Source organism: Aquila chrysaetos (genome assembly GCF_900496995.4).
Source record: "Aquila chrysaetos chrysaetos chromosome W unlocalized genomic scaffold, bAquChr1.4 W_unloc_2, whole genome shotgun sequence".
NCBI classification, from domain to species: domain Eukaryota; kingdom Metazoa; phylum Chordata; class Aves; order Accipitriformes; family Accipitridae; genus Aquila; species Aquila chrysaetos.
This window is the reverse complement of record NW_024470322.1, coordinates 3,823,173-3,967,351: the sequence shown is the minus strand read 5'-3', so window position 1 is coordinate 3,967,351 and position 144,179 is coordinate 3,823,173. Positions and strand designations below refer to the sequence as shown.

Here is a 144,179-nt window from a genome sequence, read left to right as displayed (position 1 = left end):
TGCGCATTCCACGATAAAGGGAACTTGGCACAAAGAACCTCAATTCGGCAGTTTATCTTGACCAATTAGACTGAGACAAGTTTCGCGTGTTTTAATTGGTATAACCAATTATGTCCTATGTTTATGCGCGTGTACAGAGTTAGTATAACCAATCATATTTTATGCTTGTGCGCGTGTACAGTGACTTTGCAGAATATGTGACTATAAGTATGTGTGTGTTTTAGCAATAAAGTGTCGTCTGTTGTCTGCTCTCAAGATTACAGGCGTCCGTCTATTTCAATCTCCTCACTAGTGGAATGGAAAAAGGTTGCAAAAGATTATAGGAGTGACCCGGTAAGTGTAACTAAGCATTTCCAATTTATTGTAAAACAGCATAACCCTGATTGGAAGGATATACAGCTATTATTAGAATATATGACTAAGACAGAGAAACAGCTGATTTTAAAAACAGCAGGGAACCTTGCTGAAGATCATTATAAGATTACAGGAGGGGACATTAAGGAATATTTCCCTCTCCAAGACCCAAAGTGGGATGTTAATAGATCTGCACATATGGAAAGATTGCAGGGGTATCAGGAGTGGATTACAAAAGGAATGGAGAGGGCAATCCCCAAAACTATAAATTGGTCAGCTTTATATGCAGTCAAACAGAGTCCTTCCGAGTCTCCATCTGAATTCCTGGATCGATTGAGGGATGTAATGCACCGCAGCACACTGCTGGATCTTGGGTCAGAGGTAGGAGTACAACAATTGGTCTCCCTGTTTTTGGGTCAATCTACAGGGAATATAAGGCGCAAACTTCAGAAATTACGCCCTAAAGAGGGTAGGAATTTAGAAATATTATTGTGCTCCACCTGTTGAAGTTAGAATCAAGGAAGGCCGGTAAGAATTAAACAATATCCCCTAAAGAAGGAAAACAGAGAAGGAATCCGGCCAGTGATAGAAAAATTTTGCAGTTGGGATTACTAAAAGAGTGTGAGTCTGAATTCAATACCCCTATACTACCTGTTCGGAAGCCCGATGGGTCATATCGGGTGGCCCAAGACTTATGGGCAGTGAATAAGATAACTGAAGATCTTTACCCAGTAGTGGCGAACCCATATACCCTGTTGAACTGTTTTAGATTTGAAGGATGCTTTCTTTTGCCTCCCTCTCCACGAAGCCAGCCAAAAACTATTTGCATTTGAATGGGAAAACCCCAAGAGTGGTCAAAAGACCCAGCTCACTTGGACGGTGTTGCCACAAGGATTTAAGAATAGTCCTACCATTTTCGGCAATCAGCTTGCAAAAGACTTAGAACCCTGGGAAACCCCATCTGAGGAGGGAAAGCTGTTGCAGTATGTGGATGATATCCTGATCGCCACCAAGACAGAGAAAGATTGTATGACATGGACGGTGATTCTGCTGAATTTCCTGGGACTCCAGGGGTACCGGGTATCCAAGAAGAAAGCCCAAGTAATGCAGCGTAAAGTGAATTATTTGGGCTATGAAATTAGTGCGGGACAAAGAACTTTGGGACAGGCCCGTAAAGAGGCAATATGCCAAACTCAGAGACCTCAGACAGTAAAAGAGTTACAGACTTTTCTGGGAATGACGGGGTGGTGCCAATTGTGGATCTATAATTATAGACTGCTTGTTAAACCACTGTATGCGCTGACAGCCACTGAGCAGAAACACCTTGAGTGGAACAAGGAGACCGAACGAGCCTCTGAGCTACTGAAAAAGGCTTTGATGTCGGTCCGGCCTTAGGACTCCCAGATGTGAGTAAGCCGTTTCTTCTTTACTCCCATGAGCAGCAGGGCATTGCCCTGGGAATATTAGCACAAAACCTGGGTCCATATCGACGGGCAGTTGCCTACCTCTCTAAACAGTTAGACACGACTGCAAAAGGTTGGCCTGGATGCCTGCGGGCAGTTGCAGCTGTGATACTGAACATACAGGAAGCCCGAAAGTTTACTCTGGGCCAGAAGATGACTCTTTTGGTGTCTCATACAGTATCAACAGTACTGGAGGCAAAGGGTTGACATTAACTCTCTCCACAAAGATTCCTGAGATATCAAGCTATATTGGTAGAACAGGATGATGTAGAGATTGTAGTCACTAATATTGTCAACCCAGCTTCTTTTCTCAGGGGGAACACAGGAGAACCGGTACATCATGACTGTTTGGAAACCATCGAAGCAACATACACAAGCCACCCAGACCTGAAAGACAGCCCCATGGAATGCGGGGAAACTTGGTTCACAGACGGAAGCAGTTACGTCCTAAATGATAATCGACATGTGAGATACGCCATCACCACCAGCCAAGAGTCTCTTACAGAAAAAACCCTAAAGCCACAGTGGGAAGGACCATTCCAAGTACTACTCACCTCCTTTACTGCAATCAGAATCAAGGAACAGGACGCTTGGATTCATCACACCAGAGTGAAAAAGACACCCAAAACTCCATGGAAAGTCACCACAAAACCCGATGGACATTTAGTTTTTACGCGGTAATATGGGGAGTTGTGGGGACTCTGTGTAAGGCGTGGGATGAAAACCTGTTTGTCAGATATAACCAGGAGCTAGCAAAGGATATTAATGTATCAAGCTGTTGGATGTGTACCTTAATACCCAAACAAGGAGAAACCTTCCCGTTTATTGGTGTCCCCCTCAGAACAAACAGCACTAAAACACTATTGAATAGAACTGCCAACTATACTTGTTTATATGGAAACGGTTCCAGAACTATAGTGAAGTATAAACTTGATCTGGATAGCAGAGACCCACATAATAATAATCGATACAATTGGTCTTGGAGATTAAAAGACATGGAAAGAGGCAGAAGGGGAGACCCCATAATGATGCGCCCCCATTATGCCAACACTTCTAGTTTTCTTGGGACACTGAATGAAACTTGCTTTCGATGTAATGAATCACACTCTACAGGGATAGCTAATACAGGATGGGGAAATCTAACAGGGAGTTGTTATCTTCCTCCTCCTCGGGAGCCATCCAATTGTAATCTCCCTGACAGGCGTTGATACCTTTGTGCAAACGGGGAGGCACATAAGAGTTTACCTATCGATTGGTGGGGAGAATGCACAGAGGGAATAATAATCCCACAAACACTCCCTATCTTAGGAAAATTACAGGGAATATTCCGATCCCCATGGCACCACACAAGGACTAAAAGAACCTCTAACCCTCTTATAGAACGAGGTACCATATTCCACAGTGTGGTACGATAGCTTTTCCCAATGCTTGGAGTATCTGAATTGGAAAAAGCAATAGTCAATGTATCAGCGGTGGTTGCCAATACTACTGCTGACGCTCTAGGAAAATTACAAGCCGAAATTGATTCCTTGGCAAAGATAACGATACAAAATCGCCTTGCATTAGATATGTTAACTGCAAAGGAAGGGGGTGTGTGCGTACTTATAAATCAAATCTGTTGTGCCTATTTAAATGAAAGACAGCAAGTAGAGACAGATATTGAAAAGATTTGAGAAATTTCTAAGGAGTTACATCTTATCACTATGGATGACACATCATGGGGATTTTCTGAGATATGGGAAAAACTAACTTCCTGGTTGCCAAATTTAACATGGCCAAAACAACTGTTTGTGACAGCAATAATAATCATTTTTCTGCTCATAATCCTTTGTACAACAATTCGATGCAGCTTATGGTGTTTCCAAAGCACAGGAGATTCCTACAGCGAATGGAAAAAGAATCAGTTGCGATGAAGACTCGAGTCCAATAAATATTTTGAAAGAATGCTAGATAGGGAAACAATGCATTAGAAGTACTAGAGTTAGATATAGTAAAAGAATATACTATTTTCTAGAAAAGGGGGGACTGAAACGGGGAGCCAAAGGAACCTTAGTAGATATAGTAGATATATGGATGTAGATAGGAACTGTTTAATAATTATCTAGCTTATAATGAAGTTAAAGAAATTTCAATAGAGGTAGACATGGCCCAAGAGGATGAGAAGTGGTGCTTAACGTTTGCATTGTTGAGGCTGGCTGGGGCAGGAGATAGTCCCTGATAAGAAGCAGCAGTCCCCAAAAACCAGCCAAGACCGGCCTTGTGACTTTTGTTACTAATTTTAATATGAAGCGGGGATAGGTCATGCCTATGTATAGGCGTATTGTGAAACTACATGTATATGTAATACTTGACTGTATAAATTTGAAGCGAACTGCCGAGTCAGGTGCGCACGACTTTGGTGGGACTACCCCCATGCTGCCCAGCGCTGAATGAACATACCTACTTTACAATCTCACTGATTGTGGAGTCTGTTTCCGCACGTCAGAGGAGGACGACAGCCCCCACCCTGAAGAATAAAGGATACCCCTGAACTACAGAGATAACGCCAGCATCCTAGCCCCTCTACACCTCTGTGAAACCCTCCCATTGTCCCACAAGTGGGGTCGTTTACCTGGTGTGTGAAACGCCAATATACACACAGAGCAGAGGTATTTTATTCCAATTCATGTTTGCGCAAAGATGGGGGCTAGGTGGTAATCCACAAAGCTAGCACACCTCATGCCTAAATGGGCAAGCAATTTATACAGTTCAGTTATACATATTCAATTTCCAAAGTTCTTCCCCAAAACTATTACTGGTAGTTGCTTATCTAGCACAGTTTCTATTGGGTTAAAGTTTCCCTGCTTCAAATTAAAGGTACAGGGTTCTTTTATTCTACAGTGCATGCTCAAGGAGAGTGGGGGGGGGGGGGTAAGTCTTTTGGTCTTGAATTGAGTTGGTGGTCGCGATCTCCCCCTGCCGCCTTTACCTTTCCTCCAGTTATCAAAGATTTTTTGCTGACTTCATGCCTATTAGCAATTATTCAACTATTAGGCGCCTTCTGGGGTAGGATGGTCCCTTCTTATCAGTCTTTTAGTTCTTCTTCAGGGGCACAGTCATTAGCAAGGCATGCCTTGTGTATACAAAGGGTATCTTATTTCACAAGACCTTTGTGGTCTTCTTAAGTACATCACTCCTTAAGTACATCACCATTATCTGGCATCATAGATAAGTAACTGTAGCAAGACTGACTCCAGGGATGTCTAGATCAAGAAAGAAGCAGATGGATGATGATGCCATAGAATTACAGTTGCTTTGCAAAACATTGGTATATGTGTGTGTTAAGTAGTAATTGGTTAAATCGTGTTGTATCTGAACACTGGAAAGATGTAAGAACCATGTGTAAAACTGCATTCGGGGTGCCCCAATTTGCATGAGACACCTCATGCGCATGAATAAAGAATTAATCTTGCAATTCTATACTTTGCATCCTAGCCTCTCTCCTTGGTCAGCATGGGTCAGTTGCAAAAGCATGAACTGCAAAGAGCAGGAAAGAGCCTCACATTACATCTTCTGAACGTTTGTAGCAGACAGCTTTCTGATACTAGACTATGCTGAGAGGCATTTGGCATTTCTGTCTCTCCCTAAATATAGATATAGTGTCTAAAGGGCAGAAATTAGATTGAGAACAGGATAGGAATATAACTGACGTGTGGAAACAGACTCCACAATCAGTGAGATTGTAAAGTAGGTACGTTCATTCAGCACTGGGCAGCACGGGGGGTAGTCCCACCAAAGTCATGCGCGCCTGACTCGGCAGTTCGCTTCAAATTTATACAGTCAAGTGTTACATATACATGGAGTTTTGCAATACACCTATACATAGGCATGACCTATCCCCGCTTCATATTAAAATTAGTTCCAAGAAGTCATTTCCCTAAGTTCTTCTCAACTGCGCCTGCGCAGTGCCTCCTTGTGGTGGTCATCGGGGGTCGTGAAGATGAAGGCTGTATGTCTTCTTCGTGGTGAACTCTTAACCTTCTGTCCCTGCGCAGACTCAGTTGCTCCTTGGCATTTATCCAAATCACAAGGCCGGTCTTGGCTGGTTCTTGGGGTCGACTTGTGCTTCTTATCAGGGACTATCTCTTGCCCCAGCCAGCCTCAACAATGCAAACATTAAACATCACCTCTCATCCCCTGGGCCATGTCTACCTCTACTGAAATTTCTTTAACTTCATTATAAGTTAGATAATTATTAAACAGTTCCTATCTACATCCATATATCTACTATATCTACTAAGGTTCCTTTGGCTCCTCGTCTCAGTCTCCCCTTTTCTAGAAAATAGTAAATTCTTTTACTATATCCAACTCTAGTACTTCTAATACATTGTTTCCCTATCTAGCATTCTCTCAAAATATTTGTTGGACTCCAGCTTCTGTCATAATTGATTCTTCTTCCATTCACTGTAAGAGTCTCCTGTACTCTTACAGCACTAAAAGCCACATCGAACCACTATGCAAAGGACCACAGACAAGAGAATGATGATTATTACAGTGACAAACAATTGCTTCAACCATGCCAAATTTGGCAACCAGAAGGTTAATTTCTCCCATATCTCAGTGAATCCCCATGAAGTGTCATCTTGTGACATTAAATGTAAAAGTTGGGTTTGTTTCCAAGTTTGAGAGAGGTCTGTTTCTATTGGTCTCTTTTGGTTAACATAGGTGCAGCAGCGTTCATTAATTACAGTGCACAGGCCGCCTTGCTGAGTGAAGAGCATATCTAGACCTAGTCGATTCTGGAGCACCATTTTTCCTAGGGAAGTGGTTTCTTTCTGGAGGGTCTTTATAGCATCAATTGTGGCATTATTAATAATTTCCATAGTGGCAGAAAGATTTACCAGAGCTTTCTCTAACTCACTAACTCCCAATGATGGAATGAGTCTGAGGAGATTGAAGTAGATGGACGCCTGTAATCTTGAGAGCAGACAACAGACAACCCTTTATTGCTAAAACACACACATACTTATAGTCACATATTCTGCAAAGTCACTGTACACGCACACAAGCATAAAATATGATTGGTTATACTAACTCTGTACACGCGCATAAACATAGGACATAATTGGTTATACCAATTAAAACACGCGAAACTTGTCTCAGTCTAATTGGTCAAGATAAACTGCCGAATTGAGGTTCTTTGTGCCAAGTTCCCTTTATCGTGGAATGCGCACCTGTGTTCTTCTAATTGGCATCTTTCTTTTTTTGTCTTCTTGTTTATTCTGTTCAAGCTCTTCTAAAGGCGTCTGGAATGCTCTTGCGACCGATGTTAGCTAAATATGTGTCCACATGAGTCATCATACAAAACTATGAAAGCTAGTTGGTCTTTCCACTAGGGGATTGCTGGTGCATTTTTGCCTTATTACTGGTTTCATATAAGTCCGTAAAAAGTTTTGGGAATCATGGTCAGTCAAATTTTTAGCCATAATGGTATTAGGGGCTATGGTTCTTACGGCACATTGGCCAGTCCAACCTAGAGGCAGCACTTTATATCCTGTCTGTCCACAAATCCAATACCATCCTAATCCTACCGGAGTGGGCTATCCCCTGGGTCTAGTAGAATTATGCCCCCGGGTTCTTGCGACCCGGGTTTGATTGGAGTTCCACATGTTTGCACCACCATACTTAATATATTCAGTACAATTGGGGTAACTCCCAACAAACAACTTGACTGATCCACATTTAGGGTCCGTGCTATTACCTCCAGAATTCCTAGTTTTATTTTTCAGATGGCACCTCTGAACACACGGAACCCTTTGGGTTTCATTCTACAATTCGCTCAAATCTGTTTGCCATTGAAGGTTCTCAGGGGGTATTTCAGTGTACTTTGTGAGGGACATGTTATTAAAAGTTGCTTCTATCACAGAGGTGTTAGAAAAGACTGTAGCAATTACGGGGTAGCCCCGTCCGAGACCCTTAGGAAAATGTGAACATATCTAGCAATCAGTTTGATTCACTATTTTTGCAATACTCTCGTGGAGTTGAACAAACACGTTCCCATCCCATGTTATGCTCCTTGTCCCCTTGGTTGCCCATATTACCGCATAAAAACTAAGTGTCCATCGGGTTTTGTGGTGACTTTCCATGGAGTTTTGGGTGTCTTTTTCACTCTGGTGTGATGAATCCAAGCATTCTGTTCCTTGATTCTGATTGCAGTAAAGGAGGTGAGTAGTACTTGGAATGGTCCTTCCCACTGTGGCTCCAGGGTTTTTTCTGTAAGAGACTTTACATATACATAATCCTCAGGTTGTATATTATGTATAGGTCCATCCAAACCTCTCCCTCGAGTCCCAGCCACATGCTTCCTGATTTTATTGAGCTGCTTACTCAATGCTACCATGTAAGAGGTCACAATTTCGTCCCCAGCTTGCACAGACACCCCTTTCTGTATTTCATAGGGTCATCTGTACAAAATTTCAAAGGGGCTCAGTCCTTCCCTCGCCCTTGGTCTTGTTCGTATATGCAGAAGGGCTAAAGGGAGAGACTGAGGCCATGTCAGATTTGCTTCTTGTCCTAATTTCACAATTTGCTGTTTGATTAAGTGGTTCATTTTTTCCACTTGACCACTCGACTGGGGGTGATATGGAGTATGAAGCTGCCAATCTATACCCAAATGGCGGCTAATTTGTTGTACTATTTTTGAGACAAAATGTGGTCCTCTGTCAGAGGACATGGTTGCTGGAACCCCAAAGCGTGGTATTATCTCTTGCACTAATATTTTAGTTACCTCCCGAGCTTTAGCCGTTCTTGTTGGGAATGCTTCTGGCCAACCTGAAAAGGTATCAGTTAATACTAGTAAATATCGATACCCCCCTTTTCTTGGAAGTTCTGTGAAATCAATTTGCCATTGTTGTCCAGGCCCATTGCCTTTTCCAATCTGGCCCATTTCTGGTTTGGGAGTATTCTTAGGATTAGTCTGGAGGCAAAGATCGCATTGTTGAGTCACCTGTCTCACCGTGGTGTATAAATTTCTAGCCACAATTTCTCTTATCAAATGTTTATACAGAGCCTCTGTTCCCCAATGTCTTTTCCTATGCTACTCCTGTATCAAATGCGACAGTAAGCAAGAGGGAACGATTAGCTTTCCCTGTGGGGTATGAGCCCACCCCTCTTCATTATATGACCCTCCTAAATCTGTAATGAGCTTCTGATCTTCCCTGGTATATTCTGGCTTACCTTCTAGGGAGATTTGCCTATCAGGAATTAAAGCCCCTTCTGTTTTCACCTTTGTTTTGGCCACTTGTTTTGTCTCTCTATCCACCAGCTCATTCCCTTTTTCTAAATCTGAGCTCACTTTCTGGTGTGCCTTAATATGCATAATTGCCACTTTCTCAGGGAGCTGGACAGCTTCCAGTAACTTCAGAATTTTTTCTGCGTGTTTGATATTTTTCCCTTGGGAATTTAACAGTCCTCTCTCCTTCCAAATTGCTCCATGTGCGTGTACAACTCCAAAGGCATATTTTGAGTCTGTATAAATGTTCACAACTTTGCCCTGGGCCAATTCCAGGGTGCGGGTTAGAGCAATTATTTCTGCCTTCTGTGCGGAGGTGTTCATGGGCAAAGCCCCTGATTCTATTACCTCTTGGCTGGTGGTGATGGCGTATCCCGCATGTCGATTACCATTTAGGACATAACTGCTTCCGTCTGTGAACCAAGTTTCCCCGTTTTCCATGGGGCTGTCTTTCAGGTCTGGGCGGCTTGCGTATGTTGCTTTGATGGTTTCCAAACAGTCATGATGTACCAGTTCTCCTGTGTTCCCGCTGAGAAAAGAAGCTGGGTTAACAATGTTAGTGACTACAATCTCTACATCATCCTGTTCTACCAATATAGGTTGATATCTCAGGAATCTTTGAGGAGAGAGCCAATGTCCACCCTTTGCTTCCAGTACTGCTGATACTGTGTGAGACACCAAAAAAGTCATCTTCTGGCCCAGAGTAAACTTTCGGGCTTCCTGTATGTTCAGTATCACAGCTGCAACTGCCCGCAGGCATCCAGGCCAACCTTTTGCAGTCGTGTCTAACTGTTTAGAGAGGTAGGCAACTGCCCGTCGATATGGACCCAGGTTTTGTGCTAATATTCCCAGGGCAATGCCCTGCTTCTCATGGGTGTGGAGGCACAGGACAACACACACAGACCAATGTGATCAGGTGAAGCCCACTTTACTAGAGCATCAGACATCATTTTATACATTGATTACATCTGTACATGCGTTTAGCTATTTTACTATTGGTTACACACATTATTCACGCACTGTCCACGCGTCTAGTTACACTTAATGATTGGTTATATCAACACTGTACACGCGCATAAAGATAAAACATAATTGGTTATACTAACTAAAACATACGAGACTTGTCTCAGTCTAATTGGTCAAGATAAACTGCTGAATTGAGGTTGTTTGTGCCAAGTTCTCTTTATTGTGGAATGCGCACCTGTGTTTTTCTAATTGGTATCTTTCTTATTTTTGTCTTCTTGTTTATTCTGTTCAAGGCCTTCTAAAGGCGTCTGGAATGCTCTTGAGACCGTTAGCTAAATATGTTCCCACAACACATGGGAGTAAAGAAGAAACGGCTTACATCTGGGAGTCCTAAGGCTGGACCGACATCAAAGCCTTTTTCAGTAGCTCAAAGGCTCGTTCAGTCTCCTTGTTCCACTCAAGGTGTTTCTGCTCAGTGGCTGTCAGCGCATACAGTGGTTTAACAAGCAATCCATAATTATAGATCCACAATTGGCACCACCCCGTCATTCCCAGAAAAGTCTGCAACTCTTTTACTGTCTGAGGTCTCCGAGTTTGGCATATTGCCTCTTTACGGGCCTGTCCCAAAGTTCTTTGTCCCGCACTAATTTCATAGCCCAAATAATTCACTTTACGCTGCATTACTTGGGCTTTCTTCTTGGATACCCAGTGCCTCTGGAGTCCCAGGAAATTCAACAGACTCACCGTCCATGTCATACAATCTTTCTCTGTTTTGGTGGCGATCAGGATATCATCCACATACTGCAACAGCTTTCCCTCCTCAGACGGAGTTTCCCAGGATTCTAAGTCTTTTGCAAGCTGATTGCCGAAAATGGTAGGACTATTCTTAAATCCTTGTGGCAACACCATCCAAGTGAGCTGGGTCTTTTGACCACTCTTGGGGTTTTCCCATTCAAATGCAAATAGTTTTTGGCTGGCTTCGTGGAGAGGGAGGCAAAAGAAAGCATCCTTCAAATCTAAAACAGTAAACCAAGTCAATTCAGGTGTTAACACAGTCAGCAGGGTATATGGGTTCGCCACTACTGGGTAAAGATCTTCAGTTATCTTATTCACTGCCCATAAGTCTTGGACCACCCGATATGACCCATCGGGCTTCCGAACAGGTAATATAGGGGTATTGAATTCAGACTCACACTCTTTTAATAATCCCAACTGCAAAAATTTTTCTATCACTGGCCGGATTCCTTCTCTGTCTTCCTTCTTTAGGGGATATTGTTTAATTCTTACCGGCTTTCGGCCTTCCTTGATTCTAACTTCAACAGGTGGAGCACTTTTCGCTCTTCCAGGTACATCGGTAGCCCATACCTCCGGGTACACTTGATTTAGGATGTCCTTGTTAATGCTTCCTTTTGAGGGGAGACTGGTTAAGGTTAGACTCAATATTTGAACATATTGCTGATCTTTTACCTCCAGAGTAATTTCTCCCTTTTCAAATACAATTTTTGCTCCCAATTGTTCCAACAAGTCCCTTCCCAAAAGTGCCTTTGGGGAGTTGGGCATATATAAAAATTTGTGAATACCCCACTGTTTTCCTAATTTATATTCTAAAGGTTTACAAAAATATGCCTTTTCACTTTGGCCAGTCGCTCCCTTCACCATGACATAATCATCTCCCAGGGGCATCAAAGCTTGATTCAGAACCGAGTATGTTGCTTCCGTATCTACCAAAAATTCTACCTCTTGTTGTGTTTTCCCTAGCTTAATTATAACCAGTGGATCCGCTAGGGTAGATTCCCCAGGTTCCCGTCAATCTTCCTTCACATGGGCTACCGTTCTTCCTGTTTGAGCCCTCTGATCCTCCTTCTTGTTTCTTGGACATTCCTTTTTCCAATGACCAAATTTCTTACACAAAGCACATTGATCCTTGCCCAGTCAGGGCAAGTCTCGTCTAGGCCCTCTTCCTCTTTTTTCCTGGATAACAGCCATTAATTTCCTTTGCCCTTGCCTATATCCTTCTTCTCTGTTACTAAATACTCTCCATGCTTCATCCAATAATATTTCTAAATTCCTACCCTCTGTAGGGCGTAATTTCTGAAGTTTGCGCCTTATATTCCCTGTAGATTGACCCAAAAACAGGGAGACCAATTGTTGTACTCCTACCTCTGACCCAGGATCCAGCGGTGTGCTGCAGTGCATTACATCCCTCAGTCGATCCAGGAATTCAGATGGAGACTCGGAAGGACTCTGTTTGACTGCATATAAAGCTGACCAATTTATAGTTTTGGGGATTGCCCTCTCCATTCCTTTTGTAATCCACTCCTGATACCCCTGCAATCTTTCCATATGTGCAGATCTATTAACATCCCACTTTGGGTCTTGGAGAGGGAAATATTCCTTAATGTCCCCTCCTGTAATCTTATAATGATCTTCAGCAAGGTTCCCTGCTGTTTTTAAAATCAGCTGTTTCTCTGTCTCAGTCATATATTCCAATAATAGCTGTATATCCTTCCAATCAGGGTTATGCTGTTTTACAATAAATTGGAAATGCTTAGTTACACTTACCGGGTCACTCCTATAATCTTTTGCAACCTTTTTCCATTCCACTAGGTCAGCAGTAGAAAAGGGTACTTTGATTAACATCTGTATTGGTTTTGTGTGGCAAGGTTTTGGTAGCGGGGGGGGTGTTACAGGGGTGGCTTCTGTAAGAAGTTGCTGGAAGCTTCCCCTGCATTCGAGAGAGAGAGCCAATACCAGCCGGCTCTAAGACGGACCCGCCACCGGCCAAGGCCGAGCCAATCAGTGATAGTGGTAACGCCTCTGTGATAACATTTTTAAGAAGGAAAAAAAGTTGGGACAGGCAGAATTCAGCAGCCGGAGAGAGGAGTGAGAACATGTAAGAGAAACAACCCTGCGGACACCAAGGTCAGTGAAGAAGGAGGGGGAGGAGAGGCTCCAGGCGCCGGAGCAGAGATTCCCCTGCAGCCCATGGTGAAGACCATGGTGAGGCAGGCTGTCCCCCTGCAGTCCATGGAGGTCCACGGTGGAGCAGATCTCCACCTGCAGCCCGTGGAGGACCCCACGCCGGAGCAGGTGGGTTCCCGAAGGAGGCTGTGACCCCGTGGGAACCCTGCGCTGGAGCAGGCTCCTGGCAGGACCTGCGGATCTGTAGAGAGAGGAGCCCACAGAGCAGGTTTTCTGGTAGGACTTGTGACCCCGTGGGGGACCCACACTGGAGCAGTGTGCTCCTGAAGGACTGCACACCGTGGAAAGGACCCATGCTGGAGCAGTTCGTGAAGAACTGCAGCCCGTGGGAAGGACCCACATTGGAGAAGTTCGTGGAGGACTGTCTCCCATGGGAGGGACCCCACGCTGGAGCAGGGAAGAGTGTGATGAGTCCTCCCCCTGAGGAGGATGAAGCGGCAGAAAACAACGCGTGATGAACTGACTGTAAACCCCATTCCCTGTCCCCCTGTGCCGCTGGGGGGGTTGGTAGAGAAGCCGGGAGTGAAGTTGTGCCCGGGAAGAAGGGAGGGGTGGAGGGAAGGTGTTCTGAGATTTGGTTTTATTTCTCATTACCCTACTCTGGTTGATTTGTAATAAAGTGAGTTAATTTTCCCCAAGCTGAGTCTGTTTTGCCCGTGATGGTAATTGGTGAGTGATCTCTCCTGTCCTTATCTTGACCCACAAGCTCTTTGTTATATTTTCTCTCCCCTGTCCAGCTGAGGAGGGGGAGTGATAGAACGGCTTTGGTGGGCACCTGGCAACCAGCCAGGGTCAACCCACCACAACCTGGTTGCATTTATATGCTCTCTGATTAAAGCTTTTTTTAGTTAATTGAAGGGAGCTTACTACCTAAATCATCTTTGATGCTGTTGGTATAAACTAAGATATTGTCAGTACTAATTAATGAATATTTAAATACGTATAAAATCTTATTAAAGGAGATAAAACCAATTTTATAATATAATCAAAATGCTAGAAACCATGATTTACTTTAAAAAACATCCTAGTGGAGGATAATAGAAGAAAAAAAGAATGAAAATTTTCTGAGTGGAGCTGGCCAGAAAATGAAGTCTCTTTTCTTAAAAAAAAAGATGTGTTTTGAGAAATAGACCATCCTAATCAAGACTGACAAAAAAAATTAAACTCTTATGCAAAATGAGATTTAAGATAAAATAAATTTTGAATCACGTTCAGCTGTCCATATGCAGGCTCTTTCTAATATGACTTGCAACCATGATCAATTTATTTTGTGAAAAATAGAGAGACAGAGCTGTTCTTTTCAGCCTCTCTGACTTGACTCTAAAAGAAAAGCGGAGTCCCAGATAAAACCATGCAGAGAATTAGGGTACTCTGAGCCTCTGAGATAGTAGTTTTTTCATTAGACTTTTGATGACTTCATTTTCTACTTGCAGGAAGAAATTAGGAAGAGGTTTCTGAGAGCATCTAGGGAGTTATTTTGAATTTGCATTTTGTTCTTTTTTTTTTCCAAAACTGATATTTCCCTGTGGAAAATGTTGACTTTGTAAAAATAACATCAGGAGAACATTTCAACAGCAATCTGTATTAATAATACACATTTTAAAATATTTAATACTAATTTTTATTAAACTTTTCATCTTAGTCATTGCAGTTTTTAAATAATTGCCAAGAAAAAAATCACATTGGCTCCTCAATTTCAAGTAAGCCCAGATGGTAATGATTGAATATTATTACCAGCTGGCAACTATTCAGTGGTTGTATGAAATGACTTCATGGTCTTAGTGTGGTTCCTATCATAAGTGATACCAAATGACTGAATTAACTGGCAAACTTATTAGCAGTCTCAGCTCAGAAGTCAAAGACTAAATGATCTGAGACTTGGGGACAGGGAGTGGCAGGGGAAGAGAAAATTAGTCACATTACAGATCAAGAGAAAAAAAACCCAAGAACTGAAAAGTTGCCCATTTTAGCTTGAAGAGTTAAAGAAAATTGTGGCTACACTGAAAACAACGTACAAGTAAAAACAATGCTTAAGAATGGGTCTCCTAAACTTTTCCCTTAATGCGAGCAACATTTTAATAGAGAGATTATTTTATATAACACTTCCACTCTCATACACTATTGTGTGCAGACCAACTTGTTCATGAATTGGCAGTTGTGTAACTTCTATATAGCCACTGCAGCAATTGCTTACACAGAAAAATAGCACAGGCTGGTATTTGTATTTAATGTCTGTTGTGGGTTGACCCTGACCATCAGCCAAACACTGAAACAGCTGCTCAGTCACTCCTCCCCCAGCAGGACAGCCATGGGGGGGTGGAGAATAGGAAGAGCAAAAGCAAGAAAAACTCATGGGGGGAGATAAAGACAGTTTAATAAGTGAAGAAAAAAGAGAAGAAAAAAACCAAACCCCAAGTAATGCAAAGGCATTACTCACCTCCTCCCACCAGCAGACGGATGACAAGCCAGCCTCTAAGCAATGACTAACTTGGAAAGACTAACCCCCAGTTTTATTGCTGAGCATGATGCTGTATTCTATAGAATATCCCTTTGATCATTTTAGGTCAGCTGTCCCAGCTGTTTCCCCTCCCAACCTCTTATATACCCCCAGCCTACCCGCTGCAGGGGCAGAGTTGGAAAAAGAGAAAGCTTTGAAGCTGTGCAAGCATTGGTCAGCAATACCCAGAACGTTGCTATGTTATCAATACTGCTTTAGCTGAACACTGTCACAAACCTGATCTTCTCTTACAGTGGGAGAGACTTTGCTCCCCCAGTCCCCATCTTGCAGTCCATCCACTCGAGAGGTGTGGGAAGAGAGGTTGCCGGTGAAGACTGAGGTAAAAAAAGTTGTTGAGTACCCTTGGCCTTCTCCTTGTCTGTTGTTACCAGTTTGCCAGTCGTGTTCATCGCAGGGGTACACTTTCTTTGACCTTCCTTTTCTGGCTGACATACCTATAGAAGCCCTTCTTATTATTATTTGCATCCCTTGCCAAGTTTGGCTCCAGCCTCACCTTGGCCTTTCTGACCCCATCCCTACACAAGCGGGCAACGTCCCTATACTCTTCCCAGGATACCTGTCCCTGCTTCCACTGCCTGTGCATTTCCTTCTTGCCCTTCAGTTTGACCAGCAGGTCTTGACTCATCCATGCCAGTCCCTTGCCTTCCTTTCCTGATTTCTTACACCTGGGGATCGAGAGCTCTTGCGCTCTATGGAAAGCATCCTTAAAGATCATAGAATCATAGAATCGTTTAGGTTGGAAAAGACCTTTAAGATCATTGAGTCCAACCATCAACCATGCCCGCTAAACCATGTCCTGAACTGCCTTGTCTACACGCTTTTTAAATACCTCCAGGGATGGTGACTCAACCACTTCCCTGGGCAGCCTGTTCCAATGCCTGACAACCCTTTCAGTAAAGAATTTTTTTCTAATATCCAATCTAAACCTCCCCTGGCGCAACTTGAGGCCATTTCCTCTCGTTCTATCACTAGTTAATTGATAGAAGAGACCAGTACCCACCTCACTACAACCTCCTTTCAGGTAGTTGTAGAGAGTGATAAGGTCTCCCCTCAGCCTCCTTTTCTCCAGACTAAACAACCCCAGTTCCCTCAGCCACTCCTCATAAGACTTGTGCTCCAGGCCCTTCACCAGCTTTGTTGCCCTTCTTTGGACACACTCCAGCACCTCAATGTCTTTCCTGGAGTGAGGGGCCCAAAACTGAACACAGTACTCAAGGTGCGGCCTCACCAGTGCCGAGTACAGGGGAACAATCACCTCCCTGCTCCTGCTGGCCACACTATTTCTGATACAAGCCAGGATGCTATTGGCCGCCTTGGCCACCTGGGCACACTGCTGGCTCATATTCAGCCAGCTGTCAACCAGCACCCCCAGGTCTTTTTCTGTCAGGCAGCTTTCCAGCCACTCTTCCCCAAGCCTGTAGCGTGGGGTTGTTGTGACCCAAGTGCAGGACCCGGCACTTGGCCTTGTTGAACCTCATACAATTGGCCTCGGCCCATCAATCCAGCCTGTCCAGATCCCTCTGAAGAGACTTTCTACCCTCAAGCAGATCAACCCTCCCTCCCAACTTGGTGTCATCCACAAACTTGCTGAGGGTGCACTCGATCCCCTTGTCCAGATCATTGCTAAAGATATTAAACAGAACTGGCCCCAGTACTGAGCCCTGGGGAACACCACTTGTGACCCACTGCCAACTGGATTTAACTCCATTCACCACAACCCTCTGGGCTCGTCCATCCAGCCAGTTTTTTACTCAGCCAAGAGTACACTTTTCTAAGCCATGAGCCGCCAGCTTCTCAAGGAGTATGCCATGAGAGACAGTGTCAAAGGCCTTACTAAACTCCAAGTAGACAACATCCACAGCCTTCCCCTCATCCACTAGGTGGGTCACCTGGTCATAGAAGGAGATCAGGTTGGTCAAGCAGGACCTGTCTTTCATGAACCCATGCTGGCTGGGCCTGATCCCCTGCTTGTCCTGCACATTCCACGTGAGCACAATCAAGATGAGCCGCTCCATAATCTTCCCCGGTACCGAGGTCAGGCTGACAGGCCTGTAGTTCCCCAGATCCTCCTTCTGACCCTTCTTGTAAATGGGAGTCACATTGGCAAGCCTCCAGTCGTCTGGGACCTCCCCTGTTGACCAGGACTGCTGATAAATGATGGAGAGTGGCTTGGCAAGCTCCTCTGCCAGCTCCCTCAGTACTCTTGCATGGGTCCCATAGACTTGTGAGTGTCCAGACAGCATAGCAGGTCATTAACTATTTCCTCCTGGATTATGGGGGGGTATATTCTGCTCTCCATCCCTATCTTCCAGCTCAGGGGGCGGAGTACCCTGAGGATAACTGTTCTCACTATTAAGGACTGAGGCAAAGAAGGCATTAAGTACATCAGCCTTTCCCTCATCTTTGGTGGCAGTGTTCCCCTCTGCATCCAATAAAGGATGGATATTCTCCTTGGCATCTATCTGCCAGCTCTGTTTTGCTCCCTTGTCCCTGAGGGCAGTTTCCCAGGGGGTCCTATTGACTAACTCCTTGAACAGCTGGAAGTTTGCTTTCCTAAAATTCAGGGTCCCGACTTTACTCTTCACCTGTCCCTTATCCCTCAGGACTGCGAACTCCACCAGTGCATGATCACTGCAGCCCAGGCTGCCTCCAATCTTGACATCTCTCATTAGCTCACTTGCGTTGGTGACCAACAGGTCCAGTATCGCATCCCCTCTGGTAGGGCTGTCTATTACCTGGCTTAAGTAGTTATCCTCGATGCATTCCAGTAGTCTCCTGGATTGCCTACAGCTCAACGTGCTACTTTTCCAGAAGATGTCAAAAACCAGCACAGAGTCTGTTACAGACCACCGAACCAGGATGAAGAGGCAGACGAAATATTCTATAAGGAGAAGGCTCATGATCACTAGCCCTTGTTCTCATGGAGGACTTCAACTTACCAGATGTCTGCTGGAAATACAATACAGCAGAGAGGAAACAGTCTAGGAGGTTCCTGGAGTGAGTGGAAGATAACTTCCTGACACAGCTGGTGAGTGAGCCAACTAAGGAAGGTGCCCTGCTGGACCTGTTGTTTGCGAACAGAGAAGGACTTGTGGGTGATGTGATAGTTGGAGGCTGTCTTCGGCACAGCAATCATGAAATGATAGTTTTCGATTCTTGGAGACGTAAGGAGGGGGGTCAGCAGAACTGCTACCTTGGACTTCCAGAGGGCAGACTTTGGCCTGTTTAGGGGCCTGGTTGACAGAGTCCCTTGGGAGGCAGTCCTAAATGGCAAAGGAGTCCAGGAAGGCTGGACATTCTTCAAGAAGGAAATCTTAAAGGTGCCGAAAGATGAGCTGGTGGGGAAGAAGACCGGCTTGGCTGAACCTGCTACACCACTTAGACACACACAAGCCTATGGGGCTGGATGGGATCCACTCAAGGGTACTGAGGGAGCTGGTGGAAGTGCTCACCAAGCCACTTTCAATCATTTATCAGCAGTCCTGGCTAACCAGGGAGGTCCCAGTTGACTGGAGGTTAGCAAATGTGACGCCCATCTACAAGAAGGGCCAGAAGGAGGATCCGGGGAACTACAGGCCTGTCAGCCTGACCTCGGTGCCGGGGAAGGTTATGGAGCAGCTCATCTTGAGTGCCATCACACAGCATGTACAGGACAACCAGGTGATCAGGCCCAGTTAGCATAGGTTTATGAAAGGCAGGTCCTGCTTGACCAACCTGATCTCCTTCTATGACAAGATGACCCGCTTAGTGGATGAGGGAAAGGCTGTGAATGTTGTTTACCTGGACTTTAGTAAGGCCTTTGACACCATTTCCCACAGCATTCTCCTGGAGAAACTGGCTGCTCATGGCTTGGACAGGCATACTCTTCGCTGGGTAAAAAGCTGGCTGGATGGTGTCACGAAATGGAGTGGTTTGGACTGCTTAAAGAATCATCGTCAAGGGTATTAGCAAAACTGATTTAACAGGAATTTATAAAAGTGCAACTTCACAGAATTTGATGTCAAGGTTCACTCTATTACTTAATACATGGATGAAATGTACAAAGGAAAATTAAGTTAGAATTAAACTAAAATTATGTATACAGAGACCGACGATGCAAAAGGTTAAGAGAGAAACATACAAAGGAAAATTGTGTTAGAATTGATTTATCATAATTGGTAGAGAGATTGGGAATGTAAAAAGGTAGGGGAGACCCTCCCGTTGAGTCACGAGGTTCAGAGAAGACCCCCTTGCTTTCTAAACTCCTGATGGAGCTTAGGTGCGGCTGGATCGACTCCTAGTCCCCGACTTGGTCAATGGTTTATGTCTAAAGGGACTATGACTATAATAGCAGCCTGAGATTCATTCACAGCTGAATAAAGTTCATGACAGTGACTTATGTATAGATTCGAAAAGCAATATTTGTAATATACTTGCTATAGGATATTCAGGTTAGTACACACACATGTACGAAGACACTAAGAGATATACATATAAGCAAGTAAAAAAGGTATACCTGTTAAAAATTCCGCTCAAGTTCAGTGAAAATATTCACATCAAATGCTTCGGCATTTTTCTCAGCGGGCAAAGGGTTGAGCCTCAAGGAGCGAAGAGTATCAGCCTCCCGTTGGCTTTCGGCAACAGACCTCTGATCTTCACAAACTGAAAAGTTTACAAGTTCTGAGAGGCATCCCACTCAGACAGAGATGCTGGTCGCAGCCCGCTGCAGTCCAGGAGAGCTCAAAGGGTCTCATTTAGTACCGCTGTTTATAGGTTCCCGAGATAATTGGCTTTAGTCATCAGCAAATTACTGGGATTCCAGTAGCACTGGTACTGTTTCACATGATTTATGATTCAGATAAGGAAGGCTGCAAGGCAGTCAGAGAATGATTTAAGATTCAGATACCGGATGCTCCAAGGCTGTCAGGAGAGCACTAAGATATGTCCCAAGGGTGTCAGGAAATGACTAATTATCCCTACTCCTGTCCCCAGCCTCCGCCAGGCAACAGGAGTCCTTGGTATGGTCAGTGCAGCTCCCTGTCTTAGCCATGCAAGAGTTCCTGGTATGGTCAAGGGACGCTTAACCACCCAACTCATTACACTTATGCTAAGGCCTAATGAGACTCCCTGAGTTCATAGATCAGCCCAGAGAGGGGGGGAAAATGCACCACCACAGATGGCCAGGCCCAGAGAGTTGTGGTGAATGGAGTTAAATCCAGTTGGCAGCCGGTCACAAGTGGTGTTCCCCAGGGCTCAGTACTGGGGCCAGTTCTGTTTAATATCTTTAGCAATGATCTGGACGAGGGGATCGAGTGCACCCTCAGCAAGTTTGCGAATGACACCAAGTTGGGAGGGAGGGTTGATCTGCTTGAGGGTAGAAAGTCTCTTCAGAGGGATCTGGACAGGCTGGATCAATGGGCCGAGGCCAATTGTATGAGGTTCAACAAGGCCAAGTGCCGGGTCCTGCACTTGGGTCACAACAACCCCATGCAACGCTACAGGCTTGGGGAAGAGTGGCTGGAAAGCTGCCTGGCAGAAAAGGACCTGGGGGTGTTGGTCGACAGCCAGCTGAATATGAGCCAGCAGTGTGCCCAGGTGGCCAAGGCGGCCAATAGCATCCTGGCTTGTATCAGAAATAGTGTGGCCAGCAGGACTAGAGAAGTGATTGTCCCTTTGTATTCAGCAGTGGTGAGGCTGCACCTTGAGTACTGTGTTCAGTTTTGGGCCCCTCACTACAAGAAAGATATTGAGGTGCTGGAGCATGTCCAAAGAGCAATGGGGTCTAGAGAACAATTCTTATGAGGAGCAGCTGAGGGAACTGGGGTTGTTTAGTCTGGAGAAAAGGAGGCTGAGGGGAGACCTTATCACTCTCTACAACTACCTGAAAGGAGGTTGTAGTGAGGTGGGTGCTGGTCTCTTCTATCAATTAACTAGTGATAGGATGGGAGGAAATGGCCTCAAGTTGCGCCAGGGGAGGTTTAGATTGGATATTAGGAAAAATTTCTTCACTGGAAGGTTTGTCAAGCATTGGAACAGGCTTCCCAGGGAAGCGGTTAAGTCACCATACCTGGAGGTATTTAAAAGACGTGTAGACATGGCATTTAGGGACATGGTTTAGTGGTGGACTTGGTTGTGTTAGGTTAACGGTTGGACTCAATGATCTTAAAGGTCTTTTCCAACCTAAACGATTCTATGACATCTGTCTTAGTTACTACTTATGAAGCAAGAATATCTTGTGTAATACTACAGATCACTCTGAAACTAGATAGGTGTCCTGGTTTCGGCTGGGATAGAGGTAATTTTCTTTCTAGTAGCTGCTATAGTGTTATGTTTTCAGTTCAGTATGAAAAGAATGTTGATAACACACTGATGTTTTCAGTTGTTGCCAAGTAGTGTTTAGGCTAAAGTCAAGGATTTTTCAGCTTCTCATGCCCAGCCAGCAAGAAGGCTGGAGGGGCACAAGAAGTTGGGAGGGGACACAGCCAGGGCAGCTGACCCAAACTGGCCAATGGGGTATTCCATACCATGTAACGTCATGCCTAGTATATAAACTGGGGGGAGTGGGGCTGGGGGGATTGCCGCTCGGGAACTAACTGGGCATCAGTCAGCAGGTGGTGAGCAGTTGCATTGTGCATCACTTGTACATTCCAATCCTTTTATTATTATTATTATTGTCATTTTATTAGTGTTATCATTATCATTATTAGTTTCTTCTTTTCTGTTCTATTAAACCGTTCTTATCTCAACCCATGAGTTTTACTTCTTTTCCCGATTCTCTCCCCCATCCCACTGGGTGGGTGGGGGGGAGTGAGTGAGTGAGTGGCTACGTGGTGCTTAGTTGCTGGCTGGGGTTAAACCATGACAATAGGACATGTTAGTTAGACTATTTTCTGTTTAAAAGGTCTCCTCTCTCTGCCTGGGGCTTTTAGCCTTATGGTTCTCTAAGGTTAAAAACAGCTGGAAATTACCACTAAGAGAAACAGTCCCCACCCAGTGCTTTATGAAATGGTGGCTACCTCCAAGAGGCTTTATGAACTCAACAGGCAACATTTCCACAGAGATCTCTGCATCCTTTAGGATAAAAATATTCTATTCCCCCCCCCGCCTCCCCAAAAGGAGGAAAATAAATATTTTAAATTCTGCAATCCACAGTCAAAACTGTAAAAGAAAAAAATGTAATGCAAAGGATTACTAGTATGCTGATATGCTTTAAGTTTATTCAAAGCACTAAGTGGTTTAGCAAATGACACACAAGGACCAGTGCAGGAAATAAAGTGAATTTGTCAGACAGTGCAGTTTCATTTACTACCTTAAATATTACAAGGCAACACTGCCACCTGGTGTTGCTATTATAGTCTGAATTCCTGAAAAAATATCCGGAGAAAATATTTCCTATTTCTTTCACTAAAAGTCAAATGTTATTAGCAGAATTTTGTAGTTATTATTTTATACGGGGACTGAGGGACTAGGAAGATGAGGTACCTGTTCCCAAAAGCATACACACTAGAATTTGATTTTCTACAGTTTATCAGGTTCCATTACCCACCTCCTTGCCATCCCCAAGGGGTGGGAAGAGAGAGAGGCCTTTCTTCACTTACGTACACGTTATTGCTATTAGATTCCTGTTAATAACATATTTTACAAGATTTCACTGAAGCACAACAAAAATGCATTTACAACACAGAACACCATGTATAAACAAATCTCAGAACACTTTATAAAAGGACAGCTGGATGAAATTAATACTTTTACAGAGAATTATTGGTGTTATTTGCTGTCCTGGGTTCAGTTGGGTGTCCTGGTTTCAACAATCCAACAACGGCAACTTCTCCGCACACCACTGCCAGGACTGCTGCAGGGCAGGGCGCCCCACAGGGTGTTGTGGTTTAACCCCAGTTGGCAACTAAGCACCACACAGCCGCTCGTTCACTCCCCCCCACAATAGGATTGGGGAGAGAATCAGAATGGTAGAAGTGAGAAAACTCGTGGGTTGAGATAAAGACAGTTTAATAAGTAAAGCAAAAGCTGCTCATGCAAGCAAAGCAAAACAAGGAATTCATTCACTACTTCCCATCAGCAGGCAGGTGTTCAGCCATCTCCAGGAAAGCAGGGCTCCGTCACATGTAATGGTTACTCGGGAAGACAAAACGCCATAACTCTGAACATCCCCCCATCCTTCTCCCCCCAGCTTTTTTATTGCTGAGCATGATGTCATATGGTCTGGAATATCCCTTTGGTCAGTTGGGGTCAGCTGTCCCAGCTGTGTGCCCTCCCAACTTCTTGTGCACCCCCAGCCTACTTGCTGGTGGGGTGGGGTGAGAAGCAGAAAAGGCCTTGATGCTGTGTAAGCACTGTTCAGCAATAACTAAAACATCCCTGAATTATCAACACTGTTTTCAGCACAGATCCATAGCATAGCCCCATACTAGCTACTGTGAAGAAAATTAACTATCCCTGCCAAAACCAGCACACAGGGGGATGGTGCAAGGCTCCCCCAGCCCCCACCCCACTTGCCCCTGGGGTCTGTGTTGCAGGGGTACCCCTCACTACTTTCACATTCCTCTGACCCACCCCGGAGCAAAGCATGTGGGAGGGCCTCCAACTCCACACACCTGCCACACCACACCACCCTCCCAGCCCTCCTTACCTCTGCTGCTTCCAGCTGAGTTCTCAGTGGGCTTAACCCCAGTGCAGGGGAGAGTGGCAGGCTGAGGAAGCACAGGTGCCACTGAGCCACTGATGGGCACCACCCCCCAGAAATACAGTAGGCCTAAAAAATGGTTATCCCCACCCAGGCCAACAGTTTAACAGCCACAGGACATGACAGAACTACCTCTCCACAGTAGCTAATGAGAGTATGAGATGCCTGCAGCCAACAGGAGCATGGGGCTGCTGTGAGGGGTAGTGTCAGTGTGTGGGGTATTAGTGGCCTGCACCTGATCTGGCTGGGCAGAGGGCTGTCAGGGGCTCTTTGAGATGGGGGTGGCAAATAAAAAAAATTAAATTTGACAAACCCTTGACAATTTAAAATGATAACAATAATCTTCATTCAGTTTCCATTTTTTTAGCTTGGAAAGTGTATGTGAAGGGAAATAAATTATTTGTGAATTAAGCTAATGGAACTGTATGACTATTTAGATCAACAGGTTCTCCAGCAAATATAAGGATCTAGAAAAAACATTACATACCTCTTCCTAGCCCTTTACACACAAAAACCAGATAAAAGCCAAAGACATAGAAATTTGCAGTGTGCTTTTAAAAAGTGTTCCCTTTCCATTAGCCTCCAAATCTCACTTTGTCAAATTCTAAATGTAAATACATGGAAACACTTATTTGAGAAGTATTTATTAAGTTAAGGACATAGATGAGTTCTAAAGTTATCAGGGGTTAATTTTCAAATAAAAATTCTCTCTCATCCAGCCATACTAGGAAATCCCAAAATTGATGTAAGAAGTTCTCAAGTATCATTTTATACGAGAAGACAACTTGCCATTTCTTAAATGCTTCAACTAGTTTCTTATCATAGCTTAATGTACGATAATGAAGTTAAGGCCAAATTTCCCTTGCTTACTAGTGCCTTTGACATCAAAGGTCTGAAATTTATTTTCCCAATATATTTCCTTGTATCCCAATGGGCTACCAGTTTGAGGGGAAGAGGCGTTAGTCAGTCTTTCATTATATTCAGAGGTAAACCAAATTATGTATTTATCTAAAAAATGCAGTTTACCAACAACCTAACTAGTGTCTATTGCACTGTGTAAAATATTTTAATCTTGAATCATAATGATTTGAAGCTATACCTTGCCACACAATGACTAATTGCTTTGTCCTTCAAAAGGAACTGTTACAGTTCAATTTGATCTTGTATTTAGCATAAAAATACACCTTTTCTGTGCATCCTTAAATGAAAGTCACTGAAGCACTGTTAAACTGATCCAGCAACATGTCCAATACTAATATCAAAAGGTTGTGAAATTTTTTTAGGCAATACTTTCTATCCAAAATATGTGAATTTAAAAAACATTTCACATTATTAATCTTTGTATAAAGGCTCAAATAAAACTTCTTGTGTAGGTGTTCATAGTAGACTAAATTATCAGGTTGCCCAGAGAGGTGGTAGATGCCCCATCCCTGGAAACATTCAAGGTCAGGTTGGACTGGGCTCTGAGCAACCTGATCTAGTTGAAGATGTCCCTGCTCATTGCAGGGGGTTTGGACTAGATGACCTTTAAAGGTCCCTTCCAACCCAAACTATTCTATGATTCTATGAAGGTGTCAAAACATACAATGAAAGGACACAAAATTGGCAGTTTCTTTATTAAACATAGAAAACCTATAAAGTAGGATGTATGGAATAAATCTAAATTGCTAGATAATCAAACCTGAGTATTATTTAATAAGACTAAATATAATTTCTGACAACTGAATGAACTGACCTAAAAACATCTCCCTTATTAACTGGTGGCCCTTTTAACAGTTTGTTGAAAAAATGCAAGAGAATTTTACCTTTTACATTTCATATTGCATGACCTAGCAAGATTCTACATATTGTTTACTGTTTTCTGTTAGATGACATCATATTGCTCACATTACCCTTATTCAGGCCTTAAGTTCAGTTTTGTTTCAAAATAAACTGCAAGTGACATCAAAAAGTAAAAGGCCAAGAACTAGGACAGGCCTTTTTCTCTTCTTTCTGTTTTTAATGAGAAAAACAGCCTCAGCCTATAACATTAATTCAGTTTCATATTAGAACTACAGACTGAAGACTGACACACTACCCTTCACCAAAGGTAGCTAATGTTATCCGTGTATCTCAAACTAATGCCAAAGTAGTACACAATGTCAAATTTTTGAAAAAGATCCTATCAGCTAGTACAATTAGTTGTATTTTAACTGTTACAAAATTTAGTAGTACAAAGTCTTGACAATAACATCAGGCATGTCTTATTCCAACTGACCTGCCCCAATCCTCACCTTTATTTTAAATCTAATGGATAACAACAAAAAAAAGGCCCACAAACTTTCTGAACAATAGAACACATACAGTACTAAGAACTAATAGCTCAACGGAAGACTGAAAAGCAGCATTCATTTTTATTTTAATATAGAAGATACTACAACCTAAAGGAAGTCTAATCTAAACTTAGTTGAAGGCAGATTTTGACATTCTATATAAAATTAAAAAATAGAATATGTGGATGAGATTTGGTTAATTTCAGAAGGCACCTCAAGGCTAAAAGGCTTTCATAAATTTATAATCCTTTCCAAAAGAAATCACTTTTATTGCTGCTATTCAAATCACAAAGAAAAAGCTTGTTTTGTTCCTCAGTCTAACAAGGTATCCTCCCCCAATAAGCAAGATTAATTTAGAGAAAATATAGAATAAAACTGAAGATGTCACAACTTTATAAATACAGTGACTTTCCTTGTCTGGGTTCAAATCAGTGAAATAGTGAGAGTTACTTTTTGCCTCTATGATGTTAATAATCTATTGACCATCTCAGTCGCTTTCCTCTGGGCACTGAAATACCATTTTGTCATAGCTGTCCCATGTGCAGTACTCTTAAGAATAGAAGGTAAGAACACTCTGATGATTCCCACGAACAAGGAAAATTGGTGGCAGATCTTTAGAAAGAGCTTCTAACCAGGCCATGTATAGTGCACTAGAAACTGCACCTTTTCTTGCAACTGGCAAACTCCTAAAAGTCACAAGAAAGAAGAAAAAGAAAAAAGCAATGAACAGTTAGAAAAAACTCATGGAGTACAAGTCATATCATAAAGATGAAAATATAATTCTGCAAAGAGGTAGATATTAAGTCCAATTTCCTATATTTTTCAGATGTAACTCATTAATTAAATTCTGAGAAAAAGTAAAGAGTTCATATCTTAAGTACCACAGGCCTTTACATCTACTTACACCTCACTTTTGGCCTTTTATCACCTTTTTATATTCAGGCAGCTTCACAATGAGTTCTCCTCAGTTGGAGAAAGTTTCTTTAAAGATTCTTCAAGTCTTTAAAATAGAACTTTTACTTATGGTGCTAAGTTGTTGCAGTCTATCTTTCTCACAATCCTTCCAAAACACACCATATTGTTGTCTTTTGAAAAACTACTGGAAGTCTACTTGCACTGATCAAACTCCATTTGTGGTACTACTTCATGGAGCTCTGAAGCAGGCTCCTAAAGGAAAACAATGTGAAGAAGCTACAATCTGCATTCTAATTGTAGTTCCATGGAAATGCATCAGCAAATAATGTTGATCAAAAGTACCTTTATCTAGAGAGATTTCCCAGAAAAAACAGAGTTTAAAGGAAGAATGTGAAAGAGGAGGGAATAGTTGGCATGCAAGAGGGGAATGAATGTGAGAATCTCAAGCTGCACTGCAGATGTGGAGGCAATCATCTGAAGTAACATATGAAAAGCATGAAACTACATAGGCCATTTTTTATGCATCAGTAATTACTTCCAGTACTGAAACTTGCTCGAGTATTTCTATGCTTTAATGCCAAGGCACAGTCTTCTTTCTAACCTGTATTTACATATATTTATAGTTCAAATTACAGTACTATATCAATTAGAATAACCATAAAAATTATTTACTTACATAACAATTATGTTAGCTGTACTTGAATGTTCTTTCAGCAACTCATTTAGCCTAATCTGACGATAAGTCTGTATTTAAAAATGAAAATTGTGAGGAAGATCTTTTATTTTTATATATAAACTAGAAAAAAATAATTTGATCAAGAAAAAAAACCCAATTGTGATCAATTGGTATGTATCATTTATAGAAAGCATATACTTCCCCCTCAATGTGGTAACTTGTTCATTTGTATGAGATACCTATGGTTCCAAGGCCATGAGAGGAAAAAAAATGGTAAACTTAGAAACATGCAAATAAGCCAAGTACTACAAAAGCTAATTTTAAGATAGTCCCTCTACTAATGATATCATCCTTCACAGCTGCTGGAAGCAAGAGCCCCCTAAACTGTCTCCAAGGTTTGTTTAACTATTTCCTGTAAGTAGCAAGCCAGTGTTACAGAAGCCCCACTTTTGTTTGGCAAGCCTCTCTCCACAATGGACTTCCTTTTTATATTACTGTATCCTTGCTTAGCATCTTAAGCAGCTCCCCACTATTCTACTACTGATGACTTCTTTCTTAAACTTGCATTTATACAGTCATTTTCACTTTTCTCTTTCACATCAGCTACAGTGCTTGTTGCAGCAAACATTTGGAGTTAGCCATTTCTTATAGTTCTGTTGTTCTCAGGTCATCTGAAATCTTGTTAGCCTGCTGGCTAGTGTCTGCAGAAACAAGCTATCAGCAGACAAGAATGAATTGCTGCAAGTATCTCACTGAAAAGTTTTGAGGTTGTTTGTGGACATTGGGAACGGCAAGGAATTAACTAGTTCATTAACTATAAAGATGCTGCTTTCCATGAGTTATTCATAAAAGCATCTATGGAAGAGAATAACAAGAATCAGCTTATTAATTATATCCACAAATGCCGGGGGGGGGGGGGGGAATTGACAACATTTAACATAACTGTTTAAAGAATACAGCACCTTTGTTTTGTGAAGTTCAAGTTCATTATCTGTTATCCTCCAAGGTTCACTCTCCTTCATTTTATCTGCAATTTCTTGTTCTTTATCATCTTCATGAAGTCTGAATGGCTCTATCATTTCTTCAAAAGCTGTAATACTGGAACAATTAACAGAACAGCCATATTAAAACAGATATGGTACTAGCCTGTACATCAGCAATGACTTTCATTCTATGGGAGAGAGGAGTGAGAATATGTGAGAGAAACAACCCTGCAGACACCAAGGTCAGTGAAGAAGGAGGGGGAGGAGGTGCTCCAGGTGCTGGAGCAGAGATTCCCCTGCAGCCCATGGTGAAGACCATGGTGAGGCAGGCTGTCCCCCTGCAGTCCATGGAGGTTAATGGTGGAGCAGATCTCCACCTGCAGCCTGTGAAGGACCCCATGCTAGAGCACGTGGATGTGCCCTGAAGAAAGCTGCAGCCCGTGGAGAGCCCACACTGGAGCAGTCCGTTCCTGAAGGACTACACCCTGTGGAAAGGACCTATACTGGAGAAGTTCTTGAAGAAATGCAGCCCATAGGTGGGACCCCATGCTGGAGTAGGGGAAGAGCATGAGGAGGAAGGAGCGGCAGAGACAAAACATTATGAACTGACTGCAACACCCATTCCCCATCTCCCTGTGCCGCTCGGGGGGAGGAGGTAGAAGAGTTGGGAGTGAAGTTAAGCCTGGGAAGAAGGTGGGGGTGGGGGGAAGGTGTTTTTTAGTTTTGTTCTCATTTCTCACTACCCTACTCTGTTATTAATTGGCAATAAATTAAATTAATCTTCCCCAAGTTGAGTCTGTTTTGCCCATGATGATAACTGGTGAGTGATCTCCCTGTCCTTATCTCAATCCATGAGCTTTTCTTTGTATTTTCTCTGCCTGAGAAAGGAGGGGGAGTGATAGATTGGCTTAGTGGGCACCTGGCAGACAGCCAAGATCAACCCACCACACTTGAAAGTTGAAGAGTACTAGCTTAGAAAGTATGTAGCAACTAACAATGATTTATTCAGAATTAAGTTTGAAAGAGAAGTTTCCAGTACAGTCTAAGAAACATGTTCAAATCCAAATAACTAGAGCCATCTTGTCTACAGTCTTCCTGTTGCATTCTTTAGGATGTCAAGTGTATTCTCAAATTACTTGGATGTTTACAGCAATGACTTTGAAAGAAAAAATTAGGAGAAAGAGGCATTCATTTCTCTTTCTAAGAGAAACTGATCTCACCCTAATTTCTCAACCCACATTATGATATTTGAATAGCAAATAAAGGCTGCCATGGATTAGGAAAGGTAACTTGTCTTTGAATTGCCCCAATGTGCGAGATATGCGAGAGGTGAAAGAGTAATCAATATTAAGATTTTAGTGGAACAGACTGAAATGTATGCCTTATTTCCAATGAAATAATTAGATTTTGATGGTATTTGAATGTTTTTTACAAAGAACTCAAAGTATTGCCAATCTTTTGTGGTTTCAAATTACACACTCTGGAAAGTTTTTTTTTAAAACACTAGAGTAAATACTCTTAATATATATTGCAATATCAGTATATGTAACATGTTACCTTCCATGTAGTTAAACACTCACCCCATGCCCATTTTCAAACTCAGGCAGCATTCCTGTTCTTCTAGGAAACCTCCACATTATATAAAGTGTCATGGTTTAACCCCAGCCAGCAACTAAGCACCACGCAGCTGCTCACTCACTTCCCCCCCCACCCATTGGGATGGGGGAGAGAATTGGGGGGGGGGAAGTAAAACTCGTGGGTTGAGATAAGAACGGTTTAGTAGAACAGAAAAGAAGAAACTAATAATGATAATGATAACACTAATAAAATGACAATAATAAAAGGCTTGGAATATACAAGTGATGCACAATGCAATTGCTCACCACCTGCCGACCAATGCCCCATTAGTCCCCAAGCGGCAATCCCCCCAGCCCCATTCCCCCCAGTTTATATACTAGACATGACGTCACATGGTATGGAATATTCCTTTGGCCAGTTTGGGTCAGCTGCCCTGGCTATGTCCCCTCCCAACTTCTTGTGCCCCTCCAGCCTTCTTGCTGGCTGGGCATGAGAAGCTGAAAAATCCTTGACTTTAGCCTAAACACTACTTGGCAACAACTGAAAACATCAGTGTGTTATCAACATTCTTTTCATACTGAACTCAAAACATAGCACTGCACCAGCTACTAGGAAGACAATTAACTCTATCCCAGCTGAAACCAGGACAAAAGAATATGCTTTTTTTTCTACCCTTAGCCTTAACAGCATTCTTTACTGAAGTTAGTTGATACAATGACTTCACTTTCATCAAGAGTGAAAACCACCAAACGTAATCTGCTGGTGTTTTTTGGCAGAAGAAAAAGGAGAAGTGTTAACAATATTCTATTATACAGCAAAGCAACTATTAAAAAAAACCAACATCTTTTATTTGCTTAATTTACAGCTATTGTTAACTTCAACTAGATTTCTTAAAAAGATTTTGGATACATTTGGGAGAATTATTCCACAGAGATCATAAAAAATGCTCTCAGAAGAAATAACTCATGGATCACTTCCATGAAATGTGACCCATGTAATTCTACAATCTCAACTTTTTAAGGCACACAAATGAGCACTACCTATAATTTTAGGCATTTTACAGTAGCAGGCCCCTATCACAGGAGCAAAGGCATCCAAAAAGTACCAGAGTGCCAGAAGTACTCTACCATTTTAGTTACTTGATATATTCTATATGTTTAAGAAAATGTGAGTAAAAAGCAGGGTGTAAAAGAATACATACTAGCATTTATATAAGTTGTAAACAGGTATTTCCTAATTTGCATGACAACTCAAATTATTCAGATCAATATTTTCACTTCAACACACTAAAGATGACTTGAAGGGGAAAGATGATCCTTAGGCATGTCTTGATATTTTTAGATCTTACAGACACATTCTACTATGAAAAAAACCCCCACAGCCAGTACTGAAAGCCATCTACAATTACCATTGTTTAAACTTGGAAAAAAAAAAATCAGAAATATCACACGTATGACAATTCCCATGCAGCTTAAAAGTTGCAATTTAAGTGTCCAAGCTAATTTAAAAAACCAAAACAGAACCCTCACAAGAACAACACCCCACACAATACAACAGGCTACTTAAAGATGAAACTTCATTAACTTCAGCTAAACATCCAAGATTAAGACCACTTAAAACTATTGTGAGCATTCCTCTTCTTTTTAGAGAAGATTGCTCCAGACAAATTGGATTTTTCTAACTGGATGTTTTCTAAATCTAACACTACAGTCTGTACTGGGTCTGGATGGGATGGAGTTAACTTACTTCATAGCAGCCTATATGGTGCTGTGCTTTGCATTTGTGACCAAAACTGTTGACAGCACACCAATGTTTTGGCAACAGCTGAACAGTGCTTCCACAGTGTCAAGCCCCCCACAAAAGTCAGTAGGCTGAAAAGTCTGGGGGTGGGCAAGAGGTTGGGAGGGGACATACCCGGGACAGCTGACCCAAACTGACCAAAGGGATATGCTATACCACATGACATTGCAGACATCGCACTCAGCAATAAAAGCTTGAGGAAAGAAGGAGGAAGGGGTGGATGATCATGATTATGGCGTTTGTCTTCCCAAGCAACGGTTATGCATGTTGAGGCCCTGCTTCCCAGGAAGTGGCTGGACATCTGCCTGCCAATGGGAAGTAGTGAATGAATTCCTCTCTTTTGCTTTGTTTGCACATGCAGCTTTTGCTTTCCCTATTTGTCATGGTTTAAACTCAGCCAGCAACTAAGCACCACGCAGCTGCTCACTCACTCCCCCCCACCCAGTGGGAGAAAATCGGGAAAAAGAAGCAAAACCCACGGGTTGAGATAAAGGTTTAATAGAACAGAAAAGAAGAAACTAATAATGATAATGATAACACTAATATAATGACAACAGCAATAATGAAAGGATTGGAATGTACAAATGATGCGCAGTGCAATTGCTCACCACCCGCCGACCGGCACCCAGCTAGTCCCCGAGCGGCGATTCCCTGCCCCCCCTTCCCAGTTCCTATACTAGATGGGACGTCCCATGGTATGGAATACCCTGTTGGCCAGTTTGGGTCAGGTGCCCTGGCTGTGTCCCCTCCCAACTTCTTGTGCCCCTCCAGCTGTCTCGCTGGCTGGACATCAGAAGCTGAAAAATCCTTGACATTAGTCTAAACACTACTTAGCAACAACTGAAAACATCAGTGTTATCAACATTCTTCACATACCTAACTCAAAACATAGCACCGTACCAGCTACTAGGAAGACAGTTAACTCTATCCCAGCTGAAACCAGGACAGTATCCACCCCTTATTCTATACCATTGACGTCATGCTCAGTTCCCATACCTTTAGTTACATCCTGGTCAATCATCATCACCTTTTCCATCCCTTTGAGACATATGAACAATGATATATGTATATACACACAGAGATATCATTCCTTTAGTTTATGGGTTATGTTCATTAAATGTTCGTTGAGTTCATTTAGTTCCTGACTCTGGGCTCCATCTGTCATACCAGTCTTTCTGGGCAGGAGGGATGCTGCAAAGTCCTCTCAGTCGGTAGAGCAGGACTGGGCTTCAGTGCGGTGTGACGAGCAGGTGACATTTGACGCAGCAGGAGGATGGTGTGCACCGTTGGATTGTTGCATGCTGGAGTCAGTTCTGGTTCCATCACTACTGCGCTTTGCTCAGTTTTATCACAGTTCTTTCTTGCTTGATCTAAGTGATTCTTACTATAGTACTATGGATATAGCATATAACAATTATAGTAATGATAACATACAGTAGCAGGGTTATATAGCAACTAATATCATACAGTTTAATTCTGGCTATTCTCACCTAAAATTAAATCCCCTTGAGGCACACATTGGACTTCCCCATCTTTTCGCATCACCCACCAAGTGCACCCAGGCCCTTGAGCAAAAGCAATCCCACGAATGGGTTTGCCTTTGCCTGAGGCAGGAGTAACCCAGACTGTCTTCCCTAGCATATTTTTTATGTGCACTACAGGAACTTTTTCCCCTTCTACAGTATGTAAAAGTTCTGACTGGGCAGGACCACCCCGATTGGCAGATCCTCTGGTGTTGACTAACCAGGTGGCTTTTGCTAAATGTGTATCCCAATGTTTGAAGGTCCCACCCCCCATTGCTCTCAACGTAGTCCTTAACAGTCCATTGTATCGCTCAATTTTCCCAGAGGCTGACGCATGATAGGGGATGTGATACACCCACTGAATGCCATGCTCTTTGGCCCAGGTGTCTATGAAGTTGTTTCAGAAGTGAGTCCCGTTGTCTGACTCAATTCTCTCTGGGGTGCCATGTCACCACAAGACCTGCTTTTCAAGGCACAGGATAGTGTTCCAGGCGGTGGCATTGGGTACAGAATATGTTTCCAGCCATCCGGTGGTTGCTTCCACCATTGTGAGCACATAGCGCTTGCCTTGGTGGGTTCGTGGGAGTGTGATATAGTCAATCTGCCAGGCTTCCCCATATTTATATTTCAGCCATCGTCCTCCATACCACAGGGGCTTTAACTGTTTGGCTTGCTTAATTGCAGCACATGTTTCACATTCATGGATAACCTGTGCGATAGTGTCCATGGTCAAGTCCACCCCTCGGTCACGAGCCCAACTATATGTTGCATCTCTTCCCTGATGGCCTGAAGCATCATGGGCCCATCGAGCCATAAATAGCTCACCCTTATGTTGCCAGTCCAGGTCCACCTGAACCACTTCAATCTTGGCAGATTGATCCACCTGTTGATTATTTTGATGTTCTTCAGTGGCCCAACTCTTGGGTACATGAGCATCTACATGACATACTTTTACAACCAGATTCTCTAGCCGGGACGCAATATCTTGCCACAGTGCGGCAGCCCAAATGGGTTTACCTCTGCGCTGCCAGTTGCTCTGCTTCCATTGCTGTAGCCACCCCCATAGGGCATTTGCCACCATCCATGAGTCAGTATAGAGATAGAGCACTGGCCACTTCTCTCTTTCAGCAACGTCTAACACTAGCTGGATGGCTTTCACTTCTGCAAACTGACTCGATTCACCTTCTCCTTCAGCAGTTTCTGCAACTTGTCGTGTAGGACTCCATACAGCAGCCTTCCACCTCCGATGCTTTCCCACAATGCGACAGGACCCATCAGTGAACAGGGCATATTACCTCTCATTTTCTGGCAGTTTATTATACAGCGGGGCTTCTTCAGCACGTGCCACCTCCTCCTCTGGCGACATTCCAAAATCTTTGCCTTCTGGCCAGTCCGTGTTCACTTCTAAAATTCCTGGGCGACTGGGGTTTCCTATGGGAGCCCGTTGTGTGATCAGTGCAATCCACTTACTCCACATGGCATCAGTCGCGTGATGTGTAGAGGAGACCCTCCCTTTGAACATCCAGCCCAGCACTGGCAGTCGGGGTGCTAAGAGGAGCTGTGTTTCAGTACCAACCACTTCTGAGGCAGCTCAAACTCCTTCATATGCTGCCAATATCTCTTTTTCAGTTGGAGTATAGCAGGCTTTGGATCCTCTGTATCCCCGACTCCAAAACCCCAGGGGTCGGCCTCGGGTCTCCCCGGGTGCTTTCTGCCAGAGGCTCCAGGTAGGGCCATTCTCTCCAGCTGCAGTGTAGAGCACATTTTTAACATCTTGTCCTGCCCGGACTGGCCCAAGGGCTACTGCATGAACAATCTCCCATTTAATTTGTTCAAAGGCTTGCTGTTGCTCAGGGCCCCATTTAAAATCATTCTTCTTCCGGGTCACTTGATAGAGAGGGCTTACAATCAGACTGTAATTTGGAATATGCATTCTCCAAAAGCCCACAACACCTAAGAAAGCCTGTGTTTCCTTTTTATTAGCTGGTGGAGACATAGCTGCTATTTTGTTGATCACATTCATTGGGATCTGACGACGTCCATCTTGCCATTTTATTCCTAAAAACTGGATCTCCTGTGCGGGTCCCTTGACCTTACTTTCTTTTATGGCAAAACCAGCTTTCAGAAGGATTTGGATTATTTTCTTCCCTTTCTCAAAGACTTCTTCTGCCGTGTTGCCCCATACGATGATGTCATCAATGTATTGCAGGTGTTCCAGAGCTTCACCCTTTTCCAGTGCAGCCTGGATTAGTCCATGGCAAATGGTGGGGCTGTGTTTCCACCCCTGGGGCAATCGATTCCAAGTGTACTGGACACCCCTCCAAGTAAAGGCAAATTGTGGACGACACTCTGCTGCCAGAGGGATTGAGAAAAACGCATTAGCAATGTCAATTGTAGCATACCACTTGGCTGCCTTTGACTCTAGTTCGTATTGAAGTTCTAGCATATCTGGAACGGCAGCACTCAGCGGTGGCGTAACTTCATTCAGGCCACGATAGTCAACTGTTAGTCTCCACTCCCCGTTAGACTTTCGCACTGGCCATATGGGACTATTAAAGGGTGAGCGAGTTTTGCTGATCACTCCTTGGCTCTCCAGTTGGTGAATCAACTTGTGGATGGGAATCCGAGAGTCTTGGTTGTTGCGATATTGCCACCAGTGCACCATCATGGTAGCAATTGGCACTTGTTGTTCTTCAACCCTCAGCAACCCCACAATCAAAGGGTCTTGAGAGAGACCAGGCAGAGTAGACAGCTGTTCAGTGCCCTCCGTCTCCAAGGCAGCTATACCAAAAGCCCATCGATACCCCTTTGGGCCCTTGAGATACCCCCTCCTGAGATAGTCTATGTCAAGGATACACGGAGCCTCTGGGCCAGTCACAATGGGGTGTTTCTGCCATTCATTCCCAGTTAGGCTTACTTCAGCTTCCAATACAGTTAACTCTTGGGATCCCCCTGTCACACCAGAAATACAGATGGGTTCTGCCCCTTTATACCTCGATGGCATTAGAGTGCACTGTGCGCCGGTGTCTACTAAAGCCTTATACTCCTGTGGGTCTAACATGCCAGGCCATCGAATCCACACAGTCCAATAGACCCGGTTATCCCTTTCCTCCACCTGGCTGGAGGCAGGGCCCCTCTAATTCTGGCCAGAGTATCCAGTATTCACTTCTCGTAAAATTGGCTCAGAAGTCCCTTCAAGAGGATCAGAAATAAGATCAGCCCTTCTACTCTGTTTGGAACTGGAGCGGCATTTTTCCTAGTAGAATCCCCTTTTGTGGTGGTTCTTCCTCGCAACTCACGTACCCGTGCATTTAGGACCGAGGTAGGTTTTCCATCCCATTTCCTCATGTCCTCTCCATGATCACATAGGTAAAACCACAGGGCACCTCGCGGTGTGTACCTTGTATATTCTCTCTCTTGGGCAGAGGAGCGCTCACTCCTAATAGCTGAGACATTGGTCCTTACAGGTGGGCAATAGGACATATCCTCTTTGAATTGCTGGAAATCCTCGGACAGCTTCTCCACAGCCAAAATGCAGGCTTGTAGGGAGGAGGAGAGATTTTCTTCATATTGACGGAGTTGGCGAGCCACTTCATCCACTGTCGGTGCCTCTTTGTCTTTCCAGGTCATTATTGCCAGTGAGTTGGCATAGGACGATGGTGCGCTCCGTACAAACATCCGCCACATGGGTCGTGTGCATTGGACTTCGTCTGGATCTTTGGGTAATTGTGGGTTGTCCGGGTCATGATGAATCGTCTCTAGCACGGCTAATTCCCTCAGATATTGGATACCTTTTCCATGGTTGTCCACTTGCTTGATTGACATATAACATCTTCCTTAAAGGGGTACCTTTCCTTCACATTTGACAGGAGTCGCCTCCAGAGGCTGATGGCTTGTGTTCCTCTTCCAATTGCCTTGTCAATGCCACCTTCCCTGGCAAGCGATCCCAGCTGCTTGGCTTCCCTACCTTCTAATTCCAAGCTATTAGCCCCATTGTCCCAGCATCAGAAGAGCCAGGTGATAATATGCTCACCTATATGGCGGCCAAAATCTTTTTGCATATCCCGCAGCTCACTCAAGGATAGGGACCGGGTTATTACCTCTGGTTCTGCCTCTTCCTCCTCTTCCCGTGATGACCCTGGTTCACCTTCATCCTTTGCTAAACGAGCTGATTTTTTTGTATATTTCTTTTTCTGTATGGGGGCAACTGATACTGGTGCAGGTTGATCCGCTGGTTCAGTTGCAGTATCGCTCGCCGGGTTTTGGATAACCGCAGTGTCTGTCGCCAAGGTTTGGGTAGCAGCAGTGCTCATCGCTGGGGCTGGAGGTACCGCAGCGCCCATTGCCGGGGTTTGGGTGACCGCAGTGCTCATCGTTTTGTTGTTAGGTCCAGAGACCTTCTCTTCCCCTTGAGGGTGCTGAGTTGTGTCGAACAGGGCTCGATAGGCATGGGCCAGGCCCCAGCACGTTGCAGTGATTTGTATCTCTCGAGCTGCCGGGGTGACAGCATACCTTTTCCAAATATTTTACTAGTTCTTCCAGATTCTGCACTTGTTCAGGGGTGAATTTCCAAAACATTGGAGGTGCCCACTTTCCTAGGTACTTGCCCATACTACCCCACACACCCTGCCACTCATAATTATCCAGCCTCGGGGCAGACCTCTGGGTGATCTTCTTAAATAGTTGTTTAACCTTAAACAAGAGCTGAACCACATTCAGGAGCATGCTAATTCCCAGCAGTAGGGCTAGGACCGTGCTGGTCTCAACATCCCAAGAGTATTCAAATTTTTCAAAATTCTCAAACACCATTGTAACTGGACTGAAGGAGAAAGGAGAGGGGAAGAAAGGTACCCCACCCATAGACTGGTTTTCCAAGGAGGAAAGGTAAATGGTATAATTATTAATAGTTTCCCACAGATGGCTCCCGAAGTATAAAGGTGACAATGCTGAGTGCAAATACCGGATTAATCCCACAACCGATGACTTTATCATACCATAAACCAGTGTTATACAATACATCAAAGCAAAAAACTTAATCCACCTCCCACGGATGATAAGCAGCAGAAGAGGGACTACATACAGCAAGCGAGGTGATATATAACAGAACTTTAAAAACCAGAGCAACAACTCTAAGAACACATAAATCAACATTATGACCAGCGACTATTAGACCAATATAATGAATGCTTATAACAAATTTGTTTTAACGAGCTCTGGTCAGGTTTGTCGTTATCTCAACCCTTCAGGCCCCACGTTGGGAGCCAAAATGGACTGTCGTGGTTTAACCTCAGCCAGCAACTAAGCACCACGCAGCCGCTCACTCACTCCCCCCCCACCCAGTGGGATGGGGGAGAAAATCGGGAAAAAGAAACAAAACCCACGGGTTGAGATAAGAACGGTTTAATAGAACAGAAAAGAAGAAACTAATAATGATAATAATAACACTAATAAAATGACAACAGCAATAATGAAAGGATTGGAATGTACAAATGATGCGCAGTGCAATTGCTCACCAGCCGCCGACCGGCACCCAGCTAGTCCCCGAGCGGCGATTCCCCGCCCCCACTCCCCAGTTCCTATACTAGATGGGACGTCCCATGGTATGGAATACCCTGTTGGCCACTTTGGGTCAGCTGCCCTGGCTGTGTCCTGTGCCAACTTCTTGTGCCCCTCCAGCTTTCTCGCTGGCTGGACATCAGAAGCTGAAAAATCCTTGACAGTAGTCTAAACACTACTTAGCAACAACTGAAAACATCAGTGTTATCAACATTCTTCACATACTGAACTCAAAACATAGCACCGTACCAGCTACTAGGAAGACAGTTAACTCTATCCCAGCTGAAACTAGGACAATATTAAACTATTATCTTGATCCACAACTCTTTTCCCCTTCCTTCTATTTTTTCCCTGTCTCACGGGAGAGGGGAGTGAGTGACAGGCAGGGTGGGTGTTTAGCCGCTGGTTGGGGTCCACCCACCACAGTCCTTTCTTGGCACCCAAGAGGGGAACTCCAGGAATTCTAGATAACCACAGTAATTGGGAGAGGTAATGGGAAAAACTTGGACTAGACATTGCCAGGGAGTCACATAATTGTGGGGAATCTTTTGTTGGTGAAAAGTGGTGAAAGGATGAGAGGTGGAGTTTTACTGTGTGTGTAAATTGTCTGCCTTTATCAGTGTTATGAGGATGTTACTTTGATTTTGGTATGGGGAATTTTTTTTGTTGATGTAAGTGAAGTTTGTGAAGAGTATGTTATGAATGTATATTTTAATGAAAATTCTTAAGTATGTGTTTCATAGAGGCAAGGGGTGGAATGTATTGGGTGTACATAGCAAGGTTTTGGTACTGGAGGGAGGGGTGTAGGGGCGGCCCCTGTGAAAAGAGGCCAGAAGCTGCCCTGTGCTGGACACACCCAGTTCCGGCTCCACAGTGGACCCATCGCTCTGGCAAAAGCTGAGCCAGTCAGAGAACCTGGTGGCACTTCTGTGAGAACATAGTTAAGAAAAGGGCACCACATGGCAGTGTGAGGAGGAAAAAAAAAAAAGGGGGGGGGGGGGGCGGAGCAAGAAAAACAAGCCTGTGAACACCAAGGTCAGGGAAGAAGGATGGGGAGGTGAGGTGTTCCAGGCACCAGAGCAGATATTTCCCTGCAGCCCATGGAGAGGACCAAGCCAGAGCAGATATCCACACTGCAGCCTATGGAGGACCCTATGCAGGAGTAAGTGGCTATTTCCTGAAGGATTTGTGAGCCGTGCAAAGTCCACGCAGGAGCAGGTTCTCCTGACAGAAACTGCAGCCTGTGGAGGACCCGCTCTGGAGCAGGGGAAAAGTATGAAGAGGAAGGAGCATCAGAGAGGAATTGTTATGGACTGACCCTAATTCCCCATTCACCATCTCCCCTGCACCCCTGCAGGGGAGGAGGGAGGGGGCACGGGGGGGGTATAGGAGTTGGGAGTGAAGGTGAACCTTGGGGATAAAGGGGGTGGGGAATGTGTTGTTTTAATTTTTGCCTTTGTTTCTCACTATCCAAATCTATTTTAATTGTCAATAACTTAAGTTAATTTTCCCCAAGTCAAGTCTGTTTTGCCTGTGACAGTAATTGGTAAATGATCTCCCTGTCCTTATATGAACCCATGAGCTTTTTCATCTTATTTTCTCCCCCTGTCCTGTTGAGAATGGGGAGTGAGAGTGCAGCTTGGTGGGGATCTGGCTGCAGTCCATGGTTCACCCACCACACAGTCTAAAGACCAGAGGTAAAAAAAAAAATTAAAAGTTATAAAATACAAAGTTCTAGACTCTTATAAAAAAGTTATAGCTTAGTTAATTTCCTGCATTTTTCTGAAACTCTGTATGTTATAGGACCTACTTTATCAAAATTCTTAAGAACAAAATATTCTAAATTCATGAAAGAAATTAAGACTTCACCTAACAACCAGTTTTTGTTGGTTTTTTTTTTTTTTGAGACTTACTTTTCTATCTTTGGCTTCATATTAATATCTCCAAGGACCATGATGTCTGAGAAATCTATCCGAAATTTGCTGAGCAAAGTAGCCATCCTGCATCAGAAAAACAAGCCTTTATACACTGAGCACATCTTTTATAATTTACAGGGTAAATAGTCAGGCACTTGGTACTAAAAACACTAGTTTGAAAACAAAAACAACCACTACCGCCACCACCCCTCAAGTGTGATAGAAGTAGAGGGGAAAAAATCCCTGTTTGAACAGAAGTATTATACAAACCTGGCATACTGCTATAGATCAACATACTTTGGAAAATACATTTTTAAAAGCATAAAATAAGAGAAGAGCTCTCCCTTAAAGACAACCCCAGAAAATATTTGAATACCAGAGAAAACATTAGTGCCAGACAACATTACAGAAAAATTAGTGTAACCTGAGGTATATCTCATTCAGCATAATTTGAGGGAATAGAACTATTCTGGTGGAGGGAGAACAGTATGATTAAACCTCTGCTAAAGAACAATTGAAAGAAGGCTACTAGTAAGAGGAACTCATCTAGTGTATACCATGTTCCGTTAGTATTTGAAATGAAATTTTTAGAGGTAAACTTACGCTCTTCTGTCACGATCAATCCTGTTTATTTTTCCACCAATGAACACTCTGATCTTACAATCTTTCCACTTTTTCTTGCTTGTAAGAAGGTAAGGAATCAACAGTGTCAAACCTGCATTTTGACCAGAGTTTAGGACCGTATCAGAAAACATAGCATCTAAGAAGAGAGTTTAATAGTACAACTTTGTAATCTATATATGAACTGACTGAAAGATATCTATCAACAACTAATTTAAAATCACTTCAATATTGTTTTCCAAACACTTGTTGATAAAGTACAAAGTACATTACCTCCATCATCAAAGAGCCACCAGACATCAATATTGCTTTTGCTTTGTTTCTTCTGAAACTGGGTAGTAGCATCAAGAAGTCTTTGGTCAGCCAAATTTAAAGGAGAAGATGGGCCCTTTGAGCCTGGAAAAAATATATAATGGCAGGTTATTTTTGAACTGGTTTGCTTAATAAGCCCAAAATCCAAATGCAACATCTTAATATCAATATTTTGTGATATCTGTAAGTTGAAATAGAAGTAGTTTTGAAATTTTCTTTTTCTAGACTCCAAATTTTGATTGAATAGATATATACTAAGCTATATTTAGGGAGTTCGCAAACTCACAAGTTCAGCGGCTGCAGATTTAAACCTCCAAGTCATCTAGCAGACATTTGACAAATAAATGATTTGCAAGATCTTTATATAGTCATTTGCCTGAACAATTTAACTAATATCACATACATACTTCAGAGCATTAGATCATGTGCTGTTGCTACCTCTTACATGACAAAAATCTTACTCCCCTGAAAAACATGTAGACTCTATAAATAAGAACCACCTCATAAGCACTGTTCTTCATTCCTTAAATCCATTTAAGCATGTGGTCAAAAGAAAAGATAGTTCTAACTGTTGGAATTCTATCTTTTGTAGAAAGTACTTTTTTGCATGTGCAAGACTCTCAAGCACAATATATACTAATTTTGTGTAACCAAGACAACTATCGCATCTACTGTATAGATACTTATTGGAACAAGACTACAATGGGATTTTCAATTAGTTTAATACATATAAATATATAAAAGAACTACAGAAAAAAACCTAACTCATTTCCCATAGCTTAAATCTGATTTTGAACAAGAAGCAAGAGTTTGATATTCATCTCAGTCCTTGCCTTATTAGGAATTTTTAAATTCAGAGTACATCTGTGACTGATTTAAATTACTATACTACAATACTGCATACTGGGATTTCTTCCAAACTGCCATCTTGTACTTAAGCTGAAATCTCACTTTCCATTATTAAAAAATAACAGCTTCTAGCTGTTAAAATTATGAAGTAAATGTCAAAAGAGTTGGATGTATTTTAGCTGAGGCAAAAGTATTTGCTTAACTCTCAAAAAAAGCCTAAAATAAACCAAGAACTGCTTAATTCATCTTAATTCATCACTATTCATACTATTTGAATGACTACTTCACATTATTTCAGACATTAATCTCACTGATTTGCTATATTATCCCTTGCTTTGTAAGCTATTGAACAATTCCAAATACTACAGCAACAACTATGGCTTCAGAAGATATATTGAATAGACTGATACAACACTTGAGAGTATACCACTAGATAATCCTTCCGTTAATCCTAAATCAAGTAGTGATCCAGTAAAATATCTGAGACCCAGAGAACTAAGCAAGCTCCTGAATATATTTCAGTATCAATTATAAAGAACAAAGTTTAAAAAAACCAAAACAAACCAACCAACCAAACAAAAACCCCCAAACCACACAACATTCATATTTTGGATGCATACACAATCCTTTCTCAGTAACAACCTGTTCTGGGAACTTGCACAAACTTTCATTTTACCACAACCTAATCCTTGAAGATGAACCAACCATATTCCAACTCAAGTATAAAGAAACAAATTAACATTATACGGTTGATATTTTCTCTCTCTGGTACACACACATGTGCGTATACAAAAAGGAGTGCGAAAGGAAAATCGAAATTAACAATGTGAAAGAATGATTTAAGACAAAATGGTGAAAAATGCCTGCCTTTTTTCAACAGCGATTGCGTTGGAGTCTTTCCATCCTCCTCATCCTCTGGAACATGTTTAAAAATAAAAAATGAAAAGGTTAATTTCCTTTGTGATATTAATGAAAACACAACTATTTTATATTAAAAAAATGTAGAAAATAAAGATGTAGAATGAAATGGTTTTTCATATGAAAAAACAGTGTGTCCTAAGAATGACTTGTACTTAAAAAGAAACAAACCCAAAAACCAAATCCAAACATTTCTCACTTAACTATAAAGTCACTTTAAGCTTTTTCCTTAAAAATAGGTGTACTGGTTTCAGCTGGGATAGAGTTAATTTTCTTTCTAGTAGCTGGTATAGTGTTATGTTTTGAGTTCAGTATGAGAAGAATGTTGATAACACACTGATGTTTTCAGTTGTTGCTAAGTAGTGTTTAGGCTAAAGTCAAGCATTTTTCAGCTTCTCATGCCCAGCCAGCAAGAAGGCTGGAGGGGCACAAGAAGTTGGGAGGGGACACAGCCAGGGCAGCTGACCCAAAGTGGCCAAAGGGGTATTCCATACCATGTGATGTCACGTCCAGTATATAAACTGGGGGGAGTGGGGCTGGGGGGCTGTTGTGGTTTAACCCCATCCAGCAACTAAAGCACCACGCAGCTGCTCTATCACTCCATCTCCTCAACTGGACAGGGGAGACAAAATATAACAAAGAAGGGCTCATGGGTCGAGATAAGGACAGGGAGAGATCACTCAACCAATTACCATCACAGGCAAAACAGGCTCGACTTGGGGAAAATTAACTTAATATATTGCTATTCAACCAGAGTAGGGTAATGAGAAACAAAACCAAATCTTAAAACACCTTCCCCCCACCCCTCCCTTCTTCACGGGCACAGCTTCAGTCCCGCATTCTCTACCTACCCCCCCAGCAGCGCAGGGGGATGGGGAATGGGGGTTACGATCAGTTCATCACTGTGATGGGTTGACCCTGGCTGGTTGCCAGGTGCCCACCAAAGCCATTCTATCACTCCCCCTCCTCAGCTGGACAGGGGAGAGAAAATATAACAAAGAGCTTGTGGGTCGAGATAAGGACAGGAGAGATATCACTCATCACTTACCGTCACGGGCAAAACAGACTCAACTTGGGGAAAATTAACTTGCTTTATTACAAATCAACCAGAGTAGGGTAATGAGAAAAAAACCCGAATCTCAGAACACCTTCCCTCCACCCCTCCCTTCTTCCTGGGCTCAACTTCACTCCCGGCTTCTCTACCAACCCCCCCCAGCGGCACAGGGGGAACGGGGATGGGGTTTACGGTCAGTTCATCACACGTTGTTTTCTGCCGCTTCATCCTCCTCAGGGGGAGGACTCATCACACTCTTCCCTGCTCCAACGTGGGGTCCCACCCACGGGAGACAGTCCTCCACGAACTTCTCCAACGTGGGCCCTTCCCATGGGCTGCAGTTCTTCACGAACTGCTCCAGCATGGGTCCTTTCCACGGTGTGCAGTCCTTCAGGAGCACACTGCTCCAGCGTGGGTCCCCCACGGGGTCACAAGTCCTGCCAGAAAACCTGCTCTGTGGGCTCCTCTCTCCACAGATCCGCAGGTCCTGCCAGGAGCCTGCTCCAGCGCAGGGTTCCCACGGGGTCACAGCCTCCTTCGGGAAACCCACCTGCTCTGGCGTGGGGTCCTCCACGGGCTGCAGGTGGATATCTGCTCCACCGTGGACCTCCATGGACTGCAGGGGGACAGCCTGCCTCACCATGGTCTTCACCACGGGCAGCAGGGGAATCTCTGCTCCGGCACCTGGAGCATCTCCTCCCCCTCCTTCTTCACTGACCTTGGTGTCCGCAGAGTTGTTTCTCTTACATGTTCTCACTCCTCTCTCCGGCTGCCGAATCTGCCTGTCCCAACTTTTTTTTTTCTTCTTAAAAATGTTATCACAGAGGCGTTACCGCTATCGCTGATTGGCTCGGCCTTGGCCGGCGGCGGGTCCGTCTCAGAGCTGGTATTGGCTTTCTCTTGAACACAGGGGAAGCTTCTAGCAGCTTCTTACAGAAGCCACCCCTGTAACCCCCCCCGGCTACCAAAACCTTGCCAACAAAACCAATACAATCACACATTGTCTCTGACGCTTCATCCTCTTCAGGGCCAGGACTCCTCACGCTCTTCCCCTGCTCCAGCGTGGGGTCCCTCCAACAGGAGACAGTCCTCCACGAACTTCTCCAACGTGGGTCCTTCCCACGGGCTGCAGTTCTTCACGAACTGCTCCAGCATGGGTCCCTTCCACAGGGTGCAGTCCTTCAGGAGCACACTGCTCCAGCGTGGGTCCCCCACGGGGTCACAAGTCCTGCCAGAAAACCTGCTCCAACGTGGGCTCCCCTCTCCACAGGTCCACAGGTCCTGCCAGGAGCCTGCTCCAGCGCAGGCTTCCCATGGGGTCACAGCCTCCTTCGGGGGCATCCACCTGCTGTGGTGTGGGGTCCTCCACGGGCTGCAGGTGGAGATCTGCTCCACCATTAACCTCCATGGGCTGCAGGAGAACAGCCTGCCTCACCATGGTCTTCACCACAGGCTGCAGGGGAATCTCTGCTCCGGCACCTGGAGCACCTCCTCCCCCTCCTTCTTCACTGACCTTGGTGTCTGCAGAGTTGTTTCTCTCACATATTCTCACCCCTCTCTCTGGCTGCAGTTTCTGTGCTGCTGCAACTTTTTTCCCTTCTTACATATGTTATCCCAGAGGCGCTACCAGCGTTGCTCATTGGCTCGGCCTTGGCCAGCGGCGGGTCTGTCTTGGAGCCAGCTGGCATTGGCTCTGTCAGACATAGGGGAAGCTTCTAGCAGCTTCTCACAGAAGCCACCCCTGTAGCCTCCCCGCTACTAAAATCTTGCCACGCCAATCCCATACAGGGGTGGATCACTGCTTGGGAACTAACTGGGCATCGGTCCATGAGTGGTGATCAACTCCATTGTGCATCACCTGTTCTGTATATTCCAATTCTTTTATTATTATTATTGTCATTTTATTATTGTTATTATTATCCTTATTAATTTCTTCCTTTCTGTTCTATTAAACTGTTGTTATCTCAACATATGAGTTTTACCTTTTTTTTCACGATTCTCTCCCCCATCCCACTGGGTGGGGGGGAAATGAGTGAGTGGCTGCATGGTGTTTAGTTGCTGGCTGGGGTTAAACCACAAGAGGAAAGTCATTTAATGTCAAAGTATCCTGAATTATTTGTGTCTGTTAATATGCATATAATAAAATATTGTAGTCTGAGGTAAAGAACCCTTCACAAATTTAGCAGCACTTTCAATATATAGCTGTGGCCTGCTTCTCATCAATCTCATTAACTATTTAAAACCAAAAAAATAATCCATTGTACTTCGTAGTCTACCAATTATTTTATTTAGAGGCCTAGAGCTCAAATATTTATTTTATGTACTGGTAAATTCTAAAACAAAATACTTAAATGATTAAACATCAATGGCTAGAAAAGCATGAGACACTTCTGTTCCCACAAAAAAACCCCAACCTTATCTAATTCCTTGGGGGAAGGTGGGGGAGGGAATGAAAAAAGAACCAGAGAGAGAAAGAGTGAGAATTCAAGTTTCATTGCTAACTAGAAAGTTACCTTTATGTAGAACAGGAGTTTTTTCACTGGATGACAGAACAAAAGCTATAGAAAAAGCATCTGTCTCGGCCTTCTTGCTATAATCCACTTTTACTATGACATCCTTGGAACATGGAGATTTTTCTTGGAATGACAATATCTCTTCTTTTAGTAAGCAAAGAAACACTTTATAAACCACTTATCTGTGCCAAACGGTATCAGAGATACGTGACTATACTGGCAAAGTTCACAATTGGTTAAACTATACTACAACTGCCATGCTATGGAAAACAACAAAAACTTATATCAACTGATTCAAAGTACAAAGAGGCTCCTCCTTTGAAAATAGCTTTAGATTCCTGCTACTTCCCAGATTTTTGGTGTCTATTGCATTACCATAGGCTAATCATAAAACAGAGCTAGCTACTAATGAGGAAGTACAAACTTCATGTTTATATTATGTGCATCTTTTAAAAATGTAAAAATATGAAGACACAGTACCTCTGACATAAACAGAATTTGAAAAAGTAAGAACTAAATGGAAACATTGGCTAGAAATGTTTCTTATTTTAGCAAAAATTTCCCCCCTTTGATCAAAGGAAAAGCCTCTAGGAAAAAAAAAAAGACAGACTTTAATAGAAGAAACACTAACTACAGATACCAGAATAACGTTAACTAAGCATCTGTATAGAGAAAAAGCTTTTCAAGTGTTGCTAATGGAACTCTACTGCTGACAAGATGACTTAAGTATGAAATGTGTGGTAAAGGTATCACATTCTCTGCTATTATATTAATGGAGTCACACTACTAATTCTATCTGACATTGAGACCCTGTTTTTTGTTTAAAAATATTGGGGGGGGGGGGGTTGGTACAACATTTTCCATGCAAAAGGAGAAAAAATATAAACCCTAACCCAAGTGGAGGATGAGCCTTAGACAAGGCCCCAGCCATGGCCCAGACCACCAAGTTTTCTTCCAGGCTTGGCTTCAGTTGAGCTACTTGATGGTTGAGTTCAAGCAAACTCAACACAGACCCCAGTGGATACTAATAAGACTTTTCTGACACCTTGGAGTTATGCTTTCCCAGTCGTCTTAGCAGTGTCCTGTGTGAACAACAAGCTGCTCCTTGCTGTTTTTCTCATACTGCTTTGCCCTCTTGCACACAGCAACAAGTTCTCTGCCTCCCTCTAAATCCTAACACCCTTGTATATTTCCAGGGAAGGAAAAACCATCCCCGCTTTCCACAGGGTGCCACCTACACAGCATGAGTTGCATGTCCTGTACTCGGCACTGGTGAGGCTGCACCTTGAGTCCTGTGTTCAGTTTTGGGCCCCTCACTCCAGGAAAGACATTGAGGTGCTGGAGCATGTCCAGAGAAGGGCAACAAAGCTGGTGAGGGGCCTGGAGCACAAGTCTTATGAGGAGCGGCTGAGGGAACTGGGGTTGTTTAGTCTGGAGAAAAGGAGGCTGAGGGGAGACCTTATCGCTCTCTACAACTACCTGAAAGGAGGTTGTAGTGAGGTGGGTACTGGTCTCTTCTATCAATTAACTAGTGATAGAACGAGAGGAAATGGCCTCAAGTTGCGCCAGGGGAGGTTTAGATTGGATATTAGAAAAAAATTCTTTACTGAAAGGGTTGTCAGGCATTGGAACAGGCTGCCCAGGGAAGTGGTTGAGTCACCATCCCTGGAGGTATTTAAAAAACACATATACGAGGCACTTCAAGACATGGTTTAGTGGGCATGATGGTGTTGGGTTGACAGTTGGACTCGATGATCTTAAAGGCCTTTTCCAACCTAAACGATTCTATGATTCTATGATTCTATGTCACAAGCAGTCTTCCTCATTGTAGCAACACTGCATGGAGCAGGCTGCAAACAAATCACACATTATTAATTCAGTAGACAGTTGCCAACAAAGTTCACAGGCTTACTTCATGATTCTGCTCGAATTCAACTAAAATTATGCTAGTCGGCTTAAGACAACTACCTACAAAGTGCAACCAAGTCTTCTACATTGAAAATACAAAACCTTTCCAAACATAAGATAGACTACTGTTGAGGTCTCTAAGTTGCTGAGGTTAGGGGGAAAAATACATAACATAGAATTATTGGATCATGCAACTTTTGCTAAATTATTTTCTTAATTTCTAGACATGGGTCTTAAGTACTTGATATCCATTTGGTAGCCTCTTTACTTTCTTTCAGTAACATATTAAGTCATTGGGAAGCAAGTACATACAGCTTACAAATACAGATCATTGTATATATATAAAACCAAGTTCTGTTGCTGAACATAGGGTATACTTCTTATAGATGTCAGGCTGTGTTAGGTTTCTGTGGCAAGGTTTTTGGTAGCGGGGAGGCTGCAAGGGTGGCTTCTGTGAGAAGATGCCAGAAGCTGCCCCCATGTCAGACAGAGCCAGTTCCAGCCTGCTCCAAGTTGGACTGGCCGATGACCAAAGCTCAGCAAATCAGCGACAGTGGTAGTGCCTCTGTGATAACATATTTAAGAAATGGTAAAAAATGCTGTGAAACAGCAGATGGAAGAGAGAGGAGTGAGAATATGTGAGAGAAACAACCCTGCAGACACCAAGGTCAGTGAGGAAGGAGGGGGAGGAGGTGCTCCAGGTGCTGGAGCAGAGATTCCCCTGCAGCCTGTGGTGAAGACCATGGTGAGGCAGGCTGTCCCCCTGCAGCCCATGGAGGTTAACAGTGGAGCAGATATCCACCTGCAGCCCATGGAGGACCACACGTCGGAGCAGGTGGATATGCCCTGGAGAAAGCTGCAGCCCATGGAGATCCCACACTGGAGCAGTATCCTAGTAGGAACTGCGGCCCACAGAGAGGAGGCCATGCTGGAGCAGGTTTTCTGGCAGGACTTGTGACCCCGTGGGGGACCCACGCTGGAGCAGTCCATTCCTGAAGGACTACACCCCGTGGAAAGGACCCATGCTGGAGAAGTTCTTGAAGAACTGCAGCCCATGGGAAGGACTCACATTGGAGAAGTTCATGAAAGACTGTATCCTGTGGGAGAGACCCCAAGCTGGAGCAGGGGAAGAGCATGAGGAAGAAGGAGCAGCAGAGATGAAGAGTTATGAACTGACAGCAACCCCCATTCCCCATCTCCCTGTGCCGCTCGGGGGGAGGAGGTAGAAGAGTTGGGAGTGAAGCTGTGCCTGTGAAGAAGGTGGGGGTGGGGGGAAGGTGTTTTTAGATTTGTTCTCATTTCACATTATCCTACTCTGTTATTAATTGGCAATAAATTAAATTAATCTTCCCCAAGTCGAGTCTGTTTTGCCCATGACGATAATTGGTGAGTGATCTCCCTGTCCTTATCTCAATCCATGAGCTTTTCTTTGTATTTTCTCCCCCTGTCCAGTTGAGGAGGGGGGGTGATAGAGCTGCTTGGTGGGCACCTGGCAGCTATCCAAGGTCAACCCACACAGGCTTATTAATTTAAATGATTTTTTTTCTATGAAAAGAGTGGGTTTGGGTTTTTGTTAAAAAAAAATAGAAATCTTCATTTAACAGCTTCAGAAAGTGGTGTTTAAAAGAACAGCTATTTGCCAGAGGAAACAAAATAAATCTTACCTTGTCCCTGAAGGTGAGATATGTCCAAGCCCTCTTTTAGGCGGATGACAACTACACCATACTGGATGTCAAAGGCATCACTACACAAAAGAAACAGTAATAAAACACTTTTATAACCTTTCCTTTCCCAAGAAGCCTACTTTATGCATCCTTTTTGAACAAATTTTAGAGACTAAACTCCATTTAAGTTTGTTACAATTTCATTTTCATTTCCAAACTATCAACTGCATTATTGAACTGAACACCATGTCCTGAAAAGCAACATACATAAAGGTTATCTGATCCCTTTTCTTTCTCTCCTATATAAAATGGTGATTAAATAAAAGAAACACGAACAAGTCAGTCGAGTTCTGCAGAGATGATGACAAAATACACTGGGAGATCTAAATTTTGATTCCTCCCATCAAAAACGGGCTTTATTTCAAGTACATCTCCTTGATCTGCAGACTACACATTTCTGAAGTGTTCCAAAACATTTGGGGATTAAAAAAAGATATGAAATTTTAATTCAGAATCAAATTAGATACAAGTATAATGTGCTTATTTCCATTATATCTGATGGGGGAAGGAATTCTCTCCATTAAAAAGGAAATTAAGAGGAAAAACTTCATTACTGTAGAAACAAGCAATAAGCTTGAATAAATGACTGAATAAAAGTCTGAGTAAAAGGAAAAACAAAAAAGCCAAGACTTAAAAGATAAAAATACAAACTTAATCATATCATACAGTTTGCATTAGCCATTAAGCATCAACACTTTAAATATAGATACCTCTTTACAAACAACTATAATTCAGAGAAATCCCATGTCCTTTCCTCAGAGAGAAATCCCACAAGATTTCACTCATTAAATGCTTTTCTTTAAAAGTAGTAAGACTTAATGAGAAATGTTCAAAGTATCAACATATTCTATAATAAATGCAATAAAAACTGAGTATGGTGTAAGAAGAAAATGTTTTGCCCATCAGTGGACATTTTTAATACATTAATTTGTTAAATCTCTACAGATGTGTTTCTATTGTGCATTTCAGAAATTTTCAAAATTCAAACTTCAAAAATATGCTTGACCTACAGTTACTACCTCCTGAGGTTTTTCTGTTGTGGATGTGGAGAGCCACATGACTTTCTGGCCCTAAGAGTTCCTCCAGCACAAGACATTCCAAATCAATATGGAGGGGGTGGGGTGTGGAGTATGGATCCCACACCCACAAAGAAAAAGCAACCAACTTTTTCCCTTATTTTTCACTGCCTTTGGTGCATTTTTCTTAAGGACCCAGGGTGGTGGTACTGGTGGTGGGAGAGGTTTTGGGTTTTTTTTCACTCCCCCCCCTTTTTTTTTTAAATCTCTACCTGTAATCCTACATCCCTTCTTTCTTTTGAAGGCACAGTAACCGACAAGGGTAAAGCACAAGTAAAACAGGTTAAATAGCATATAACAATGTCCTGGTTTCAGCTGGGATAGAGTTAATTTTCTTTCTAGTAGCTGGTATAGTGTTATGTTTTGGGTTCAGTATGAAAAGAATGTTGATAACACACTGATGTTTTCAGTTGTTGCTAAGTAGTGTTTAGTCTAAAGTCAAGGATTTTTCAGCTTCTCATGCCCAGCCAGCAAGAAGGCTGGAGGGGCACAAGAAGTTGGGAGGGGACACAGCCAGGGCAGCTGACCCAAAGTGGCCAAAGGAATATTCCATACCATGTGATGTCACGTCCAGTATATAAACTGGGGGGAGTTGGCCTAGGGTGGATCACTGCTCGGGAACTAACTGGGCATCGGTCAGCAGGTGGTTAGCAATTGCATTGTGCATCACTTGTATATTCCAAGCCTTTTATTATTATTATTAGTGTCATTTTATTATTATTATTATTATTATCATTATTATTTTCTTCTTTTCTGTTCTATTAAATCGTTCTTATCTCAACCCACGAGTTTTACTTCTTTTCCCGATTCTCTCCCCCATTGCACTGGGTAGGGGGGAAGTGAGTGAGTGGCTGTGTGGTGCTTAGTTGATGGCTGGGGTTAAACCATGACAAACAACAACAACAAAATAATCTCTGTAAGTGCAAGTGTGAGAAGCAAGTTTTGTTTTTCTTAAATATGTTTGTAGTTGAAAGGTATTCTATTAATTTTTTCAACCAGAAGTGGTCAGACTTTCACAACTGACAAATTACACTGGGATTTCCTTTCCCATCTCCTTGTTGGCTACTGTATTACTTTGTGTGTCCAGTGCTGTGTATCATTTATAACAAATATTTCTGGTGGGTTGACCCTGGCTGGATGCCAGGTGTCCACCAAAGCCGCTCTATCACTCCGTCTCCTCAACTGGACAGGGGAGACAAAATATAATGAAAGGCTCATGGTCGAGATAAGGACAGGGAGAGATTACTCACCAATTACGGTCATGGGCAAAACAGGCTCGACTTGGGGAAAATTAACTTAATTTATTGCCAATCAAACCAGAGTAGGGTAATGAGAAACAAAACTAAATCTTAAAACACCTTCCCCCCACCCCTCCCTTCTTCATGGGCACAGCTTCACTCCCAACTCTTCTACCTCCTCCCCCCGAGCGGCACAGGGGGATGGGGAATGGGGGTTACGATCAGTTCATCACATGTTGTCTCTACCGCTCCTTCCTCCTCAGGGCCAGGACTCCTCACACTCTTCCCCTGCTCCAGCGTGGGGTCCCTCCCACAGGAGACGGTTCTCCATGAACTTCTCCAACGTGAGTTCTTCCCACGGGCTGCAGTTCTTCACAAACTGCTCCAGCATGGGTCCCTTCCACAGGGTGCAGTCCTTCAGGAGCACACTGCTCCAGCGTGGGTCCCCCACGGGGTCACAAGTCCTGCCAGAAAACCTGCTCCAATGTGGGCTACTCTCTCCACTGGGTCACAGGTCCTGCCAGGAGTGTGCTCCAGCGCAGGCTTCCCATGGGGTCACAGCCTCCTTCGGGCGGATTCCGCCTGCTGTGGTGTGGGGTCCTCCACGGGCTGCAGGTGGATATCTGCTCCACTGTTAACCTCCATGGGCTGCAGGAGAACAGCCTGCCTCACCATGGTCTTCACCATGGGCTGGAGGGGAATCTCTGCTCCGGCACCTGGAGCACGTCCTCCCCCTCCTTCTTCACTGACCTTGGTGTCTGCAGGGTTGTTTCTCTCACATATTCTCACCCCTCTCTCTGGCTGCAGTTTCTGTGCTGCTGCAACTTTTTTCCCTTCTTACATATGTTATCCCAGAGGCGCTACCAGCGTTGCTCATTGGCTCGGCCTTGGCCAGCGGCGGGTCTGTCTTGGAGCCAGCTGGCATTGGCTCTGTCAGACATAGGGGAAGCTTCTAGCAGCTTCTCACAGAAGCCACCCCTGTAGCTCCCCCGCTACCAAAACCTTGCCACGCAAACCCAATACAATATTCTACTTATTATAGCACAAGGTTTGACTGGAAAATGAAAATTTAGCATGAGTTTATTCATTTTCTAGACTTAATCTCCAAAGACTGTAACTCTTAATTAAATCTCAGACCACTGCCACAATGCTGTCTATATGCAGAAAGGGTTATTAAATAGAAATTTAACCTGTTCAAACTGTAAAACAGCTGATTATTAATTTCCATATCAGAAAAAATACTGTATTGAAGATTGTTGGATCAGCAATGTGGAAAATTGGAAAGCATCTGAAAGCATGTAGAAGAAAGCTTGTGTAACTAATCTTTTTGAGATAAAAATTCTTTGACTTATGTTTCATTTCAGTTCATTTGCTATTAAGAGTTATCCACATTTCTGCATTTTCTACTTACTGGAGTAAATTTATATAGGTCTCAACATCTCTAATGTCAGCTTGTCTCCAGTTTCTCTTAAATCCAAGAACAAGGGTGTTAGGTCTCATTCTACCCAGACCAGCAGCCTAAGGAGAACACAAATTATTTTTTAAAACTAAAAGTTACTGAAGCAACTAAAGGGTTTCCCTTTTTTTTTTTTAAGCATACAAGTATTTTTAAAAGTTTTAGGAAAATTTTGCATAATGAAAATACTTCAACATGCAAGTATAAAAACATTTAATTTTTTTATGTTCATCCTCACCACTTCCATTAAAAAAAAAACAGAGGAGACAGGTGTACCTGCATTAAATACTGTCCTCCATCCCTCAAATCCTCCGCATGCACTGGTGCATAGAAGGCCTTCATCTTGTTTTTAATAAGCCATTGCTGATATTTGGCCAGATCACTTAACCGTTCCTTCACTGCTTGCCTCTGAGAACCCTTTCAAAAGAAGGAAATGAAGGGGGAGAGGGAACAAGAAATATGAGTATCAGTAGTAATAAAGCACATTTTTTTTATTTCACTGCTAGAATCCAAATCAAACTTGAAGAACCTCAAAACATGCTTCTTAAAGAGTGAACCACATTCTCATTTTTAGGATGAGGATTCCTCAACCTTAAACATTCTTGTTCCTGCAGAGCACAACCACTTCACCAGCTTGTGGCATAAGCTTGTCCTCCAAAGCATAACATAATTTTAAAAGAAAAGGGCTCTGTAACAAAATATACATGGATATAAGATGACTTAATATTAGGTTTTATGGGACTATTTGTTTCAAGCTGTACTAAAATTGATTTTGCCTACATTTATACATAATCCTACTATTGCTCCCTCCTACCGCTATTTCAGAAAGCTTTCGTCACAGTAGTCTCTCTACTGGAGCTCTATGAAAACTGTTTCTGGTGAGATTCAGTACAACATATGGAAGCACAACATGAAGTCTGCATTGCTAATCCAAGATCAGACTGTGGAAGCAGGTTAGAGGAGCAAAAAGCAACAGCTGCCTGAGACATTAAGACTACCACTGCGTTCTATTTACCATGAAGGGAGATTTAGAACTGGCTCAGTCTCTTATGTTTCTTACAAAACCAGTAATTTGACTCAGTTACCTACACTTCTTCTGTGGACTGCTAGCTTCCACATAGCTATCAAACCCACTCAAATTACCAAGATTTTAAATTGCATTATCACTTTATATTACTATTTATTTTTACATTGTTCTACCATTTTATGATCTGGGAAAATATCCAGATGAAAGACTGAGATCTGCAGCTTGATTAAGACCAGTCCCAAATATTTCTGCTTCTAGTCTGTTTCATATTCCGGTTTCAACCATTCTGTGTCTGAATGTATTGCCATGAGTCTTACAGCTTTGGAGAAAGCTACCTTTAAGATTTGACTCTTCATTTAAACTAAAGAAAAAAAGCCACAATTTACAAGTTTCAGCTGCAATTTTTGAGAATCCAAGTTTCCTCATTCATACAAAGCTAATCAAGTCTCCATGTATTTGCTTATGATAAATCGCAGCCTTTGTGGTAACATGTCTGAGATAGGAATGTGTGGTGGGTTGACCCTGGCTGGAGGCCAGGTGCCCACCAAGGCCGCTCTATCACTCCATCTCCTCAACTGGACAGGGGAGACAAAATATAACAAAGGGCTCATGGGTCGAGATAAGGACAGGGAGAGATCACTCAACCAATTACCATCAAGGGGAAAACAGACTCGACTTGGGGAAAATTAACTTAATATATTGCTATTCAACCAGAGTAGGGTAATGAGAAACAAAACCAAATCTTAAAACACCTTCCATGCCACCCCTCCCTTCTTCACGGGCACAGCTTCACTCCCGCATTCTCTACCTACCCCCCCAGCGGCGCAGGGGGATGGGGAATGGGGGTTATGATCATTTCATCACACATTGTCTCTGCCGCTTCATCTTCTTCGGGGCTAGGACTCCTCACACTCTTCCCCTGCTCCAGCATGGGTCCCCCACAGGGTCACAAGTCCTGCCAGAAAACCTGCTCCAACGTGGGCACCTCTCTCCACGGGTCCACAGGTCCTGCCAGGAGCCTGCTCCAGCGCAGGCTTCCCATGGGGTCACAGCCTCCTTCGGGGGCATCCACCTGCTCTGGTGTGGGGTCCTCCACGGGCTGCAGGTGGATATCTGCTCCACCATTAACCTCCATGGGCTGCAGGAGAACAGCCTGCCTCACCATGGTCTTCACCACAGGCTGCAGGGGAATCTCTGCTCCGGCACCTGGAGCACGTCCTCCCCCTCCTTCTTCACTGACCTTGGTGTCTGCAGAGTTGTTTCTCTCACATATTCTCACCCCTCTCTCTGGCTGCAGTTTCTGTGCTGCTGCAACTTTTTTCCCTTCTTACATATGTTATCCCAGAGGCGCTACCAGCGTTGCTCATTGGCACGGCCTTGGCCAGCGGCGGGTCCGTCTTGGAGCCGGCTGGCATTGGCTCTGTCAGACATAGGGGAAGCTTCTAGCAGCTTCTCACAGAAGCCACCCCTGTAGCCTCCCCGCTACTAAAATCTTGCCACACAAACCCAGTACAGAATGCAATTACATTTACTGCAGAAAGAAAAATGTGTTTTCTTTCAGGGAAGACAACACTAACTTAGGCAGCTGTATACTGCTGTCATTTTGACTGACTGCTCTGTCCAAAGTATGAGAGAACACAAGACTGAATGATACAAGGACAGAAAAAGGCCCAGACTGTATTCCAATATTCACTTTACTCCTACAAATCTTCCAAAGCATTTAAGTATCAAATGATCAAAGATTCTAATTTTGCTAAGTTTCCTCCCATCCCATACATATGCATATCCTAAACCACAACTCCTACTGCAAGACTTTCCTTTAAAAGTGGATAAGAAGTGATGCAAAGCACATTCTGATGTTTATGTTAACTGCCATATTAGCTTCCCTAAAGGTGTAACACACCTAACTGCAAATGTGGTGACCCCTACATGAGTGGATCCCACCAGTAAATCTCAATTTTTGCACTTCTCAGGAAACTAACATCTTTCACTTGAAGGAAATGACAGTTTTGTAAAAAAGTCAAGGTAACTTTAAAGTAAAAAGAAAGAATACACTTACCATATGTACATGGCCACAGATCATCAAGCCCACATTTTTGGTGAAAGCATGGACAAGGTGAAGCAAAGCTGGACGTGAGTTTGGAGCACCTGTCATAATTAAGCACTGAGGTCTAGAATTGTGAAGAGAGGGGGAAAAAAGGTTAGAAGTCATTTCCTCTGGAGTTTTGTTTACTTACTTTTTACAAAGAGAGGTCTCTCCAAAATATTGACCACGAGACCGTAATCCTCATAGGAGAGGTAATATCCTCATCTGCTTGTAGAAGATTATGTTAAATTAGGAAAAGATCATTCTTTCACAATTGTCAGCATACTTATGATGAATTAATTGGTTCCAAACTCTATAATCCCACTAAGTCTGAATATTTACACATTTTAAAAGATCAGACACAGGATTTAGACAAGACTAAGTCAGAGGGATAAATTTCTTCCCCCATCTTTTAAGTCACATCCTTTTACATGTTCTGGCTTAGGTTCTTCTCTGTCCAACAGAAGAATTGGAATCATATGCTTTTATCACTATCATTCAGAAAGCACAGCCAAACAACTGTAAAGTGAAATAAGTTATTCATTATTAATTCATTATTCATCTATTAATTAATTATTGATTGATCCTTATAATAAATTTTAGAAGTTGAAGTATCCAGTCTCATTCATTTCAGAAGATTTTTATTTTTTTTAAACCATAAGAATCACTAGAAGACATTTGTCAATGTGTCTCAATCCCTATAACAGCTGCAGTTCATTTTCCATACTAGAACCAGTTAGTTTTAGTATGTACCTCTAAAATTCAAAACATTTTTTGCCATAGGTTAGAAATCAGAGTCAGTCTAAAAAGAGTAACAAAAAAGTACTCCTAAAGCCAGTGTACTTTTAACTGGCTTATGTGGAGATCTATACCTCCTCTGGAAAATGATTAGAGAAGGTTACAACTCAAAAAGCTATTGTATTGGATTTATGTGGCAAGGTTTTAGTAGCAGGAGGGGCTGCAGGGGTGGCCTCTGTGAGAAGGGAACACAGACTGCCCCCATGTTGGACAGAGCCAGTTGCAGTCAGATGCAGACCCACTGCAGCCCAAAGATGAGCCAATGAGTGAAGTTGGTGGCACCTTTGTGATAACATAGTTAAGAAAGGGTAAAAAACACTGCACAGCAGCTGTGAGAGAGAAGAGTAAGAACAAATGTGAGAGAAACAATCCTGCAGATACCAAGGTCAGTGAAGAAGGAGAGGGAGGAGGTATTCCAGGCATCAGAGCAGAGATTCATTTTTTTCTTAAGTCAGGTTGTTTTTTCACCCATTAACGATGTGACTGGATGTAATAGTAGGATGTTTGTAAATAATGAGGGATTTTAATGTCACATATTCTTAGAATTTCAGAAAGAAAAGTCATTTCATTATTAGACTTCAAGTTTTGCGGTTTATGCCTACAACAGCCAGCTCGTCAGAAGTGGAAAGTTCATTAATACTCATAATAGCATATGTCCATACATTCTGTATGGTATGTCTAAATATTCTGATGGTTTTAATATTTTGCACCAGCCGTGGAAACTGGTTTGCTGCTAGGTGACTGTAAAAGTGAGATTTGGTAAATAATTATTAGAAATCTTATACTAACACTATGATTGAAACAATAGACAAAAGTATAGCCAAGCAATTAACTAGTAGAGGCAGTTACTCACAAGTTTGGCAGTTCTTGGCACTTATGACTAGATGTTCCTGTACGCTAGATGAGAACAATGTTGAAACTGACCACATGTGATTGAAACTGCGTTAAGCTTCAAGATCAAAGAACAAGGACAAGAACAAAGACTTCAAGGACAGCCAACAGAATCTCAAATGGGTCGGTGGTCGTAAAAGCAGCCCTTCGACTCAAATGAATTCTTCATTGCGCATGATCGGATGTAGGCAGTACTATGATAATCAGTTACAATCATTTTTATGTATATGTATACTAATCTGATTAATATGCAATTAGTTACTCCATATAACCTGTTTGTGCTGAAGCTGTGGCATGCACGCTAGGTGGAACTATCCCCCATGCATCCAGCGCTGCAATAAAGAATGCCTGCTTTCTAAAACTCCAAAACGAGTCTTAGAGAGTTTCTTCGACCGGCTTTTCGGTATCATTTTGGCACCCCAGATGGGACAAGGCTTCTGAGACTCGACGGATGCGGGATCGCAGGACCTCGAGCCTGCACTGAGATTTCTTGGGGAGACCCTTGATCCCCGTTCCCCGGGCTCACAAGCCAAGGCCACTGGTAAGATTTTCTTTAAAGCCATTCTTTTGATTAACCTGGTTCTGGTATTCTGGTCTGGTACTCTTACCTGTAAGCCTGACTGAGAGAAGTCAGCAAGGAAAAAATATAAACGGATCCTTAAAAATCTAGTATTCTGGTAGAAGTACTTCTCTGATAAAGGGTAGTTGTCTCACTGGTTGAAGACAGAGATACCCATCTGGTTTGGCTTCTGAGAATTGCTCTATTTGGTACTTTGATTAAGGCTTTGGGATTTGACTATGGATTTTGGATTTGACCATGGATTTTGGATTTGACCTTAGATCTCTGATTAATTCTGCTTGGTATTTTGACTTAGGCTCTGATATTTGACTTTCCAATTTTTGATTTTTGTATATTGAAGGTATTGATAATGGGAACAGGGCAATCGAGTGAAATCCCTAAAAAATCGCCTTTGGGGTGTATTTTGAAACACTGGAAACAGCTGGGGGGTGTTCTGGGTGACAACATGTGCAAAGAAGATTTGATTAAATACTGTAATCATTAGTGGCCTCTGTATAAGCTTGATGAAGGGGAAAAGTGGCCTGTGAATAGGATGATCTTTAGAAAAAGAAGGAAACAAAAAGGTGACAATAAGCTCAAAAGGTGCTGTTCTGCATGTAGTATCCCGCAAAGATGTTTAAAGTTATACAAGCAAGAACGAGAGGATGATACTGAAATGATAACTGGATCCCGAAGGGCCCCACCTAGTGCTGTTCCCAGAAATAGTGATGAAAGAGAGCCCATGAGTAGTCCTGTCACAGGGCGAACGAGAGCTAAACAGAGCAAAGTTGTTCAAGCTCCTCTTCGTCAGGCCCTTGGGACTGAGGGTGTGGCAACTATTCAAGTACCCTTTTCTATTGTGGATTTAAATAACTGGAAAGTAGCAGCTGGGAGCTATCGAGAAAACCCCGATCAAACAGCCCGCACTTTTGAAACAATGATTCAGACTCAGGATCCTGATTGGAAAGACATACAAGAAATAATGGATGTACTTTTTGATAGTGCAGAAAGAGATATGATCCGGAGAGCTGCTAAAACCCAGGTAGAAGCACAAGTGGCTTCTGGAGTATTACAAGGAACAGTGGAACAAAATTTTCCATCTACTGATCCCAAATGGGATCCTAATAATTTGGCTCAGAGAAGACTGCTAGATCAATATCGAAAATGGGTTCTATTCGGAATTAGAAACGCTATGCCTAAGGCAATTAACATGTCTAAATTATATGAAATTAAACAAGATAGAAAAGAGTCTCCCACTGAATTTCTAAGCAGATTAAAAGATGCTGCTAGGAAATATACTAATATGGATCCTGAGTCTGAAGAAGGAAAAGCTCAATTGGCTCCTTTATTTATAGGACAATCCTCTGATGATATCAGAAGGAAATTACAAAAATTACAAGGAGCAGATTCTCGAGACTGGGGAAAATTATTAGAAGTTGCTTGGGTGATATATAGAAATAGAGATGAATTACAGAGTAAAATGAATGCAAGGTTAGTGGCTGCTTTAGAAGTAGGAGCTGGCATGGGATGAGGCAGAGGAGTTACCCTCCAAGGAAGGGGATGCAGTCGAGGAATGGGACGAGGGAGACGAACTGGATTGGGCTCACCAGTGGGATTAAATCAGCCCCTGGGACCGAATCAGTGTGCATACTGTAAACAAGAAGGACACTGGAAAGGGGAATGCCCCTTTGAGACCTACAGGGTCACAACTGATCCCAATTCCGACTGCGCAACCTCAGCAAGTTCCCCCTTTCTTGGGAAAGTTGAGTGAAAGTATCTGACGGGGACCGGAGGGGAGTCTCCCAGCAGAAGCTCTGGTTACAGCTAACCTGGGAGAACAGAAAATTGAATTTTAGTTGACACTGGAGCCACCTCTTCAGTTTTAAATACCTTAGAGGGGGAGTTAAGTTCTGAGGAAATTAGTGGTGTTGGTGTGACAGGTGAACGAGAGACTAGACCTTTCTTTAAGCCTTTGACGATGAAATTAGGAAAGCAATGGGTCACTCATCAGTTTCTGTATTTGCCAAATTCTCCTAAACCCCTGTTAGGGAGAGACCTACTTGAGAAATTGGAGGCAGAAATTAAATTTTTAAATGGAGAGATTAAAATTTTAATTCCAGAAACTAAACATATCGAAGCAGTGGCTTTGTTGTTACAGGACGATTACCGAAGGCAGAAGATCATACCAGTTGAAGTAAATAATGCTGTAATTCTAATCGTCTGGGCTGGGGAAGTTCCTGGTAAATCCAAAAGAGCAGAGCCTGTGAGGATTGATTTAAAGCCAGGATCGAGTCCAGTAAGAATTAAACAGTACCCCCTAAAACTGGAAAGTCAGAAAGGGTTAGTACTGATAATACAAAAATTTCTAAAGTACAAATTGTTAATAGAATGTGAATCCAAATATAACACCCCAATCCTGCCTGTTAAGAAGGCTAATGGTTGATTACATTACTGTAATGGTAAAGATTACAGATTAGTTCAAGACCTCAGAGCAATAAATCAAATAGTACAAGATATTCTTCCGGTAGTAGCAAATCCTTATACTTTGTTAACAACCCTAACCGAGAAACAAGAATGGTTCACAGTGTTAGACTTAAAAGATGCCTTTTTCTGTATTCCCTTGGATCCCAATAGTCAAGAGCTTTTTGCTTTTGAATGGGAAAATCCTGAGACTGGGAGAAAAACACAATATACATGGACAGTCTTGCCTCAAGGCTTTAAGAACAGCCCTACCATTTCTGGAAATCAATTGGCACAAGAATTAGAGATTTGGAAGAAAGACAATAATCGAGGAATCTTATTGCAATATGTGGATGATCTGTTAATTGCAGCTGAGACAGAAGAACAACCCACAAAGTTAACTATTAGCCTTTTGAACTTTTTGGGAATCAGTGGATATCGAGTGTCAAAAGAAAAAGCCCAAATAACCCAGAGAGGAGTAACTTATTTGGGTTTTGAAATCCTGAAAGGACAGAGACGATTAGGAACTGAGAGAAAGGAGGCAATTTGTCGTCTCCCTGAACCTAAGATTCTAAAAGAATTGCGAGCATTTCTGGGAATGGTTGGGTGGTGTCGCCTGTGGATTGCAAATTATGGCTTGCTGGTCCGACCTTTATACGAGCAGCTCAAAACCTCAAACAATGGATTTATAGATTGGACTGATGCCGGGAAAGCTGCTTTCAAAGAACTAAACCAGGCTCTAATGGAGGTGCCAGCCCTAGGCCTGCCAGATCTCACAAAGACCTTTGAACTCTTTACTCATGAAAGAAAAGGTATAGCTCTGGGTGTCCTGGCCCAATATCTGGGACCAAGTCGGTGAGCTGTGGCCTACTTCTCGAAGCAATTAGACAATGTGAGTCTGGGATGGCCTGGTTGTCTGAGAGCCGTCGCTGCAACTGTGCTACTGATCCAAGAAGCTCGCAAGTTCACCTTAGGACAAAGAATTACTGTGTATGTTCCCCATATGATAATTACTGTGCTCGAACAGAAAGGGAGGCATTGGTTATCCCCTAGTAGAATGCTGAAATACCAAGTGGTGTTGCTGGAGCAAGATGATGTTTACTTAAAAACTACTACTATCGTTAACCCTGCTGTGTTTTTTAACAACTGATCAAGTTGAAGGAGAATTAGAACATGACTGCCTGCAGACAATTGAAGAAGTCTACTCCAGCCGACCAGATCTCCGAGATGCACCAGTGGAAGAAACAGATTGGGAACCGTATACCAACGGAAGCAGTTTCATCCGTGAAGGAAAACGTTTATCAGGATATGCGGTAACCACTACTGAGAAGGTAATTGAATTGTGAGCTTTTCCTTCAAATGTATCTGCCCAAAAGGCTGAATTGATAGCTCTTACTCGAGCGCTGGAACTAAGTCAAGGAAAGCGAGTCAACATTTGGACAGACTCAAAGTATACTTTTGGAGTAGTACATGCACATGGAGCGATATGGAAAGAAAGAGGACTGTTATCTGCACAAGGAACCACCATTCAGCATGCAGAACAAATACTGAAATTGTTAGCCCAGCAGCATTGCGATAATGCACTGTAAAGCACATCAGTCAGGTAAGACTGTTCCTGAAACAGGTAACCGATTGGCTGATAAAGCTGCTAAAGAGGCTGCAGAAAAAGGCATCCTAGCACTAGTTCCAGAGAAAAGTGTAAACTTGCCTAAAGAAGCTCCAAATTATAATGAAAAAGATGAAGAATTAATTATTAAATTGCAGGCTAATAAAAATGAAACAGGATGGGCTGTAACACCGACAGGTCAAATAATAGTCCCACCCACAATAATGAGAGAAATTGCCCAAGCTGAACATAACAAAGTACATTGGGGAACAGAAAACCTTGTTAAACATTTACAAAAGTGTATTTTGAGTAGAGATATGACAAAAGTGTATTTTGAGTAGAGATATGATAAAAATTATTCGAACAATTAAAAGTAGATGTGAAATTTGTATATGTGATAATCCCAAAACCAATAATAAAATCTTTTTTGGAATTACTAAGCAAGGAAATTCTCCAGGAGAGTATTGGCAAATTGATTTTACAGAATTGCCTCGAAAAGAAGGATATTGATATATCCTAGTTCGAGTTGATACCTTTACTGGGTGGCCTGAGGCTTTCCCTTGTCGCACCAACAAAGCAAGAGAAGTAGTTATCATCATTGTTATAATCTGTGTCACTTTTAGCTATCTATAATGAGCTGTGACATAATCTTTGTTCAAGTGAGACTACTAAAAGAATTAGTAGCCTCCAACAGAAAGGGGGGAATTGATAGCATATGTCCATACATTCTGTATGGTATGTCTAAATATTCTGATGGTTTTAATATTTTGCACCAGCCGTGGAAACTGGTTTGCTGCTAGGTGACTGTAAAAGTGAGATTTGGTAAATAATTATTAGAAATCTTATACTAACACTATGATTGAAACAATAGACAAAAGTATAGCCAAGCAATTAACTAGTAGAGGCAGTTACTCACAAGTTTGGCAGTTCTTGGCTCTTATGACTAGATGTTCCTGTACGCTAGATGAGAACAATGTTGAAACTGACCACATGTGATTGAAACTGCGTTAAGCTTCAAGATCAAAGAACAAGGACAAGAACAAAGACTTCAAGGACAGCCAACAAGAACTTCAAATGGGTCGGTGGTCGTAAAAGCAGCCCTTCGACTCAAATGAATTCTTCATTGCGCATGATCGGATGTAGGCAGTACTATGATAATCAGTTACAATCATTTTTATGTATATGTATACTAATCTGATTAATATGCAATTAGTTACTCCATATAACCTGTTTGTGCTGAAGCTGTGGCATGCACGCTAGGTGGAACTATCCCCCATGCATCCAGCGCTGCAATAAAGAATGCCTGCTTTCTAAAACTCCAAAACGAGTCTTAGAGAGTTTCTTCGACCGGCTTTTCGGTATCATTTTGGCACCCCAGATGGGACAAGGCTTCTGAGACTCGACGGATGCGGGATCGCAGGACCTCGAGCCTGCACTGAGATTTCTTGGGGAGACCCTTGATCCCCGTTCCCCGGGCTCACAAGCCAAGGCCACTGGTAAGATTTTCTTTAAAGCCATTCTTTTGATTAACCTGGTTCTGGTATTCTGGTCTGGTACTCTTACCTGTAAGCCTGACTGAGAGAAGTCAGCAAGGAAAAAATATAAACGGATCCTTAAAAATCTAGTATTCTGGTAGAAGTACTTCTCTGATAAAGGGTAGTTGTCTCACTGGTTGAAGACAGAGATACCCATCTGGTTTGGCTTCTGAGAATTGCTCTATTTGGTACTTTGATTAAGGCTTTGGGATTTGACTATGGATTTTGGATTTGACCATGGATTTTGGATTTGACCTTAGATCTCTGATTAATTCTGCTTGGTATTTTGACTTAGGCTCTGATATTTGACTTTCCAATTTTTGATTTTTGTATATTGAAGGTATTGATAATGGGAACAGGGCAATCGAGTGAAATCCCTAAAAAATCGCCTTTGGGGTGTATTTTGAAACACTGGAAACAGCTGGGGGGTGTTCTGGGTGACAACATGTGCAAAGAAGATTTGATTAAATACTGTAATCATTAGTGGCCTCTGTATAAGCTTGATGAAGGGGAAAAGTGGCCTGTGAATAGGATGATCTTTAGAAAAAGAAGGAAACAAAAAGGTGACAATAAGCTCAAAAGGTGCTGTTCTGCATGTAGTATCCCGCAAAGATGTTTAAAGTTATACAAGCAAGAACGAGAGGATGATACTGAAATGATAACTGGATCCCGAAGGGCCCCACCTAGTGCTGTTCCCAGAAATAGTGATGAAAGAGAGCCCATGAGTAGTCCTGTCACAGGGCGAACGAGAGCTAAACAGAGCAAAGTTGTTCAAGCTCCTCTTCGTCAGGCCCTTGGGACTGAGGGTGTGGCAACTATTCAAGTACCCTTTTCTATTGTGGATTTAAATAACTGGAAAGTAGCAGCTGGGAGCTATCGAGAAAACCCCGATCAAACAGCCCGCACTTTTGAAACAATGATTCAGACTCAGGATCCTGATTGGAAAGACATACAAGAAATAATGGATGTACTTTTTGATAGTGCAGAAAGAGATATGATCCGGAGAGCTGCTAAAACCCAGGTAGAAGCACAAGTGGCTTCTGGAGTATTACAAGGAACAGTGGAACAAAATTTTCCATCTACTGATCCCAAATGGGATCCTAATAATTTGGCTCAGAGAAGACTGCTAGATCAATATCGAAAATGGGTTCTATTCGGAATTAGAAACGCTATGCCTAAGGCAATTAACATGTCTAAATTATATGAAATTAAACAAGATAGAAAAGAGTCTCCCACTGAATTTCTAAGCAGATTAAAAGATGCTGCTAGGAAATATACTAATATGGATCCTGAGTCTGAAGAAGGAAAAGCTCAATTGGCTCCTTTATTTATAGGACAATCCTCTGATGATATCAGAAGGAAATTACAAAAATTACAAGGAGCAGATTCTCGAGACTGGGGAAAATTATTAGAAGTTGCTTGGGTGATATATAGAAATAGAGATGAATTACAGAGTAAAATGAATGCAAGGTTAGTGGCTGCTTTAGAAGTAGGAGCTGGCATGGGATGAGGCAGAGGAGTTACCCTCCAAGGAAGGGGATGCAGTCGAGGAATGGGACGAGGGAGACGAACTGGATTGGGCTCACCAGTGGGATTAAATCAGCCCCTGGGACCGAATCAGTGTGCATACTGTAAACAAGAAGGACACTGGAAAGGGGAATGCCCCTTTGAGACCTACAGGGTCACAACTGATCCCAATTCCGACTGCGCAACCTCAGCAAGTTCCCCCTTTCTTGGGAAAGTTGAGTGAAAGTATCTGACGGGGACCGGAGGGGAGTCTCCCAGCAGAAGCTCTGGTTACAGCTAACCTGGGAGAACAGAAAATTGAATTTTAGTTGACACTGGAGCCACCTCTTCAGTTTTAAATACCTTAGAGGGGGAGTTAAGTTCTGAGGAAATTAGTGGTGTTGGTGTGACAGGTGAACGAGAGACTAGACCTTTCTTTAAGCCTTTGACGATGAAATTAGGAAAGCAATGGGTCACTCATCAGTTTCTGTATTTGCCAAATTCTCCTAAACCCCTGTTAGGGAGAGACCTACTTGAGAAATTGGAGGCAGAAATTAAATTTTTAAATGGAGAGATTAAAATTTTAATTCCAGAAACTAAACATATCGAAGCAGTGGCTTTGTTGTTACAGGACGATTACCGAAGGCAGAAGATCATACCAGTTGAAGTAAATAATGCTGTAATTCTAATCGTCTGGGCTGGGGAAGTTCCTGGTAAATCCAAAAGAGCAGAGCCTGTGAGGATTGATTTAAAGCCAGGATCGAGTCCAGTAAGAATTAAACAGTACCCCCTAAAACTGGAAAGTCAGAAAGGGTTAGTACTGATAATACAAAAATTTCTAAAGTACAAATTGTTAATAGAATGTGAATCCAAATATAACACCCCAATCCTGCCTGTTAAGAAGGCTAATGGTTGATTACATTACTGTAATGGTAAAGATTACAGATTAGTTCAAGACCTCAGAGCAATAAATCAAATAGTACAAGATATTCTTCCGGTAGTAGCAAATCCTTATACTTTGTTAACAACCCTAACCGAGAAACAAGAATGGTTCACAGTGTTAAACTTAAAGGATGCCTTTTTCTGTATTCCCTTGGATCCCAATAGTCAAGAGCTTTTTGCTTTTGAATGGGAAAATCCTGAGACTGGGAGAAAAACACAATATACATGGACAGTCTTGCCTCAAGGCTTTAAGAACAGCCCTACCATTTCTGGAAATCAATTGGCACAAGAATTAGAGATTTGGAAGAAAGACAATAATCGAGGAATCTTATTGCAATATGTGGATGATCTGTTAATTGCAGCTGAGACAGAAGAACAACCCACAAAGTTAACTATTAGCCTTTTGAACTTTTTGGGAATCAGTGGATATCGAGTGTCAAAAGAAAAAGCCCAAATAACCCAGAGAGGAGTAACTTATTTGGGTTTTGAAATCCTGAAAGGACAGAGACGATTAGGAACTGAGAGAAAGGAGGCAATTTGTCGTCTCCCTGAACCTAAGATTCTAAAAGAATTGCGAGCATTTCTGGGAATGGTTGGGTGGTGTCGCCTGTGGATTGCAAATTATGGCTTGCTGGTCCGACCTTTATACGAGCAGCTCAAAACCTCAAACAATGGATTTATAGATTGGACTGATGCCGGGAAAGCTGCTTTCAAAGAACTAAACCAGGCTCTAATGGAGGTGCCAGCCCTAGGCCTGCCAGATCTCACAAAGACCTTTGAACTCTTTACTCATGAAAGAAAAGGTATAGCTCTGGGTGTCCTGGCCCAATATCTGGGACCAAGTCGGTGAGCTGTGGCCTACTTCTCGAAGCAATTAGACAATGTGAGTCTGGGATGGCCTGGTTGTCTGAGAGCCGTCGCTGCAACTGTGCTACTGATCCAAGAAGCTCGCAAGTTCACCTTAGGACAAAGAATTACTGTGTATGTTCCCCATATGATAATTACTGTGCTCGAACAGAAAGGGAGGCATTGGTTATCCCCTAGTAGAATGCTGAAATACCAAGTGGTGTTGCTGGAGCAAGATGATGTTTACTTAAAAACTACTACTATCGTTAACCCTGCTGTGTTTTTTAACAACTGATCAAGTTGAAGGAGAATTAGAACATGACTGCCTGCAGACAATTGAAGAAGTCTACTCCAGCCGACCAGATCTCCGAGATGCACCAGTGGAAGAAACAGATTGGGAACCGTATACCAACGGAAGCAGTTTCATCCGTGAAGGAAAACGTTTATCAGGATATGCGGTAACCACTACTGAGAAGGTAATTGAATTGTGAGCTTTTCCTTCAAATGTATCTGCCCAAAAGGCTGAATTGATAGCTCTTACTCGAGCGCTGGAACTAAGTCAAGGAAAGCGAGTCAACATTTGGACAGACTCAAAGTATACTTTTGGAGTAGTACATGCACATGGAGCGATATGGAAAGAAAGAGGACTGTTATCTGCACAAGGAACCACCATTCAGCATGCAGAACAAATACTGAAATTGTTAGCCCAGCAGCATTGCGATAATGCACTGTAAAGCACATCAGTCAGGTAAGACTGTTCCTGAAACAGGTAACCGATTGGCTGATAAAGCTGCTAAAGAGGCTGCAGAAAAAGGCATCCTAGCACTAGTTCCAGAGAAAAGTGTAAACTTGCCTAAAGAAGCTCCAAATTATAATGAAAAAGATGAAGAATTAATTATTAAATTGCAGGCTAATAAAAATGAAACAGGATGGGCTGTAACACCGACAGGTCAAATAATAGTCCCACCCACAATAATGAGAGAAATTGCCCAAGCTGAACATAACAAAGTACATTGGGGAACAGAAAACCTTGTTAAACATTTACAAAAGTGTATTTTGAGTAGAGATATGACAAAAGTGTATTTTGAGTAGAGATATGATAAAAATTATTCGAACAATTAAAAGTAGATGTGAAATTTGTATATGTGATAATCCCAAAACCAATAATAAAATCTTTTTTGGAATTACTAAGCAAGGAAATTCTCCAGGAGAGTATTGGCAAATTGATTTTACAGAATTGCCTCGAAAAGAAGGATATTGATATATCCTAGTTCGAGTTGATACCTTTACTGGGTGGCCTGAGGCTTTCCCTTGTCGCACCAACAAAGCAAGAGAAGTAGTTATCATCATTGTTATAATCTGTGTCACTTTTAGCTATCTATAATGAGCTGTGACATAATCTTTGTTCAAGTGAGACTACTAAAAGAATTAGTAGCCTCCAACAGAAAGGGGGGAATTGATAGCATATGTCCATACATTCTGTATGGTATGTCTAAATATTCTGATGGTTTTAATATTTTGCACCAGCCGTGGAAACTGGTTTGCTGCTAGGTGACTGTAAAAGTGAGATTTGGTAAATAATTATTAGAAATCTTATACTAACACTATGATTGAAACAATAGACAAAAGTATAGCCAAGCAATTAACTAGTAGAGGCAGTTACTCACAAGTTTGGCAGTTCTTGGCTCTTATGACTAGATGTTCCTGTACGCTAGATGAGAACAATGTTGAAACTGACCACATGTGATTGAAACTGCGTTAAGCTTCAAGATCAAAGAACAAGGACAAGAACAAAGACTTCAAGGACAGCCAACAAGAACTTCAAATGGGTCGGTGGTCGTAAAAGCAGCCCTTCGACTCAAATGAATTCTTCATTGCGCATGATCGGATGTAGGCAGTACTATGATAATCAGTTACAATCATTTTTATGTATATGTATACTAATCTGATTAATATGCAATTAGTTACTCCATATAACCTGTTTGTGCTGAAGCTGTGGCATGCACGCTAGGTGGAACTATCCCCCATGCATCCAGCGCTGCAATAAAGAATGCCTGCTTTCTAAAACTCCAAAACGAGTCTTAGAGAGTTTCTTCAACCGGCTTTTCGGTATCACTCATTAATACATTGGTAATTTATAGTTTTAATCTAATATTCATTGAGGTTGTGCTGATACCTATCATAATTGGCTGACATCTTATTTCAGCTGTGTGTATCTACGCAACACAGACATTGTGAGTACCTATCCTATACTTTTTAAAAAAAATTTTAGTCACCTCCAAGAGAGGCTAGGGGGCAGAACTTGTGTATTTTCCCCAAATGACAGGCAACATTATTAATCTTTTCTTTGAAAAATAATCCATCACTGCCAGGTTCTGGATTCTGGAGTTAACATCGGCAGCAAATGGCACCTATATCAAGAATCTCTCCTCAAATTCACTCCTTAAATTATGCTCTAAGTAGGCAAATTCCCTTTTGTAAACAACAGAAGATTTTAGTAGCTAGATTCACTTGCTAACACACTGAGCATAACTATGACAGAATAAGACATTTTAGAGTTGTAGATGCAAGGGATGATAGAGGTTTGCTCCTAAGAGTCAATAGTATTAACCCTATGCTGGGCATGGGCAGCATGTAGGAGGTAACTGCCCAATTTGAAAAGTGATGAGTCAACAACAAAGGGTCACCAAGATGTGGAGGCTAGAGCACATGATGTACAAAGGAAGGGCGACAACTAAATTAATTCAGTCTTAAGAAAAGAAGGCGAGTGAGGGAATCTCAGTGTTGTCTTCAATTATCTAATAGGAGGCTATAGATAAGATGAAGCCAGACTCTTTCTGGAGGTGCACAGAAAAAAAAGACAAGGGGCAACTGAAGATATAACATAGGACAGTGGAACATTAAGAAAAAAAAAAAGAGGGTGGTCTAACACTGGGAAAGTGTGAGAGACCAAAAGAGTTAATGTCTCAAACATTGTGGTGGGGCAAGTTCTGCTTAATGAGGAATTCTGCATAACAACGAACCCTGCCCAGCAAGGAACCACAGGTCAAAAGAAGCCGATCAGCACCCATCAGCAACAGGACAGGGAGGGAGTGCTGGAGGGTGCACAGCTCCCTGTTCTGATATGCTGAGCAGGGCAGCTCACCATGCATGGCCAAAGATCACCATGCAGGGAAGGGGAAGTTACTCCCCAAACAACCCCCAAGCCCAAAGGCTCACAAACTGATCATGACACCTAATTAGCCTAATGAGTTCGAGTGCCCGCCCAAAGGAGGGCCAAAGATGATAAAAGGACACAAACTGAAGCCCCACATGTGCACAAGCCCACCAGAACTGGACCCCTCGGCTGACTGAACCAATGCTGGACCCAGGACCGGTGAAATCTTTCTCTCTCCCTTTTCTCTCTCCATCTTGCTCTCTCTTTCTCTTTCCTTTTCCATAATCCCTACATCTCATCCCTTTAAGACATAAAACCATTGACCAAGTCTGGGACTAAGAGTGGATCCAGCCGCCCCTAGGCCCTTCTCTGAGAAGGAGTCTGGAAAGCAAGGGGGTCTGCTCTGAACCTCGTGACTCAACGGGAGGGCTCTCCTTATTCCCTGAATTGATGTGTATGGTTACCATGGGTTACACAGTTTACTGAGGTAGTCTCATGCCAATTCCTGTTGTGAGAAACCCCACCACCTACTGTTATTCCTCCCCAGTTCAGTTTGCTTCTGTCATGAATAAAATGTTTAACTGATTGTTTGGTGTCATTTCACCTTAATTTAGCCCGAGGGAATTCCGAATTCAACACTACTCCCTGGTCTGTCCAGCCCAGGTCGTGACAGAAAGATTGCCCAGAGAAGCTGCAAAATCTCCATCCTTGGAAATACTCAAAACTTGATTGGATGTAGTCCTGAACAACCTGATCTAACAAAGTTGAATCTAACTTTGCAGATGTCTCTGCACTAAGCCAATTGAGTGGATGGTTAGACAAGATCACCTGCTGAAGTCCTGTTCAATCTATGAGTCTATCTATTTAGAGGAAGGTTTAAGTAATCAACACCTGCTGTTAAATTTTTTTGAAGCACCTTTCTTCTAGAATAGCTCATTCCATAAAAGCAGCATACATACTATAGGATAGGCAATTACCTACTTCAATGGAACACTTCTTGGGCAGCCATGCTGGCTAATGAAAAAAATCAGTTCTCTCTTTCAGTTGTGTAAAGAATGCTAGTGTAACCTGTTTGTCATTACTGCAGTGCAACAGAAGAATACCCCTGACGTGAATCAGCTAGTGTTGAGGACACAACATATGTATTATACATATTTCAGGGATTTTCTGTTAGATCAGTTTTAGCCTGATCACATCGACTAAATGCCCATTAGCAGTTTGGAGCACATCTTCCAATTCAGTTTCATCAAAAAGGAATCCAATTTACATGCCCCAAGACCACCAGTCCATGATACAAACTGAAGTGCAGTAAACAGGCATCATCAACAGACTTGCTTCTGAAGTGCACTCCTGATCAGAAATAAAATGCTAATGTAGATATGCCCAGAGGCTAAGATAGTGCGATTCAAAGTTATTACAACCCATAGGAGGTGAACAGGCAATTTAATGGAAACCACGATAGGAAACATCACAACCCTACCCTACTGGCTACATAGCAGAAGTCATTTCCGATGTCCTTAATAATATCATTAACTGTTACCTGAAGTTTTTCACATGATCTTCCACTCCTGAGAGACGAATAGAATGCTGTAGTGCATTCAAGTAAGTCAAAGCTTGTGTTGAGGATCCCCAATTCACATCTGTGGGAAGATTTGAAGTTTCAATATTTTATTTAAAGCAGTTCAACATAAGACTACATGATCACAAAATGAATGTTGAACACCAACTGGCTAAAAGACCCTACAACTAAATAGGCAATTCTATTTAAAGATAACATTCCTGTAGAAGATGTCCAATAGAAGTTACAGTTTGATATTTTATAATAAAGAAGAAAAAGGAGGAAAAAGAGAAGAAAAAGAGAAGAAAAGGAGAGGAAAACAAGAGGAAAAAGAGAAGGAACCGAGTTGTTTCCAACATTGCAAACACTGTCAACTTCAGTTAAAAAAATTAACATTTAGGAAAAAAGATGTTTAGTTATTCTACATCACAGCAAAGCAAAAAGTAACCTTGCAAAGCATTGTCTAAACTAAGTCAAATACTTTCAATGAATAACTTTTGATGCAATAAAGAGGACAGACTAGATTATGCAGTTCCTTTTAGAATATTATTTTTATGAGGAAATGAAAGCTCTTAGTATCCTCTCTAGTTGTTCCCATATATGTTCTAATTTTGCTAATTACAATTAATTTATCATTTAAGTACTTTATAATCTTCACAGCATAGGATTTTGCTTTTTCCTTATTGTCAACTTCAGGAACACTTTTTGGCTCAATCCTGCTCCATGTTGCACTTATAATCATATAGTGTTCTTAAAGGGAAGGAAGAAAGTGTATAAATTGTTATTCATAGCTACAGGAATGATTTATTGAAAAAAAACCACAAACACTACACAAATCCCTTTTCCAATTCAGAAGAGTACAGGAGCATCCCCTTTAATTTCCTGTCAAAACATGCTTTTCTGGTGCCTTCAACACTGCAACCCAAGCTCTTCTCATATGCACCTTTCCCTCTAACTTTCATTCAAATGTTTATGTCTAAGGGCAAACATGTTGGATTTGGATGGATCTTGATATACTTGGGTGGGAGGGAAGACAACAGCAATGAATATACAGGCATAATTCTATTTCATTACAACTGGAAAGTCTGAAACAGAATTTTGAACTAGCCATCCAAATAGAATTAAGTTCTCATTTTTCTCTAAACAACATGACCTTTTCCTTCCTCTACCCCCCTTTTCCCCACACTAAAACCAGAAGAAATCCCTATACATACCTGGTTTCTTGTAAGTGACATAAATATAGAGTCCAAGGACTATGACATATGTTAGAAGTGCTGCCCACCAATTAATGACAAACATTACAATGCAGCACAGAATAGCTCCAACAAGAGAAATCCACATATTGTAGTATTTGAAAGCAGGACGCCAACCTACTCAAAATAGGATAGGGGAGGGAAAAGGGGAAGACAATTTAATCACTGCTCCAAGGGAAGGTAAGAGCTGTTCATCTTTCTTCCTCAGTGCTCTACATCACATTTCATAATAATGTGCATCGGTTTCAGTAATGTACAAAATAAGGACTATGACACTTTTACGCTTTCAATTTTCCAACACATTTGATATTAATTTGCATCTTTTTTAAATAGAGGGCAAAATTAGAAACATTTCCATCTCTAAAAATGTGCCTCAAAGAGAGTTTGAAAATGCTTGTGCCAGTATATCTATTAAAACAGGCTACTAGAACCTTTGGCAACAGCTTGCATTACACAGTTGATTTTTGCTTTTGAAGGTAGTATAACAGGAATTATCAAGTGTCTCTATCACATACTAACTGGTTCTAGGTGTGTATTTTTAACATTTCCACATGACTAGAAATTTTCACATTAAAAGAAAAAGGACAGACGTATCCTAGCAGAATGCAAATATGTCGAAGTACTGGATTGCCACCGTTTTACACCCTTGTTTGTCACAAGTTTATCCAAGATCAGGTAAATACACAACCCCAAGACCCCCCCCAACATACACAAGATTAACGACTGTATTAGACATATACACCTGTTATGTAGACACTGAGTTATGCAAATGCTCTGAAAAAAATAATGATATCTATCAGTTCAGTAGATAAGAACCTTTTAGTGACATTATTTCATCATGAACCAATAGAGGACTGAGCATGAGATCCATTGGTTCTATAAGTATTGTCATTTGGCTTCTTCCTTTATTCTAACTAGCCTCCCACACCAAACAAAGGCTATAAAAATATGGCAATACTACCTTGCAATTCCAGTTTCTTCTGCACTGGAAGAGTAAACATATTAAGAGATAAATCCAAAGAAGAGAAAAGGGTGGGTCTTGAACTCCAGATACTGAATTAGCAAGAAAGCATTCTTCAAGTGATAGTCCTTAAAGGAATTTAATCACAGAAAGGAGATACGACAGTGGCAGATATCATCAGAGATCCATTTGAGAGTTTCTGAATAAACACTGAATTATCTTGTGTTCTCTCAGCAAATATGACCAAAATCAGTAGCTCCCAAGCTTTACTGGGCATGGATCACTTACTTAGTCCTCAAAATTTCAGAAGACCCAAGCATACACCATATTAAGCTTGCAATTCAGATGCACAATGAAAATCAAATAGACATTTAATAAATAAATTAAACTAGACATTTAACTTACTACCTTATAAAATGTGTTTCTGCATCTAGAAATTGCAGATTAAACTTTCACCCCAAAAATATGGTTCCTACCTGGAGATTTTGCTAGAGAAGCGTGGAATACGGAGAAGTTAATCAAGGCATATGAAGCCAAGAAGAAATTAGAGATAATTGGAGCAATGATGTTCAGTTCAGCTATAAAATCAAAAACAAAGCAAGCTGTTATGAAATATATTATCAAATGGCTTTATAGATTCCAGAGTAAAAAATCTGCTACAAACAACCTTATTTTATGATGCTCTCTACAGAGTAGTAGTTTGTCCTTTCTGTTCAACAGAGCTATTAACTTAATAGCCTCTTATTTACTGACTGTGAGTTACCTTCTAATAGACAGGAAGTGTAACTTTTAGTTTTAAAAAATAAATGTTTTTTCCATGCTATCAACTGTTTTGAAGTGCTACATACTTTCTCAAAATAATTCATTCAGGAGATTTCTTTCCCTGTGTGGCTTGATCAAACAGTGCAGCAATGTACTGAGTTCTGAAGAACCTCAGAAGCAGTGGACAGAGCATTAATATATACACAGTATGTCTCTAACTAGCTAAAGTCTCAATTCTCAAACAGCACAGAATAAGAGACTAATAAGATTAAGAGACAGTAGAGACAGCATGGCTATACCTACCTTAAACAGAGATAGGGGAAGGATGAATGAGCAAATAGGAAAAAGAAGTTTAATAGCACTAGCATAAGGACACATGGGTGAACGTAGCACAATTAGTTTGCCATCTATTCAAAAGACCTGTATTCCTATCTAGACTAGCCTTTGGCAACAGTGACATCAGCTGTCATCTCTATTGTTCATAGCTTAACAGAACACCATACTTTTGAAAGTCCTGTTCATGTAAGTTTGCCATTTACCAAAGTTATGTTTATAATTATTAAAAATCTGAAATAAACTTTCACATTTACGTTGTATAACATCTCTCTACATCAAGCTAAAGCTATATTTTCATTGATTGACAGTATCTAAGACCAGATATCTGAGATGATTAAGTAAAATGCAGTATTGTTACAGTTCAGATTTATTCTAATTCTAGAGTTATATGTAGAAGACAGGAGAAAAGAGTCCTCAAACTAAACGGATTTAGAATGCAGGCTTAAAATCAAACTGAGCATTAAACCTCAAAGGACATTGTTATCAACTTATGAGATAGAATAGTATGCTTCATAAGGACAAAAGGATATTGAAATTTATTATAATTTAAAACTAACCAATTAATATGAATCCAAGAGCAATTAAGAATGTTAGAAGATATCCTCTCAGCGGTTCATTGTTCTTCCCATAGCCTTTAGCAAACATCAGAAATCCTGGATAAATGTTGTCCTTGCACAAAGCCTAAAAAAAAAAAAAAAATTGAAAAGTTAATATGCATTTTGTTCAAAAATGTATCCTTATTAATACTTACTAATGCGGTCTTTCACTACATACATTATCTTCCAAAAAGAAGGTTTATAGCCAACATGTTCTATTTGCAATTGTCTTTGCATTTTGCATTTCTTACATTCTATCTTTCAGTATTTTCTACCTATAAGGACAAGCTTCACTTTTTTGCAAGTGGTTGACTACTGTATTTTGCTGGCATCGTACAATAACAAAGAATCTTTCTTTAGAGACAAAACAGTGTTTCCTCCAAAATTGGAAAGTTTGCCCAATGTAAAATTAATTCTCTGCTTCAGTACTTGCATTTATATTCTGCAACAAAACCCCTTCCATGTTTGACTCCTTACTGAACTTTTGGGGAAGATTGTTAGAGGATACTAAAGTTTTACTGAATGAAAGAGAACTCATAAAACAAAATGAAATTAAAGGGTTAAAAAGAAGGTAAAACAAAATACTTTCAGGAACACCAGCAAAATCAATGTAAAGTGACTTATACAAGAACTGGTACACAGTCATATTGAGTTATTTTCATAACGTATTATCTGAGGATTAAGATTCAACAGCTACAAGTTTTACTTAATGCGGTTTCCTTCTATGATTACTTCTAGAAAGGAACTAATCTGATATGTAATCTTTGTATGTGTTCCATTGACACTAAATTTAAATATTTCTTAGTGCTGAGAGAAAACAATTATCTGAATATCTGGAGACTATGTTTTCCTTGCTCTTCAGAGTAGAAACAAGGACACCAGCAGAGATGGACTACTACGTATAAATGTCCTGGGACATATGGCCAATAGGACAAAAGTAACCACCATTTCAGCTAATACGATCCTTGGTCCCTGTTCTAACAAAAGCCATCTAAAGGAGTTTGTAGACTCCTGTAACATTAGTTATGCCACAACTTACCTCTAACAAACTAACCAAAAACACAAGATTTGGGATGAACTATGTTCTAGCTCTATTTAAGAACAGTAACACGCTATATACCAGAGTTCTCTTCCAAAATTATGATTCAAAACTTAATTAGAATTATTCTTTAAAAGATTATGATTTTGCTTCCATACTTACTTGGAAAATCTTAGGTGCACTCACAAAGGATGCTAATGCAGAAGAAAGGGTGGCTGAAAAAATACCTGCAGAAATTAATGGTGCAAATCCTGATACCATGCTCATCACCTGAAAGCAAGACATAAATTTTTTTAAAAGCACATGACAAAGTATACTATACAGATGGATGTAAACATTAACTACACAAACAGAAAAATAAAATACTGTGTACCCTCCAGTTAAAAGCTGTTTGAATATCATGCATTCATATCAATGCCTCTTCCAATACAAGAACGAAGGGGCAAATCAGGTGAGATAAGCAGATCCTAGTTTCAGAACAAGAGAAGGTGGCTTTTCACACAATACATAGCCCAACCATGTAATTCTCCAGTCACGTGAATCTATGGCATTAGTCTCCATAAGCTCATAAAAGGATTGGAAAAGAAGTTACGGAAGAAAAATGCATTGGAAGCTGTTACATATTTTGACTAATCTACCACTGAATAACATAGTCTCAGGAAACCCAAGTGACAAAAACACTGAAGTCAGGGAACATCTTGGGAAAGTTTGTCTTGTCTATGGATCTGTTTCTCAACATCTCTTTCACTGGAAATTAAATTTGTTTCCCATTCAAAATCACAAGGACTGGATAAGTTTGCTTTCTATGCCCCCAAGGTCACATCCTAGGATGTCTTTGTAACTCCAGTGAGTGAAATATAATATGTGACTTTTGGTAGACTAGATGACTAACAAAGTGACAAATGCTCAGTAGGCTTAGTGTAAAGGAACAATGTTGATAAGACAAAACCCCCAAAATAAAAAAAAACAAAGTAACTTCTGTCTGAAGACCTTATTCTACCATTATACTGCTCTGCTCCCTTACCATAGCTGCATCCAGCTTTGCATGTTTCAAGTGAATTAAGACACAGAACTGTGGATTTAAGAACAGTCACAGTTCAATACTTAGATTAATTTTCTTTATGAAAAAAAAGCCTAGGCTGTTTGAAGACAGCCAGTGTTAAATAATTTGGTAACAACTTGAGAAGCTGATGTTTTCAGTCAATGAACCAAGCCCAGCATGATGCCTGCCTTTCAAGCAGAATATAAGTGTCAGAATGAGGTTCTGAATCATTTGTGCTGAATATATACCTCTTTCATCCTAGCAACTTCTTCTAGAATAGCAGAATGGGGACTGAAGGAAAGGGAGAAGAAGAATGCAGAAGTGTCTAGTTACTGCCACTTGAAATTGTAAAATCCAGCTGTTCCAAGCAATCTTATTAAGTAGGGCATGCTCCCAGAAACAATATACAGATGGTTGAGGAAATTCTATTCATATTCCTAGGGCTAAACTAATGACAAAATTTGGCATTTTTCTCCAGGTCAGACAGTCAAAGACTGCTGGGCCTCTCAGATAGGAAACTGAATCTTTAGGTTACATTATGTTTCACTGGTCAGTTCAAGGCATTCCTTGGCTAAAAAGAAATGAAAGATCTGTGGATGCATAAGATGAGAGTGATGAAGTAGCTGTTATAGTTAGTAGTTTAAGAAATGAAGTACAGGATTTCCTGGAATATATTTGAATTTCACCAGAAAAGGTTATGGTAGGACAGGCATTTATTCATGCAACTCAGACATACTCATTAGTTAAAGATACCATGAATGTTTTCATACTACTAACACTTCATTAACCTTTCCCCTCATATTATCTCAGTGCTTTGAATACTTTCATACTTGGTTACACAAGATTAAGCTATTCCTTCTATGTCCAGGATTAAGGTAGATTTACACTCTACAGAAAGTGACACAGTTGTAAATGCCAGACTCAATTTTATATATTTCTGGAAGAGAAATTAAGGGTATAAATGCTCTACCAACAAATGTTTCAGAAAAGAGCTATGTTTTAAGAACATAATAAACAAACATAGAACAACATTAGTAGAAGCAGTATGAAAATTTTGTTTCCTGTGAAAATGGCTTGATCAGGAAGGACTTCTTATGGACAGAATCTGTTTAGAAATCTATCCCCTTGCTTTTCTTTCCATCCAATTTAAAACACAGATATTTCAAGGCCCATACTATACTACATTTGCATTAACTCCTTGCAATTTAGTTCTTATAATCTACTCAGACGTTACATTCTCTTTCCGGGTTCTGTTCATTGCTCCATTTATTTATACTATCCATTTTTTAATTTTATAAATTTGAGAAAAATCTAAGATGTATGCAGACAGCATTCGTTCATTATAAAAGCTAGTAAGTTACAACTCAAGTTACCACTGTAAAAGAAAGACATTAGGAAGCTTCTTCCAAAGGTGGGAGGGGAGACACAGTGAGCCAGAGAGATAGACAGCAAGACAGAGACAGAGAAATGCACAGACACAGGCAGAGGCAGAGGGGGGGGGGCTAAGGCAGAGAGGCAGGCAGAGATGGAGGCTGACAGAGGCAGGGAGACAGACAGACACACGGATATACACACACCCCTCAATGACACCTGACCACACAGACACCCAGAAAGAGAGACAGACACCCAGAGAGAGTAACCCAGACAGAAAGAGACACCCAGACACCCACCCACCCACAAACACACCCAGAGACACTGCCAGAGACACACACACAGAGAAACCAACAGCAACAGAGACACTGACAGCCACACCCAGACACACACACATATAGAAACACTAACAGAGCGACACCCACACACACCGAGACACACACACACAGCCAGATAGACACCTGCAAAGACAGTGACACACACACATGGAGACACAAAAACACACACAGCTAGAGACAAACCGACAGAGACACACAAATACATACACACAGAGCCAGAGAGAAATACCACCAGAGATAGACACACAGCTGGAGAGAGGCACTGCCAGAGAGGCACGCGCACACACACACAGCCAGAGAGAGACCAACAACCACCCACACACAGCCAGAGAGAAAGGCACCACCAGAGAGACACCCAGCACCAGACCGTGACCACCAGAATGCGACACCTGGAGACACACACACAGGCAGAAAGAGACACCCAGACACACACACACACACACACACAGCATGACACCCACAGAGAGAGGAATCCACAGAGAGAGACACCCAAAAACACACCAGCAGAGAGCAAGGCACCTCCATGGAGACACCCAGAGAGAGGAACAGACACCCACAGAGAGAATCATAGAACAGCCCAGGTGGGAAGGGACCTCGAAAGATCATCTGGTCCAAGCTTTCATGGAAAAGGGAGCCTAGATGAGATTATCGAGCACCCTGTCCAATTGCATTTTGAAAACCTCCAGTGATGGGGACTTTACCATGTCCCTGGTGAGGTGGTTTCAGTGACTGATTGTTCAGAAACAGTGTCGAATGCTTTGCTAAAGTCCAGGTTGTGACTGACCAGTAAACCCCTACAATGGAAGAAGGCTCAAAGGAGATGGGCAACGGTGATGTACCCATGAAACTCAGGGAATAATGTAGGGTGTGACGGACCACAGCTGTTGTGAAGAAAGCTGGCTTTATCTCAACACAAAGGGCACCGGAGGATGGCCTTTTTTTTAGATAAACAGCTATCAACAGCTGAGTGGATCAACTGGTGGTGTAAATGATTCTCCCTGGGTTCATTAAAAGAGTGTGAATGTCTCTCTAAGTTAGCCAGACCAGCATGGGGGGGGCATGAATACATGGCTCAGTCCAACATTGATGTATTGGGTTTGCATGGCAAGGTTTTGGTAGCAGGGGGGCTACAGGGGTGGCTTCTGTGAGAAGCTGCTAGAAGCTTCCCCTATGTCCGATAGACCCAGTGCCAGCCGGCTCCAAGACAGACCCGCTGCTGGCCAAGACCAAGCCAATCAGCGATGGTGGTAGCACCTCTGTGATAACATATTTAAGAAGGGAAAAAAGTTGCTGTGCAACAGAAACTGCAGCTGGAAGAGAGGAGTGAGAATATGTAAGAGAAACAACTCTGCAGACACCAAGGTCAGTGAAGAAGGAGGGGGAGGACGTGCTCCAGGCGCCGGAGCAGACATTCCCCTGCAGCCCGCGGTGAAGACCATGGTGAGGCAGGTTGTTCCCCTGCAGCCCATGGAGGTTAATGGTGGAGCAGATATCCACCTGCAGCCCCTGGAGGACCCCATGCCGGAGCAGGTGGATGTCCCCGATGGAGGCTGTGACCCCATCAGAAGACCACGCTGGAGCAGGTTTTCTGGCAGGACTTGTAACCCCACAGGGGACCCACTCTGGAGCAGTCCATTCTTGAAGGACTGCACCCCATGGAAAGGACCCATGCTGGAGCAGTTCATGAAGAACTGCAGCCCATGGGAAGGACCCACACTGGAGAAGGTTGTGAAAGACTGTCTCCCATGGGAGCAACCCCATGCTGGAGCAGGGGAAGAGTGTGAGGAGTAGGGAGTGGCAGAGATAACATGTGAACAACTGAGCACAACCCCCATTCCCCATCCCCCTGCACCGCTCAGTGGGAGGAGGTAGAGAAGCTGGGAGTGAAGTTGTGCCCGTGAAGAAGGGAGGGGTGGGGGGAAAGTGTTTTTAAGATTTGGTTTTATTTCTCATTATCCTACTCTGACTTTTGATTGGTAATAAATTAAATAAATTTCCCCAAGTTGAATCTGTTTTGCCCATGAGAGTAATTGGTGAGTGATCTCTCCCTGTCCTTTTCTCGACCCACGAGCCTTTCGTTATATTTTGTCTCCCCTGTCCAGCTGAGGAGGGGAGTGATAGAGCGGCTTTGGTGGGCACCTGGAGTCCAGCAAGGGTCAAACCACCACAAGGGGCATGCCCAAGAAAAGAGGCCCAGGAAAGGAAGGGCAAGGCCCAGGAAAGGAGGAGGTCAAGGTACATGAGAAGAGGGCAAGACAGAGGCAAAACCCAGGAAAGGAGGATGAGGCGAGGAGGGCAAGGCCCAGGGAAGGAGGGTGATGCAGGAAAGAGGAGGGTAAGGCAAAACCCAGAAATGGAGGATGAGGAGGGGAAGAGGAGGACAAGAAGAGGAAAATGAGGGAAAGGATTAAGAAAGGAGGAAAAAGCAAAGCAGAGGAGGGTGAGATGAGGCAGAGGAAGGTGAAGATCAGGAAAGGAGAATGAGGTGAGGCAGGAGAGGGTGAGGCCTAGGAAAGGAGGCCAAGGTGAGGCAGAAGATGGCGAGGCAAGGCCCAAGAAAGGAGGGTGAAGCCCAAGAAAGGAGGGTGAAGCCCAAGAAAGGAGAGTGAGGCAAGGCCCAGGAAAGGAGGGTGAGGCCAAGGCAAGGCAAGGCAAGGTTCAAGGAAAGAAGGACAAGGCAAGGTAGAGACAAGGCCCAAGGACCTGTGAGCAGGGCAAGGCAAGGCCCAAGGAGCTGGGGGCGAGGTGCTGGGGGTGAGGCACCGGGGGTGAGGCCCACAGAGTGTGGGGTGAGGGCCAAGGAGCCAGGGTCAGGGTGAGGGTGAGGTAAAAGAAAGGCAAGGAGCCAGGGGAGGGGTGCAATGAAGGTGAAGGAACCTGGGGAAAGGCAAGAGTGAGGCAAGGGCCTATGAGCTGGAGGCTAGGGGAGCGCTAAGGAGAAGCCCAAGGAGAAGAGAGTGAGATGATGGCCAAGGTGCCAGAGCCAAGGAGCCAGGGCAGAGCGAGCTGAGGCCTGAGGAGCTTAGGGTGTGCTGGGGGCAAGGCGAGGCCCGAGGAGCTTAGGGTGTGATGGCAAGGCCCAAAGTGCCAGGGGCAAGGAGCTGGGGGAGGCGAAGCCAAAGAAGCCGGGGGTGAGGCAAGGCCCAAAGAGTGCAAGGCGAGGGTGAAGGAACTGCGGAAAAGGTGAAGGTGAGTTGAGGGCCAAGGAGACTGGGGCAAGGCCCAAGCTAGGCAGGGGCCAAGGAAAGGAGAAGGAAAGTGAGGTGAGGCTCAACAAAACAGGGGAAAGGTGAGGCCCAAACAGTGCAGGACAAGGGCCAAGGAGCTGGGTATGGGGTGAGGGTGAGGCGAGAGCCAAGGAAAGAGGGGCGGGGAGACACAGGGGCAAGGAAATAGCAAGGCACGGCCCAAGGACCTGGGGACAAGGCTAGGGTGAGGCGAGGGCATATGAGCTAAGCTAGGGGCATGGAAAGGGCAACGGAGAGGAGGAAGGGGGCAAGGTGAGACCAGGCCCAAAGGGCTGGGGGTAAGATGAGGGCCAGGTGAGGCAAGGGCGAGGTGAGGGTGAGTCTTGGCCAGAGGGATGCGCAGCGAGGAGAGAAAGAGGCGAGGAGAGGGTAGGGAGATGAGGGCAAGGTGAGAGCAAACCTTGGCCTGAGGGCAGCGAGGTGAGGGCGAGGCGAGGGTGAGCCTCGGCCTGAGAGTGGCAAAGCAAGGGCAAGGTGAGGGTGGAGAGGGCGAAGCGAGGGCGAGGCGAGGGCGAGGCGAGGGCGAGCCTCGGCCCGAGAGTGGCAAAGCAAGGGTGAGGTGAGGGTGGGGAGGGCGAAGCGAGGGCAAGGCGAGGGCGAGCCTCAGCCCATGGGCAGCAAGGCAAGGGCAAAGTGAGGAAAGGCAATAGCAGCGAGGAGAGGGCGAGGCGAGGGAAGGCAATAGTGGCGAGGTGAGGGCGAGCCTCGGCCCAAGGGCAGCAGGGCTAGGGCGAGACAAGGGCGAGTCTTGTCCCAAGGGTGGCAGGGCCAGGGCAAGGAGATGGCGAGGCAAGGGCAAGACGAGGGTGAGTCTCAGCCTGAGGGCAGCGAGGTGAGGGCAAGCCTTATCCCAAGGGTGGCGAAGTGAGAGCGAGCCTCGGCCTGAGGGTGGTGAAGCTTGGATGAGCCTCGGCCCAAGGGCAGCAAAGTGCAGGCAAGTAGCATGCTGAGGGCAACAAGGCAAGGGTGAGGCATGTGCTAACCTTGGCCGAAGGCTGCGAGACAAGGGTGGCAAGGGCGAGCCTTGGCCCGAGGACAGCAAGGCGAGGGCGAGGCGAGGCCCGAGGGCAGCGAGGTGATGGTGAGGCAAGCATGAGCCTCAACCTGCGGGCGGGGAGGCGAGAGCAAGGCAAGGGAAGGCCAGGGTGAGGCCAGGGCAAGCCTGGGCCCGTGGACAGTGAGGTAAGGATGAGGTGAGGATGAGCCTCGGCCCAAGGGCAACGAGGAGCGAGCCTCAGCCTGAGGGCAGCGAGGCGAGGACAAGACGAGGACGAGCCTCTGCCCAAGGGTGTCGAGGGCAATGCAACAGCGAGGCTCGGCCCGAGGGCGTTGACATTGAGGTGAGGGCGAGCCTCGGCCTGAGAGCAGTGAGAATCGGGCAAGGCAAGAATTGAGCAAGGCTCAGTCCATGGGTGTCGAGGGTGAGGCAAGGGTAAGCCTTAGCCCAAGGGCAGCGAGGCACGGGCAAGCATCAACCAGAAGGCAGTGAGGAGAGGGTGAGGCAAGGGCGAGGTGTGGGTGAGTCTCGGCCTGAGAGCAGCAAGGTGGGGGCAAGCCTCTGCCAGAAGGCAGTGAGGGTAGGGCGAGGCAATGGCAATGCGAGGGTGAGCCTTGGCTCGAGGGCGGCGAGGTGAGAGTGAGGATAGGATGATCCTCAGCCCAAGGGCAGTGAGGAGAGGGCAAGCCTCAGCCCAAGGGCGGTGAGGCACGGGCGAGCCTCAACCAGAAGGTGTTGAGGGGAGGGTGAGGCAAGGGTGAGGCGTGGGCGAGCCTCGGTCTGAGAGCAGCAAGGCGAGGTGAGGGTGAGCCTCGGACCAAGGGCGTGGAGGCGAGGATGAGGCGAGGACGAGGCAAGGCCCGAAGGCAGCAGGGCGAGGGTGAGGTGAAGGCGATCCTGGGCTCGAGGGCGGCAAGGCGAGGATGAGGCAAGGGTGAGCCTCAGCCCAAGGGCGGTGAAGCTTGGGCAAGCCTCAGCCTGAGGGTGGGAAAGCACAGGCAAGCATTGTGCTGAGGGCAACGAGGCAAGGGCAAGGCACGGGCTAAACCTGGCCTAAGGGCGGTGAGACAAGGGTGAGCCTTGGCCCAAGGGTAGCGAGGTGAGGGCAAGGCGTGGGTGAGGCGAGGGTGAGCCTCAGCCTGAGGGTGGCATGGCAAGGGCGAGGCGAGGACAAGCCTCAACCCAAGGGTGGTGAGGCGAAGGCAAGGCGAGGGCAAGGCGAGGCCTGAGTGCCGCAAGGCAAGGCCCAAGTGCAGCAAGGCGAGGGCTAGGCAAGGGTGAGACAAGGCCCGAGGGCAGCGAGGCAAGGGCTAGGCGAGGACGAGGCGAGGCCTGATGGCAGCAGGACGAGGGCGAGCCTTGGCCCAAGGGCAGCAAGGAGAGGGCAAGGCAAGGCAAGGGCAAGCATCGGCTCGAGGGAGGCAGGGAGAGGGCAAGACTCAGCCTGAGGGCAACGAGGAGAGGGTGAGGCAAGAAAAGGTGAGGGAGAGGCAAGGGCAAGGCAAGGGTAAGCCTTGGCCCGAGGGTGGTGAGTTGAAGGAGAGGCAAGGGCGAGCCTCAGCCTGAGGACGGATAGATGAGGGCAACGCAAGGGCAGGGCATGGAAAGGCACGGGCGAGGTGAGGCACGAGGGCAGCGAGGCATGGGTGAGCCTCTGTCAGAAGGCAGTGAGGGGAGGGAGAGGCAAGGGCAAGGCGTGGGCGAGCCTCGGCCCGAGGGCGACAAGGTAAGGCGAGGGCAGCAAGGTGAGGGTGAGCCTCCGACCCAGGGCGGCGAGGCAAGGGCAAGGCGAGGGTGAGGTGCAGGCGATGCAATGGCAAATCTCTGCCTGAGGGCACCAAGGTACAGACGAGGTGAGGGCAAGTCTCTGCCAGAGGGTGTTGAGGGTGAGGCTTGGCCTGAGGGCAACAAGGTGAGGGTGAGGCAAGGGTGAGGTGTGGCGAGGGCAAGCCTCGGCCCGAGTGTGAGGTGAGGGTGATCCTCAGCCCAAAGGGTGGCAAGGCGAGGGCGAGCGCGAGCCTCTGTTGAGGTGAGGGCATCAGCGAGGTGAGGGCGAGCCTCGGCCTGAGGGTGTTGAGGGCAAGCCTCAGCCTGAGGGTGGCAAGGTGAGGGCAAGGCGAGGGCAAGGAAAGGTGAGGGCAAGGCGAGGGTGAGCCTCTGCCTGAGGGCGGTGAGGGTGATATGACAGTGAGACTCGGCCCAAGGATGTCGAGGGCAAGCCTCGGCTCCAAGGCGGCAAGGTGAGGGCGAGGCAAGGGCAAGGAGAGGTGAGGGCGAGGAGAGGAGAGGGCGAGGGTGAGCCTCAGTCCAAGGGCTGCAAGGTGAAGGCAAGTGTCAGCCCCAGGGCGGCAAGGCAAGGGGGAGGCACAAGCGAGCCTCGGCCCAAGAGTGGCAAGGCGAGGTGAGGGGGAGCCTTCGCCTGAAGGGTGGCAAGGTGAGGGTGAGTCTCGGTCAGAAGGCAGTAAGGGAAGGGTGAAGCAAGGGGCAAGTTAAGAGCAAGCCTCTGCCCGAGGGCATCGAGGGCGAGGTGAGTGCACACCTCGGCCTGAGGGTGGCGAGGTGTGGGCAGCGATGCGAGGGTGAGGTGAGTGCAAGGCAAGGGAGATGCCAGGCCTGAGGTGCGGCAAAGGACCAAGAACAGAAGGGCAAGGTGAGGGCCAGGCAGAGGAGGACGAGGCCAGGCATGAGTAGAGGGGCGCAGCAGGCACAGGGAGGCCCAAGTCAAGGCCCGGACGCCAAAGCTAGACAGCAAGGCCGGAGGCCCAAGGAGATGCTAGACAGGTGAGGCAAGGCCTGAGGCCAAAGGGAGGTGGGCAAGGTGTGAGAGACTGAAAGAGTTAATGTCTCAAACATTGTGGTGGGGCAAGTTCTGCTTAATGAGGAATTCTGCATAACAACAAACCCTGCATAGCAAGGAACCACAGGTCAAAAGAAGTGGATAAGCACAGATCAGCACAGGACATCAGCAACAGGACAGGGAGGGCATGCAGAGGGTACACAGCTCCGTGTTCTGATATGCTGTTCTGATATGCTGAGCAGGGCAGCTCACCATGCATGGCCAAAGATCAAACAATGGTCATGTCTGTAGGAAAGGAGAAGTTACTCCCCAAACGACCTCCAAGCCCACCGACCCATTTCCCGAAGGTTCTGAAAGCACAAACCGTGCATGACACCTAATTAGCCTAATGAGTTCGAGTGCCCACCCAAAGGAGGGGCAAGGATGATAAAAGGACACAAACTGAAGCCCCATGTGCGCATGCCCACCGGAACCGGACCTTTAGACTGACTGGACCAACGCTGGACCCAGGACCAGTGAAATCTTTCTCTCTCTCTGTCTCGCTCTCTCTTTCTCTCTCCTTTTTCATAATCCCTACACCTCATCCCTTTAAGACATAAAACCATTGACCAAGTCTGGGACTAGGAGTGGATCCAGCCACCCCTAGGCTCTTCTCTGAGAAGGAGTCTAGAAAGCAAGAGGGTCCACTCCGAACCTCGTGACTCAATGGGAGGGATCTCCTTACTCCTTGAATTGATGTATATGGTTACCACGGGTTACACGGTTTACTGAGGTTGTTTCATGCCAGTTCCTGTTGTGAGAAACCCAGCCACCTACTGTTATGCCTCCCAAGTTCAGTTTGCTTCTGTCATGAATAAAATGTTTAACTGATCGTTTGGTGTCATTTCACCTTAATGTAGCCCGAGGGAATTCTGAATTCAACACAACTCCCTGGTCTGTCCAGCCCGGGTTGTGACACGAGGCCAAAGGGGAAACTGGTGAGCTGGCAGGTGAGGGGAGGCCCAAGGCCAGGAGGGCGAGATGGGCGAGGCCAAAGCGAGATGGGCAAGGCCTGAGCCCCAAGGAGAGGCGAGATGGGCAAGGCAAGGCCCAAGAGGAGACAGGCGAGGCCAAAGCGAGATGGGCAAGGCAAGTCCCATAGCCAAAGCAAGGCCCAAGGTGAGACAGGTGAGGCGGCAGGCAAGGCCTGAGGCAAGGCCCAGGGGGAGGCCCAAGGCCAAAGTGAGACAGGCGAGGCCAAAGTGAGGCAAGACAGGCAAGCCAGTGGGCAAGGCAAGATGGGCGTGGCCTGAGGATAGGCAAGGTCTAAGTTGAGGAGGGTGGGGAGAGGCCTGAGGAGCCACGGGCAAGGGCAAGGCCCAAGGAGAGGAGGACGAGCTGAGGGCAGGGCCTGAGGCACCAGGGACATGGTGAGGGCAAGGGCAAGAGGACAAGGCCTAAGGACCGGGGGTTGCGAGGCAAGGGTCCAGGAGCCAAAAGGGTGAGAAGAGGGCAGAGCCTGGGGGGGGTGAGGACCAGAGGGAGGTGGATCCAGTCAAGACCCAGAAAGAGTATGGAAACGAGAGTATGGGCCAATGAGGGGTACACCCAGGAAAAGAAAGGGAGATTGAGATGGGGCATGCCCAGCAAAACAGGGGGGGGGGGAGGGGCCAAGGAAAGGGTGGGAGGCATGCCCAGGAGGGAGCGCATACACACAGCCCCATAACACTTTGCAGAGACACACACACACACACACACACACACACACACCCCCCATTCCAGTATGCCATGGTGTTAAAAGGAGCACTCAGCTTATACACCATAATCCAGAATGCATAACCACAAAACCTAGAAGCCCACTTATGCAGATAGCTCTAGCAGAGAAATTTTACATCCTTGCAAGTGCACACAGATATGAAGGGCTGATATCCAGCAAGAGTTTCAGTTATTTGGTCTAGCCATTGTAGAGGAAAAGTAAAGCTGCATGAAAACAAACAGTAGCTTCTCTATTATCTTAGGGGTTTTTTTTTCTTTGTGGTTTTGTTTGTTGGTTTGGGTTTTTTTTAATATAATGAATATGGATAATACTGTATTCAACCCCCCCCCCAACTGTTTTCCAGTGTTTTATAGCCTATAACCTTTGCAAGAGGAGTATTTTAGTAGAACTTGTACACTGTTTCTGGAATTTAGCTTCATGCTACTTCTGACTGTGATCCAAAATCAGACAGTTTCATAAAAAAAAAACATTTTATATACTTCAAAATAGTTATGTGACCAAATTCTGCATTTATTTTATCCAGTGTTGGAACTTAACTAGAATTAGATACAAGCTCAGGCTACAGAGCCCAAACAATTTCCTGAAGTTACTCTTTTACCAGCTCACAGCCATTGTGACACTGAACAGAAGAATCTCTGAAGCCTGCAAGGACCTACACTTCATTTGCAGTAACTGCAACAGGAACTAAAGATGGTCTTCCTATGCAAGCCTCCTAACATCCCACTGAGTGCAATTCTAAGCCTCTCACCCACAGTTCTTAGCGTCATCTAAGCTTTCCATAGGTAAATTGTACTATGGATAATCCATTTTCTATCCAGCAAGTGCATTCAAAACCACATCTGCCTAAGCATTAAATACAAATAAATTCTTTGCTGTAAGAACTGAATGCAGCACAAAGTGTACAGGAGTGATTAAATACTACTCACTACTCTTCAATCTTTTTTAAGTATAACATCGGTTCTTATAAAAAAAATCTCACAAAATCTTCACCGTTAAAGATGATACTGTGGCCAATATATAACATTTTTTAAAAGTCAATACATTTCCTAAGAAATTTCAAGTTTAAAAAAAAAAACAAAAACAAGAAAGAAGTTACTGACAGATACCTCCTACAATTACTACGCCTCACTATTTAATGAGTACATCTATCCATGTCAGTGAATGATGACATTCAATTATCTAAACAGAGCAAGCTGCAATACTACCACTAACCTAAGCAGCTTACTCAGAAGAAGAGTAAAGATACTGTCTGCATATAAATACCTAAAGGCATTTTGGTTTGTGTTTTAAACATAGTTACCTTGCTGTTATACATATTAGCTTGAGTGTACCACTGAACTATTCCAGATTAACCTTGTATTTATGGAGCTAGACATTTTTAACCAATTTTTTAATTGTTGTTAATATGCATTTCAAAAAAAGCACAAACCCCATTAAACTAATTTAAGAGAACATTTCATACCTGGAAATTGTTCATCAGCCCATACTGACACCCTGTCTGACAGGATGAGAAATCATAGTTTAATTTGCAAGCTGCAGTAGTACAATTTGTCAGCTCGGTGATAATGGTGTTATTAATGTTCCCTGTAGCATCTCGAACAACACAGGAACCTAGAGCAGACCCAATCACAAGAATAAGCATTAACAGACTGAATCTGCACTTAAGAAGGACATATGTCTAGCTTAATTCCCTTTTTAGGTAAGCATATTCTCACAGAGCAGCATTAAGATAAGGCATTTACATTTTTAATGTATCAGTCTAAAGCACTTCTTCACCATGAAGAAGAAATACAAACAAGCAAACTATCTGCTTTCTTGTTTGAGAAGAGACTAAATTTAGAGAAACCAGAGTCCAATAAATAAGAACAGAAAAAATCCTAGCACAGAGGAAAGCTATAAATCACTTGAACTGCAGACGTTTAACAGCTCATTTTTAGTTCAATCTTTTATTTCTTTGAAACATGACTTTCCCATAGCACTTTATATGAAGTTAGTATTAAGCACCATCACTTGATTGTTAGTGTGTGTATGTTTGTTTTGGTGATTTTTTTAAATTTTTTTTGGTGCAGTTTTCCCAGTGTAGTGCAGTTTTGTAGTGATACGAACATAGGTATATAGACAGGTTTACATAATTTTTAACTATTTATTTTCCTAGAAGATTAAGTGTGATGATTCCACAGTAAAAAAAAATTCCAGTTATAGTGACCAAAAAGGTTTGCCTGACAGATGTAAAACAAGCAAGTTAACATTCCTAGATTATTTCATGAATAGTTCTCCTGGAATTTCCACCTTTCCCTCTAATAAGATAGACTAGACTAGAATATTTCAGTTGGAAGGGACCTACAACGATCATCTAGTCCAACTGCCTGACCAATTCAGGGCTGACAAAAAGTTAAAGCATGGTATTAAGGGCATTGTCCAAAGGCCTCAAACACTGCCAGGCTTGGGGCATCGGCCACCTCTCTAGGAAGCCTGTTCCAGTCTTTGACCACCCTCTCGACAAAGAAATGCTTCCTAATGTCAAGTCTGAACCTCCCCTGACGCAGCTTTGAACCATTCCCACACGTCCTGTCACTGGATACCAGGGAGAAGAGATCAGCACCTCCCTCTCCACTTCCCCTCCTCAGGAAGATGCAGAGAGCATTGAGGTCGCCCCTCAGCCTCCTTTTCTCCAAACTAGACAAACCCAGAATCCTTAGCCGCTCCTCACAGGACATGCCTTCCAGCCCTTTCACCAGCTTTGTTGCCCTCCTCTGGACACATTCAAGGACCCTAACATCCTTCTTAAATTGTGGGGCCCAGAAATGCACACAGTATTCAAAGTGAGGCCGCACCAATGCTGAATACAGCAGGATCATCACCACTTTTGACTGGCTGGTTATACTGTGTTTGATGCACCCCAAAATGCGGTTCACCCTCCTGGCTGCCAGGGCACACTGCTGACTCATATTGAGCCTGCTGTCAACCAGCACCCCCAGATCCCTTTCTGCAGAGCTGCTCTCCAGCCACTCCTCTCCCGATCTGTACTTGTGCCCAGCATTACTCCATCCTAGGTGCAGGATCTGGCATTTGGACTTGTTAAATTTCATCCCATTAATCATAGCCCAATGCTCCAATCTATCTAGATCTCTCTGCAAGGCTTCTTGTCCCTCAAGAGAGTCAACAGCACCTCCCAGTTTGGTATCATCAGCAAACTTGCTAATGGTGCATTCAAATCCTGCATCCAGATCATTGATAAATATATTGAACAGGACTGGCCCTAGAATTGAGTCCTGAGGAACACTGCTGGTGACTGGTCGCCGGCCAGATGCAGCTCCATTCACTACAACCCTTTGAGCCCTCCCCTTCAGCCAGTTCTTCACCCAGTGCACTGTGAACCCACTCATTCCACAGTTGGACAGCTTGTCCAGAAGGGTGCTGTGGGGGACACTACTAAAAGCCTTATTAAAAATCCAGAAAAACTACATCCACCGCCTTCCCTCCGTCCACTAAGCAGGTGACCTCATCATAGAAGGAGATCAAATTAGTTAAACAGCACTTTCCCTTTGTGAACCCATGCTGACTGTGCCTGAGGCTTGCATTATTCTTTAAATGCCTTTCAATAGTACCCAGTATGATCTTCTCCATCATTTTTCCAGGTACTGAGGTTCGACTAACAGGTCTGTAGTTCCCTGGGTCTTCCCTCACGCCCTTCTTGTGGATTGGAATAACGTTGGCTAGCTTCCAGTCAGCAGGGACCTCCCCAGACTCCCAAGACCTTTGGTAGATGATCGAGAGGGGTCCTGCCATAACATCTGCTAGCTCCTTCAGTACTCTGGGATGAATCCCATCAGGCCCCATGGACTTGTGAACATTGAGCTGATACAGCTGGTCCCTTACAATTTCAGTGTCCACAAATGAAGGTCACTGTTCCCACACTTGTGGTCCTCTGACTCAGGGGATCGGGCAGCCCAAGGTCTATGAGTATTATTAAAGACTGAGGCAAAAAAACGCAGTGAATGCCTCTGCTTTTTCTTCATCCCTATTAGTCAGATGACCGTCTTCAACAAGTATCGGTCCAATGTTTTCTTTAGACCTCCTCTTGCTATTAACATACTTAAAAAAAGCCTTTCTTGTTATCTGACACAACACTGGCCAGCTTCAGCTCTAGTTGAGCTTTGGCCTTTCGTGTCTTTTCCCTGCATATACGAACCACGGCTCTGTAATCTTCCTGCGAAGCCTGACCTCGCTTCCAGAGATCATACAATTTCTCTTTCCGCCTGAGTTCCACGAGGAGTTCCCTGTTCAGCCGAGCTGGTGTTCTGCCCTGCTTGCTTGACTGATGACACACTGGAATTGCCTGCTCCTGTGCTTCTAAAAGGTGGTTCTTAAAGACTGACCAGCACTTGTGGACTCCTAAGCCCTCAAAAGCAGATTCCCAGGGCACTCTGCTAAGTAGCTCCCTGAATAGCTTAAAGTTTGCTCTCCTGAAGTCCAGGGTAGCAACTCTGCTGTCCTGTTTTCTCATTATGCTGAAAATTTTAAACTCGACCATTTCATGATCACTGTGGCCAAGACAGCCACCTACCAACACATCCCCCACGATTCCTTCTCTATTCACAAATAGCAAGTCTAGGAGGGCATCTTTCCTAGTTGGCTCCCTGAGTACCTGTGACAAGAAGTTATCTCCTACAGACTTCAGGAATTTCCAAGACCTGCTCGTCACAGCAGTATGATATTCCCAGGTGATGTCTGGGCAGTTGAAATCTCCCATAAGGACAAGGGCTACCCATCCAGAGATTTCTCCTAATTGCCTATAGAATAACCCATCAGCGCTTACATCCTGGCTGGGTGATCGGTAGTAGACACCCACTACATCATCTCCTTTGTTTTCCATGCCCCTAATCCTCACCCAGAGGCTCTCAACCACATCATCACTAACTGTAAGCGCTGTACTATCAAACCTCTCCCTTACATTCAGTGTGACACCTCCATCTCGCCTGCCCTGCCTATCCCTCCTGAACAGCCTGTAACCCTCCATCCCAGCACTCCAGTCATGGGACTCATTTCACCAAGTCTCACTAATACCAATGATATCGTAGCTCCAGGAACTGACCAACGCTTCCAGTTCATCCTATTTGTTTCTGATACTGCGTGCATTGGTGTACAAGCATTTCAGATATGCTCCTGAGCCCTCCATGCTCCCAGAAGCAGTGTAAATGTTCCCACTAGCATTGCCACCCTCAGGTGATGCCATGCCAACCCTTGGCTTACCTACTGCAATCCTGTTGGTATCCCCTTCCCCCATCGATTCTAGTTTAAAGTTCTCTTGATCAGTCCCACCAGCTTATGCCCAAAGACATTTTTTCCCCATCGGGACAGGTGGATCCCGTCAGGCCCCAGCATACCTTGTGTCTCAAAGGCTCTTCCATGGTTTAAAAACCCAATGTTTTGGCGCAGACACCAATCCTGGAGACAGATATTAATATCCTGGGCTCACCTGTTTCTTCCAAAGTCTCCCCCCATTACTGGGAGGATTGAGGAAAACGCTAACTGTGCTCCCGAATTTTTTAGCATTCTTCCCAGGGATCTGAAATCTCTTTTGATTGACCTCAGACTTTTTGTTGTGACATCATTAGTACCCACATGAAAGAGCAGCAATGGATAGTAGTCTGAAGGTTGTACTAAGCTCTTCAGTCTTTTGGTGATGTCCCTAATTCGGGCCCCAGGGAGGCAGCAAACTTCCTTGAAAAGAGGGTCCGGTCTGCAAAGGGGTGCTTCCGTTCCACACAGGAGGGAGTCACCAATGACCATAACTTGCCATAACATAAGATGACTTATATTATAAAGCTTTATGCACATACTTCAGTTTAGAGTCTATTACATATTTCCTATGTTCACAGAGAACACTTTCACAACATTTAATCTCAAAGTCTATATAAACAGCTTGTAAATCTCAGTCAATACAGCTCAGTCATTATAAAAAAAAAAACCCAACCAATCACAAGCAGTTTGGCATGAAAGCCCTGTTGCAAGTCAGTTTCTGACAACCCACCTCCCATGTGATTCTTTGTTGTATTGTAAAAGTTGGTTTCTTGGTGAAAAACAAAATCCCACAAACTCATCTCTACTGTTGCTTTTCTCCTTTTTTTTTGGGGGGGGGGCAGGGTGTTAAGTTCTATCACTTGAAAACTGCTCTCTTCAACTAATTCATGATTAAAAGTCCACTGTTCAGGAAAACTGTGAAGACAACATTTCAGCCTCTAAGTACTAAGAATAGTGTCATCTGATTAAAAAGACTGCAAAAGGTTTGTGCGGGTTGTTTTGGGTTTTGTTTTTATTTCTTTCTTTGGTTTTTTTTTAGACAAACTAGAGGAGTCTGAGTATTACTCAACATTCTAGGTTTAACAACTGAGGTAGTTAAATTGTGTTTGGACACCAGCCAATATATCAAGGAAAGGCAATTAAATGAGTGGGTAAGAGCAAAGTCTACAGACCAGTAAAGGCCAAGAGAATTCCCTTACTCTGGTCCTTTAGGAACTTAAATGATGATGAGGTCCTGGGAATGGAAGCATATGACTACTGATGACATAAATGACTTGCTTGCAAAATAAGATAAAAGGCACAGATATACCACAAGCATACAAGAATAGGTTTAATTTTCTCAAATGTCAATGCCTGCTATCTATGTAAAATAATTTGCTATTTTTTTCTATTGATAAAGAGAATCCCTAAATACATATACCATATTTAGATTGCTTCCTAGCCTTTAGAACTTAAGCAACACCTGGCCCTGATAGGTGGACATTACTTAATACTTCCAGTTTTCAGATTTATTTTTCAATTGCTTACTAGGCCAAATTGGTTAAATTTCAGTAAGAGTTTCCTATACTGATCATCTCTCTTAAGGTTTTCTTCTGAGTGGGGTGTGTGTTTGTTTGTTTGTTTCATTTTAATTGGAATTAAAGGTTCTATACGAGAAAAAAAAGTTTCTTCTCTTCCACCATGCAAGTATTTGCCCTGGCCATTGAAGTAGTATATAATGAATGTCACAATATATTTACTAATTGAATTATTTCTAGATAACATTTTGATGGTAATATGTTGCAGTGGCAGACTCATGTAAGCTGAGAATCCCATTAAATAACTACAGTGTGGTACCACAACCCTCTCATTCCTTGTTCCCCTCCATGTGTGTAAGAGCTGCCAGCCAGCTGAATTTGGATTCAAAGTACAACAGAAAGGGACAATGGCACTATGAACAAATCTACTGAGCCTTACTACGAGAGAATACAAAACAGAAGCCAGTTGGTCAAGCTGCATTCTCAATAGAAGATACTTATATCTAAGTAACAGTTCAGTCATTTTATTTAACCTTTTTTCAGAAAGGTTTTATTTATAATAGATTCTGGCAACATTTTCCTTAATAATCTCTAGGTCCTTTTTTCTGTAAAAATAGGGTTTCACCTTTTTATAGGCATTCAAAAGCATATTCCTGCCAAAGTCAAATGAAGTTTTTCCTACGCTATAAGCTTCTGATAAGGTTAACAGACCATCTATATCAAGTTCTTTACTAAGTACATGCAAGCAGCAAGATTTCCAGTGCTACTATCCTGAGTGCTCCAGACTGCAACTGAGAGAGCTTCGTAAATTCTTTGGTGCTATAAATGGCTACAGTTAGCCTCTCATTAGTCCTACTTCTTTGTGTGGAGAAAGCATGTTTTAATTGTTCAGAAGTTTGTTTTTATTGGGGCTTTTCTTGTTTTTAAAGCAACTACACTGTAGTCTAAATGTTCTTTTAAATGTCTTCCAAGGATTTTGATACAAAAGTTGCTTACACAACCTTAATCCTGCCACCCTGCGCATCTGCATTAGTCCCTTGCTAAAATATGAACTGCACACTTTCACCCCACAACTATCTTTTTGAAATAGGCTGCCTAGCTCGGGCTGCAATTTTCCCTTTCTAAGCCCTCTTTACTCAGTCTCTTAAACCTCTTATTTACTACATAGCATGCAAAAATTGAACTAAGCTGAGAATTTTTTTTTTTTAAACAACTTTATCATCACAGTACCCAAATACCTTAAATATGAAGGTATTTTGACAATATTCAGGTACATCAGGAAAAGAACAGTCATAGTTGTATAGATAATGAACTGAGATTTACATGAACACTCAAATTGGTGAGCACCTAGAGTTTGTTCTCATCCCCCTCAGACATCACTACTCAGTGACATTTGCTAGCCCCTTCAAAGTTTTAATGACTTGCTCATTACTTCATTAGAAGTACACAGTGGGGAATAGTTGGTGGGGGAAGGGAAAGAGTATTTGCATCTGTCTTTCATTTCATAACCTATAACTCCTGATAATAGGAATTTTTAATTAACAGTTTTTTAATTAACAGATTTCTAATTGTAAATTATAAAAATGTTTAAAAGATGACTAAAGTATTCTATTAACAGATGAATATAGATGAATATTAATGAGCATGGGGGTTCAAGTTCTAAAAATATTCATATTTGGTAGCAGAGAACTAAGTGGTCAATCTAATTAGAAGACAAGTTTACTGTCAGTCATTATCCTGCATAGAGCACAATCACTAGAGAGCAATTATTTGGCAGAACTACAATATAGTGTTAGCCAACAGCGGCAGACTAGCAAGATTGGTATTTTTAGAAAGGAAGTATCATTAGTGGTAAGATCAATGGTACTCTTATAAATGTGAATTTCATTTAAAAGGCAGCAAAACTAAGATAAAGCAAGGTCTTTCATATAAGAAAACTGACTACTGCCATAAACTAATTTATGTGTCACACAAAAACATTTCAGATCATCTTCTCCTCCCCCACGAAAATAAAAGCTATAGACATTTCTGAACATGACAACACTTCTGAAAGTGGGGTTAGACAGATAAAAGATATCACTCACTCTCCTCCCTCTACTGGGAATTACTGTTCATGCCACCTTGCCAAAGAGTTGTGTGACCATCCCAAAATTTGCTTCAGGTAGAATAGCTGACTTGCACCATTTTCAGTCAGCACAGGTGTTAAGTGAGTATTTCCTGAAAATGCACTTTTCTAATACAGAATCTTAATGCTAAATTCTAAACATCTTAACAGAAATGCTAGCACAGATACCAATATGAAATCTTGTGTCATTTAATTGTCATCTTTAGTCTGAAGCAGGCAGCACTAATTTTAGAAAAATATCACTCATTTTAAAAAATGATAAAACACAGCTGAAAACTTGGATCTCCAACAATAAAAATTAGAAAGCTCTGGCTATTACTTTCCTATGCATGAGAGTTAAACTGAATTACATAAGATATATTAAAACATACCCTCACAATGAATGTGAAATGATAAAGTAAAAAACATCCACTATTTACCTACAGATACTGCAATTCCTATGTAAACCAAAGTAGTAATTAAGATGGCCAACAGCGTTCCTTTAGGTATGGCTGACTGAGGATCCTGAAAGAAAAATTTCAGTGGGCAGTCATGATACAGATAAACATACACTCAGCATTTGTGGTCAGAATTTGTTCATTTACTACTCACCGCAAGATCACCTGAGATATTTGCGCCAGCAAGTATGCCAGTTGCAGCAGGGAAGAAAATAGCAAATACAGAAAAGAAAGTTTCCTCATTTCGAAAATCTGGTCCAAAGTTCTCCATAAATATTTCAGCTGTAGAGAAAGATTTCATATATAACCTACAGTATTAGCCAATTCCAGCCAATATTAGCCCCATGAAAAAGCTAAAGGAAAAAAAAATCCCACACAGCAGCATGCCCTACTCAAGTGTAGAACATTTTAACATAGGTAAGTCCTAATTCATCACTTCAGCAAAATAAAAAGTCAACACAGTAAACTTAAATAGTCTTTAAAAACAGATCAAGTAGGTACAATATGATCCAGCCTTTTTAAAGTTAGTATAATTGATATTAAGCAAGCAGGACCAGTTTTTGGCCTCAAAAATTTTAAGATTAAGGAATAAAACAACAGAAGCTTGAAAGAACTGGGAAGAACAATCTCTGTAGTTAAATAGGAAGTGATTATAAGCTATTTTAGATGTTTTAATCAATTATAACAGCATGTCTCTTCTCTGCAAAGATGTTATTTAAGATACTAACTGTTCCAACATACCTTTATAACCAAAGAAACCTTTAGGCTTCTTATTGTCCAAAGGAATAAATGTCCCTATGACAAAGTCTCCAATAGCAAGTATGAGGATCACCAATAAAACTATCTGTGCCTGAAATATAATGATTACAGTCAGACAGAAAAATTTGCCATTTTGCACTGCTCTAGGTATCAAAGCTATGAATGTATTCTAAAATGTGAATGTATTCTAAAATGTAAATGTATTCTAAAGTCTTATAATATTTGTTTTCCAGAAATAAGGCATGCTGGATAGAACACATACCAGGATTTAAGAGAAAAATATGAATAATTTAAAAGTTGAACATTTATTCAAAATGGAATTTGTTATTACTATACCCCCCAAAAACTGATTCGTCTAAAGACAAAGTACCTAAAAATTATTTTGTCCATAGGCCTTCCAGAAGGAAAGGATTTGACTAGATTAAAGAAACTTACGGGGGGGGGGGGGGGGGGAGCTGAATGCACACAAAACCTAGGAGTATAGCCTTATTAACTGTGATTATAATACTTTGCCTTATACTTAAGTATGTATTTACTAAAAAATTCTACTATGTCAGGAATCAAATAGCATTTGTTTGCTATTTTATACAATGGACTAGTTTATTCTGTTCAACTGTCATGCTCTCAACCATTGTTTACAAAATTAAATTACAAAGACCACCACAAATTTCTTTTTACTTCTAGCTTTCAAACTTTTTTCATTGCAACCTAGGTTTTTAGCTGAAGTTGGACAAAACCATCACAAATACTACAGTACCAACAAAATGAAGTATTTTAAACTATCCAAGACCTCAAAAGTGTGGATAATGATAAATCGAGGCATTGAGAAGTAGTTATGGTGGTCAGGTGAAATCCCCAGTGACTGGAGAAAAGGGAATATCATACTCATTTTTAAAAAAGGTAAAAAGGACGACCCTGGGAACAACTGACCAGTCAGCCTCACATCCATGCCCAGAAAGATCATGGAAAAGATCCTCCTGGAAACTATGTTAAAGCATATGGAAGACAGTGAGGTGATTGGAGGCAGCCAACATGGCTTCACCAAGGGCAAATCATGCCTGACTACTCTAGTAGCCTTCTACAATGGAGTGACTGCATCAGTGGATAAGGGAAGAGCAACTGATGCCCTCTACCTGGACTTCTGTAAGGCCTTTGACACGGTCCCCCACATTCTTACTGCTGAATTAGAGAGATTTGGGTTTGATGGATGTACTATTAGGTGGATAAGGTATTGGCCAGATGGCCGCATCCAAAGAGTTACAGTCAATGGCTCAATGTCCAAGTGGAAACCAGTAATGAGTGGTGTCCCTCAAGGGTCCATACTGGGACCAGTCCTGTTTAATATCTTCATTAATGACATAGCTAGTGGGATTGAGTGCACCCTCAGCAAGTTTGCAGATGACACCAAGCTGAGTGGTGCAGTTGATACTCTAGAGGGAAGGGATGCCATCCAGAGGGACCTTGACAGACTGGAGAAGTGGGCCCGTGCGATCCTCATTAAGTTCAACAAGGCCAAGTACAAGGTCCTCCCCTGGGTCGGGACAGTCTCCAATATCAGTACAGACTGAGTGATGAATTGATTGAGAGCAGTTCTGCAGAGAAGGGATACTGATGGACAAAAAATTGGACATGAGCCGCCAGTGTGCCCTTGCAGCCCAGAAAGCCAATCATATTCTGAGCCACATAAAAAGAAGCTTGGCCAGCAGGTCGAAGGAGGTGATTCTCCCCCTCTACTCCGCTCTTGTGAGACCCCACCTGGAGTACTGCATCCAGCTCTGGGGTCCCCAGTATGAGAAAGACATGGACCTGTTAGAGCAGGTCCAGAGGAGGGCAACAAAAACAGAGGGATGGAGCACCTCTCCTATGAAGACAGGCTGAGAGAACTGGGGTTGTTCAGCCTGGAGTAGAGAAGGCTCCAGGGAGATGTTATTGCAGCCTTTCAATACTTAAAGGGGGCTTATAGGAAAGATGGAGACTTTTTACCAGGGCCTGTAGCGACAGAACAAGAGGTAACAGTTTTAAACTGAGAGAGGGTAGATTTAGATTGGAAATAAGGAAGAAATTCTTTACAAGGGTGGTCAGACACTGGAACAGGTTGCCCAGAGAAGTTGTGGATGCCGCATCACTGGAAGTGTTTGAGGTCAGGTTGGACAGGGCTTTGAGCAACTTGATCAAGTGAAAGATGTCCCTGCCCACAGCAGGGGGGGTTGGAACTAGATGATCTTTGAAGGTCCCTTCCAACCCAAACCATTTTATGATTCTATGATCAAAATTGTTTAGGTTTTATATTTAAATGAGCAACCACACTGCCCTATTATCTTCTGAGTTATTTTATTTCCCATAGAGGCATATGCCAACATCTCAGGGAAAACTATTTGTAACCTGACTTTTTCAGGCCTAAGATCAGAACTTAATATACAATAGCACTGTAGCATTGCTGATGATTACAAAATGAACTGAAAGTTTTCAGTTTACACAGCCTCACATGTAAAATTGGGTAGTATAGAGATAAATAGAGCATGACAGCCAATAATAGAGTTAGAAGACCACCTGAAGAAACCAGTTCGTGCATCATGTTGAGAGATCTCCTTTGCCAAACCTACAGTAGAAGAGTGAGAGGTACAAGGATGCAGCTGGGTTCTGACAGAAGCCTTCAGTAAGTCCAAAAAGATAGAGTTCAACATGAAGTTACCACAGAGCAATTGTCCCAGATAGATTTATTCAGTAACGGACCTAGGCTTCTCCAGGAGGCAAGTGTTTTCTAAATCTCTTCCTTACACTGGAAAGTCCCAGACATTAGAAAAAATGGGCTCCTAAGACTTCAACACAAAGTTGAGTGGTAAGAGAACAGAAACTCTGAAAAGTAATTTTGGAATGCTTGCACACTTGCCTGGAAAACCAATATTTACTTATAAGCTTTTAGGTCTACTTAAGAGGCATTATTATAGATCCCCCTTGTCCAGTTTTCCAAGGCATTCTCCAGGTCTTGGGGAAGGCTTAGGAGAACATTACAGATAAAACAAATACTTTCCTCTTGATAATAGTTTTGCTATGCTAAGCTGCATGTTAACCCACACAAAGTGCTTGTTTGACAGGTTCAGTTGTTTACTGTAGCTCCTACCTGCTTTCTTCCATGGCTTGTTGGCTTGGTTTCTGTGACTTGATGTTTACATTGAGCAAAAAAAGAGTTACAAATTTCCTAATAAGGCAGAGGCTGCAGTGATACCAAAGTTCAGGTTTGATACAGAGACATTAAACAATGGGGATATTTCTATATGTAAGCTATTATTATAGAACTGTTCTTGCAAAAGCAAGATATTTCTAGAGATTTTAAATTACAGTGGCCAGAGGGTCACTAACAACTAATTCCTTCAAAGCAAAAATTAAGTGGCTAAAATTAAGGAGCACAACACTGTCCAGAGTTGGGTGCATACAGATACCATTACAAAATGAAGTTACAGACAGCAAAGGACTATCTGAGAAAGGTAAATATATTCTACAGAAGCATGCTGTTCAATTTAAAAGTATATGCCAATGTTAATTTCTGTAGATTCTTTCCTCCTTGGTTGTAGATTCAAGTAATGCATTTATCTTCGCTTGATTTTCCTACAATCCCTATTCCTAGGGCTATAAGCAACACAAACACCACTTCCCCCCATACAAAACCCCTTTAGTCTGAATTATGAAGATCATCATCTTGGGGCAGGAGCATAAAAAACAGTTATAACGTACATTAAGAAGCTCCCTTCAGTTACCTCTCACTGCAGAAAACAGCAGCAGTTGTGACCCAAATATCAAATGGGAAGGGAGATCATGTGAGGCTCTTAATTGAAAATAAAAGCAGCAAGTGAACACACTATGGAAGGGTATACAGAAAAAGTCTACCAGGTGCAGAAAACAGTGAGCAAGCTAGACTGCCCAATAATAAAGAGCAGAAGACTCACACATGTTCTACATTGATGTATCCTACAATTTGTATGTGTTTGTTTCCACAGAATTGATCTAAGACCATGTAGCCACAAGATGGGGAAAGTAGGTTCTCCTTCCTACACATCGCTGCTTTCACCACTACCACATGTTCATAACCCTCTTCAATGCTGGGTATAGCACTGGCTGTTCTGAATGGACACAAGAGTGCAAAGAAAGGTAAGAACACTGGTTTTCAGTTAGCAGTAGCTCATTTGAAGCTCCCAGTCAGAAAATTTCCATGTTAAAACTCTTACCTTTATCTTGTTCTTTTCTAGTTGTCTCAAAGAACATAATACTGTTAACCTTCTTGACACACTACCATCAACAGTGGACTATGCTGTTTTCTAAGGGTATTAGAGACCCTTAAGCTTCCAATGCAACAAATCTAAGACCCGTCCAGATCTACACATGCTAGTGGCTAGACAAGGAGCTATTATATAAAAATTGTCCACTACTTGACTGCTAACATACCACACATGCAACACTGAGTGTACTAAATATAGCTATATTAAAAATAGAATAGTTTAGTTGGAAGGGACCTACAATGATCATCTAGTCCAACTGCCTGACCAATTCAGGGCTGACAAAAAGTTAAAGCATGGTATTAAGGGCATTGTCCAAAGTCCTCTTAAACACTGACAGGCTTGGGGCATCGACCACCTCTCTAGGAAACCTATTCCAGTGGTTGACTATCTTCTCAGTAAAGAAATGCTTCCTAATATCAAGTCTGAACCTCCTCTGGCACAGCTTTGAACCATTCCCATGTGTCCTGTCACTGGATACCAGGGAGAAGAGATCAGCACCTCCCTCCCCACTTCCCCTCCTCAGGAAGCTGCAGAGAGCATTGAGGTCGCCCCTCAGCCTCCTTTTCTCCAAACTAGACAAACCCAGAGTCCTTAGCTGCTCCTCACAGGACATGCCTTCCAGCCCTTTCACCAGCTTTGTTGCCCTCCTCTGGACACATTCAAGGACCCTAACATCCTTCTTAAATTGATCATAAATCATAAATCAACCAGCTGAGGTAGAGAATATAGACAAAAAAAAATATGAACCAGAAAATAAAAGAGAAATGATAGTTGCTTACTTTGGCTTCCCATTCCATTCCTGCAATGGAAATACCCAGCAATAGAACTACTGTGATAGTTCCTATGATTCTGATGTCATTCATTTCATCGACCATCATTGTTCCATTTTCCTAACAAATGAGTACACAGTCATATACTTTGTCAAGTATTTATTTCCCCTGCTGTAGAATAGAATTTTATTGTGTAAAATTTGTTAACAAAGTTAAAATAAGCAAGTTTGTGGTATAGAGGTTAAGTTCCCTGTATGGGGCACAAATACTTTTGATTTTGCCTTGTTTTAAGTCACTGAATCATTCTAAATGGAAATTATCATTTTTCTTCATAACCCATCCTCAAAGAGGATGACTTGTCTTCAACTGTCAGATAATTAAATTAATTGGCAAGGAAACAGCTACCATGTTACATCTATACATATAATTTTCCTTGTTGTTCACCATTACGTTGAATTATTTTAATGCATTCCAGGCTTCTTCCCAATCTAAGAAGAGAATGATCAAGTTCTCAGTGTTACATTTAATTTAAAAAAATTCTAGCAGACAAACAACATTTGGTTGTGTTTATTTTAAGGAATTATTTTTAATAAGCAGAACCCCTTTGAAAAGGGGCTTAATATAAACTACTATTACTTACCAAAAAAAAGCTCACTAATAAGAATCTTAGCATTAAGAACTCATGATTCTACATTGTGTATCTATCCTTCAACTCTCCATCTCCATTTCCAGCTTGGACTTTACCATAGATTTTGCATTTTATCTTTTCAGGGAGATGAACAGTGTAAGAAGTTTCAGTTCCACACCAATGATAGTCTGTTTTATATCAAAAACCTACTGAATTACAGCAGTAGTTCACCAATATAACAGTAGTAACTTTTTACCTCATTCCATGCCTTTAAACTATAATGCACAGTGCCATTAAACGATAGCTCAAATTGGCATAAAGGACAGGGTACTCAATACAGTCAATATGGTTCATTTACCTTGAGCAGCTCCACAACTGTCTCTGCAAAACCAACAACATACATTGCTACTGCAACAGCATTGGCAAATGCAAAAATTAGACCTATGGCACCACCAAATTCTGGTCCCAAACTTCTGGAAATTAAGTAATATGCTCCTCCTAATAAAAATTAAAAAAAAAAAAGGGGGGGAGGAGTTTATATGAAAATCTTATGAAGACTGAATAGACATCATCAACTTAAAACTTACGTGAACGTGATAGTGTTTATTCTTGCATCTTTCCTCATATTTAAAAAAAAAGAGAATGCAAAACTCCAAAATTCAGTATGTTAGATATAGGCATGCTGAAGTTTCAGGAATCTATTTCAAGTTTCTTAGAAAAGACACTAGTTGGAAGCAATCACCTAACTCCTGCACCACATCATATTATTCAGCTAGCCAACCAGTTTCAAAGTTAAAAAACAGGTTGTAAAATACAGAGAGCAGTACCATTGGCTTTTTTTTATTTCAAACTATTCAAAGCAATTGTGCATAATTTTGCTATTACACATTTTAATTAGCTATAGTTCAAGAAACTGGCAAAAGAAACTGTAATAAACCCCCTCAAGTTCCAAATCTACATGACTTGTTTCTTAAAGCTCTGTTGTCAAAGGAACTTTCTACCTTGCAATGAGGCTGTCATAATGATCATGACAGCTCTATTTTTCAGAACCTATTCTTCATATTTAGACTTGAAAAATCATAGAATCATAGAATGGTTTGGGTTGGAAGGGACCTTTAAAGGTCATCTAGTCCAACCCCCCTGCCATGAGCAGGGACATTTTGGAATAGAATAGAATAGAATCATTAAATTTGGAAAAGACCTCTAAATACACCATCTCAAACTCAACATATGATAAACTGAAAACTAAGTATCTACAGCTTTAGAGAAGCTTAAATTAAAAAAAAAAAATTAGCAAAGGTACATTTCCATTTAAGGCTAAGATTTCTAGAAACAAGGAAATCCTTCAGTTCCAGACTGAGATAATTGAGTGACATGTTAAAAAGAAGCAGGAAATCCTTAATTCCACTACATTACAGTTATTGTGCAATGTTTGTAGGTACCCGACTGATATACATTGCACACAAGAATATAAACCTTTTTTTTAAAGTACATAACAGAAAATTTTCATAGAAAGAATTGGGAATTCATTCCCCAGTTCTTCCCATTAAGCCCTTAAAAGTTTTGAATAAGGTACTACTTTGAAAAACTGATTTTAAAAAAACAACATAATAAAAAATCCTTTATCCCATAAGAACAGGAAGATCAGAAGTGTAATTACAATGCAATCACAAACATGGAACTATCACTTGAGATCTATTTGACATAGTACTAAGATTTATAACTGATCCTTCCTGTTGCATCTCTTAGTCTTTATTCTTCATCAAGAGAATTGGATAAGCATAAAAAAATTAACTGCTTCTATTTTAACCCAGCCACAATTTCTACTCATAGCTGTCTTATAATGTCATGAAGCAGTTTAAGCATGTTACAGGCACTGGCCATTTACAGAACTATTTTGTAAGTACAAAATTGCTGACAACAGCACATAAACCATGAAAGCGAGTAAAAAACATCATCCTCAGAAAACTTGGAGATAATCAAGAGTTTGGAGAATCTCTTTTCAAAGCAGATTTTTTACAAAATCTTCACAATAAAACTAGAATGTGTCTTTTTGTATGTTCTCATATAGATATAGCTTGTCTTATTATAGGATGTATTTCTTAATTAGTAATTTTATTTCACAGGACACAAACACATAAGAGCACACACACATGCTCTTACCCAACCAATGCAGATGCAGGAGAATATCAAGACCCTATTCATTCCTGGACAGGTCACTCTTTCAGAGTTTATATTCCAAAAATTAAAAATAGATACTGCTTCTCCCATAATGGAGAAGCAAGACACTAGCCAAATCAAATAACTAGAGAAATGATTGGGTTTTCATTAGTTACATTACTGTTTAGTCCAATACAGAAAATTAGGAAGACCCCGCTCCTCAGAAAACTAACTCTTCCCTACTCTTTACCAATATTGCCATTGATTTTTCTTCCCCCCATGTTAAAAGAAAACAGAAAAGAAATTAGAGGCTCCATCTGAAGTGTACACTTCAGAGCAATGATAAAATACTTTTAAAGCTTTATGAAAGCAGCTTTACCTCCTCTTACAAACCCATTTGTAGCTATTGCTGAAGTAGACAGTCCTGTAAAAGTTGTCACAACAGCGGCCACTGCAATAACTACAACAGACAGACCTTTTGAAAGAGAGGAAAAAAGTGTAAGTCCAGCAGTATTAAGACATACAAACCTTCAACTTAATTTTCTTTAAAGAAAGTCTTGCAAATTTGACAGTTTTACTGCATGCAGTCCTGCACATTCAAGCAAAAGGCTTCTTTGTTCCTCTTTAGTACAGTAGTCTCCTAGATATAAACAACTTATCAGACTGGATAAGCATAATCTTTAATCAGCAAGGTAAAACCTGCATCCTAGCACTTTCAAGGGTACATATGCCCTTTGCAGATGAGACATTTTATGAAGTCCAGTGCTAAGTTAAGCCTTTGAAGAAAATTATTTATATACTAGACAGTCTATATGCAGATTTTAATAACAGGAGATCAGAAAGTTTATCTGTACAGTTTATTGAAGACCTACATATGTCAATTTTAAATTATATATCTTGTAGCTAAATAAAAAAGTCTAAGTAAATTCATACCACTTTTAAAGTTTTTATAAAGGTGAAATATCAGAAATATTAAGGTCATTTTCTGCCCTAACAAGCTCAAGATCAACACCTCTTTTGGATCACATGTTCAAGTGTCACTGAAATAAAATTATAGTATTAGTACACATACCTATCCCAGCTTGTCCTACAATCCACGAAAGTCTGATGAAGAGCATCACACCCCAAATATTTAACATGCATCGTACCTAAGACAATAAAACAGACATTTTACATATCTGCAGTCATTTCCACGAATTCTTCATTTCAGTTTTTATTATTGTATGATAATTCACAGTCTTTCCTCACTGCTTCTCAAATTGTTTCCTCAAAAATAGATTCCTTAGATTAGAAAAGTTTAAGTTTGATTAAAAATAAAAAGGAATCTAAGAATAATTAAAATGTTACTACCTTGAACAAAATGAAGTCAGCTACAGTACTTCAACACCTGATACTTGTAGCATTCCTTGACCAAACAACAAAAAACACCTTTAGGAACCAAAATTTATACTACAGAATTGTATTGGGTTTGCACAGCAAGGTTTTGGTAGCGGAGGGGCTACAGGGGTGGCTCCTGTGAGAAGCTGCTAGAAACTTCCCCTATGTCCCATGGAGCCAATGCCAGCCGGCTCCAAGATGGACCCGCTGCCGGCCAAGGCTGAGCCCATCAGCAACAGTGGTAGCGCCTCTGTGATAACATATTTAAGAAGGGAGGGGAAAAGTTGCTGTGGCACAGAAACTACAGCTGGAGAGAGGAGTGAGAATATGTGAGAGAAACAACTCTGCAGACACCAAGGTCAGTGCAGAAGGAGGGGGAGGAGGTGCTCCAGGCGCTGGAGCAGAGATTCCCCTGCAGCCCATGGTGAAGACCATGGTGAAGCAGGCTGTGACCCTGCAGCCCATAGAGGTCCATGGAGGAGCAGATATCCATCTGCAGCCCCTGGAGGACCCCATGTGGGAGCAGATGGATGCAACCAAAGTAGGCCGTTACCCCGTGGAGACCCCATGCTGGAGCAGGCTCCTGGCAGGACCTATGAACCTGTGGAAAGAGGAGCCCATGCTGGAGCAGGTTTTCTGGCAGGACGTGTGACCCTGTGGGGGACCCACGCTGGAGCAGTCTGTTCCTGAAGGACTGCAGCCCATGGGAACAACCCATGTTGGAGAAGTTCATGGAGGACTGTCTCCCATGGGAGGGACCCCGTGCTGGAGCAGGGGAAGAATGTGAGGAGGAAGGAGCGGCAGAGACAACATGTGATGAACTGACTGCAACCCCTATTCCCCTTTCCCCTGTGCCACTCAGGGGGAGGAGGCAGAGAAGCTGGAAGTGAAGTTGAGCCCAGGAAGAATGGAGGGGTGGGGGAAGGTGTTTTCAGATTTGTTCTTATTTCTCATTACCCTACTCTGACTTTTGATTGGCAATAAATTAAATTAATTTCCCCAGTTTGAGTCTGGTTTTTTGCCCATGATGGTAATTGGTGAGTGGTCTCCCTGTCCTTATCTCAATCCACGAGCCATTCATCATATTTTTTCTCCCCCTGTCTACTTGAGGGGGGGAATCATAGAGCAGCTTGGTGGGCATCTGGCATCCAGCCAAGTTCAACCCACCACAGTCCTTTTTGGCGCCCAATGTGGGACATGGAGAATTCGAGATAAGGATAGTAATTGGGAGAGGTAACAGGAAAAACATGGACTGAACACAGCTAGAGAGCAAAGAGTGGAATGATCATGGGGAATTGCGGTTGTTGTAATTGTGGTAAAGGGACGAGGGGTGAATTGTGTGTAAATTGTCCACTTTTGTTTGGTGTTGTGATGATGTTATTTTGATTTTGGTGTGGGGAATTCTTTTTGTTGATGTAGGTGAAGTTTGTGAAGACTGCATGATGAATGTGTATTTTAATGATAATTCTTAAATATGTGATTCACAGAGGTGAGGGGTGGAACGTATTGGGTTTGTGTGGCAAGCTTTTGGTAGCAGGTGGGGCTACAGGGGTGGCTTCTGTGAGAAGCTGCTAGAAGCTTCCCCTATGTCTGACAGAGCCAATGCCAGCTGGCTCCCAGACAGACCTGCTGCTGGCCAAGGCTGAGCCAATGAGCAACAGTGGTAATGCCTCTGTGATAACATATTTAAGAAGGGGGGAAAAACTGCTGCACAACAGCAGCTGGAAGAAAGGAGTGAGAATACGTGAGAGAAACAACCTTGCAGACACCAAGGTCAGTGAAGAAGGAGGGGGAGGAGGTGCTCCAGGTGCTGGAGCAGAGATTTCCCTGCAGCCCATGGTGAAGACCATGGTGAGGCAGGTTGTTCCCCTGCAGCCCATAGAGGCACACGGTGGAGCAGATATCCACCTGCAGCCCATAGAAGACCCCACACCAGAGCAGGTGGATGCGCCCGAAGGAGGCTGTGACCCTGTGGGATGGGGGAGAGAATTGGGGTGAAAAAAAAAGTAAAACTCATGGGTTGAGATAAGAACAGTTTAATAGAACAGAAAAGAAGAAACTAATAATTATGACTGTAGGGAACACCGTTCGGAAGATCTCGCGATGTCACGGAAAGGTAGAAGGCTAGTCGTCACCTCCCTATGACATATCAGTAATCCCACCTACCGTTGTTAGTATAAAAGGAATTAACTGCGCAATAAAGGACGGAGTTGGCACTCACACCATGTGTGTTATCTGTCTCTTCCCTGGTCCAGGCCGACCAGTGATCTAATCGCGGCACCTTGATATGTAGCACTGCTACAATGATAATAAAAATAATAAAATTACAATAATAATAATAATAAAATGGAATATACAAAACAAGTGATGCACAATGCAACTGCTCACCACTCACCGACCGATGCCCAGTTAGTTCCCGAGCAGTGATCCACCCCCAGGCCAACACACCCCCCCAGTTTATATACTAGGCATGACATCACATGGTATGGAATACTCCTTTGGCCAGTTTGGGTCAGCTGCCCTGGCTGTGTCCCCTCCCAACTTCTTGTGCCCCTCCAGCCTTCTTGCTGGCTGGGCATGAGAAGCTGAAAAAATCCTTGACTTAGTCTGAACACTACTTAGCAACAACTGAAAACATCAGTGTTATCAACATTCTTCTCATACTGAACTCAAAACATAGCACTATACCAGCTACTAGAAAGAAAATTAACTCTATCCCAGCTGAAACCAGGACAGACTCCATGGAGAGCCCATGTTGGAGCATGCTCCTGTCAGGACCTGTGTCCCCATGGAGAAAGGAGCCCACACTGGAGCAGATTTGCTGGCAGGACTTGTGACCCCATGGGAGACCCACGCTGGAGTATTCTGTTCCTGAAGGACTGCACCCCATGGAAAGGACCCATGCTGGAGCAGGTCGCGAAGAACTGCAGCCCATGGGAAGGACTCACGTTGGAGAAGTTCATGGAGGATTGTCTCCCGTGGGAGCATGCTGGAGCAGGGGAGGAGCTTGAGGAGGAAGGAGCAGCAGAGACAACGTGTGATGAACTGACTGCAACCCCCATTCCCCTTCCCCCTGTGCCACTCAGAGGGAAGAGGTAGAAAAATTGGGAGTGAAGTTGAGTCTGGGAAGAAGGGAGGGGTGGGGGAAAGGTGTTTTTAGATATGTTCTTATCTCTCATTACCCTACTCTTACTTTTGATTGGCAATAAATTAAATTAATTATTTCCCCCATTCAAGTCTGGTTTTTTGCCCATGATGGTAATTGGTGAGTGATCTCTCCCTGTCCTTATCTCAATCCACAAGCCTTTCGTTGTATTTTTTCTCCCCCTGTCTAGTTGAGGAGAGGGAGTCATAGAGCGGCTTGGTGGGCAGCTGGCATCCAACCAAGGTCAACCCATCACAAGAATACATCACTAAAAATAAGATTGTGAGATCTCCAACAGTCTTAGAATCCCAGTTCAGATCTTCCACTTCTTCTCTTCCAAGCACTAAAGCAATACCCTCCTAAATATATTTATTAAAAAACCAAAAACAAAAAAACCTCCCACAAATAAAACACACACGCAACCCACCACCCCAAAAACCCCAAACAAAAAACAAAACCCCACCCACCAAACAAAAAAATTAAAAAACCAAAAACAACAACAAACAAACCACAGAAAAAAAAATCCACAATTTCTTATTCCTGAAACTTGTGTATCTTATAATACAGCTGCACACTGGCAGGCAGGGAGGGGGGGCAAAAGAATGTTATTTATTCTTTTTATCCTTGTAATTTAAGTTCTTAATCCTCAACAAGATAAGAGTTTGCATTGTACAAAATTTAGACAAAAGATCAGCAGCTGATTTCAGTATTGCCTAGAGAGTATGGTATCAAACCTTGTAGTGGGTTGACCTTGGCAAGCTGCCAGACACCCAACCAGCTGCTGCTCACTCATTCCCTCTCCTCAACAGGAGGCAGGGAGAAAATAAGATGGAAAAGCTCATGGACTGAGATAAAGACAGAGAGATCACTTAGCAATTACTATCACAGGCAAAACAGGCTCAGCTTGGGGAAGATTAATTTAATTTATTGCCAATTAAAATAGAGTAGAATGATGAGAAACAAAGACAAAACTAAAAACACCTTCCCCCCACCCCCCTTCTTCCCAGGCTCAGCTTCACTCCATTCCTAACTCTCCTACCTCCTCCCCCCCCCCACAAGCAGCACAGGTGGGATGGGTAATGGGAAATCACAGTCAGTTTATAATGGTTCATCTCTGCTACTCCTTCCCCCTCATACTTTCCCCCTGCTCCAGCATGGGTCCTCCACAGGCTACAGTTCCTGTCAGGAGAACCTGGTCCTGCATGGGCTCTCCACAGGCCACAGTTCCTTCAGGGAATATCCACCTGTTCTGGCTTGGTCCCCTCCTATGGGCTGCAGGGAAATATCTGCTCCAGCACCTGGAGCACCTCCTCTCTCTCCTTCTTCTCTGACCTTGGCATTCACATAATTGTTTCTCACACTTCCCTTTCCCCCACTGTGCAGCATTTTGCCCTTTCTTAAATATGTTTTCAGAGGCACCACCAGCTTCAGCGATTGGCTCAGCTTTGGCCTGCAGTGGGTCCATTGCAGAGCCAGCTGGAACTGGCTGTGTCCAGCACAGGACAGCACCTGGCCTCTTCTCACAGGGGCCACCCCTGCAGCCCTGCCACCAAAACCTTGCCACATAAACCCAATACAATCCTGCAAAAGCTTTAGCCAGTCATTAGGACTAGAAGAGAGACAAGTATCTCTCCAAATCATAAAAGTGGAAAATTCAGAGATTCAAGAAGTCTTTTTAAGCAAAACTGGACTACGAATGAAAAAAAACCCAAAACCAAAAAAAACCCTCCACCACACACAACAAAAAAACCACACACATACCTGAGCTGGAAATATTCACCTGGTCAGCTTATGCCTACTAGGAAGTATTAATTGCAAGTTTTAAAAGCACTGAAAAGGAAGAGATCATCTTCCAAAAAACTTTTAAATACACTTTGGAAGAGAAAGGGCAGCAACATTTACCCTATGGTGAGTGTCTAGTATCAGTTTGAAGTCAAGTCTACATAATACCTCCTATCAGTATTCCCCCCTCCCCCCCAAACTCCTAACTTTTCAGTACTTTAATTTGTTGCTTATAAAAATGGTTTGATACTGAAATTGTTTTTTGAGTAATTCAAAGTCAGCTTTGTACCTGTTTTAAAAATGAAAAATTTGGTCCTTGGTTGAGGTAGATGAACAGGAGGCTAAAACATGTTTCACAACTACCACAGACACTCTCCTTCTCATAAGGGAAAGAATATAGCTACTTCAAGACTTATGAGGAAGTTGCTAATATGTAGTGGAACCTTGCTGAACTAAAATTAGGTAGTCTGAATGCTTGAATTCAGTATGCATTAACCAAGCATTGCATTTGTAGAATACATATTTATTTTTAGTAATTTGGCAAAGAGAAACCATAAGTTAATACATACTTTTAACAAAGTCCTCCCTCTCAAATTTTCATTATTCCAAATGGGGACCTACTCCCAGAATTTTTTTCCACCATGACTATATTATATTTAGTGTTAGACTTCCACAGCTTGAGGGAAGAGAATTTTAAAAAAAATAATAATAATAACCAGCTTCAACAAGACTTGAGTACTTAATCCAAGTCAAGTTTTGCCATATGCAGGTACTCTCCTCATCACAATATTTTTTGCTTCTCTAAAAAGACAAGTTTTCTATCGCTTCAGTCCAAAACTTTACAGATCCAAAGTGAATGCACAAAAGCATATTCTCTCCAGTTGCCTGCGTCACTACTTATGTAGTAAAAAGATACAATCTTAGAGTTTTGAAGTTGCATAATTTCTAAAACATACTAAGGAACTATTTCTTCCTTAAAATTCAGTACAAGGATAAGAATGAAGTGACCCTTACTGAACTTATGGCATTTTTCCACAATTCTCATACATGTAATCTTTTCTTTATACAGAGCTAACACAGTCCTTCTCAAGAAGATAAGGCTATTAGAAAGATCATATCTTTTTAAGCAACTAAAGTACAATACATCAACTTACCAATACACCTTTTATCCAGCCAAACTTGACTATTCCTTTGCTATCTGGTATATAAGTGGCAACTGCTTCCCCAGTTGGCATTCCTTCCTCTCTATTTGCATAGCCTTCTTCAAAGGGCTCCTAGGAAAAAGGGAAAATGTTTAGCTTTTATGAGCTTAACTGAATATAGAGGGAATTTGATACTCAGATTGCAAGAAACCTTCTGCTTGTGCAAACAGAGAAAAAAAATAAAGGATGGCAAGGCAGAAGTTACCAAGGCTTTCCTTTATGTTCCTTGCATGAGAGACAACCCATGGATTTCAAGTAACGTGAACAAAATTTACAAGGACAACTTAGGTATTCCACTTCAGTTAATTCAAACAGATAACAGTCAGAGTAATAAATATTTTTAAGAGTCAGTCCTAAAGCCCTAACAAACATCCAGCCTTTTTTAAAAAACAAAAAAAGTTACAAGATTTCACATGCAGTGACTTTCAGTAGTACAGAAAGTTTTATTTCTTAATCTGAAAGCATACACTGTTCTAACACAAACTATTAGTCTCAGCTACAGCATTTCCTGTAGTCCAGGCTTGGCTGTTATTTGATCATTTTTTCAGGAAATAGTTTATTTACTTCCTATAGACTATTCTACTATTCATTATAAGACAATGCTGCTAGAAAGGAGGGTGGGAAAGTGGCATTTCAGGGAGAAGGAAGGAAGACAATCTCTTCTCAAATGTTATTCCCTGTTTAGAAGGTAAGGGTGACAGATACAAAAAACATCAGTCCCACCCACAAAGACCAACTTGTGACATTCCATTGCAATTCAACTCTTAGCTTTACAATGTAGAAGTCTTGACTGTCTGACATACCTAAAAGTTCAGCAAAACAAAACTGCCTTTTGAAGAGCGAGCAAGCATGCAACATGTTTTGGGGGTTTCTTTGTTGGGTTGGTTTTTTTTTTTTCCCCCTTATGTATTTCCTACACTTGCTGTAAGAAATCTTCAGGAAGAACTCTAGGCAAAGTATATTAGTTATCCAAGGCAACAAGTATAATGAATGAATACACTAAAAGAGACCCTGAATACCATTTAGGGAATACTATTCAACAAACTAGCTCAAGCAGTATTTATGAAGCAGCTTGCATCCCAGGGGGCTTAAGATATACTTAAGCTATTAGAGGCTCAACCCCAAAGAGGAATCCCAAAGAGCACAGAGTCCAGAGGAAATATTTATAGATCTATTACTTATGGAAGGTGTCAACCATATTTCCTCACAATTAGAAGCAAATATACAAACAAATAATTTATAAAAAAAAAAAAAAGAATCAGATCATGTCACCGTTATCCAAAGGTCACTAGCACAGATTCACATCAGTGTTTCTCACATGTACCCTGTGTTATGAAGTTCTAAAAAACATATACCTGCAACAAATCTAGAGATACTGTGTGGCATAAGCTTTCCACTACTAGGCAGAATCACTATAAGTTTACACATCTTTACCTTTATGAGATAGCTTTCTTAAATGGTAGGTCTTGTCTCCAGGAGTGAGAAAAAGAACAGGTTATATACCTTAGAGGACCAAAAGAAACATCACCGGAAATTACCCAGTTTGCTGAACTGGAAGTCTTCTGAATAGGAAAGAACTAATGGCTGTAACTTCTTGGGAGTTCTGCACAGCCTTTGACCAGCTGATTATCTGCATCTAAATATCCAAACTTGAGCCAAATCAAGTAAGAAATACTGTATGATCCATTTAGAGTGGGAAAAAATGGTAAGGACCAAGAAGAGAATTGAAATGCTGCTACATTTAAGGTTTTTACATAGAATTAACTCTAGCATTCATATGTCAAGAAGAAAAATTAACTAACTTTTCTTTAATACATACAGCTACAAGTCACTTGCCAGCTGAGCCTACGTTGACCTGCCTAAACCAGAACTGAAGAGATTGAAAACCCCCTATTAAGGCTTCTTACCCAATTCAGACACACTTAAAGTTCACAATAGAAAATAATGAGTCTACATATTGCCCTGCTCTGATATCCTTGATTACTCTTCCTTCAGATGGATGACATTTCCTCCAAATGCAGGAAGATGCAATTATCAAAACTCTTTCTAAGTTTTAATGTCTTATTAAATGCATTATTAATACTTTATCACCTTGTCTGATAACTTCCCTTATCAGACACTGCTGTTTTCAACAAAAATTACCAGAAGCTTCCCTCCCCTTCTTTCCCTACCCACTGCCAAAAAAATGTAGGAAAAAAGATACATTAAAGCAAAGGACAGATTAAGCACATAAACAGAAATTTATAACCCAGGCTCTTCTGAACTGAAGAATGTTTCTTTGATAGTTGAGTTTCCACAGCCATAAACACCTTTGAAGGCAATTAAAGAGAATAAGATAGCCTCCCACAGCTGTACAGATGGAAAAGCCTGACATTCCCAGTGCCACCAGTTTCCTTACTAACTGAAGAATCCTCTTTGAACTCCCCCTAGTGCTACTAATCAGAGCTAGTGTATTAACAAACTTTACAGATCCCTATAAAGACATTTCCACTCCCTTAAATAAAGTAAAATACACTTATTGGCAAACAAACACAATATATCTAGAAAGATCAAACTTGTGATTTCTATGACTACAAAAGTCAAGCTCTGATATCTCTGAACTCCACACAGAGGAAACAAGCTTCGATAGTACAGCGCTTACAGTTAGTGATGATGTGGTTGAGAGCCTCTGGGTGAGGATTAGGGGCATGGAAAACAAAGGAGACGTTGTAGTGGGTGTCTACTACCGATCACCCAGCCAGGATGTAAGCGCTGATGGGTTATTCTATAGGCAATTAGGAGAAATCTCTGGATGGGTAGCCCTTGTCCTTATGGGAGATTTCAACTGCCCAGACATCACCTGGGAATATCATACTGCTGTGACGAGCAGGTCTTGGAAATTCCTGAAGTCTGTAGGAGATAACTTCTTGTCACAGGTACTCAGGGAGCCAACTAGGAAAGATGCCCTCCTAGACTTGCTATTTGTGAATAGAGAAGGAATCGTGGGGGATGTGTTGGTAGGTGGCTGTCTTGGCCACAGTGATCATGAAATGGTCGAGTTTAAAATTTTCAGCATAATGAGAAAACAGGACAGCAGAGTTGCTACCCTGGACTTCAGGAGAGCAAACTTTAAGCTATTCAGGGAGCTACTTAGCAGAGTGCCCTGGGAATCTGCTTTTGAGGGCTTAGGAGTCCACAAGTGCTGGTCAGTCTTTAAGAACCACCTTTTAGAAGCACAGGAGCAGGCAATTCCAGTGTGTCATCAGTCAAGCAAGCAGGGCAGAACACCAGCTCGGCTGAACAGGGAACTCCTCGTGGAACTCAGGCGGAAAGAGAAATTGTATGATCTCTGGAAGCGAGGTCAGGCTTCGCAGGAAGATTACAGAGCCGTGGTTCGTATATGCAGGGAAAAGACACGAAAGGCCAAAGCTCAACTAGAGCTGAAGCTGGCCAGTGTTGTGTCAGATAACAAGAAAGGCTTTTTTTAAGTATGTTAATAGCAAGAGGAGGTCTAAAGAAAACATTGGACCGATACTTGTTGAAGACGGTCATCTGACTAATAGGGATGAAGAAAAAGCAGAGGCATTCACTGCGTTTTTTGCCTCAGTCTTTAATAATACTCATAGACCTTGGGCTGCCCGATCCCCTGAGTCAGAGGACCACAAGTGTGGGAACAGTGACCTTCATTTGTGGACACTGAAATTGTAAGGGACCAGCTGTATCAGCTCAATGTTCACAAGTCCATGGGGCCTGATGGGATTCATCCCAGAGTACTGAAGGAGCTAGCAGATGTTATGGCAGGACCCCTCTCGATCATCTACCAAAGGTCTTGGGAGTCTGGGGAGGTCCCTGCTGACTGGAAGCTAGCCAACGTTATTCCAATCCACAAGAAGGGCGTGAGGGAAGACCCAGGGAACTACAGACCTGTTAGTCGAACCTCAGTACCTGGAAAAATGATGGAGAAGATCATACTGGGTACTATTGAAAGGCATTTAAAGAATAATGCAAGCTGGGTGAAAAACTGGCTGGATGGACGAGCCCAGAGGGTTGTGGTGAATGGAGTTAAATCCAGTTGGAGGCAGGTCACAAGTGGTGTTCCCCAGGGCTCGGTGTTGGGCCCCGTTCTGTTTAATATCTTTATCAATGATTTGGATGAGGGGATTGAGTGCACCCTCAGCAAGTTTGCAGATGACACCAAGCTGGGAGGCAGGGTCGATCTGCTTGAGGGTAGGGAGGCTCTACAGAGAGATCTGGACAGGCTGGATCGATGGGCTGAGGCCAATCGTATGAAGTTCAATAAGGCCAAGTGCCGGGTCCTGCGCTTCGGTCAGAGCAACCCCATGCAGCCCTACAGGCTTGGGGAAGAGCGGCTGGAAAGCTGCCCGGCAGAGAAAGACCTGGGGGTGCTGGTTGACAGCCGGCTGAATATGAGCCAGCAGTGTGCCCAGGTGGCCAAGAAGGCCAACGGCATCCTGGCCTGTATCGGAAATAGTGTGGCCAGCAGGAGCAGGGAGGTGATTGGTCCCCTGTACTCGGCACTGGTGAGGCCGCACCTCGAGTACTGTTTTGGGCCCCTCACTCCAGGAAAGACATTGAGGTGCTGGAGCGTGTCCAGAGAAGGGCAACCAAGTTGGTGAGGGGCCTGGAGCACAAGTCTTATGAGGAGCAGCTGAGGGAACTGGGGCTGTTTAGTTTAGAGAAGAGGAGGCTAAGGGGAGACCTTATAGCTCTCTACAACTACCTGAAGGGGGGTTGTAGTGAGGTGGGTGCTGGTCTCTTCTGTCAGGTGGCTGGAGATAGGACAAGAGGAAATGGCCTCAAGTTGCAGCAAGGGAGATTTAGGTTGGATATTAGGAAAAATTTCTTTACTGAGAGGGTTGTCAGACATTGGAATAGGCTGCCCAGGGAAGTGGTTGAGTCACCATCCCTGGAGGTATTCAAAAAGCGCGTAGATGGGGTACTCCATAACATGGTTTAGTGGGCACAGATGATGGTTGGACTCGATGATCTTGAAGGTCTTTCCAACCTAAATGATTCTATGATTCTATGATTCTAAGCCTCAGGCACAGTCAGCATGGGTTCACAAAGGGAAAGTGCTGTTTAACTAATTTGATCTCCTTCTATGATGAGGTCACCTGCTTAGTGGATGGAGGGAAGGCGGTGGATGTAGTTTTTCTGGATTTTTAATAAGGCTTTTAGTAGTGTCCCCCACAGCATCCTTCTGGACAAGCTGTCCAACTGTGGAATGAGTGGGTTCACAGTGCACTGGGTGAAGAACTGGCTGAAGGGGAGGGCTCAAAGGGTTGTAGTGAATGGAGCTGCATCTGGCCGGTGACCAGTCACCAGCAGTGTTCCTCAGGACTCAATTCTAGGGCCAGTCCTGTTCAATATATTTATCAACGATCTGGATGCAGGATTTGAATGCACCATTAGCAAGTTTGCTGATGATACCAAACTGGGAGGTGCTGTTGACTCTCTTGAGGGACGAGAAGCCTTGCAGAGAGATCTAGATAGATTGGAGCATTGGGCTATGATTAATGGGATGAAATTTAACAAGTCCAAATGCCAGATCCTGCACCTAGGATGGAGTAATGCTGGGCACAAGTACAGATCGGGAGAGGAGTGGCTGGAGAGCAGCTCTGCAGAAAGGGATCTGGGGGTGCTGGTTGACAGCAGGCTCAATATGAGTCAGCAGTGTGCCCTGGCAGCCAGGAGGGCTGGCTTCAATACAAACTTCAACAAAGTAGAGTCAAAGGCAGCCAAGTGGTATGCTACAATTGACATTGCTAATGCGTTTTTCTCAATCCCTCTGGCAGCAGAGTGTCATCCACAATTTCCCTTTACTTGGAGGGGCGTCCAGTACACTTGGAATCAACTGCCCCAGGGGTGGAAACACAGCCCCACCATTTGCCATGGACTAATCCAGGCTGCACTGGAAAAAGGTGAAGCTCCGGAACACCTGCAGTACATTGATGACATCATTGTATGGGGCAACACGGCAGAAGAAGTCATTGAGAAAGGGAAGAAAATAATCCAAATCCTTCTGAAAGCTGGTTTTGCCATAAAAGAAAGTAAGGTCAAGGGTCCTGTACAGGAGATGCAGGTTTCAGGAACAAAATGGCAAGATGGACGTCATCAGATCCCAATGGATGTGATCAACAAAATAGCAGCTATGTCTCCACCAGCTAATAAAAAGGAAACACAGGCTTTCTTAGGTGTTGTGGGTTTTTGGAGAATGCGTATTCCAAATTACAGTCTGATTGTAAGCCCTCTCTGTCAAGTGACCCGGAAGAAGAATGATTTTAAATGGGGGCCTGAGCAACGACAAGCCTTTGAACAAATTAAGTGGGAGATTGTTCATGCAGTAGCCCTTGGACCAGTCCGGGCAGGACAAGATGTTAAAAATGTGCTCTATATGCAGCGGGGGAGAATGGCCCTACCTGGAGCCTCTGGCAGAAAGCACCTGGGGAGACCTGAGGCCGACCCCTGGGGTTTTGGAGTCGGGGATACAGAGGATCCAAAGCCTGCTATACTCCAACTGAAAAAGAGATATTGGCAGCATATGAAGGAGTTCGAGCCGCCTCAGAAGTGGCTGGTACTGAAACACAGGTCCTCTTAGCACCCCTACTGCCAGTGCTGGGCTGGATGTTCAAAGGGAAATTCTCCTCTACACATCATGCAGCTGATGCCACGTGGAGTAAGTGGGCTGCACTGATCACACAACGGGCTCCCATAGGAAACCCCAGTCGCCCAGGAATTTTAGAAGTGATCACGGACTGGCCAGAAGGCAAAGATTTTGGAATGTCGCCAGAGGAGGAGGTGACACGGGCTGAAGAGGCCCCGCTGTATAATAAACTGCCAGAAAATGAGAGGCAATATGCCCTGTTCACTGATGGGTCCTGTCGCATTGTGGGAAAGCATCGGAGGTGGAAGGCTGCTGTATGGAGTCCTATATGACAAGTTGCAGAAACTGCTGAAGGAGAAGGTGAATCGAGTCAGTTTGCAGAGGTGAAAGCCATCCAGCTAGCGTTAGACATTGCTGAAAGAGAGAAGTGGCCAGTGCTCTATCTCTATACTGACTCATGGATGGTGGCAAATGCCCTGTGGGGGTGGTTACAGCAATGTAAGCAGAGCAACTGGCAGCGCAGAGGTAAACCCATTTGGGCTGCCGCACTGTGGCAAGATATTGCGTCCCGGCTAGAGAATCTGGTTGTAAAAGTATGTCATGTAGATGGTCACATACCCAAGAGTCGGGCCACTGAAGAACATCAAAATAACCAACAGGTGGATCAGGCTGCCAAGATTGAAGTGGCTCAGGTGGACCTGGACTGGCAACATAAGGGTGAGCTATTTATGGCTCAGTGGGCCCATGATGCTTCAGGCCATCAGGGAAGAGATGCAACATATAGATGGGCTTGCGATCGAGGGGTGGACTTGACCATGGACACTATCACACAGGTTATCCATGAATATGAAACGTGCTGCGGTTGAAGCCCCTGTGGTATGGAGGGCGATGGCTGAAATATAAATATGGGGAAGCCTGGCAGATTGACTATATCACACTCCCACAGACTCACTAAGGCAAGCGCTATGTGCTTACAATGGTGGAAGCAACCACCGGGTGGCTGGAAACATATTCTGTGCACCATGCCACCACCCGGAACACTATCCTGGGCCTTGAAAAGCAAGTCTTATGGCGACGCGGCTCCCCAGAAAGAATTGAGTCTAGACAACGGGACTCATTTCTGAAACAACCTCATAGACACCTGGGCCAAAGAGCACGGCATTGAGTGGGTATATCACATCCCCTATCATGCACCAGCCTCTGGGAAAATTGAGCGATACAATGGACTGTTAAAAGACTACATTGAGAGCAATGGGGGGTGGGACCTTCAAACATTGGGATACACATTTAGCAAAAGCCACCTGGTTAGTCAACACCAGAGGATCTGCCAATCGGGGTGGTCCTGCCCAGTCAGAACTTTTACATACTGTAGAAGGGGAAAAAGTTCCTGTAGTGCACATAAAAAATATGCTAGGGAAGACAGTCTGGGTTACTCCTGCCTCAGGCAAAGGCAAACCCATTCATGGGATTGCTTTTGCTCAAGGACCTGGGTGCACTTGGTGGGTGATGCGAAAAGATGGGGAAGTCCGATGTGTGCCTCAAGGGGATTTGATTTTAGGTGAGAATAGCCAATGAATTCAACTGTATGATGTTAATTGCTATATAACCCTGCCACTGCATGTTATCATTACTATAATTGTTATATGCTATATCAGTGGTATTACAGTAAGAATCATTAGATCAAGCAAGAATGAACTTTGATAAAACCGAGCGAAGTGCAGTAGTGATGGAACCAGAACTGACTTCAGCATGCAACAATCCAACATTACACACCATCCTCCTGCTGCACTGTGGAATGATTGCTGGAGGTGATTTATCGATATGACACACCCCTCTCAAGGGAGGGTGAACCTCCAGGGTGGAATGCAGTGGACACGTGAAGAATTGGTTCCATGGTAGTTCCCTAAGCAACATAACCTGCAACTTTAGATGTCAGCAACACCAGGGGAGCTTGGTGTGCTGACTCTGAAAAGTAATACAGAGGGTGGAGCGGAGTGGAGACGCTGCAGCCAGGCTCTGCAATTGCAGGCTTAGGGAACTGGAACGATAGGAACAAGAACAGTTGGTTCCTGCATTGAATCCACTGAAGCAAGGAGGTAAAATAATGGGGGTTCTGTCGACCTAATGCCCTACTACTGATTTATATCACACGTGCCCAGTTCTGGGGTACTGACATGTAACACCATGTCCTTTGGGTGAGCTTTGCTCATTATAATATCATTATAACACCAAAACACACCTCCATCCCAAAAGCTACCCACCTCCAAGGTGCAACTACCCCCCACGGAGCATGCACTCTGAATTTTTTCTAGCATATACCTTTAAAAGCAAAGCGAGAGAACTTTATACCAATCAAAGTAAAGGTATGTATGACTAGAGTCACTCAAGCTCCACCTAAAAGGAAAAATAGTATAAAAAGACCCAAAAAGAGGAAGACTATTAGGGAAGATACCATCATAGACAAGTCGGGAGGACATCGCTGACTTCTGGGACCAGTCGACGGGCTGAACCTCTCTTCCCCCCCATAGGGACGCCTATTGGTTGAGATTCGAACACTCGGCTGTACTGAGTGCTTTCCTGGGAAACTTAGAATTCTTTAGAGCTCTTTTCTTTCATAATTTAATGTGCTTGTAGTCGACTGTATTATCAATTGCACGTGCTTTGCAGACAGTGTATTTATCACCGGCAATCCAAAAGAACCTGTACTGTTGCTTTAATAAACTGCGGTGCTCATTAATCTAGTGGTGATAGTTCGTTAACGCAACCAAACTCCCTAAGTCTGGTAATTCTCATGCGTTGAATGCAGCTAAGCCGAGAGTGCAGTGTGCTATAAGTGCATCCATCATCGTGATAGTTACGTGACTGGACTTATAGCGCTGAATTGGACATTACTCAGAAACTAAACCTAGCCGCCCCCAGCCCCTCTGACATCTGAGGATAAGCTGGAACACAAGAGGGTTTATTTTCTGCCAAATTCCTTTAACTTTTAACGCAACAGCGCCCAATGTCACCTGCTCGCCACACCGCACCGAAGCCCGATCCTGCTCTACCGACTGAGCGGACTTTGCACTATCCCTCCTGCCCAGAAAGACTGGTATGACAGATGAAGCCCAGAGTCGGGGACTAAATGAACTCAAGGAACATTTTACAGAGATGGCCCATAGACTAAGGGAATGATATCTCTGTGTGTGTTTACATATATATATAAATCAAAGGACAGAAAAGGTGATGGTGATTAATTAGGATGTATTGGAAAGTATGGGACCTGAGCATGATGTAAATGGTATAGAATAAGGGGTGGATATTGTCCTGGTTTCGGCTGGGATAGAGTTAATTTTCTTCCTAGTAGCTTGTATAGTGTTATGTCTTGAATTCAGTATGAGAAGAATGTTGATAACACTGATGTTTTCAGTTATTGCTAAGTAGTGTTTATACTAAGTCAAGGATGCCTAGTATATAAACTGAGGGGAGTTGGCCTGGGGGGATCGCTGCTCGGGAACTAACTGGGCATCGGTCAGTGAGTGGTGAGCAATTGCATTGTGCATTACTTGTCTTGTATATTCTAATCCTTTTATTATTATTGTCATTTTATTATTATTATTATCATTATTAGTTTCTTCCTTTCTGTTCTGTGAAACAGTTCTTATCTCAACCCATGAATTTTACCTTTTTCCTTCCGATTCTCTCCCTCATCCTACTGGGTTGGGGGGAAGTGAGTGAGCGGCTGTGTGGTGCTTAGTTGCTGGCTGGGGTTAAACCACAGCACCCTACACAGGCTGACGTGCAGTCAGTATTTGAGGCAGTCTTTACTTCAGACCAGAAAATTAAAATCTGGGAAACAAATCGTAGATGGGCCAGGGAAGCACCAGGCACAACCCCATGGCTAGCTAGTGACCCAGGATGGGAACCTCAGTTCATCAGCTGATAGAGATATGCTGCAAAGAGTGAAAGGGGGACTGTTAAACTAAGGAAGCAGGAAGGAAAACTGTAAATTGGGCTAAGGTCCGAGAATGCTAGCAAGGTAATGCTGAACACCACTGTGAATGTTATGCCCGATTGGTTAAACAAGTAAGAATGTTTGGAGGAGTCAACCCTGAAAATGAGGAAAATCGAACTCTAATGGCATCTTTCTTTGTAGATCAGTCAGCCCCAGATATTAGGAAACACTTTTCTAAACATGTGCCAGGATGGCAGGGCAAAGGATTGGATGAAATAGTCATCATTGCTACATTTGTATTTAATGGAAGAGATGAAAGACAGCTGAAGCAAAAAAAGAAAAAACAGGAACAAAAAGCTAGTCTATTGGCAGCAGCATTGAATAGCAGTCCTAGACTAAGGGGGGCAGGGATGCAGAGGTCTTCAAGGCATAAGCAGAGGGAAAAATTTTACATACAGTGGGCCTCAAGGAACAGTAGACTGTTGTAATTATTGTGGACAACGAGGTCATTTGAAACAGGAATGTCCAGTACGTCCAAAGGGCTTCCCAAAAAGACCACTCAATCCTAAGGTGCAACTGAAGTCAAACTCTAGAAGCTTCATGATCATGTCTTCAATAAACACATGAAGACTAGCTGTATTTACAGAGGGAAAGCTCCAGAGGAAGTATAGATAGATATTGACATCCACGGGTACACAGGAGTCTGGTCTCCCATCTGAAGTAAATTGTTTGTTTGGGTTTGGGTTTTTTTTTTCCTACACACCAAAAACATTACTGAGAACAAGAGTGTTTGACACCAGCATCAAGGTTAAAAAAAAAAACAAAAACCCAACAACCAAAAAACACACACACAACACAAAAAATACACAACCGATCAACACACCCACACCACGACCACCACACCTCTCTACATCCTCAAGTGTAGATTCACACATCCTTCCTTAAGCATAGGAGGATATGAATACTCTGGGCAAGTTGATGATGAGAGAATGAAAGACAAAAGAGTAAAGACCTCTATTCAGCAGCCATTCAATGTGGCTGTCTCATGATAGACTCACAATGTTCACGTTGCTCGCTCCCAGAAATACTGTAGGCCTTCCTGGCAAGTAATAATCAACATAGTCTGCACCATTAAAAACAAACGAACAAACAAAGAAATCCACACAAACCAACCAACCCAAAAAACACACACACACCAAAAAAAAACCAAAAACCAACCCACTCACACCATACCCAACACACAACCAAACCCAACACCACACTCACACCCAAATCTTCCTTTGCCAGGAAATATCTTGTCAAGTTTCCACTTATTCTAGTTAACAGGAAATTGTCTCATTAACATCTAGTTACAAAAAGGAGGCATGACTTCCTGTACAAATTGCAGATGCAACCAATCTATCCAACTTAAAAGGAAGAAATACATATAGTATACTTCACACCTCAAGAACACATCCTAGCCAGGAAGAACATACGCAATTATCTTTAGAAAACTCACATCCCAGTTCTGGTTCTGATGGTTCACTATAAGTACTCCTGGTTTTGTGTACATCTGTGGTAAGTCCTTTCCATTTTTAGTCAAGTCTTACCCTTCAGATTTTATAGGTCTCTACAGGGGAGAATTAGGACTGTCTGGTGAGGAACATCAGAGCTGGAAGTTTTAACACCGTCCCTGCCCTTCCCAGAACCAAACTACTAGCTCCCTTATTGCACCAATGTATTTGATCCTTTCCAGAAGAATCACTGTACTACAAGTGAAGATCAAAATAGTTATTCATCCCTGTATATTGATTGTCATATTCCTTTGGATATCCATTGAGATGGAGAGAAACCACATTTCTTAGGACAACAGATCCAGATTCTGAACACAGGTAGTTTTCATTCGATTATCTGAAAAACATAAGCCTAATACATCTCTAACAGCTAGAGACCTTTCAAGCGTCATACGGTTTTCTTGTTCTCCAGAATGAAGCAGATGCAGCATTTAAATGCTTAAGAGCTGAATCAAACCATATTAGCAAGCTACCTGCATAGCAGTTTTTGCATATTTAAGTATAGTCCAAGAAATACATTGGTCTGTAAATATAGCTAAAAATTCCTGTTTCAGCCTTGCTCAAGAACTTGTTTTCAACACAGGGAATTCCCCAGTCTTATACACACCACCCCAAAAAAGGTTAACTTGAAGAATTTTTACTCTGAAAACCTTCGATTCTCATCCATATCTACAAAACAGAGTATTATGCACTTCCCATTGAAGAGTCAAGGGAGGAGTAATTATATCACAGTATGGCAGCAGTAACCTTATAAAACTTCCCTTTTTAATTAGAAGTCTATTTCTAAGTGTAATAAGTTCATGAAAATTAAATTTAAACTATAGTCATAATAGACTACACAGTCAAGTAATTAAAAAACCCAAACAAAATAAATCAATTAAGCATTGCCTGTATTTTTAATAAGTCACACCACCAACTGGTGGATATAGCTAAAAGCACATTACCATGAGCTAGCACAGAGCTGGTACATTCACACAACACTTGTATTGGCACAAAATTACATTCAGACCAAAGTTGCCAAACTGCCTACAGTTGAAGAGTAAGATTACAAGAAAAATATTCAGGGTTTCTGTACCATGTAAACCCTCAGAATAAGTTGAAACACTAACCTGGCACTGACAGCCACAACAGATGTTGCTATTGGTTTTGAATTCAAAAACCTGAATAATCTGAAACAAAAAGTAGCTCATTTGAAGAAAAGTTAACTGGCAAAATGAAGATGCAGGAGATGAGCTTCCTTGTTAAAATGGCCTCAGACTGAGACTGGATAGGAATCCCCACACACACACCCCCAATATCCTTAAGTCAGTTAAATTCATCAGACCCACATAATGCATTTTAGGTTGGTTGGTTTGTTTTTAAATACACAGAAAAAAAAAATGTAATTTTATCAGGCCTAATCAGCAAGCTAAAGTAGAGAAATAAATCAAAGATGTTCCATGTGCTCAAGTTCCAAGAACCAGATAACTTCCAAAATACTGAAAGGCAAACAATTTTAAGGGCAGTATTAAGATTTATTTATTGATTGATTATAGGTAATAGTTAACAAATTAGCATAATAATTGCTATTAAAAAAATTAGAAGTTGGATTTGTGGCTGCCCATGTTGCTTGAATATTATATTGGGCTTTAGAAAGAGTTCTGAAGGATGCAGTTGAAGATACAGTACACAGGTTTGAATAACTTCCAAGATATTGATCTTGCCAGTCCACTTCTTTACATGAATGTTGTTCTTCAAAAAGAGAAATCAGATTAGACCTAATCAAATAGAGTACCCAAAGGGAAAAAGTTAATCTGAAGAAGAAAATTAATATCATTCTGTAGCACCTTCCTCAATTCTGAAACAGCTTATGCTGAAAGAAAAACAGCCAAACTAGAGAGAAAACATTGCTGTTCTTTCAGGTTCTTGTCTTAAACTAGTCTTATTGATAGTGACAGTATTATCAGCTAAGATTAGTAAACTAAAGAACATGCTCCACCAAAAGGGTGCTCTAGTTGTACTCTGCTGACAAATTACCAGGCCTTCTCCTGACATTAGTGCTCAGGGTGTCCTCATATGTTTGAGTTACAGCCTAGCCGTGGTGATACTGCTCAATTTAGGGTTAAACATGATACATTGTCCTTTAAGGAGGACCATTACTCAATAGCTTCACTATGCAAGCCTGATTACTTTGTATAAACTATGCAAGCTTTGCTAACCACTACACCCTTGAAGAGGGAACCTAAATAAAGACTGATAAAAGGAAACATCCTGCTCCAGAAGGTGCCGAAGGCCAGATGATTGCCAAAGAAGCATGAACTAAGGGAAAGGTAAAGGCGGCAGGGTGAGATCACGGCCTCCGACTCGATTCAAGGCTGGAAGAACTTGCCCCACCCTCACGACTGCAAGGAGCACCCATGCTAATTTAAATATAACTGGCCAATAGTAGATGAGATGATGACTACTAACCAATGAATGTAAATTTAGACGGGTTTTTACTAATAATGTAACAGAATAAATGATACCGAAAAGCCGGTCGAAGAAAGTCTCTAAGGCTCGTTTTGGAGTTTTAGAAAGCAGGCATTCTTTATTGCAGCGCTGGATGCATGGGGGATAATTCCACCTAGCGTACACGCCACAGCTTCAGCACAAACAGGTTACATGGAGTAACTAATTACATATTAATCACATTAGTATACATATACATAAAAATTATTGTAACTGATTATCATAGTACTGCCTACATCCAATCATGCGCAATGAAGAATTCGAGTCAAAGGGCTGCTTTTGCGACCACCGACACATTTGAAATTCTGTTGGCTGACCTTCAAGTCTTTGTTCGTCATCCTTCTTCTTTGATCTTGGAGCTTAACATGGTTTCAGTCACATATGGTCAGTTTCAATATTATTCTTATCTAATGTACAGGAACATCCAGTCATAAGAGCCAAGAACTGCCAAACTTATGAGTAACTACCTCTACTAGTTAATTACTTGGCTACACTTTTGTCTATTGTTTCAATCATAGTGTTAGTATAAGATTTCTAATAATTATTTACTAAATCTCACTTTTACAGTCACCTAGCAGCAAACCAGTTTCCACGGCTGGTGCAAAATATTAAAATCATCAGAATATTTAGACATACCATGCAGAATGTATGGACATATGCTATCATAAATACATTGTATTTCTTTGGTGCGGGGTGCCAGCTTTGTGGAGTCACCACCTGGCATCCATCTCTGCGCAGACATGAAATAAACAAATATCTCAGCTCTGTGTGTGAGATTGGCTCATTGCACACCAGGTATCGAACCCTGCTTGTGGGACAACAAGGGGTTTCACAGTATTGGATCAGGGAACTGACCCAGCTCATCCAGTGATGGATATTTCTGCAGGTTTGGATTTTTTGTTTACTTTCTGTAAGCTAAACCAGTTTCCAGATCCAACTCAAAAGTTGTATAAATACAAATGTCAGCACAAGAGAGCACAAGAGTTTACCCCTTTTAGCAGCAGCCCACAGTTGGGTTGTCAAACTATAACCTGTTCATATTGCTCAGTTATTTCCAGCTTCTCTAGAACAAAACAAAAGCAAAGTAGTAAGAACAATACTAGCAGTTTGCTGAAGAAAGATAATTGAATGTTATTGTACAAGTATTTTGGACTTGTTGGGGAATTTTTATGGTACTCTTTGAGGCAAATTAAACACACATTCGTACTTAAAAAGAAACACATAATGAACAGTGCATTGGGCAGAGTCCTACCACAACAAGCTGTTCTACATGGAATCTGCAAAGATGTGTTACAAGCAGATTCCTTATATATACTTGCACCAGCACCAATCCCAAGAGTGGTTGCACCTGGGTCCATCCCCCAGCCCAGCTCTGCTGCCCAAAGGTGGCCCCTGAGCTTGGGCCCTGAGCACTCAAATTCCAGGATGTTCTACAAGACAATGCTGAGGCTGTTTCTTATCTCATCACCCAGGGAAACTTCACTGCCTTACAAGGAGTCCTTCTGTCTCTAGCATTCCTACTTCCAGCCAGTTTAACCCCTTCTTGCAGTTAGGCCCTCCTCCATGCCAGATCATTCCTCAGTCACAAATTACCACTGCTGAGCAGTTACAATCAGAATTTCCCCTTCAGACTAAAAACTCATCACAAAAATCAGATTAGGAGGTTTATACAATGTAAAATTACAAAATAAACATGGTCCTTATAAAATACAAACCCTGGAGGACTAATATGAGTTACTACTGCAAACAGAGCAGTCACTATCACTGTCATGGAAAAAAACGTTGTGTGTGGTATCAGGATCAGTAAAGCGAGGTTTTTCCACACAGATTATAAAAAGCATTAAGATGCCATTTTACATGATGCTAGTAAAGCCTCATCTGAGTACAGGTGCATATTGCTCAGTGTTTTTCCAAGAATGATGAATAAGAACAGGTACAAATTAAAGACTTCTACACCATAGACAAGCTGACAAAGTATTGGTTAGATAAGTAGACAGTGAGGTGGACTGAAAACTGGCTGAATGACCAGGCCCAGAGGGTTGTGATCAGCATCACAAAGTCCAGTTGGAGACCAGTAACTAGCAGTGTACCACAGGGGTCAATACTGGGGCCAATCCTGTTCAACATCCTAATTAATGATCTGGACAAATGAACAAAGCGCACCCTCAGCAAGTTTGCAGATGATACAAAATTGGGAGGAGTGGCTGATAACATACCCAAGGTTTGTGCTGTCATCCAAAGGGACCTCAACAGGCTGGAGAAATGGGCTGACAGGAACTTCATGCAGTTCAACAAGGGGAAGTACAAAGTCCTGCCCCTGGGGAGGAACAACCCCATGCACCAGTATATGCTGGGGGCTGACCAGTTGGAAAGCAGCTTGGTAGAAAAGGACCTGGGGGGCTCCTGGTAGACACTAAGTTGAACATGAGCCAGCAATGTGCCCTTGCAGCCAAGGCAGCCAACGGTATCCTGGGCTGCATTTGGAGGAATGTTGCTAGCAGGTTGAGGGAGGTGATCCTTTCCCTCTACTCACCACTGGTGAAGCCGCACCTGGAGTACTGTGTCCAGTTCTGGGCTCCCCAATACAGTAGAGACATGGACATACTAGAGAGAGTCCAGCAAAGGGCCACGTAGATGATTAAGGGACTAGAGCATCTCTCCTATGAAAAAAGGCTGAGAGAGCTAGGACTGTTTAGCCTGGAGAAGAGAGGGCACAAGGAGGATTCTTATCAATGTATATGACTACCTGAAGAGAGGGAATGAAGAAGAGGGAGCCAGACTTCTCAGTAGTGCCCGCTGACAGGACAAGTGTATTGGGTCTGCGTGGGAAGGTTTTGGTAGCAGGGGGCTACAGGGGTGGCTTCTGTAAGAAGCTGCTAGAAGCTTCCCCTATGTCTGACAGAGCCAATGCCAGCCGGCTCCAAGACGGACCCACCACTGGCCAAGGCCAAGCCCAAGCCCATCAGCGACAGTGGTAGCGCCTCTGATGATAACATATTTAAGAAGGGAGGGGAAAAGTTGCTGCGGCACAGAAACTGAAGCCAGAGAGAGGAGTGAGAACATATAAGAGAAACAACTCTGCAGATACCAAGGTCAGTGAAGAAGGAGGGGGAGGAGGTGCTCCAGGTGCCGGAGCAGAGATTCCCCTGCAGCCCGTGGTGAAGACCATGGTGAGGCAGGCTGTCCCCCTGCAGCCCATGGAGGTCCACGGTGGAGCAGATATCCACCTGCAGCCCCTGGAGGACCCCACGCCGGAGCAGATGGATGCCCGAAGGAGGCTGTGACCCCGTGGGAAGCCCGCGCTGGAGCAGGTTCCTGGCAGGACCTGTGGAGAGAGGTGCCCATGCTGGAGCAGGTTTTCTGGCAGGACTTGTGACCCCGTGGGGGATCCACGCTGGAGCAGTGTGCTCCTGAAGGACTGCACCCCGTGGGAAGGACCCACGTTGGAGAAGTTCGTGGAGGACTGTCTCCCATGGGAGGGACCCCATGCTGGAGCAGAGGAAGAGTGTGAGGAGTCCTCCCCCTGAGGAGGAAGGAGCGGCAGAGACAACGTGTGACAAACTGATCGTAACCCCCATTCCCCATCCCCCTGCGCCACTGGGGAGAGTAGGTAGAGAATTTGGGAGTGAAGCTCTGCCCGTGAAGAAGGGAGGGGTGGGGGGAAGGCGTTTTAAGATTTGGTTTTATTTCTCATTATCCTACTCTGATTTGACTGGCAATAAATTAAGTTAATTTTCCCCAAGTCAAGCCTGTTTTGCCTGTGACTGTAATTGGTTGAGTGATCTCTGTTCTTATCTCGACCCACAAGCCTTTTGTTATATTTTCTTTCCCTTGTCCAGCTGAGGAGGGGGAGCAAGTGAGCGGCTACGTGGGTCTTAGTTGCTGGCTGGGGTTAAACCACGACAACAAGAGACAAAGGTCACAAATAGAAACATGTGAAATTCCATCTGAACGCGAGAAAACACTGTTTTACTGTGTGGGCAGTCAAACACTGGAACAGGTTGCCCAGGGAGGTTGTGGAGTCTCCATCCATGGAGATATTCAAAGCCCAACCAGGACACGGTCCTGGGCAATCTGCTCTAGGTGACCCTGCTTGAGCAGGGGGGTTGGACTAGATGATCTGAAGAGGTCCCTTCCAACCTCAATGGTTTTGTGATTCTAGGATGTCCAAATGCACAGAGAACAAGACTAAAAGAGCTTGTCTTGTTTTATTTTAGTAAGATGACATTCAGAAAGAAAATTCAAGTACTGTATACAAACATTAATAACAAGAAGGGAAAGAAGCTATTTGAATTAAATTACATTGACTAAAGAACCAAGAGGCCTACCGACCACAAGTAAATTCAGCAAAGTACTTCAAGAAGACTTCTATCAGCAAAATGGTCTCAGTCTTCTAATACAGGGAAAGGGGAGGAACCAGTTTTAAAAAGACAGACCTTATGTGACATGGTCAGCAAACTTGATAGCCTAGAGTCATCTTTTAGTCTTTTGTGCATCTTTAGTTGAACTCTGCTTTCTTTACAGATTGTTAGACACAACTTGTTGGGTTTGTAGGTTTTGTTTTGGGGTCTTTTTTGTTTGGGTTTTGTGGGGTTTTTTTAACTCACAATCCATCTTGCCTCAAAGCTACCAATAATGTTGCCTTTTTTTCTTACTCCTGTCTCCAAATTCAGAGGAAAGGTGCATGGATTTCTCTGTATGGGAGGAAGCAAAGTGCAGTTTTGTTTTTAAGTGTCTTTTGTTTGTCCGGGGGAGGGGCGGGGGAGCAGAAGAGAAGAAAGTGAAAATCTTCCTCCGAGATCACTGCCTTCTAGTCTGTCAAGGGAAACAACTAGTATGTTCAGTAGGTATTTAACAAACAGAGCAAAGCTACCAGTAGAGGGCTCAGTTCACATATTGTCTACTGATCACAGCTGTAAGTGACTGAACAAAAGACATTAAATCAGAATCATTCACATAGTGCAAAGTTTCCCATTCTTTCAAAAGAATAAACTCACCAATTAAGGCAATGCTATACACAAAAAAAAAAAAAAAATCTATTAATGCATGGTAATGAATAACTAAAACAGTCCATTTTTGAACATTTTAAAAGTCTTCACCTTCTAGAACCATAAGGTCTATGATATTAGGGTAAAGTGTTTTTTCCATTTAGAAAGATATTAAGGCAGATTTGAAAGCAAGGATGGAACTTCTACAGACTATAGCTTTACTTAAAGATGTAGTCAACCCTAGGCAAAAAATAGATAATCCTAAACTGTAAGATGATGATAAAAAAACCTCTCTAAAGGAAACAAAGATTAATTCATACTAATTGGTTAAGCACTGGTCACCTTGGCTATCTACAGCCAGTGGTAACTGAAGACAAGCCCCCTTGCTTGAAATTGAACATGGAAGACAAAGTTCAGCAGTATGCAATTCATCCACATTAGAGCAGAGCATCTCCCAGTTGTGTTTCCACAACCAGTTTCAAGAAAAACCCCTTTCCTTTTTACTATAAAAATTACTGTTGGAATGATTAAATAACACTTGAGGTGGTTAAACATCACAACAACAAGACAAAAGTTACCCCTTGTTGTATGTATATGCATCTTCCTCAAATAGTGCTTTTCTGTGAAAACATAAATCAGAAAAACAGTTAGACATATGAATCTTGTAAACAAAACAAAAAAATTCTGTTAACTGGCACTAGCATTAATTTTACTGTAACAAGTCCCAACATATATTTACCTTTTAAAAGGAAAACAAGAATAGTGCAAATTTTAACTGTAAAATGAAATAGCTAAATGCAAAGCAGTGAATCACATTACTGGTTAAGAGATTTTTGGGTCAATCTTGACAAAAAATAACTGCCAACTTTGATGTACTGGGTCAAGAAGCTAAATCAAACCAAAAAATGAATTATAGTTCCCATAGCAAATCAATCATTTTGTAGGTATAACACTAGGCCTTCACTTAGTGAAAGTTTTATTCAGTGGTACTAGGACATTTATACCAGCTGCCCTATTAAGTCTTTGGCATACATATTGTACAAGTTAAGTTAAGGCAAAAATCACAGCTGAAGGAAGGAGTTTAATTTTTCAAGTTTGTAAAAGTCCATGAAATATCCTCTTTAATGCATGGCATTATTCAACACTGACCATTAATCAGCAGGAACTGAAGCCACTTTGGGAAAGGAGACAAGAGATCCCATGAAACACTACCAAAAAAAAAACCCAACCCACAACAGTGTTTCATGAATATCTCTCATATAAAAGTGTGGCACCATCCTGAACTAAGAGTTAGCAGCACTCTGTGGCCAGAAAGAAAGTATATAATCACAGATACAGTATATTTTATATTCCAGAAATGGGGAAAAAGTAGGTATCCAATGCCATTATTATGTATGACACACCCTTATTAAACCTTCTGTGTTCTCAATGCTATCTCACACAAACTACTTCTATAAGTCTGAAGTGAAAAAAGTGCTTCCCTTTTTCACATAAGTCTCACTGCTTGCTAACACATTAATTGCTTTGGAAATGAAACATCCAACAGCAGAACAGCTGAGTTATTCACTACGCAGAACTCCAACTTCACTTTTGAAGTTTATACACATGACTGTTCTCAGAATTAATATTGAAGTACAGTAACAAGTGTAACAAAAGTTGCAGATTCCACCACCACCCTTTTTTTTTGGGGGGGGGGGGGGAGGAGGAGAAGGGACACAACACCATTTCTTAAAGAAAAAAGTCCTCACGTAGAGAGTTTGATAGTGATACAATAATTAGGTCACTCACAGCTCCTGTATGCAATAACCTATCAAGAAAATCCCTTACTATGTTTTCTAATAAAATATGAAGAAACTATACTTTTAGAAACTATACTTTCAGAATAAGTTAAATTCTGTGCTGAAGTGTCTTACCAGTGTCACAAAGAGCTTCCTTGACTGCTACAATATAAACACACCGAAGTCCTGGCTGCCAAGCTCAGATATTCAAGTAACATTCCGCTTACAAACAGAATATCTAAGGACTTGCCCCTTTCTCCATCCTCTAATCCTAGCACAAATCAGAAATCAGAAGTTGGGGGGGGGGGAAACACGACACAGATACCCCCCCAATGTTTTCACTTATGTTACTGATTTATTTACAATCTAACAGTAACTGACCATTACTCAACAGTAACTTGTAAAGAGATTAAAGAAAAAAAGTCAGTTAATTCCATTAGAAGGGAACATGAAAGGCAACAGTAATTTGTTACAGTTAGTAATTATTTTTATATTTAATCTTAGATGTGCTGCTGAGATACTTCCTTGCAACATCAAAAAATTACTTCAGTCTGAACAGATGAAGGGTCACGGTTTCTAAACAAAAACCAAACACACACAAACACTTCGGGATGAGGGGGACGGGGGTAAAAAAACATACTCAGTATAGCTCCATTCAAGCTGATGCGAGTTTATCCCATTGACTTTAAAGGACAAGGATCTCGCCATTAGACATGTAGATGAAGTACATCTATTTTCTTGCCCCTTTCCAGTAGGCTGAAAAACTAAGCGTTTTGTCAACCAATTGTCTTAACAGAAGTTACAGTTCTACAATTACTAAAAGGTCTGTTTATATGGTATATGTGGGCTACTCCTATTTTAGGAATTATGTAACTATAGCACACATTATATATAAAAAAATTAAGAAGCAGTATTATCCATTACATATTACATAAACTGATGTTAAACAGTGAGATATTAAAAGAAACAGGAGAGCCTTAAAAGGACATGTTTTCTTGTGGAATTCCACCTATAATAAGTGAAAGACTGCAAGAAAAGAGCATTGTAATATTTTAATCTGGCTTCCCTTACACTATGATCTCAAAATTACAGCAAATTAATTCCTAGTTCAGCTAAAGTTTGCCTTTTAATAAAGAACCTACCATGCAAATAAGCTTTCACTGTAACTTGTCTCCAATAACATACTTGCTACGCCAAAATTGAAAAAGCTTGACATGCTGTATTGGGTTTGCATGGCAAAGGTTTGGTAGCAGGGGGCTACAGGGGTGGCTTCTGTAAGAAGCTGCTAGAAGCTTCCCCTGTGTCTGACAGAGCCAATGCCAGACGGCTCCAAGATGGACCCACCACTGGCCAAGGCCGAGCCAATCAGCGACAGTGGTAGCACCTCTGTGATAACGTATTTAAGAAGGGAGGGGAAAAGTTGCTGTGGCACAGAAACTGAAGCCAGAGAGAGGAGTGAGAACATGTAAGAGAAACAACCCTGCAGACCCCCAGGTCAGTGAAGGAGGAGGGGGAGGAGATGCTCCAGGCACTGGAGCAGAGATTCCCCTGCAGCCCGTGGCGAAGACCATGGTGAGGCAGGCTGTCCCCCTGCAGCCCATGGAGGTCCACAGTGGAGCAGATATCCACCTGCAGCCCGTGGAGGACCCCACGCCAGAGCAGGTGGATACCCAAAGGAGGCTGTGACCCCATGGGAAGCCCACGCTGAAGCAGGCTCCTGGCAGGACCTGTGACCCCATGGAGAGAGGAGCTCATGCTGGAGCAGGTTTTCTGGCAGGACTTGTGACCCCGTGGGGGACCCACACTGGAGCAGTTCGTGAAGAACTGTAGCCTGTGGGAAGGACCCACATTGGAGAAGTTCATGGAGAACTGTCTCCCGTGGGAGGGACCCCATGCTGGAGCAGGGGAAAAGTAATGAGTCCTCCCCCTGAGGAAGGAGCGGCAGAGATAACGTGTGATGAACTGACCACAATCCCCATTCCCCGTCCCCCTGTGCTGCTTGGGGGGAGGAGGTAGAGAATTTGGGAGTGAAGTTGTGCCCATGAAGAAGGGAGGGGTGGGGGGAAGGTGTTTTAAGATTTGGTTTTATTTCTCATTACCCTACTCTGATTTCATTGGCAATAAATTAAATTCATTTTCCCCAAGTCAAGTCTGTTTTGCCCATGATGGTAATTGGTGAGTGATCTCTCCCTGTCCTTATCTCAATCCATGAGCCTTTCATTATATTTTCTCTCCTCTGTCCAGTTGAGGAGGGGGAGTGATAGAGCAGCTTTGGTGGGCACCTGGCATCCAGCCAGGGTCAACTCACCACACATGCACAGCCTCAAAATTTATGAAGCTTTGATCACAATGCCTTGACACATTGGACTATTTAGGACGACTGAAGATATTACTTGTCGTGGTTTAACCCCAGCCAGTAACTAAGCACCACACAGCTGCTCGCTCACTCCCCGCACCCAGTGGGATGGGGGAGAGAATCGGAAGGAAAAAGGTAAAACTCGTGGGTTGAGATAAGAACAGTTTAATAGAACAGAAAGGAAGAAAATAATAATGATAATAACAACAATAATAAAATTACAATAATAATAAAAGGATTGGAATATACAAAACAAGTGATGTACAACGCAATTGCTCAGCACTCGCCCACCAATGCCCAGTTAGTTCCCGAGCAGCGATCCCCCCCAGGCCAACTCCCCCCAGTTTATATACTAGGCATGATGTCACATGGTATGGAATACCCTGTTGGCCACTTTGGGTCAGCTGTCCTGGCTGTGTCCCCTCCCAACTTCTTGTGCCCCTCCAGCCTTCTTGCTGGCTGGGCATGAGAAGCTGAAAAATCCTTGACTTAGTCTAAACGCTACTTAGCAACAACTGAAAACATCAGTGTGTTATCAACATTCTTCTCATACTGAATCCAAGACATAACACTATACCAGCTACTAGAAAGAAAATTAACTCTATCCCAGCTGAAACCAGGACATAACTTAACAAGAAAGGGACCTCAGATATATCTGTGCAGCCTTCAGCATCATACCAGGTAACAGTTTGGTTGAAGATTATGTGTGCAGGGAGCGGAGAGACAGCATGCATTTTCATCTGGTTAGCAGATAAACCTCTTGTCACTACTAAAAGCTGACACATCCTTCTATTTTTTTTAAGCATCTCTTCCAAACATTTTCATTCCCCTCCCCAACCTAATACCCCTTGCAGCCCTTTAGTTTCCTATTTGCTGAAGGCAATATAAATTACCAATGGAAAACCACTTGATCGGCAATACCCCTCTCAGTTCCAGAGAAAACATTTGCCCTACATACACTACTTCTTATGATGGGGTCCATCTCCAAGAGAGAGATGGAAAAAAGACCCACCGTGCCATGAAAATTTATATATGTATATGTAAAAATAAATGTTTCAATTCAATTGCACTGTTTGTGTCTTTTTAAGACCACAATGGGCTTTTTCCCCCTATGAAAACCTACATGCATTTCAGTCAAATGTAGAAGGCAGCCAGAGTGAAAACAAGCCCAGAGAAGTAAGCATGTCATCAAGATGTCCCTGCGTCGGCCGAGGGCAGACCTTGCAGTAGGCAAGGGCGGTCCTGGGGGTGCCGCCGTTCCCTCCGACAAGAACGGAGGGACGGAGGAGGGGCAGGGAACGGCCGGGTAACGGCCAGCCGCGGGGATGCCGCAGCCACTCACCTTGTCCAGCTCATCATGCAGCTCGGCCAGACTAGGCCGGATGAGCTTCTCTCCCAGGTCGGCAGCCGTGTGGCGGTAGTGGTCTATCCGGGGCACAGCGTCCATGGTGTTGTGGCCGAAGGTGCGCAGATAGTAGGTGCTAGTGTGAGTATCGTAGTAGTAGTGGTGGTGATGGTGCCGCCCCCCCGAGTGGAGGCTGCCCTCGTTCAGCATTGCGTCGCCGCCGTTTTGCAAGCTGACGTTGCCGCCCTCCGAACTGCCACCGCCAGACTCCCCTGAGGTCTCATCGCCGGCTGACGGGTCCACGAAGTTCACCCGAAACCTGCCCTTGGCTTCCTCACTGCTCTTCCCCAGCATGCTGACTTCCCTGCCCGCCTTTTCGGCCGCTTCTGCTGGACGGCCGAAGCCCTCGGTGACCAGGTCGACCTGAAAGCGGCTCTGGCTCGGCGTGGGACCCAGCGGTCTACTCAGCACATCATCGACTGCCACGGCCGGTTCTGCACCGCCTGCTGCCGCATCCTTGTCCTCCAAGTACGGCTCCTCACTCACGGCCTTAAGCTCAGTAACCGTCTTCTGCTCCGCAGAGCCGGACTGTTTCCCCTCCATGTCTCCTCCTTGGGAGACTGAGGACAACACGCAACAACAATCCTTGGTGCTCTGAACCCCCTTCGCGACGACAGCTCCAGTGCTTTAAACCGCCAACCAGCGCCCAGGACAGAACTGCATCAGAGGCAACGCAAGGCCCCGCGCACGGCCCGCCCCCCTCCGCAGCGCCAAGTGATGATGCTGCCGGTGCAGCCGCCACTGCTCTGGAGAGAGGCGGTAGCACCCGCTCCCTCCCCCTCTACAGCTACTTTTCGCTCACTCTCGCGCTGCCCCGGCCTCCTGAGTCCTCCCGTTACGCAAGGACGCGTCCCCGCAGCTCACCCAGCGCCCGCCGCTCTGAGAGCGCCACAGGTTCCCCTAGGCCGGGAAGGAAGAGGTTTCTGATGCCTCACTCCCTCCATCCGGCTGTTCCATCTGATCCCTGCTCCGGAAAGACAGGAACTTGGACGCGAACCCGGCCAGTATCGCCTCACCTCGCTCTCTTCCCTGCTCAGGAGGACGTGAGATGCTGAGGGGTGGCGAGGCCGCCAGTGCCGCCTGCGCCACCTGCTCCCGAGACTCTGCCCGCTTCTCACTACAGTGGCAAAAGCGACTCCCGAGCCCGGCGCAACTCCTCACGGCCGAAACTATGGCTGCTAGCGCATCAACCTCGCGCGTGGGGAGCGGTGTTTCTACTTCTTGGTTCCATTCAGTTGTTTTTCCTAATTATGTGATTTTTTAAATTATTTTTTTAAGTTCTTTATCTAGCAACGTCTGAGTGCCAACGTCTGTTTTCTAGCTCACCTCATCTCTACATATTTTGTTTAAATTCACAACAAATTTGTTGACATAATCCAGCAGAAAAGGACTGGAGTTTTAAAACAAAGTTTGTTTGTTTGTGGGTGTTTGGGGTTTTTTTAACAGTCACTTAGAGGAAGTATTTCAATTTTAGGGATGTATGTGTGCATAAAAGATGAGAATGCTTCAGTAGATTCAAAAGATGGGGACACTGATCCTTTCACGAGTGTTTCCTATTCAAACGCTATTCTACAAAAGAACAAAAAACATATACTTTAGAATTATTTGAGAAATTCCTTGATGGACCCCAAAACTCCTGAGAGTAACAGATTACAAAAGTCAGGATGCAAGAAAATTTCAAAATGTAAAACGTGAACATGAATATTCTTGAGTGAGCTACAAAATAAAAGGTTAAACCATGGTGAAATTTTCACTTTGATCAATGGATAAGAACTTGAAAAACAGTGAATGATAGAGAGAAAGTCAGAATAAAGGATTTTGGTTCAGAATTGGAAGCAAACGGCACTAGAATAGCAGATCATATGGAAAGGCAATTCTCCACTGTACATTTTGTATAAGCAGGCATAAACATTGCATGATCAATACCTGCATAGAATTTGTCATATGTTAGGGTGTTTGGAAGCAATCTAGATTCCAAAATGGTTATTAGTACTTTCTGTCAATTTCCTGTATAAATATATAAAATATAATATATATATTATAAATATATAAAATATATAATATATATAACTACATAAAAACATGAAAGAGGAGGGAAGCAACTTGTGAGATCCCATACTTACAATATACTCAGTGATGATGGAATTCTTTAATGATATTTAGCTATTATAAATCAAACAGCATTCTCTATATATGGCTACATATGTATTGGCTACATTTGCAAGGCCTACAGTCTGCTTAATGTCAGTTCCTCTTTTGTCTCTGTTTATGCATGCAATACAATACTCAAACATTTAACCCATGCCACACTTCTACATTCTCAGAATCATTGATCAGCTAGGCCTCAGTAATACTGAGGAAATCCAAAACACTGGTACAAGCAAAACAGGCAAACGGAGCCCTTGCACTTTAAACTTCAAGTAGGGGTTCCTGGTACATAGAAGAGGGAATCATAGAATCATAGAATGGTTTGGGTTAGAATGGACCTTAAAGATCATCTACTTCCAACCCCCCTGCCACAGGCAGGGACACCTTACACTAGATTAGGTTGCTCAAAGCCTTATCCAACCTGGCCTTGAACACTTCCAGGGAGGTGGTGTCGTGGTTTAACCCCAGTGAGCAACTAAGCACCACACAGCCGCTTGCTCACACCCCCCCGAGCAGGATGGGGGGAAGAGAACTGGAAGGATAAAAGTGAGAAAACTCATGGGTTGAGATAAAGACAGTTTAATAACTGAAATAAAATAAAATAGTAGTAGTAGTAGTAGTAATAATAATAATAATAAATTGTAATGAAAAGGAAAATAACAAAGAGAGAGAAATAAAACCCAAGAAAAACAAGTGATGCAAATAAAAACAATTACTCACCACCAACCAACCAATGCTCAGCCAGTCCCCAAGCAGCGCCCCCCCCACCAACCTTCCCCCTAGTTTCATTGCTGAGCATGATGTCATATGGTCTG

The 144,179-nt window shown here is 43.0% G+C and overlaps 1 protein-coding gene across 7 annotated transcripts; it reads right to left on the bottom strand.

Moving 5' to 3' along the window:
- Nucleotides 1–24,031: 24,031 nt before the first annotated feature.
- On the bottom strand, nucleotides 24,032–142,096 carry LOC121232943 (solute carrier family 12 member 2-like). Of its 7 annotated transcripts, XM_041121459.1 has the most exons (27): nucleotides 141,154–142,096; nucleotides 116,061–116,180; nucleotides 109,675–109,750; nucleotides 108,982–109,077; nucleotides 106,801–106,940; nucleotides 105,824–105,934; nucleotides 100,753–100,861; nucleotides 100,166–100,293; nucleotides 99,994–100,078; nucleotides 92,091–92,239; nucleotides 79,242–79,349; nucleotides 78,002–78,125; nucleotides 76,823–76,924; nucleotides 75,347–75,502; nucleotides 74,115–74,214; nucleotides 58,248–58,359; nucleotides 55,438–55,578; nucleotides 55,117–55,223; nucleotides 51,332–51,411; nucleotides 47,760–47,903; nucleotides 44,142–44,189; nucleotides 42,387–42,509; nucleotides 42,096–42,207; nucleotides 41,490–41,576; nucleotides 29,099–29,234; nucleotides 28,137–28,204; nucleotides 24,032–27,231 (listed from the first exon to the last, which is right to left on the bottom strand). In XM_041121459.1, exons 1-27 carry the CDS (start codon nucleotides 141,757–141,759, stop codon nucleotides 27,096–27,098), a joined length of 3,504 nt encoding a protein of 1,167 aa, XP_040977393.1. In that variant the 5' UTR covers nucleotides 141,760–142,096; the 3' UTR covers nucleotides 24,032–27,095. The 7 variants fall into 7 exon arrangements, with proteins under 7 accessions (XP_040977393.1, XP_040977392.1, XP_040977387.1 ...); XM_041121458.1 differs by lacking the exon at nucleotides 44,142–44,189; XM_041121453.1 differs by lacking the exon at nucleotides 47,760–47,903 and having other exon boundaries at nucleotides 42,096–42,252.
- Nucleotides 142,097–144,179: the final 2,083 nt, after the last annotated feature.

Coding starts and splice junctions, on each gene's coding strand:
- LOC121232943 (XM_041121459.1), bottom strand. CDS start 141,759: ATGGAGGGGAAACAGTCCGGCTCTGCGGAGCAGAAGACGGTTACTGAG. Junction 106,941..108,981: donor AAATGGGTTTGTAAGAGGAG/GTAAAGCTGCTT, acceptor AATTTTTATTAG/GAGGAGCATATTACTTAATT. Junction 27,232..28,136: donor ACAGCTAACATAATTGTTAT/GTAAGTAAATAA, acceptor TGTGACTTTTAG/GAGTTTGCCAGTTGCAAGAA.